Below are 121,896 nucleotides of genomic sequence, written 5' to 3'. Positions count from 1 at the left end.
CTGTCTTCTCCGTGTGAGCAGCCTCCAGCACCAGGTCGTGCCTTACCCGTGGCTTTCTGCGGTGCACCAAAGTCACCTCCATGATCTCAGTAACCCCCCTGAGCCTTCACTGCCCCCAGACATGCCCCGTGGTGCAGAAACACAGCCCCCCTTCACCCCCGGGCAGCGGCAGCAGCAGCAGGTGCTGGCGGGGCTGGGCTGGGCTGGGCTGGGCTGGGCTGGGCGGCCCGCCCCCTCCTGCGGCTGCCGCGGCTCCTCCCGCCGCCCCTCCCTCCGTCTGTCCGTCCGTCCGTCCGTCCTTCCCTCCCTGCCGGGCCGGCGGGAGCCTGAACGCGTGTGTGTGTGTGCGCGGGGATGGCGGCTCGGCTGCTGCTGGCTCTGTGCGGGCTGCTCGTTGCCTGCCGGGCGGCCGAGCCGGCGGGGGCGGGCGGCGCCAGCCGGCGGCGGCGGCTGAGCTCCGAGGAGGGCATCTCCTTCGAGTACCACCGCTACGCCGAGCTGCGGGAGGCGCTGGTGGCCGTGTGGCTGCAGTGCCCGGCCGTCAGCAGGATCTACACGGTGGGGCGCAGCGCCGAGGGCCGGGAGCTGCTGGTCATCGAGCTGTCCGACCGGCCCGGCGAGCATGAGCCCGGTGAGGCGGCGGCGGGCGGGGGCACGGGGACATTTTGTGCCGGGGGGGCGCGGACCTCGGGCGCTGCCACCCCCGGGGGGCAGAGCCGGGACCCTGAGTGGGGCACCTGCGGTTGTCCCCTCGCCCTTCTGGGGGTTTCGGAGCAGGCCCCGAGTGCTGGGTTTGTAGCTGGAGACGGGCTGTCCCCGGAGCGGGTCCCTGCAGCCCCCTGAACTGGACCCAACTTTCTGCATCCTTAGGGGGCTCACGTTTTGACTGACTGCTTAGGGCTGCTGCTGGCACTTCGAGGTCGTTTATTGGAAGACAGAGGAGGGAGGCAGGGTAACAAAGCATCATCTTGCAATAAAAACGTGTAGGAATTGCAGTGGAAGCCAAACAATTTCTCCGTGGTATGTTGCCATCTCGATGCAAAGGGCGATCCCGACGCTAAGGCTTAACCTGTCACCACTATGTAATCTGCACGCTAAAATGATGCACGGCTCCTGTTGTAACTGAGTTACTGGGAGGGGACGGTCCGCTGCAGCTCTTTTTTTTTTATCTGCCACTTCCGTCAAGCCAGCTGAAATGGGGAGAAAAAGAGCCCTGTGTGTGGTCAGAGATGGAGGCTCCTTCTTCTCCTGCTGCTGCTGTTGGGGTTATGGGGAAGGGCTTGTTGCTGGGCCCAGGGAGAAGAGAATCTGGCTTTATGTCACTGAGCGATATCAAACTGCAGAAACAAACATTTCCTCCAGACTGCATCCACACAGAAGCTGCGGGGAGCATGAAGGGTGTTCCGTGCTTCCTATACTGTGCTGGGTCCTTCACAAAAGGAGGCCCGTGGATGAAAAAGCCACATGTTTTAATGCCCAAATCACATGTTGGGAAATGTGATGAGCACTGATGATCTGTAGTGGTAGATGCTGAAGGTACTGTGTGTGTGTGATTTTTTTTCCCCCCTCCCCAGAGGATTAGCTAGGATTTGAACCAGAGCATGCTCGTTGTTTTATTTAAACCCTCTGTATCCTTCTGCAAGGTACGGGGCATTGCTCAGAAAAGCAGAGAGCTGCTGCAGCCTCCGTTATCTGCAGTGGCACATGAGAGACTTGGGATCCCTTCAGGAAGGACAGACTCGTGCCTAGCTAGGGCTGTGCTTCTTCGAATTAATCGTAAAGGCATTGAAGCATCTGTGCTGCTCTGTTCCAGAGCCCAAGCACCTCACCATGATGCTCATGGTTGTTTGTATTAGAGGGGCTTTCTTCTTAATAACGTGCCCTTTCTTCTGCTGTGCAGTGAAAGGTAGCACTGTTTGTTTTCCTGTGTGTGTTTTTTTTAAGCTGTGCATTAAAAGAAGTGGAGCCTTGTACGAGCCTTGGCAGGAGCTGTGAGGCTGATTTTGCAGCGCTTACCTGAGCAGGGGGGATCCTTGCTCACTGTGAGGAGCCATGCTGGATTCCCAGGGCAGAATAGGAATATTTTGGGTGATTAAAGCTTCCAGGATCAGGACCCATCTAATTTATTATCATCTATTATTAAAAAATGTTTAGCAGATTCATAGACACAGGCATACGTATAGATTTTTTTTTTTTTTTCATGACAGGTCAAGGAGTTGTTATTCCTGAGCATAACCTGTTTTTACAAGACAGGGTATGTGTCACGGGGTTTATTTTTAAATATATATCTAAGTGGGATATGATTTACTTACTGGTTTATGATCTGTAGAGAGCTCGTGCATCTGGAAGCCTGGTGAGTATGCAGAGATGATACCAGAACTATCCAGTGAGCCACCATGAAAACACACAAAAAAATGTTTCTGCTCACTTAGTGAGCAAGTTGATGACAAAATAAATCTGCAAAGTGTCAGCAGAGCATCCGTAAAGATGCTTTATACTGAGTAAAGAGGCTTTGCACTGAATAAATCAAATCTGGCACATACACGCATGCATTACATAAGCACATGTATGTTATGCCCGTACAGCATTGTGTGAGTTCATTCAGTCACACGTGGACATAAGAGTCAACTTCTGTTTTAGAATATCAGCTATTTTTCAAAATAAATTAGTAATACTTGTGCAATATTGAAAACAAATTCAGGAAAGAAATTGAAAGAAAAAACTTAGAAACATACTTTAGATTTCCAGAGCAACTGGAAGAAATCTTTAATAAGCAATCAGAGTGAATCATTAAGGCCTCATCTTTTGGTGGAGTAAATATACACTGGGAGGACTTTTTTTTTTTTTTTTTTGTGAAGCCCTGATACTACATTAGAAACTGGAGCAACTCCATATGAGCAAGTCTGATTTCTTCCATAAGCATTTAAATGTATCTTGGCAAATCTTTGAAATACAGATCAGTTACTTGGAGGGTAAGAGTTGCTGAACTATTCCCATTTTTTGACATGCTAAATGTCAAAAGCATGAGAGTGCTGAAAGTTTCTGATCCCTACATTAAATGCTAGGAGAATGTGTCGCCTTCTCTGCAGATGTGGGTATTTCACTACTCACGTTTCCATTTTGGTTCATGCTACAGTTTGTTCTAGTATTTTGTGATATTTTTTTTTTTTTGGCAGTAGTTTCTTTAGGCTAATGGAAAAGAAAGTATTGAATAAGGAGAAGTAAAACCTGGAAATTAAGATGTCTGAACTTTACCAAACAGTTCTACACTGGGGAAGCTGTGCCTTAACAGAAAGTTAAGGCAAAGCAAGATGTGAATGAGCTTGTATCAGTGGTTAGGTGTAAAAGGTGTTGTATGACCTGAGACTCAAAGTGATCAAAACATTTTAGAGTGGTTTTGATTAAGTGAGAAAATACCATTTGGTCCCCGTGCTTGCTAAAAATTGGCAAAGTTGACAGAAGACAGCAGAGGGCAAGGCGAGATAAAGCAAGGAGAAAGAGATGATGGGAAACTGATGATGCACCAAAGGAAAACAGAGAACAGTTGACAGTAAAGCACAGGTTATTTCCGGGACAAAGTAAATAATGTTTTGCCTTAATTGCTGTGCAGGTGCGACTACTTGCAAATATAGCAAATAGACTCTGGCTTCAGATATCTGATGTTCTGTTGAAAAAACACCAAGTAGATGCTGATCTCTCAAGGCCTTTTTATGCCCAAAATGAGCTTATTTGTAGTCATAAGTTTGTATTCTTTAATAGCAATGAAATATATTTAGAATCGATTAATGCTCAAAGCAGTTCCTCCACCATTAATGTTCAGCCACTTGTTTAGGCGTGCTGCCACTTCTGACTCATTTGTACCATTGATTTTGGTGGCACAGGATCAGTCCTCTCCATTACCGCTTCCCTTCTACCTGCTGAAAATGAGACATCTGAGATTCTTAATTTTTTGTTCTTTACCTGAAAAAGTTGCAACTAAAAAATTATCTCAAATTCTACTTCGTTTAAAAATCAAGCAAACATTTATATATACATATTTTCAGTGTTGTAGTTTTATGAAATTCTGCAAGTAAAGATTATTAAGTGACTGGTTGCGTGTGGTATAGATGCATGCCCCAAAAATTTCTTTTGCACCAAGTGGAGAGAAGAGAGGATGGATGAAAATACAGGCTCTGTGACAACAAAACGATCTGCAAGTTTGTGGCATCTTCATCAGATTACTCATGCTGGAGAAGAGCACACAAGGAATCCTGAGAATGTTGGCACTTCAAACGCAGTGTTTCGGAGTTTCTCAAACCAGCCCATAGTTCAGAGTAGTTTTTCAGTTTTAATGATTCTGCTGTTCATCCTTCACCTCGCAAGTGTCTGTGAAAGTGGGATGAGGTGCGAGCACGCCATGTGTGAGGTGGGTGAAGGATGCCTTTGCCTGGCTGTAGGAGCCTGTGGGTGTGATGGCAGCAGGCTGTGAGCAGCCTCTCTAGGCCTAGTACGGCCGCCTCGACCTCCTCAACCTCTGGCACCACCACTCTGTGCAAGACCCCTCTTGGCACAGCGGGGAGGCGGGCTGGATGGGTCACTGGTGGCACAGAGCCTAAATAAGCTTCTTGGCTTTCAAAATGGCTTGGTGCTCCCCTGTTCCTGTGCTGGCCCCATAGAGGAGCCCATTGTTGGGCTCTTACTTGCCTCTGCCCCAGCCTTGCCCTGCAAGGTCAGCAAGCACTGGAGCCACTTCCTCCTGAAAAAATGTAATCCAAGTCTGCCTGAGAGAGAAGTGAAAACCATGCTTCTGCTGTGTATAAATGAGTGGGGAAATCCAAGATCTGTCTGATAATACAAAAAACGTACCTAGGTCTTATTTCTGTCATCGAAGCACTCCTGCACTCAGCTGTGGCATCAGCCATCTAGGGTAACACTTGCTGGGACAAGAAGTTGTGGTAAGTAAACCTGACAAATACATGGGACAGGGAGTGTTGTTCACAATGTTTGTATTTCAGTGTTGAACAGAAGCCCATATAATTTTTTTAATTTTTTAAAATGATTTTGGCAGTTTAAGATTGCTGCGAGCAAAATGTTGGTCTTTTTTGAAAAACAAAAAATACAAAACCAGCAGCAGCGAAGAGGAACAGCTGTGCAGGAGGCTGCCATGGTTTCAGCACAGCGTGGACAGGATCCTGCTGTGCTCCTGGAGCACTGTGGGGACACCACTCAGTGTCACCTTGGGACCTGATGGGCTGCTTCCCTTCAGCTGGGTGCTTGCTGCGCTGGGGTGGGCAGCGAGATGTGGTAGCGGTGGTGATGTTAGGAAGCATGCTGCTTGTCTCTGGGTTACAGTGATGTCGTCAGGTGATGCTGGTCTAATTTTGTCACTTACAATTTAATTGTTAAAATTGTTAAAAAAGTTAATTGCACTTGGCTTTGTAAAGCTTCTTTTCCTTACTCTTGGAATTTACACATAAAAATCTTGTGAGTTATTTGATAGCTCGCATTAATGGGGTTGCGTCCCATGCAAAGTCTACCTATTGCGTAGGTAGCCTTCGGCATTTTGGATTTTTTCTTTTGTGCATCAGGAAACAGTTTCTTTCTGTCACAGGGGATATGCTACTGACTCACCTTCTGGGAGTGCTGGTGGTCTAGGGCAAAGTGGAGGCTGGCTGCACCTTGCTCAGGCTGCGGGAGGCTGAGAGGCTGGAATTAACTTTCCCATGAAATTACAGAGAATTTCAAACCTACTTGTCAGCACACATTTTTTCAAAAATAAAAATATTTTCTTCCTTAAATAATGTGTTCGTGTTATTTCTGGATTCATCACGTCTTCCTATCTTGACTTTAATGCTCATTTAAATATAAAGAGGTACAGAATACCTGGAGAAAAATATTGTTGCTCACAAAACTGATGCAAATAAAGGAGAGGTAGCTACATTTATAGATCACATTTGCAGTTGATTGGTAATGCCGTTCACGTTGCTATTGAAGTGGATGGAAATTTACAGTAAGTGTTGTTGGGCAGCTGTGCTAGACAGTCTCTGCAGTGTTTCCTAGAGATTTAATACCCTTTCTCCAAATTGCTTCACTGGCTGAGGTATTTCATGTCTTCCATTTTTGTAAGATTGTTTAAAAAGGGTGAAGAGAAGACTGTGTGTTACCTGCAGATGCACTATAGATCCCAGCTACTGCATCTAAAAAGTTTCCTTTTTACTTTCTGGAATAACAAAAAGGTGAAATGATCTGTAGTGAAAAAGGCTATAATCACAAGGAGCATAGCATGACTCCACAGAAGGCAGCTATTTTATTTTTCGGGTTTAAAATTAGTCTGGGAGTGCAGAAGCATTCTGAGTTGGTTGGTCTGACTCAGACTGGTTTTGACCATCCTACTCCTTTTGAAAGTGCTGATTATTTTGACTCAATTTCTTTTAGAGAGAACAGTTATCCTTCCCACCCACACCTGCAGAATGCCATAGCAGTTCCCAGTGAAAACAGGAGGTGAGCCTGTTCTCTTGTTACTTGCATTAAATGGATGTTTTATTCTGGTGCAATTAATGTGAACTCCAGAGAACTAGTGAGGAGTATATACAGCACAGTGATTTCCAAAGATTTTGTGTGATGTTTTGTTAAATATGTAAGTTGTAATCATGGGATGTTTCAAAAAGGGACTTTGCTATTATATTGATTCTTAATTTACTGTATTCAGGGTAAACTATAAATTTGTCTGTAATTTAGAGATCAATATCTCAAACCTTTAAATTTCACTTAGGGCAAAAGGTGCAAAACAGGTCTTCCTATTTCATAAAAGTACATTTTTTTTCTGTAACAGAGGATCTGCCACTAGGTTCATGCAACAGGTTAGTATTAAATCTAATTTAGAGCTAGTTCTATGTTCATTTTACCTAAGTTTTGTCTTTCAAAGGGGGTACAAGCCTACATGCTGGACATTCATATTCATAATATATTCTTTTTTTGCTGGTTAGTAGGTAGACTGTTAGTTGAGCTGCAATGCCCAAACTGACATTCCCTCAACATCTCTCTTCTCCAGTGACTGTGAGAGTTGCTGACATTGGGCAGGCTTTTCATTCAGCAATGTGTGCAAGAGCTTGTTGGAAAGACCTGATGAATACCATCCTCAATGTTTCATCATCTAAAAATTCCTGTTTTACTGTATATGCTTGCTTTGAAAAAAATGCTGTTCATGAACCCTACCTGACCTTTTCTCAGCATTTTCAATTCATATTGTTAAGTCTCCATAGCTATTTCATTCATATTCCTCCATGTCTCATGTCACGTTTATATATATATTTTTAAACAAAAGTCTCGTATGTGTACCACAGACTTGTGGTTATTTTTTCCATTCAGTTGGGAGGTAAATTGGAAAGGCTTGTAGCTGAGTCCTCTTAAAATTTAGTGGAATCAAGGAAAAGTGAAAATTGGCATGTGTACTTCAAGACTCCTGGGTAGGTAATTAAAATGATGGGTAGAGTTTTGAGCAGGGGAGTTGCATTTGTTTTGAGGTAAGTTGCAAATCAAAAGATGGGATTCACTGAATTCAGTGGGATGAGGGTGGTTGGCAGCTTGCTTTCTGGTATGCTGAGGCTAAATGAAGACACCAAAGGCCTTTTCAGTTAAAAGGCTGAAAAAAAATCTTACCGGGGTAATGGTAGCAGGGATAGCTGTTCCTTACGTGGAGCCATTTTGTACTGTGAACATGAGCTGCCTGATGTACAACCAAAGAAGGGTGCTGCCCTGGCTGCAGCCTGCTTGCAGCGAGAATAGCCATCGTGTGCCATTTTAAATGCTTACACTTCCATGTGAATCTTTCTTAAAGCCAAGGGTGTTGTTTGGTCAGATGGGACTTGTGGCTGTGTAGCCAAGATTTAACAAACTGTTTTCTTGGCAAAGTCATCCTTGCTGACATGCCAATTTAATGATCCAGGAGGTTTTTATGGCATCTGGAAAGTGTGACCCTGACCTTTGCCATATTGGCTCTCCAAACAAAAGAGAAATCGTGCAGTGCTTTGCTATGAGAAGATCTGCTTAGATACAGAGAAAGCAAAAAAGGCGAAGTATGTCAAAGATAACTTTTTGCATAGTTGTTGTCACACTACTAGATAAATAACAAATATGTTTTGTTACTGCATATTTTTCCCCTGAGATTTCTAGCAGCAAGACATATCATTTGAATGTCCTCCCACTTCTGCATCCCAAAAGACAGCAAAAGGGAGCTTTGTCATTGCCCTTCATTAGCACACTGCTGTCCTTCAGCATTATGAGCTGTATATTCCTTGCACATCTATCATTCAAAATTAACTTCTTTTCTTGTGGTAAATGAAGGTTTTGGGATTTTGGCTAGTTCTGCATTTTGCACAAAGGAATAGGTTTTGCTTAAATTTTTGCAAAAAATTGGGATGGGATGAGTCTAAGACCTAACTATATAATTCTTACCCACGTAAAAATGTTACTTCACAGGGAGCTGTTTGGTAAGCTTACTGTGTCAGATCTTCATCTGATACGAGCTGAATGGTGCTTTAATTTCTCCTCTCACCCAGCTGATGAGCATCTATAAGTCAAACTGAAGTCAGTGGGAGTTGTATCTCTGAATCTTCATGATAAGCAGGAGGCTTGTAAATCCTAAAGCTCAAGCCTGCTTGCGTGCGTACCCTTAAAAAAGAAAACTAAATGCGGCTGCTATTCCGAAATAGCCTGCAGTTAAGCAATGAGCAGTCTAAATTTATGCTTTTCAGAATAAAATTTCTTTTCTTTTTTTGTGACGTCAGTACGTAGCAGAGTGGAGAGAAAAGGGAAGCTGTGGAGTCAGGAGCTGGGCTACCCTGTGTATAATCTTTTCACAACGACATTGGAGGAAGTTGCTTTGCAGAGAAGAAGTGGTCTTGTGATAAAGGGTGCCTGACTTATTTTCCAGCTTTACCACATTTCTCTTGTGTTTTTGGATAAGAACATCTTCTCCTTGTGCCTCAGCTTCTCACCTACGTGACAGGGAACATCATACTCCCTTGCTTTAGTTAGCATGTGCCGATGCCACGTGCCCAGTACACGTACCTGATAGATGGTGTGTGGCTCAGTGTTTGATCTACTTCCAAGACGCAGTTCCTACCTGCTTCCTCTCTCCTTTTCCCAGTAGCAAGCAGCCCCAGTATTAGTGCTGGCTCAGCTATGCTAACAGGCATACAGCGAGGAGGAGTTGAAACCTTCTTCCCGTTTACCTGCTGTGGATGTACATTTTTGTTATTGTTTGTGAGCTGCCCTGATAGGGAGGTACCGATTCTCTCTTTTCTTCCAGGGCTGGCAGGGAGAGTCGCAATAGAGACACCTATATTTGCAGTTTCTATGTGTTACAGTTAGGAGGGCAAACCTGTAGTGGTAATAGTATGAATCTTTAGTGTAAATCAAATAGTGCAAATTTCTAGTGGAGAAACCTATAAATAAACAGAAATAGGGTCCTGCTAACAGCAGTCAATGCAGAAAGAAAAGTCTCTGACAACATAACCCCAGAACAGAGAAGTTTAAGAGCCAACAATCTCATCTGACTTGAAAATTGAAGAATTGCCTGAAATAGATGTAGCCATGGTGACAGAGAGGATTAACAGCCTGAGACTGATTTCATTGGTCTGCTGCTAGCACAAGTTGCTTGTTTGAGCAGCATTAATATGTTGTCTCATGCTGCTTTATATGCTGAGACCATCTGGCATTAGTGGTATTTAAAGGTGCAGTCATGTTATGGAAGGAGTTGGCCAACATGGTTTGATTTATGCTTGTAAGACAAGTTATGAGAGTTAAGAGGTCTTTCAAAAACAGCCTTATGCCCTAAAAATATTCTAGAAAGTCACAGCGCACAGAGAAATGAAGTGAGGCTTTGAGAAGCCACACAGGGAATTCCTGAAGTTTATCTTCAGTCAACACAAATTTAAAGTATGTCCTGTACAAACATGCACTTTTGCATGTTTCTTCAGGTGTGTATGTGTGGGCAGCCACCATTTGCTTTGCAAAATGAAGCCTATACAGTGTGGAGCTGTTTGGGAGCCACAGCTCCAATACCTTGAACAAGCATGGGATCGTATTGCTCATCATGCTGTGTATTAAGGAAAAATATGTCATAAAGGAACAAAACAAAGCTGACCAAACAGATCCCCTCTAAGATACTTTGGAGTCTGCGCTTTCAAGAAATGGTCTATTTCAATTTTCTTTCAGTTTTGCTACATACTATTGAAAATATATTTCTGAGCAAAGTATTTGATAAGAAAAGGAGTTTTGTAGAGACTAAGATTAGATAAACCTTATCTTTGATCTATTTATAGCTGTGAGTCTTCATCTCCTTTCCTTAATGCGACTGTAGAGTGGGTGTTATCTTCCAAAGGAGCTTATGCCACAGTGCAGGCATTGCACAGATGCTTGTGAATTTCACTTCTTTCCTTCCTTCTTTTCCTTTTTCCTTTTTCCTTTTTCCTTTTTCCTTTTTCCTTTTTCCTTTTTCCTTTTTCCTTTTTCCTTTTTCCTTTTTCCTTTTTCCTTTTTCCTTTTTCCTTTTTCCTTTTTCCTTTTTCCTTTTTCCTTTTTCTTTTCCTTCTCCTTACTTGTTATTGTGATGCTTATTTATTCCCAAGAATTTTCCCCAGGCAGAGATGGATGGTTGAAGAGTGACCAAATACTAACTAGAAAGTGTTCCTGTCTGAGCTTCCGAGTTCCAGCGTGGAGGTCCATGTCTGTGCTAAGCATCATAGCAATGCTTAAATGTGTAAAAATGGAGGGAAAATTAGCCAGGGACTTTGTTCTCCTGTACAGACTTAAAACTAAGTTGAAATCAAAGTTAAATCTTGTTAATAAATGCTCTGAAGGCGTACAACTGGAAGCATTTTTACATTCTCAAATACTGACATTCTGTAGTTACTGATGAAAATGGTGCTAACAGCTACGTAACACCTGTCCGCAGATATTGATGTGATATCCATTGGATCGTGGTGGTAGGTACACTGTGTTGCACAACAAAAAAAAATAAAAACAAAAGACTTGGGATCTATTTCAGAAACCCTTAGGTTTTAAGGCTTTATTCTGGAGCTCTGATGCCAACATAAATTCATTTTATGAGTTCACTTCAAATGCAAGACCCAAGAAACACATAGCTGTGGATGTTCTAGCCCCTTTAAATAGCTTTTCAATTATTATATTTCATGCCTAATGTTTTTACAGCTTAGTCCTATTTTCACTCTGTCAGAAAGAGTATAGGGCACACGACAAATGGTAAGTAACTTACCTCCCAAGCCCCAGTTCCTTGTTTGTAAGTCAGTTCAATCCCTGTTTTTTTTTTTATTTCTAAGTCAGTCATTGAGTTATATCTGAGCCAAAGCTTGGGTGCAGTTCTGGGGAGCTGTTCACCCCAAGACCCATCTCGCTGTGACATGGTCAGGACAGCTACAGGACGGTGTGTTGCTTTGATTCCTGCACAGGCTTCCAGTGCCACCTCATCACGGCTGACAACTTCACGTGCCATCTGTGTATATCCACAGCACAACCAAGGTATGCCATGCATTTTTACAGTGTTGTGACATTAAAATGAGCCTGAGAGGCTGTGACACAGCCCTCACATGATTTCAGGCACTTTAAACTAAATAAACTTACAAATAATTACTTCATAAAGACTCCTGGTGGGGCCATATAGCTTTGTCCAACCATGGAGATGACTGGAAGGCCCCTGATCAGTGAGGGCATAAGGCACCCACACCACTCAATGTGAGGGCTCTGCTGGGTACCATTAGCAATATAGGCATGGCCATCATTGCTCATGTCTAGTTTTAGAATCAGAAGTTATAGTTTCTTGAAAATCATTTGTACTTAAAAACTTAATTTCTGAAGCCATCTATTTTGGCCAGGTGCTACACCATTCTTTCTCAGTATTTGGTTTGTTTCAGTTCTTCAGATACTGAAGTTTAACATATTAATATTTATATTCTGGGAATTAACTCTTTTTTTTCTTTATTTTTTCCCCCCATTCCATTCATTTCAAAGAATGGAATGCCATTTCCATTCCTGCTACATTGCCACAACCCTTAAAGTAGCCTAATCAAGTGCAATTGATTAAACTACTCACAGATTATTTCAATATGAGGAAAGATGATACAATTGAGAAACAATACGATCTAAAATAGCGGTCGCATTGCTTAACAGTATATTGAGTTGCAAAGTGCAATGACTTGGGCTGTCTGAAATTGAAAGAGTTGCAAGTAGGCTTTTGGTCTCTGTTGTGGCCAATGCAATTCTTTAGATTGACTATTAATATGAGGTGGGATCAACGTAGATGAATTTCTCATATGTTTTATGATCTATTTTATTGATAGCCCTGAAAACTAATGATAAGAAAATGTATTTTTGAAATAACCAGCCAGAAATGGCTAATGACAAGTTCTTACCACAATACCTTTGTAATAGATCTATAGATCCATTTAAACAATATATCTTCTATATTTGGTGGATCACTTATTAATTAATCTTTCCATATTATGGGGGCAATTTCAGAAACCCGTATTTAGAAGCTGCTGAATTATCAGAAGGTGAAATGTCTCCTGTACAAAGAATCGATCAAAGCCTCCAGCAATGTTCTTTTTAAATGTAAACAGAGCTGCTATTAGATTTATGCTTCCTGTGCGTTGTCCTAGGGAAACTGCACCTTTGGAGAATATTCCAGTGCTATTCCAGTAAGTCCAGTGAAATCAGCATATAAGGTTACTTTGGAGTGCTTAGGTGTTAGTCTAAGATTTGACAAAGGTTTAGTGCCCATCTACGCCCCTGACAACCTCTGTGACTTTGAGAAAGGTGCCTGGACCTCAGTTCACCCTCTGGGGCACGGGAGCAGTGTTTCATGTCTGTGAGTTGTCCAAATACCACAGAAGCTGGAGGTACTGATGATCCAGTCTGTTATTTACTTTCTGCTTCCCAGGAACTGGAAGAAGGATTAGGATAATCTAAGCCAAAAACCCCAAGAGTTTGAGAAACCAGAGGAGGTGGAGTGTCCTGTTGCAGGTCCTACTAGAGTGTTCTTTAGTGTCCTCTCTAATGACCAGAATTACAAACAGAGCTGTACTTTGCAGAAGAACACGTGAGCATCCCAACATGAATAGCTTACTATTTGCCTATTGCTGGTGCCTGTCACCTGGGAGCACTTCCCAGACTATTTCTATTAAAATTAATTGCATGGACAGTGAGTTATATAGACCTTACCTTATTGCTGGTTTAAAAAAATGTAGGCTGAAAACTTTATAGCTCCCAGTTCTAATTGAGACTCATTGCATCCTGGAAACCTGTGAATGGCATACAGTTTTTTGATACAAAGATTCATTTAAAACATTTTTTTTCTTTTTTTTTTTTTTTTTTTTTCTTCTTTCTTTCTTTTCGTCCTCTTCTTCTCAATTTTTTTTTTTTTTTAATTTTATTTTTATTTTTAAATCAATGAAGTTGTCCTTCAAAAGCAACCTCAGTGGCATGAAACAAAGCAGAGGAAACAGAAGACTGAATAAAATGTGCTTTTGCTGCAGATTCTTTAGACTTCTGGTTTTCACCAGCTCTGTGGCTGCATTATAGGGTGTGTTGAGATTGTGCTGTGTCGAAGGAAGCTGTAGTTTACAACAACAAAATGGCATGTTAGTAAGCAGTCTGTTTTTAACATTGTGGTTTAGAGGAGAACACGCCCTTTCTGCAGGAGGATCTCCAGCAGAATCTGAGGAAAATGAAAGCAGCTGCAGCTGTAGAAGGAAATGTACATTAAAAATGCCAGGGAGCAGTCACAGGCAAGGATCCTCCTACATCTATTGTAGCTGTCATTAAAGGTCTCTTTGAAAGCTTTCAACAAAGGTAGAAATCCCATTTACATGCATAAGGGGGGTAGACAAGTAATGACATCAGTGTTTCAGCTGATGATCAGGAGATTGCTGCAGCCTGTAATCAGCTGGGATCTGTCATTCCCAGATAGGAGCCTCTCAGTATAAGGGGCAGTAAGTGTGCGGGGTCTCACCTCATTTGTACGAGTGGAAGCAAACCAAATGCCGTGCTAATTTCACAATTAATATTTTTACGGCAAAATGCTGACTTGGTTATTGAGATTTTCATGGACAGACTCAGCAGGAATATGGATCAAACTCCTGCTGCTTGTGTTCGAGGAGGGGTTGGATGATTTCACTGCAGTCATCGTTCTCTTACATTGCCTTTAGTTGCCTTTGTGTTAGTCTCTGTTATCAAAAACAAAACAAAACAAATCCAGCAGTATTAGAATTAATGCAGCATTAAATTCTCTTTGTGTTTACTTGACAAACCGGGTAGCACATATTTAATTTTTGAAACAGTTTTTCAGAAACGCAGTAAGTGCATTTCAAGAAATACATGTCAAGAGTTATTTCTTCCAGCTTTCCCATTAACTGTTTTACAATGATGAATGTATCTTCCAGCAAAGCAGTCAAAATTAAACAGCTTGAAAATCTATGGGGATTTCAGTTCTGCACACAGTGAAGTCCATTGAAGCTTTGTCAGTGACGTCAAGGGATCCAGAGATTAACATGCTATCTGTGCTGATAAGTACTGGGGGAGTGAGGCAAAAGGGCTAGCTGTAGGGGTCTTCATCAGATATTATGAACAGATATCATTAATAACATGAAGTAACTCAGGTTAAAATCAAGCGTTATTTCTATTATTTCTATTATTTTGTATTATGAGTGCTGTAGCTGGTGAGCTGATCTTTAAAGCTCCTTGAATACTCAATAGAGGAAAGCAAAATAAAAACAAACAAACAAAAACACACACACACAAAAACAACAAAACAAAAAAAAAAAAACATGACACTAGTCCTTATCTTAGGTACAATTTCACATTATAAAGTAGGTACTTGACAAACTTCCCAGCTTTCCATACTCAAGCTGCAATTACCTATTCATGAAGTGATGACATTTAATAGTGCTGCTGGCTGTTGCCACATCAGTGCAGTGCCAAGGAGACTTCTGACTTATTGTGGGCAGGGCAAGAACCAGTCAGTAGTTGTGAGATTTTTCTAATTCTTTTCTATAAGCAAATGAACCCCAGACCCTGGAAGGATTTGTTTTAATACAAAATATGCAGATACAAATTAACAGGCAATTATGCTTGACCCGGTGTTTGCAAGCTATTTTATACTGTTAATTGGGTATAGTTAAAGGTTTAACAAGAGGTATAATATATGAAGTCCATGCTCTTTTGTTTTTATCAATAACGTAGCTAATTAGTGATGTTCTGACTTTCTTGATCTTATTAGCAAAACTTCAGTGTCCTTCACTGTGTGCAGAATTGATATTCTGATCGATTTTTTTTTTTCTGTTTGCTTGGCTATCCCTAGAAGCAATTATAAGTTCAGACTCCCTCAGAAAGCAACCTTTCTTACAAAGCTCTTGGGGAAATAACAAAAAACAAAACAAACAACAACAAAAAGTAACAAGCCCTTCCCAATGCTGCTTTTTATTATTAAATCCCTAAAAAAATGATTTTTTTTTTTAAATTCATTTGGATTTTGCTCTAGAAAAAGAAGAATAATACTATAAAGATAAAAATAATGATGACCTTGTGCGTGTACTTGTGTGTCTGTTTTTTAAATAATTTGAAATGTCAACAAGTCTTGTGGCTTTTATTTGATATCCTGGTGTGGTCAAGACTGTGTTGGGAGTGAGTGTAATTTCCCAGTGGCCAGGTTTCACCTCAAAGAGATTCTTTTTTTGAATAGTTTTAATAAAGGTTTAATAAAAATGAATAAACATGCAATTTTTTCCAACTATTAATCAGACTTGGAAACATTAAAGTATGCTTTAAATGCAGGTTTGGCATTCTTGGTGCATGTTGCATTTCTAGTAGTCTACAAGTCTTTTTGCGGATGATTTTCTGGTGTATCTTGACAAATCTTTCAAAGCTTCAAGCATTATCATATGTTACAGAAACAGATTTTCTGAACTTTGTGGCAATTCTCTAGAAGCTGCAGTGTGCTCACAGGAGGCTTGTCTCTCTGAGCCATGAAGGTGTGAGAGGAGCAGTGCCCCACAGCAAGCAGGCCTGGCCTTCAAGACCTAAAGAAAGCAGCAAAGGATCAGGTGACAGACAGCTGGGCACTGCTTGACTCTGGTGTCTCATCTCTGAGATGCTAGAGCGGGTTATTTGCCCTAGTGGAACTGCTTCCACAGTTTTCTGGACTACAGAGTTGCTGCTAATCACTCAATTATACCCAAACTGTCGCAGTTTCTGTGCTGTCATCCTGTGTCAAAGCAGGGGGCTGTCACACCAGCCTACCTAATTTGCCTTGCAAGGCTGAGGCCATTGTCTGTAACACTGCAGACAGGGGTCACTAAGGAGAAGGAAAATGTGGAAGTAAGCATCTTGAACTCTTGACTTGCTTCTAATCCTGGAATAGTTTTGCTTTCCCAAATCTTTAGAGTGAGACCAAAGGTCTGACAGTGCTAAACAGAGTAGAATAAATTTAGAATTTCCCATCTCCTGTGGTTGAAATAACTGTTTTTCTCCCATTATGGCCAGTGCTATTGATTGTGGCATTTCTGCCTGCTTCTGCGAGGCTCCCATGGCACTGCTTTCCTCTCTGCAGCAGTGTTGACTTGGCTCTTAGCAGGATTCCATAGGCAGAGTAGAGCTGCAGGTGGGTGAAGACCAATGTCTTCCATTGAAGTAGCAAGCTGGAGTTTGCTTGGAGACTGTTTGGTTTGATATCTGTAGGTCTGTAGAAAAATGTGAAAGAATGGTTATGGTTGGTGCATCTATGGTTAACTTCCTACCCGATCAATATTTTTCTTCAGCATTAAAAACATTTTTATTCAGATTATTTCTTCCAGAAGAAACTTTAAAACTTTTAGATCTTCATGATGAAATACAACTAGCTGTGAAGTACCAGTATGAACATCATTTGTGAAGTGCCAGTTAGAGAGAACGAGGAAGCCATTGCAGGAGTATAATGAAAGAGTCACGCAGGGCCTGGAGGCACGCTGAGGGCAGTGAGCAGATTTCCCAGCTCTCATGTGAGCTGCTTAAGAAGCAAGGAGTCCGATGATCAAGGCAAACTGGAGCACCATGGGTAGGTGGCAGACTGAAAGGTATCCCTAGGAAATGTAATTTCAAACCGTTCTCATGGGCTCAAAAGCCTTTAAGATATACTGAGCCTAAACTGTGCTGCAGTCAAGAGCTTGCTTCATTTGCAATTCAGTAATTTCAAAGGGGGAAAAAACAAACAAACAAACAACATAAACAAGTTTAACAGAAAGTAGTTTTAGAGAATAGGAACAAAAATATCAAGGGTAGCTTTCTAAAACTTTCTCATGTATTGAAGGGGTAAAAGCAGATAGGTTAGAGTCATATGACACATCTTGAATAACTGTTTTATTTCTTTCTCTACAGCTAGAGAAAGGAAATAAAGGAAACTACCTAATGCTCAAATCTGTGAAAGCTTTTTTAGATTAAGAGAAACAAAAAAAATTCTCCCAAGGGTGTTATTGTGTTGCTATGTGAACAGTTATAACGCAGTAGCAGAAATTGTATACTGAGTACCCACTATTCCAAGAAGGATTTTTTGTAGGTGGTATCAAAAGAGAAAGCAGTGTTTTGACTCCAGTTAAAAAGATTTGTCCATGTTGTGAGATTTCGTCAATAATGTTTACTCTGAAGAACCATGGCAAGACTATTTAGCAAGACCTGACATGACTCTAGAAATGCTGGAAGACATTAAAGTACAATTTCATTGTTGTTGAATATTGATCTATGGGTAATATATGTGTGAGAGGGACAAATTTATTCAGAAAAGAGAAGCACAAACCTGTCTCTTTGTAGGTGTCTACTACTTACGTTTTGTTTAGGCAAGTGGCTGCATCCAATAGTGTTGATGAAAATATGTTAATAGAGGTTTTCCTATACGTTTTTATTTTTTTCTGAGGTTCTTATGTGCTGACTGGGAACATTTGTTGCTATTTGTGTTGCTAGCCTGTGCTTAAACATGCAACTCCATCACTGTTGTCACCCACTTAGGTAACCCAAACTTGTTCCTAGGGCTTCCTAGAGCGCTTTGGTTGCTGAAGGTGAAATCTGGAGATAGAACCAGGATAAGCAACCCATTTGTTAAAGATGTGCCATGAAATTTTTAATAGTGACAGATATGACTTTATTTTGTTTTTTAATAATCTGGAGGTTGGCACCCTCAGAAAGAGAATATCTTTAACAATGTGAGGCGTTCATTCCCAAGGGATTGGAGGTATTGTAATAGCCAGGTATTTTCTGAAGACAGGAAAGCAAATAAATCATGTCTAAACATCTCGCTTTGCCAGTCTTCGTAATATTATTTATTAGGTTTTCCTTGATAATTTGGTGTGAAATAATATCCCTAGCTACAGCACAAAGATGATGTTGATACGGTCATTGTCTTATTGATGACACTACATTAGTAGACTTCTTAAAATGTATTTTTTTCACATTTCCCTAATAATTAAATAAGTTAAATTTATTAAAGTAGACAAACTTAATAATAATTACTATCATTTAGTTTGTTTTCTTTCTTCAAGGACATTTTTAGTAATTAATATAAATGTAATTTTAAAGTTTTTTTTCTCTATTCCATCCTTTCCTACATTATTATCCTGTTAATTCTTATTGTTTTGTCAGAACTCTGGAAGGAAATTCCTGAGCTTTTGGTTTTCCCATGTAAGCGCTGAACTACATTTGACATGTCAACTCATAATGTTGTCATATTGTCCTGGTCGTAGTTTTAAGCCTGTGCCTCTGTGGGATTTCCTCAGGAACCAGGGATCATAAGCAGTGTTTGTAGATATACTCTGCAGAATTCAGTTTCACTGATAAATGGAATGTAAACAATGAATTAAGAAGTGTTTATAGTTAATAATTAAGTGTTATCATCTTTGGCATGATCAGAAGGAAAAGAACTAGGCAAAACTCTTCATAAAAGTTAAATCACAATATATGTGATGTTTTGATAAATTTGATTTATTTTACTTCTGAAAATAACCTGTAATTGAAGTTACTGTTAAGGATAACTTTTCCTTAATCAAGTCTGCTCTACTTAAAACAAGGATGGATGCATTGTTCCTGGGTAGTAAAGTAAACACAACAGTGGAAGAATGAGCTCAATTTTGTACAAACATTCATGCACTGTACAGCTACTCTAACTGGAAGCAGAAATTAGTTGCAGGATTTTTTTTCAGGGGAAAGAATACTGTGATTATGAATGTGATACAAAAATGTAAGGTTAAATATGGTTCACGTGGAGCACTGCTTAATTTTAAAGCACTAGGGCTGTAGAGGTAGCAGCTAGAATAATTTCATGTTTTGACATATAAAACTGGTACAAAACAACACATAAATGCATGTGATATTCCATTGGTTCCTAGCACTTGAAAAAGAATCGATTGTGATCCTCTGGGAGGCTAAGTACTACTTATACTATACCACTTCCCAAGGCCATAAAGAGAAATTGGGTTAATTTGGCAGTGACTTAGGAGACTTAGCTGCTGCTGTGTTGGATGTCCACCACGTCTCCAGTGAATAGATGCTAATTACTGTGCTAAATGATGTATTTTTGGGGGTGGATAGGCAGAAATCAAAGGCTAAGTATTAGGATTAAGCAGTGTTTAGTTCACACATGGGAACTACTTTATGAGAAAAAGGTGAAAACGTGAAATCAGATAATAGTCACTTATGGAAATGACAGGCAGAACATCACAGTAATATCCAATGAGTTTGAGTTCCTTGTCAGAAAACACTATATAGTAGATGATAGCTAGAATTTAAGAAATTAAATTAGGGAAACAAATATGAAGAAGTGTACAAGTGTTCCCTCCCCATTTGTTCTTTGGCCAGTGGCTGTCACTCTTGTTAGGACTTTGCCGTGATAAGCCAATTACGATTTTTAAAAAATCTGTTACCCTCATAACAATTCTTTGCAATTTTAGGCCATGTGCCAAGAGTGGGCTGGTGGGATGTCACAAGGGGATTGATGATGAAAGGCTGGTGGCACAGTTGCTGGGCTGTAACAAGGCTGTGGAAGTATTAACCTCGTGGGCCATTGCTGTGTGCTGCTGAATCTGAGTGTGGTCCTGTCTGTAGAGCATGCAGTGCTGGGTCACTGCTCCTGTACAGGCCATGTGAGCTGGCATCTCTCTTGCTCCAGAAAGCACTGTCTGAGCACAGGCTCAGGCAGTGAGGATGGAGCAGAAGGAAGAGATTTGCACCTCTTGCAAATCTTTTTTTTTTGCACCTCTTGTCCTTGTGCTTTTTGTGTCCCAAACAGTGCAACTTCCCTCTTCCTCCTTCTTTACTTCAAAGTACCTTGAATTTCTTCAAAGTACTCCTTTGCTGTTCTGGAAAACATCGTCTTGAAGCATGGAATAGCCTTCTGGGTACATGACTGCATTTCAAAGTGCTGCTTTCCAGATGCCGTGATTCTCTGAGACTTCTCCCTTTGTGCACTGACAAGCCTTGCAGCAGAATTGAACTGATGCCTTTCAGAGCCTGACATGGTATCTTATTTCTCATTTCATCCTATTGTCTGCCTGCAGTAGCTTATCCTGTTCTTGTTTTATTCTCTATAATTGTCTTTATTAATAAACCCTTTATGGCAACTTAGCTTAACTCTCCCTGAAATCCGCAATGATTTCTGAAATATTTTGACTTAGTGGAAAAAGTCCAGTGTGATTATCTTCTGCACTGTATTGTAACCTCAGGAAATCCTGGCCTCCCTCTCCCCAAACTAAAGGACTTGTAAATGCTAAAGGAGCACACCGGCATTTGTATTTCCGTAGTGATTTCCAGAGAAAAATCTTGGCATTTAATCTTATTAAATGTTTTCTTCATTTTATTTTTTAAAATAATTTATTTATTTATTTTTTGTTAAGGATGTTCCTTGCTTGTCCTCCAAGTTAATAACTTGAACACATATGTCTTTCTCTTCCATTTCTGACATTCTGTAAAAGATAAGATAAATTCAAAACCCAGAAGTGTTTCTTGGAGAAAATGAGCACTTGGAAACTTGGAAGAAATATCCTTTGTCTTAATGAAACAGCATATGTATATGAAATAGTTAATAAATGTAATATTACATATTTGTGCCAGCAAAGCATGGCAGGTTCAGTGGTCAGCATCCCCAGGCATAGATGACAAAGTAAAATCTGAATGTCCTATATTTGACAGAACAAATACATCTAACAGAAAATGTGCTCTGAGGTGAATCTGTCTTGCCTCTTCAGTGCTCTGAAATTTCCAGTGTCACTGAAGATGCACTGTTTTCAGAATGAATTATTTATGAAGGACACATCTGTGTTATATGGTTGCTAATTAGACAAGTGGTGTGCTTGTTCTGTGGTTTGCTGCCACCCAAACTCAGCTGTGACCATCATCTTTGTGTGTTATTCATTGATAGCTGATACCTACATGTAGTCTAGGTATCTGATCTCAGTCTACCGTGAGTATTTAGAGCAATCCCAATCCCAAAACTGAGATTGAAAAAAACAACATAGAAGTCTGGCAAGGCGTATCAAACTTGCAAAGAGCAAAATGCTCATTCTCTATGGAATTATACAGCTAGCACAAAATGTAATGGGAAAAAGTAAATAAATGTTACTTTACTAGATCTTATCCACACAATTCTTAAATATGTGCTTATGCATTCGAAGTATGGAGAGTTTTTGCACTTTTCTTTCCAATATCTGGTCCTTCCTTTTATTAAAAACTGGATACTAAACTTAAAAAAAATAAATATTTGGAATGAGTATGATGATTTCTGTGCAAACTCTAAATTTAGTTCAGGCTGCTTTTCTGCTGTGCTAAGACATTTCCATTTTCTGTAAAAAAGTTAACATTTTTCCTGAATTAGTCTACAGGAGGGTGTCAGTCTACAAATTAAGTGTCAGGAAGGCTCAAACTTTGTTAATTAAAAATAAATGAGTATTCATTGAAGGATACTTTAGAGCAGCATTGTCTGGCAGAAGAAATATATATGATATCTATGTAGACTTTGCCTGCTTCTCTCTCTTCTTCACTTTCCTAGTTAACAAAGCCTATTTGTTTTCACTTTTGCATGTTGACATTTGGATGGTTTGTGGGATTTAAATAAAAGGATGTGAAGAGCATAAGGAAAACACAGTGTCTTCTCTAGTTTGGTCTGATTTACCTGGAGTAATGTTTTATTCACCAGGTGTGACGTTGCTTTCACACAACTCGTGTTTTCCTGTGTAGGTGGATCTGTGTGGGTGTAATTACAATTCAGCAATCCTAAAATAAACTTGTAAGATAGTGCGTTTCCTTCCTTCCTTTAAAGAGAAGCACATGGTTGTAAAGCCCAGTGACAGCAATTAGCAGCTGAACATCACCTCTTGTTCTGCTTTCTCTGTTGCGCACCGATGGGATATCAAAATGACGTCTGTTAGGGTCTTTCTGTGGTGAAGAAAGAGCTCTGCTCTTTCAGAAAAGAGCTCAGGACCATTATAACACCTGTTAATTCTGTTAGTAGAAACATTAACAGGATATGCAGGAGCAATTGCAGTGTAAGAAGGGAGTGCTGCGTGTTTCTTCCTCTGCCAGTATTCACCTGCTTTTATACTAATTGTACAGCTAACTGATTTTCATTTTGGATGGTCATACTTTTACTTATACAATCCTCTGCTTCTTCATTTTTTTATTAGATGGTGAAATTAACTGTTCCTTAAGAAGAAATATGTACAAATACATATTAAGTTGTCTATTTGAACAGATGTTTCATGCTTGTTTTGCCGGTGTTTGGAGGTTTCTTTGTGTCCAAAGGCTTGGAGCCCTCGTTGAGATCTCTCCATGATATTTACATTTGTCATAGTGCTGACAAAAGGAAAACTTACTGATGGCAAGGGAGGAAAAGAGGCTAGTGACATCTGTGACAAGATCACCAAGTGCCTGTACTCACCATATGCTTCTATTGTCTTTCCTTCCTTTCCCCAGATAGCAAATGCTCTGGGAGCAGGCACATTGTCTGGTTTGTTTGTTCAGTGACGGCACAGGGCTGTCTGTCCTCTTACAGGGGCTGTTAGGGATGTGTGATAATGATATTAATGCTTGTATGGAAAGTATTGCACTGCCAGAGTGGCAGCTTTGAGTAGCACATAATTAAGGTTGCTGTGTGGCTTTCTCCATTGCGACCGTCCCTTGTATCCATCAGGCTTGTGTACACATAGAGACAGAGGGCTGCTGGCTCAGAAAACAACAGCCTTTTCATTTTGGGGAGGAGCATAGAAGCCAGACTACTTTTACCATGTCGAGAAGAGCTGTAAACCAAAGCATGAGCTGCTCATAATGGCTGTGTGTAACATCATTTGGAAAGCCTGGTAAATTCTGGTTTCCTGCATTATACCCTCTTATGTTTTAGCTTGCAGTAAGTTATGCAGCCTTGACAGAACGGCATCTTGATGGAGGTCTGGGGGTAGCTCTTAGTCATTCTGACTCATACTTCTGAAGCTCATGCTGTTCATGAAGTTCTCTCTCGATTTTTATTTTATTTTTTGCCATAAAACAAGTAAGTTTGCCCTTGTATCCTGCTTCCTTTGACACTTTGAGTTGCTATTTCATTTCCAACAGGGCCTTCTGAATAGTGTAAGATGTGAGAACAATGTTGTTTCCAGTGTGGAATATTTTATGAGCAAAGCTGAGGTTGAGCTAGTTGCTTCCACAGGGTTATACTAGTAGACTAACATGTCCAGTGGGGGAATGAAGAGGACTCTGAGAGCCTAGTACATGTGTTCCCAGTACAGCTGTATCACTAAGGGCTGCTTTCTCTTTCCCCTATAAAAATAATACTACTAATAAAAAAATGTTTTCTACCACCGGAGAGTTTGAAATAGTTGTCTTAGGATAGCAATAATATAATATAAATGTAATTTTACTTCCCGTTTCCTTTTTTAAGTAAAAGATATAGCTGCTGTAAGGTTTCCCTGGAGCCTTCTTTTCTCCAGGCTGAACAACCCCAAATCCCTCAGCCTCTTTTCATAGGAGAGGTGCTCCAGCCCTCTGATCATCTTTGTGGCCCTTCTCTGGACTTGTTCAAATACATCCACATCCTTCTTACGCTGGGGGACCCATTTCTGAACTCAGGGCTCCAGGTGGGGTCTCACAAGAGCAGAGCAGAGGGGGAGAACCACCTCCCTCTCCCTGCTGGCTGCACTACTTTTGATGCAGCCCAGGATATGGTTGGCTTTCTGAGCTACAAGCGCACATTGCTGGCTCATGTTGAGCTCCTCATCCACCAACACCCCCAGGTCCTTCTCCTGAGGGCTGCACTTAAACCTTTCTCCATCCAGCCTGTATTTGTGCTTGGCATTGCTCTGACTGTGGTGCAGGACCTTGCACTTGGCCTTGTTGAACCTCATAAGGTTCGCATGGGCCCACCTCTCCAGCGTGCCCAGGTCCCTCTGGATGGCATCCAGAGGAAAGCCTCCAGTGTGTTGACTGCACCATACAGCTTGGTGTCATCGGCAAACTTGCTGAGGGTGCACTCAATGTCACTATCCATGTCACTGACAAAGATGCTAAATAGTGTTGGTCCCAATACCAACCCATGAGGAATGCCCCATTCATCTCTGGTCTCCACCTGGACATTGAGCCATTCACCACAACTCTTTGAGTGTGACATGCAGCCACTTCCTTACCCACCAAGTGGTCATCTGTCAAATCCGTGTTTCTCCAATTTAGAGACATGGATGTCGTGTGAGACAGTGTCAAATGCTTTGCACAAGTTCAGGTAGATGACATCAGTTGCTATTCCACCAACATTTTAACTTCATTGTAGAAACCTACCAAATTTGTCAGGAACAATATGCCCTTAGATGAAGCCATGTTGGATGTCACCAGTCACTTCTTTTTTCTCCATGTGCCTTAGCCTTCCCAATGTTGTTGTTTTTGTAAGAGACTGTAAGGCCTCATCTGGCAAACTCCTAGACGTGTGCTTGACTTGAAGTTCCTGGCTGACCCCTCTGAAGTCGCTATGCTGAAGTTAAGCATATGTTTAATGTGCTTCAAGGCCTACATAAAGGGAAAAGATCATAAAACTGAAGTCTCAATGTAGTTTCAATGGTGGTTTTTGCTACTAGAGAAGTTAAAGAGGAGAATGCCTTTATTTTATATATATATGGTTTCTGTGTAACCATATGGAAGCCTTTAGGGTTAGAAAAAGAGCCATGTCAGGTCAAATATCACTGGGACATTCTGGGGAGAAGAAGGGAATGAAGAAATATTCTTAATACCTGCTGGGTTAGTAGCATGTCTCAGGAAGTTTTATGTGTTTTATTTTCCGAATTTATTGCTTTTCATTAAATGCAATCTTTAATGGACAATATGGTAATTTTCAGTCCATCTGCCTTTGTATTTCTGTGTTCCTATAATCTGAACACTTTGTTTTGTAGAGTATTTTACATTTTGTAACTATTTTTTTTCTTTATCACTTAGCAGACAGCTGGAAAAAATATACTGAAACATGCCTTTGGCAGTCATTACACTGTGATCATGGAAGTTAAGACCAGGATGAAAGAGAAAGTTAAGTAAAAATGCATATAAAAAGAAATAGAAAATGTGGGAAAGACTGGATAGCTCATATTTTATGTAGAACAATCCAAACAGCTTTAAGCTTGTCTTTGAAAGCCAAAAATATATATTCATATGATAAAAAAGGCTTTTTCACATTGCTTGATTAAATAAGATTGAACCACTCAATCATAAGGGCGTTAATAAAGATAGGGAATTGTGAGTTGCTTCCTTAAGGGTTTAGTTTCTTTCTGCTTTGGAGTCATGTGGTTTTGATTTTGTATGTGAACAGTGCCAAATCTGTCTTTTCATATGATTTTGAATATCTGGAAATGCAATTTCTTTAGTTAAAATTAGAAGTGTACTTTAGATCTAAGATATCAGTGAACAGAAACATGAAAAATGTTGTCCTGACCTGGGAATGATCTCCCCGGAGCTGGAGTTTCTCAGTGGAGGACATTTGTGTGTGTATCTGGGCATATACATCTCTCTCAGACACACAGACTAGTACAGAGTCAGTATATGGAGTCAGAGAAGGCTTTTCCATATACACTATGCTATACTGTTTCCCCCTTGTGTGACAAATTGCTGTCCTTGTCTAAAGAGATAGTCAAGTGCATATTGGATCGGGTACCACGTCTTCCTCCCATTTCGTTGGAATAATTATTTCCTAGACTTCCTTTTCCATTTATTAGGAAGTATGATTTTCTTGAAAGCCTTCCTCACAGATGTGGCACAGAATCATAGAGTAGCTGAGTTTGGAAGGGACTCTGGAGATCACCTCCTCCAGTGTCCTGCTCACCTACAGCTGGTTGCTCAGGGCTGTGGCCAGTCAGATGTGGAGGATCTCCAAGGATGGAGACTCCACAACTTCTCTGGGCAACCTGGTTCAGTACTTGACTGCCCAAAAATAAAGATTTTTGTTTTAAGTGGAATTTCCTGTATTCCAGTTTGTGCCCACCATCTCCTGCCCTGTCACTGGGCACTACTCAGAAGCATCTGGCTCTGTTAAAAATAAATAAATGGGAGCAAATTGTTACATTCCTGTTTGGTTTACAGGGATTATGTAGCCACCTGCCAGACTATTTCATTGGAGCATGTGAAGGAAAGTGAGTTTAAAATTAGTAAATAATTCTCTTCTGTCTTCTAGCATTTTCTGTCTGCTATTTTTCCAATCAGGTTTCTGAGATGTGCTGTTTTATCCTCTCTGCTCTTTATATGGAGGTCCAATGTTCTTTCCAGAAGGGTGGAAAAAAAAGACTGATATTTGTAAGAGGTGGCTCAAAGTCTTAGGATTCATATTGCATTTCTTCCATGCATTCAGAGTATCTGACTGTTGTTTCATGTTTTCTGTTTGCCTCCTATTGCTAAATCATAAAAATAGAATACAGATCAAATATCCTGTAAAATGGCATTTCAATGAAAGCTTCACTCCTTATTGAAATTACAGTGAAGGTGTCTTCTTTCCATGGGAATTTTTTCATCTCCTGAGAAGAACCCAAATGCTTGAAGCCTCAAAATGAAAATATTATAGTAGAGCTTCTCAAGAGATGTCTGTTGGCTGTGTTCTGCTCTCCTTTGTGGGATAGCTGGGTAGCTCTTTCATGGGGTCTCAAGCCATTAGGAATGGTACTATGTATGAGAGAAAAATTTCCACCCTATCAGAATATTAAGTATATGTTGATAAGGGCACAAAATACAAGAAGTCAGCCTTTAAAGAAGTGCCAGACCTTATTTTCTTTTTCACTGTATGCCTCTCTGGCCTGCATAAAATTGAAATAAAATGCTGTACATTTGGAAGATAGGGCACCATTTTCCTTCCACTGCTTCAATATTGGTCTGAAGAATGACAAAATATATCATCTCCTAGTGTTTTATTACACTTTTTAAAGCTATAAAGTACTGCACAGAAATCATGGTGAATATGCTCAAACTGAAGCCAGACACCAGTAACAAAAATCATTTGGACTGTTATTAGTGAAAGGATTTGCTGATAGATAGCATAAATTTTTTGCTACCATGATGTTTGCTTCTCTAGAAAGAGCTTGTCGGTTGTACAGCAAGTAACATAAAACAGAAAGAAAGTTTCAAGTGGGATGAAAGAGACCACAAGAGATGGATTTGCTGTAGCTTTTTGTGTTGCTTGGAGGAAAAAAAATAATTAGGCAATGCTAGGAAGAGCTACGAAGAGCTAGTCAGTTTCAGGTCCTGCTGGTCATTGCACTTTAATAAGCTTGGCATATTGAAGGCATAGCAGGTATAATTGTGGGAAATTGCTATTGTTTGCCCTTTTGTAAGGAACATGCCTCATTATTTTTAACTAACCTTTCTTCTTGCTTGCAGGTAGAATAAACCCTAGGTAGGTTCAATTTTTATCAAACTGTACAAAGATCTACTGAGGTACGTAGAGCTCATTATATGTATTGCTCAGCTGCCAGTTCACTTTCTACACTTACAGGTGTTGTTCAAGGACAAGATGGTGATTTCTGTAGTGACTGTGCTTCATTGTAGGCTACGTAGCCAACAGGAACCTGTCTCTACTTTCTCTTAACTCAGAACTGTTGTATGACTCCTTGGAGGTCAGATCCAGTGGAAGCTCTAAGAAGAACTAAAGAAGATACAAAGCTTTTATATTTGTTCTCTATAGGAGGAAAAAATCTGCCGGTTTTTAGGACATTAGGACATATGTCCTTGAGCAGATATAAAAGGTGTTACAGGATTTTTGTTAAGCATTTATTTTCTCTCCTCGGTAAGCTGTTCTGTGTCTCACAGCTGTGCTGTGGCTGGCAGTGCTGAGGTCAGTGTTTATGTGGCCTTTTTTGTCTGGAGCTCCTTTGTCTAAATGTAAAACATCTCTTGAAAGCCTTCTGGATCCAATTCCTTCTGCTATTGAGACAAAGGATTTGTCTGGATCAGTCATCGGAATCATTATTCTTGAGTCAACAAGCAGTTATATGATTCACTTCTTCCTCTTACGCACCAAGCTTGATTGTATTAGCCTTTGCACCAATTTAGCTTCCTCTCCTTGTGCTGTCATCAGGAATCATCACTTTTTTTCTTTTTCTCCCTATTTTTTTTCAGTTTTTAGTGTTTCAGATGATACAGAGGACACCTTTTAGGGGCTATCTGCATTTCAGACATATGTGAGTGTGAAGAGAAAGACCTCCTCCAAGCATGTAGGTCTGCATTTCTAATTAAACTGGATGTGAACAAATCATTAAGGTGCAATACCAATTTCAAGTAAAATTTTACATATCCTTGAACAATCCTGAAGTGTTGAAATGCTTGGAGATGTAGTGTTGAATATCAATCTTGATCACTCTCCACCCACTTAACCTTTTTTTCTTCTGCTTCATACTGACCTGATTTAACAGCTGCTCTCGTAAGAACAAATGCAATGAAGATTTACTGCTGGTTATCACACAACATTCATACCTTAAATGCAGAAACTTGAGGGAATATCAGTTTCTAAAATCAGGCTGGAGATGAAGTGCAGCAATAAAAAAGATGCAGGAAGTATTTAAGAAGTGTTTGGACTGTGCACTTAGTCACATGGTCTAAAGTTCTGGGTAGACCTGTGTGGTGCCAGGAGTTGGACTCGATGATCCTTATGGGTCCCTTCCAACTCGGGGTATTCTATGATTCTATGAAGCTACTTTTTAATCCCAGGTTCACACACTTTGTAAGCCTATAGTGCAGCTGCAGTTTTTCTGGAAAAAAAAAACACACAACACACCACCAATAAAAACAAGCAAACAAAAACCAAAATAACTCCAAGCAGTCACCAAAATAACTCCAAGCAGTCCTACCTTCTAAAATGCTGGAGTTCTTTTTTTAAAACTCTTTACATTCATCACACCAAAAGTGTGATGCTAAATTGATATTAGGACTGAAAGAAGCTGACTGGGCATGTTTTTGGTCTCTGAGGCATAAATAGGGTTACTTATGTTCTGACGTAAATGGTGTCCTCTGTTAATCATCACAAGTCCATCTTTCATATTTTTTTCCACAAAGAAGCAAGTTAACAGCAAAATTAGCTTTTGCAGTTTGCCTATTTCTATCTCACTGTTATTTATTTGAAATGGGCACTTTATAACTCTTCCTGTACACTCCATGGCCAATAATCATGGAAGCAAACATCACTAAATATTAGGGCTCATCTAAGCTTGGGAAGCTAAATAAATAAGCTAAAGCAAAAGCTTGTATGTATTCTGTAACATGTTGCCTACAGGAGGGACTTGTGACAGATGTATATTTATGGGGAGGTTCTGTCCCTCTCCATCTGTTAGTGATGGCCAGTGCACTTCAGCATCGTCTATGTGACTATTTGTGAATCAGTCAAAAATCTGCAGCCCACAGGCTTTTCCACACTTTGTTGCTTTGTGACAGAACAGTGGTGGAACAAAATGATGTTTGAATTACCAATAAGGAAGGGTAGTCCAGTGTGTGTAGCCTCAGTGAAGCAACAAGTGCCATTGTGAAAGCCTCCTGAAAATCAAGGAAGACCAAGGCACAAAGGGTGTTTGCTGCTAGCTGTGCACAGATCCAAAGCACAGACACTGCATTTCCCAAGGCTCCAGAACATCCTCTGGGGGGAACTGTAATCCTTTTCAGTCATAACTAGCTCAGCTCTAAGGAGAGGAAGCAGTAGATGAAGGTGATGAAGGTGAGAGTTTCGGTAGATGGATTCTGTGAATGCGCTTGCCTTGCTTTCACTGATGGAGCTCTGGGTGCAAGGCAGCGCAGCTTCGCAAGCTTCCCCAGGTTGTTTTCCTCCTGAAACACAGCCGAGCAGCGAGTGCTGGGGTGTGACAGCCTCTTCCTATGGAGGAGGAATTGTGGGGCTTGACACCTTCCTCCCTTTTCAGCCTTGCTTTGGCCACTGCTGTAGAAGCTGTACCCATGATTTCCAGCTTTAAAAAAGCCTAAGAGTGAAGTCATTCCTGTGCTTTTGGACTTTTTGGCACCGATTTGGCACAACAAATGTTCATGGCGATACTGAAGTGGGCTGGTGTAATGAAGTGGGGAGGAATCATTCATGTCTTTCCAGTGACTTTCTGTTTATTTGTTTCCAGTAAAAAGGGAGAACTACTTTTGTTTCCTTTTCTTTCTTTCTTTTTTATTTTCTTTTTCATTTTTTTTTCTTTTATCCAGCATTTCTGCCTCCCTCTTTGACTTCAGAGCCTGAGGTCTGGATGTAAATGGGTTATTTCCAACTTTTTTTTTTTCAGCTCTTCACAAAATGAGGATGAGGAAAAGTAGAGCTCCAAGTTCCAAATGCGTCTCTGCTGGAACCAGCCATTTGAAATAGATTAGCTTTGAAATTTCCCACATACTTACTGCCTGTGAAAGCAGTGGGAAAGATGGGTGAGCTCAGTCCTTTTGAAGTGCTGTGATGGTTGGCAGGGACTTTTGTAGCTGCAGTGAAAAAGCCAAATCTGTAGTTTCCTGAAGAGGGAAAGCTTGTTAAGTGAGCTTGATGAGGAACCCTCATAAGTCCACACCTAAATTATGTATCAACTTTCTCTTCATCAAAAGATCTATGTCAGTGATGAGTTGATGGATTAAAAAAGTGTTGTTGCTGTATGTACCAACCAAAATTGGAGGGTTACTGGAGTGAAAGCCTTTGATATGAAAATTTGCTCGGTCACACATAGTTATAAATGGAGAAGTTATAAATGGAGAATGTGCTCCTTCTATGGAGCACAGCAGAAAGCTGGATTGGATCTGTTATATCCCACAGCCAGCATCACAGGGGACACATAGAGGCTTACTTGTGTCATCTCTGTACTGCCAGCATCCCTCACAAATAGTCCCAGGGTATGTCTTATTCATTTTTTTTTTTTTTTTTTTTTTTTCCCCCTAGCAGTGAGAACAAAAGTTGGGAGATGAAAGAACTGCACATGTCTCGTGCTCTGCCACTGACTGGTAGGGCTGGTTCAGGACAGTTCGTTTCATGTTTGGTGTTCTCAGGAACCTCACCTTCAGTGCTGAGCATACCATCCTGGCTGCCGTAACGAAGTAATGAATTCTATAAATATAGAGTGCTGCTCATTTTTCCTAGAGCACAAAAAATGCAATACAATGGCAAAACCAGTCTGGTTAATCCGGATGTATGTAGAGATTGGTATTTGTTATTGCTAAAATTCTGATGTTTTTCTAATTTGCTCTGAACTTCACAGAGTGCTTTTTAACACATTTACACAAAATCAGGGCTCTGTGCGTATTATATTTCAGTGATTCTTATTAAGTTAAGGGTTTTGATTAAATAACTAAATTTAGTTTGTTACGATTGAAAGAGTCATCATCGATTTCATGACACAGCCCCATCCTTTTATGTATCGTAACAGAAGAGTAGCAGGCAGAAAGCTGCCTTCTTCTCCGTGATAGCACGGGGGCTTTGCTGCAGAAATTCCTTGCTCAGTGCTACACTGTGCGACCCTGCAGGGTAAGGGCAGGGTGCTGTGAAAAGCCTGGCACTGGGATGTGCCAGCAATGTGGGCTGCAGGAGCAGAGCAGATGCTTGGCCCGCTGATGGTGGGAGGCTGTGCCACATCCTGTAGCTGCAGGGGTGGGAGTGGGCTGTTAGAAACACGAAGGAAGCATCGGGTCACGCAGAACCTTTGTGGTGGAAAGAGCCATCTTCAGCATGAGGTAATCTGCCTGGAGATTTTTGTTGCCATACTGAAGATACAGAAGAAGATCCCCATATTGAAAGCCCAAGTGACAGACTTGATACCCATTATAATGGAGATTGCATCTTTATATATGTCAAAGCTAGCAGAACTAGAGCTGTTGTTTGCGAGGTTCACTCCTGTTTTAATGTGCTGTACAGGCTCTGCTGTTAACTTTGACTTTAAGTAATAGTGCTCCAATAGTTATGAAATTTTCCAGAAACAGCTTGAGGCCAGTATTGAAACATGGCCGTGAAAAAATGCATGATTTTTTTAAAGCAGGAGCTTGCCAAAAGTTCCTTGAATTTCTTTTCTTCTTGTTTCTTTCCTAGTACATTTTGTAGTAGTTAATGGCAAGAACATGAAAGATTTAAAGGCCGTCAGTATTGTCCCATTTCTGCTTTCATGTAAATGAACTGTGAAACTTTCAGTAGTTTCCCTTTCAGCAATGCTATACCAATACTACTCCTTGTTAAACGTCACCATAAAATTGTATTAGGCCTCTAGAAGGATTTAGAAGCTAATACTGCCCTGTTGTTCTATCTTCCAGTGCTGTCCATTTTCACACAAGTCATGGAGATCACCTTTTCTATTGAAGTGCTGTTAGAGCAGGTTGTAGACGTCTAGTTTATAGAGTGACAGAAATCAAAATTTTCTAATTCTTTCACTCTTTTTCACCTCCTTGTTTATTTTCTCCTTTTCCTCTCTTAAAGTTTTCATGTTCAAAGGAGAAACCCATTTTATAATCCTGTGTAGTTGATCTCCAGAGAATTTCCTTCCCTTTGAACTACTCACAAAAATGTGGAGCATAAGAAAGTTCTCAATCACATTTAGATAAATGAATTTCTTGCCAGCAGGAGTTCTGAGATGTTCTGAGTACTGTTTATCTACAAGAAAAGTTTACTGGTTGCCATATTAAAAATGACAAGCAACTGTAAGTAATCAAAAACACTAAGTCTATTATTTCAGGAACACCGCTTGCTTTTCCAGAAGGAATATAGGAAAACAGAAGGGATTCTAGTGTTAAGGGTAATAGATGCTCATTTGCAAAATGGGTCATTAAGCACTTCAGCTTTCCAGTTGTTAATTTTTTCTTCCATATGGTTTGCACTTCCATGAGCAGACTACTATACATTTTAACATTTCAACATTACACTACTATACATTTTAACTGCTTGGCATGACAGCGTGACTTGTGGAGTGACATTATCTTGACTCGAGGTAAATATAATTAATAGGTGCTAAATTTTTTGTACCTACGTTTTAGAAAGTTACTGTCTTTACAAACACAGGCTGACCTAAAAAAAGGCAGTGGTTAGTCATCTTTAATTGGGTGATCTGTCTAATATTAATGATGTACCTTCTGTTCCTAGGAAAATGCAGAAGACCTTAGCTAACTGTAACTGCAGAACTGAAGTGACATTTCACAATGTTTGTCAGGCACCAGAAAGGCATGACATTTTAAAATACTTTTTCCTCAATTGTTGTAATCAGGTTGTAATGTACCACACAGTCAATCCGGGAGGGATGTAAAAGCCTTCTAAAAGCCATAATGATGTGCTGGTTTAGGCCTCTCTGAGATACTAAGACATTTATAAACTTGATTGCTGCATCTAATTTCTTGTGACTTGCTCCAAAGGATATTAGTAGCCACCCATTCATCTGTTACCAGAAACCTCTGTATCTGGGCTGAAGTTGTATGTAAGCATTTATAAATGCCATCTTCATATGGTTACACAAGGCACGCTGTGGCTACTAGGGATGAGAGATTATCTTTTATAAAGAAATTATCGGAAAGTTAATAATGTTAAACAAGAATTGTAAATATTCAAGCAGCAGATATGTTCCTTTGTGTTTACCATATATTGGGCCAAGGAGATCCATTAATATTTTTTACTTTTTTTACATATGTGTGGGTGTCAAATCAGGAAAAAAGCTTTAATTTCTTTATGCCTCTTCTCCCTCAAAGCTACTTCCAGTTCTCTGCAGTGGAAGAGGAGCATTTCTGCTGCTTTGGAGAAACTTAAAGAAGTTCATCATCAAATTGAGATTTGCAGTCTTTTAATTTAAAAAAAGTAATCTGTGAGGCAATTACAGTTACGGAATCCCATGAAGGGTGATTAAGGTCTGTATTAAATGGCTCATGAGGGATTAGCAGGAAGAACAACTATTCCTCCAGCTAAGTAGCATGCTAGCAACAGGTGACAGTGGGGTGGGCTGTTTTCCAGGGAATGCTGAAAGAAGCAGTGTGGTAGGAGCTGTCGAATTACCTGGGAACCCAGGTGAGGAGGTCTTTTAGTCATCATGCTGCTGGCAAAAGCTGTACTGTGCAGCTTATATGACTGATGTCCTTGGCGTGTGAGGTATCTGTGTTAGCCCATGCAGAAGGAACAGGTTCCTTCAGAAGTGGACCCGGGATGCTGACAGCCTTGTAGGGTCATTCCCTAAAGCTCTGGTCTTGCTCAGCTCAGGCAGAGGAGCGATGAGCATAATTCTGTTGCCCTAGAGGAACAGATGATTAGGAAAGGAGTTAGGTAAAAACAACTCAAAAAAAGGTTTCCAGAATGCATACCCTGAGTTGCAGTTTTTGCTTGACCATTAAGGACTGGAAGAGATGCAAATGCAAATTAAGGGCTTCCCTAACCACAAAACCGTGTCATCAGGCTCTGGAAGCTTCCTCAGCTCCTTGGGCTGTGTGGGGCTAATGAATGACTTTAGCAGCATTGTTCTGTTTTCCAGAATGGACTCCCCGACTTTGCTGGTGATGGGCATGGACAGCTAATGAACAAACTGCTAATTTGCCCACAGCCAGCTTGTAGCATGCATTTGCTTCCAATGAAATGAATAGTAAAAAAAAAAAAAAATCAAGTTTGTTTCCCTTGGAACGGCTGCAAGGTTTAGATATGAGAAGGACTCATATTTTCCATTGTTCTTGTAGAAGTAAATTACACTGTTGAAATGAAGAAGAGTTTTCCTAAAACTGTCAGATATGGTCTGCTACATTTTGGGCAAAAACCCAGTATTTCTTTGGTTGCTGTACCTAATGATACGGAAACAGGCGGCTGTGGGAGCTGGCAGGGAGCAGGTTCCCAAGTGTGTGTGCCTCCTAGACTTGTTCTCGGCTGCCAGAGGATGGACGGGAGATGGATTTCTCTGCTGCAGACAAAGGTGCAAGAAAAAGCCCACGGGAGCTAGCATATAGACACAATAATAACTTTTGGAGCAGGGTGTTACTCAGCTCTCTGTTATCTTTCCCTTTTCCTTCTTTTGCCTCCATTTTTAGGTTAGTTTTCTTTTTTAAACTTTGGGTTTGTTAGCAAAACTTGGAGTTCAGCTGACACCTTGCTGCCAACACAGTTCTTTTGACAGCTAGTTTCACAGTTTGTGTTATAATTAATTGTGTTTTTCTTTGTCAGTCTAAAAAATGACATTTTTCTTCCTTTCAATGAAGATCACCACCTCTTGTTTTGTGGTGTAGGGAAACGCTGCTTTCCAGACTGATTACTCCATGCCACGACGACTGGGATATATGGCTATTCCCTTTTCTTGCAGCTCTTCCTAAGGAAAACAGGGCTGATCTCTTCAATGACTTTTCATAGGGGAGGCTTTCTGTAATTCCAATGAATCTCTCTACCTCTTTCTGAACTCCTTTTATCTTTTCATGCCCATGCGGGATGGTTCATTACCATTGGAGGAAGAAGCTGTGTGGTCAATGAGGCTGTACTCTGGGTTCACTGTAGGCTGTGCCTGTTTTCACAAACCTTTCTAAACACTGTTAACAACTCTTTGCTGGTAGTGGTTGTGGTGGGGGCAAGAAATACCCTATGGGAAGCATCTGTTTCTATTCCTTTATTTGAACCAGGTCTGTAAAATGCAAGTGGGAAGCAAAGGCAGGTGAACGGTGCACTGTCTGGAAATCAGGAGAAATGGTTTAACTTTCATGCATCCATAGTGGCATCCTAAGGAAAACCACAAATGCAAAATGTGACCGTGTTCGTATTTACTATGGTAACAGATCTATCTTTTAGCTTGTGAAACACTTTCCCCATAAGTAGCATGCCAGTATGCATATGCATGAGTATTTTAATTATGAGCATATGAGATAATGCAGCACTGCACATGTTATCAAATAGTATTCATATATTCATATTCATGCTCTGAGTGCATGGTCTGATTACTCTTGATGATTAGATCTCTTGCATTCCCTGGTATTAACAGATAAGAGGAAACAGTAAATAGATGTGCAATGCCAAAACAGGAAATGGAGGGTTTTAGTCCCAGTAATGGAATTGGCTGTATCAGATATTAAAAAAAAAAAAAAGCTATTCTGCTGAAAGTAGAGCACTTTTTAACCTATCTGACAAAAGATATGAGGGAATAATCTATATATACAAAACCACCTTTGCTGGAAGGAAAGAAGGCATGGTATTAATAGCACACTGCCTGCTAGCACCTTATCACTGGATTAAGGTTAACAAGCACAGACTGAAGAGTCGTAAGCAGATGTGTGCTTGATTAGCAATTATTTAGGCCTTGTTTGTGTAATGCTTCCTGGCTTGAATTTGCCACTGTGATAGTGCCAAAGGCTATCAAAAAGCATATTCAAAGACAATTCAAAGCATATCACCAGCAGAAGGTTCAATTCAAGCTGCTCTAACAGATGAACTGTAGTTAAAAAGGAAAAGGATAAGAAAAAAGGGCTTTAACCCAGAAAACAACATGTGATTCTGGCTAGTTACAGGACAATCCTATGAATCTCCTGCAGATACCTACGTTTCTTCTAAAACCCCTCTGTAATTAGGGCAAAAAATATGTTCTTTTAAAGGTAAATCTTTCACAGCTCTAAGACCTCTCTGATACGTTCATTATGTCTAGGATCATGAGAGTGCAATTCATGAGCAATTGGGAGTGTTGGAATGTTTATTTAAATATCAAATTTATGAATACATATATACACATATGTAAGAAGGTGTATGAATGTAAGAATACTTACAAATATACATTATATATTCAAACCTGTATTAAATATATTATTAAACATCCTTATATACATTTGACATAAAAAATCGATTCATATGATTCGTAATGTACTCCTTAAATACATTAAAGGAGGCTGTAGAGAGGTGGGGGTTGGTCTATTCTCCCACGTGACTGGTGACAGGAGGAGGGGGAATGGGCTAAAGTTGCGCCAGGGATGTTTTAGGTTGGATATTAGGAAGAACTTCTTTACTGAGAGGTTTGTGCTGCCCAGGGAAGTGGTGGAGTCACCATCCCTGGAGGTCTTTAAAAGACCTTTAGATGTTGAACTTAGCGATATGGTTTAGTGGAGGACTTGTTAGTGTTATGTCAGAGGTTGGACTTGATGATCTTGAGGTCTCTTCCAACCTAGACAATTCTGTGATTCTGTGATTCTGTATAGATGTACAATTCATATGACCATATAGTTACATATATAGGTATGTTGTTTACTTACATATTTAACCTTTGAATGTTTATTACAATGTTCAGTGGGAATGATCCACGTTACGAGTTAGGTTACTGCACCTGCTTCATAAAGTCTGTGCTGAGTATCCAAAGTGACTGCTGAGTAAGATTTTTCAAGCCACTAGGATCAACAGCTAGGTGTTCATTGGCAGTGCTTTGGTAAAAGAATTGCCGTTTAATGCATTTGTAGTATGATAAGCCTAACCTAATCTTGGAGAGAACATTAAAGATAAGAAGCACTGTTAGCGTCAGTTTATATGTTTAAAAATTGGAACACCCTTTTGTGGTACTGAGGCATCAATTGCATTAGATCTCAACAGTAATAATGTTAATGGCTGTGCTTAACATTTATTTTGATGTAGTTTATTGTCCTCTGGTATTCTTTCTCTGCCTTTGGCAAACTCATGAATGTAAATTACTGTTTGTTCAGCCAGAGTTTAGAAAAAAATCTCAGTCCACTTTTCTGAAAGAGACTTGTAGCTTCCTGGCGATACTGTGACCAGATGGACTCACAGGGATAGCCATGTCTATGGTGTGCTGTGATCTAGTCCACGCCTGTTTTTGTGTGCTGTTCTAAGACATTTTCTTCCTTTTTCTTGCAGGAGAGCCAGAATTTAAATATGTTGGGAATATGCATGGGAATGAAGCTGTTGGAAGGGAGCTGCTCATCTTCTTGGCTCAGTACCTGTGTAATGAATACCAGAAAGGGAACGAAACTATTATCAACTTGATCCATAGCACGCGTATCCATATCATGCCATCTTTGAATCCAGATGGCTTTGAGAAGGCAGCATCCCAGGTTTGTAAGTCTGTGAATATAAGAATAACTAACGATGTATATTAACCTGAGGGAGGATCAAAATGACACTTTAATTTAGCAGTTTTACAAACACATGAACTCTGTGGTGATTGTTGAATGGAGCTGTGTAACTGATATATTTTCTAACAGTACAGTAGGCTTGTTCTGTTTAACAAGGATTTTATACTTGAGCTGGTATCACAAATAGTTTTCCACAAATGGCCATCTTTGTTTTAAATGAACATACTGCATTTTAAAGTACAAAGATGTTTATGCTTCATGCATATTCTTTCATCCGAGTTCACTGACCAAACTACTTTCTGAACGAGTAACTTCTAGGAATACATCACATTTCTCAAGTGGCAGAAAGGGAAAAAGCTGATGTTCCCTTTAAGACCATTCTCATGCAATCACACTTACGTGAATTATTCACATCCATTAGCGCTTTATCTCAAAATAAGGAAACTTTGTGACCTGTCTTTTTAATAATAGCTCTGATTCTGAATTTCAGGCATAAGGTGCTTTAGTTAATCTATTAGTCAGACTATTTAGCATGTAATTTCGGATAAACACTCAGTCAAGAGAGGTACTAATGCATAGTTAGCATATGGAGGCCAAATAGAACCCTGATATGCTGTGTTTATAGTGCGTATTATACTCTAAAAGAAAATGAGAATTTTCTTGTTCAAGAAGATTTATTGTTTTTTTTTTTTTTTTTTTTTTTTTTAATATAGAAATGTTGATTCTTTTTACATGACTATTTATGGTTAAATGTCAAACCTGATTAAGCTCTTCATTAAACAGATTCTTACAAAGTCTTTAAAAATCCACCCTCAGACCTCTTTAAACCATGTCCAAGATGATATCTCCCTCTAGTGGCAATAAAGCAGAAGCTGTCCTCAAATTGGTGCCATATTTCACTTGTTTGAAATCTCTTACCGTAGAGATACAGCAATAACACAATTTGAAACTTTTTCTTTAGTCAAAGTACATTTGCTTTTACAAGATTTCTTTAAAAATTACTTATTATCTATAGTATAATTTCCATTAGTGCTGCTGTTCTAATTTAGCAGCATCTTGATCCTACAGTGTGTGACAGTAAATTTTATATACCCCAAGACTAAAACCAAAAATCAAACTAAACCTATTTTACAGAGTACTGAAAGCTTAGAGAGACAAGCTAGGGAAAACTATGCACCCTCAAGGTATTTCCTTAAAGCAAACGAAACCTATTGTAAAGAAGTAGCTTAAAGAAAAGATTGTGTAAAACATCTCACTTCATCTTTATTCAGTGCCACCCTTGCAGTGAATGAAGCTGATGGTCACTGCAAAAATAAAAATACAGATTAAGGGAAAGAAAGATTAAGGTCCTTCTTAATCCTGAAGCCATTTAGAGGAACTTTGAAGCAAATGCAAATGTTCCTTGCAGCTGGTAGATACATCTGCAACTGCCTTGGTACTCACTGAAATGAAGTCTGTAAGTCAAAAGCGTGTGTGAAGCAATGGGAAAAGCCAGGTCTCAGGGGAAGACTCAGTGGGCACAAACTGGGCAGGCTCTGGAAAATCTGATGCTGCTGGTCATTTTGCCCATCCTTAGTCCAGATCTGCCACAATGGGAATGATCATTTCCTCTGAGACAGTGAAATAGAGTTTTGTTTTGTTCCTGCAGAGCTCTAGGAAGACATACAGGTAACTCAGCTGTTGGTGCTCCAGGTTTTACTCCCACACAATCCATTCTTGTTCTTGAGAACAGGAGAAGTAAAACCATGATGAGAATTTACATGGGTAAATATACCCACATAAGGGTTGGTGCTTCAGCTCATTAATCTGTCAATTTCCTTTCTCTTTCTGCTTCTTTTCCTCATTTAGCCCGGTGAACTTAAAGACTGGTTTGTTGGTCGAAGTAATGCCCAGGGAATAGATCTAAACCGAAATTTCCCTGATCTGGATAGAATAGTCTATGTTAATGAGAAAGAAGGTGGCCCAAATAACCACCTGTTGAAAAACATGAAAAAGGCTGTGGACCAGAATCCCAAGGTAAGTAAGGGCTGTAGAGCCAGTTTCTTGTGTGCCCATATCCTCCCTTTTATGCAACAAACCCTAGGAGCTGTGTATGCAGTCTTTCTGTGATTCATGTTCTTGAAACTATTTTGTTCATTTTTTTTGTCGCTTTACATTTATTCATCTGATGGCATCTTGTAGTAAAACCTTTGATCTGTATTGGTTAATCCTGAGACAATTCCTCATTCAAAACATGCTTTATTTTTAAGGATAGGGATTGTGTAGCCTTCTCCCTTGGTCTGAATAGATTTTCTTGCAGATATTCAGCATTTTACCATTGTCAGAAGTTCACATTGTCAGAAATTATACTGTTGGCTAGATAACTATTCTCACATATAATGTGCATTTTTGTTAAGCCTAAGACTTAAATGTACAGGTATTTTTACATCGGGAGTTTTTATTTATTTATTTATTTATTTATTTTTATTCTTTTTAAATCTTCTTGCATTTACCCTCCAGGTTCAAATTATTAAACAAAGTAATTTTACTTTCAGTGCATAGAATTAGACTACATACTATCAACATATATTTTGAATTATTTTCCCTGGTTTTTAATTTGATATGCTTATTTTCAGCCATAATAAAAGGATAAAAATACTGAGATATATTCTTAGAAAAATACTTCACTCTGAACTAATTTACACCAGTTTCATGACTGATGTGTATCTACTTAGGTTCTGATGTAAAAGATTGATCCAGATCTCTATGAAGCCAAAATAAAAATGCTGCTCATTTAAATGCTTGTACAACATGTATGATCGTAGTATAGTATACTATAGTATACTATAAGTATACTGTAAGTAAGTAAGTCTCTACACTGAATAATCAAATTGTAACAGATGGTAATGCTGCTTTGTTGTAGCTTGCTCCTGAAACGAAAGGTGTCATTCACTGGATTATGGATATTCCCTTTGTGCTCTCTGCCAATCTTCATGGAGGAGACCTTGTTGCCAACTACCCTTATGATGAGACTCGGAGTGGTGTGTAGTTATGAGTTGACATGAAAGTGCAAGAGATATAAATACTTACTCTATACTTTAAAAATTATTCCATGTTAATTATTATAAATATTATTATATATTTATTCTATATTATATTATTCTATACATACATAAATATGTGGATCTATATTTACTACACTGCTACCTGAGATTCACTTGTAAACATCATATCATGGCATTGTAATGACTTAGTTTAGTATTAATAGTCATTAATTAAAATTATGTATTTAAAGCTAGTCACTGTATGACCATGTTGTCTAGATTTTAAGACAGATTGCTTATTCCAGTAGAGTTACATTACAAAAATGATGTAATACCTGAGGGAATCATGGTCCCTCATGTATTTAATGAAGTAACTTAGGTCTTAAATTAGCTGGGCTGCTTATACCCTGCTAAATGAAGCCAGAGAGATGCATCTAGGCTGTCTGTATGATCTAAGGTTTATCTTCTTGAACCTTTAAAAAGTGAATTTCTGAAAGTGATTGTATGCTGATAGAAACAACTATCATTGTTTCTACTTTTTCAGTATTGATCACATAAAAAGAAGGGTCTCTTTGTAGCAGAGATGCTATCCTTTAGCCTATAGTATTATGGACGCATGACCGAAGTGATTTGATGGTATTGTTAGAGATTGACTTTCTTCAATATACTCTCGTACAGTTTAATTGCAAATCCTCTTAAGATCAGACTTTAAAAATATCTATGGAGACACATTTTTCTATGTACTGTGTTCTTAAAAGAATCCAAAGCCTAGAATGTAGACTTTTTGGTGCACTTTGAAATTAATATTTTTGTATAAATCACCTTAATAATGGGGCAACTTGATACAGGCAACTGATTAAGGATTGGGGAAATGTTAATGTTATTTAAATACATGTAATGCAATATTAGTTGATGGTGCTGTAGGAAACTTACCATTGTCCAGGAAATTTCCAAGCACCATCTTGCTGTACAGTGCTGTTAATCTAGGTTATGGCCTGTGATTGCATTTTTAACAATCCTTTTTCTTGGACCATTTTTCCTTCCTAGGCAGTGCTCATGAGTACAGCTCCTGTCCCGATGATGCTATTTTTCAAAGCCTGGCTCGCAGTTATTCTTCTTTTAATCCTGCAATGTCTGATCCAAACAGACCACCGTGTCGTAAAAATGATGATGACAGCAGCTTTGTGGATGGAACGACTAATGGCGGTGCATGGTACAGCGTCCCGGGAGGTGAGACCCATGGCTGGGGGTTCAATGTCATGGGTGGTTATTTCAAGCTTGAGTTTTCACTTTGGGAACTTATTCCCACAGACTGGAATACCACAAGGTTATCCACAATTTTTGGTCTGGTTAAGGGTAGATCAAAGGCTGATCACTCACCACAGTGCGTCAACATAATCTCACAAAGTGCATCATGATTCCTATTCAAATATTCCTCTTTTATTGCTTTGTCGAAAGTATTTCTTAATTCAAGGTTCAGGTCATTGCAAATGTAATAGCTCTGCAGTGGGTGAGCAATTGCTGTGTTATCATGATGAAGGTTTAAGTTAAAAAAATAAAAATACCCCCCCCCCCCCCCCAACAAACCCTAATGAGAGATAACAGGCTAATAACCATTCATTTTAACCTCAATAACAAAAGTATCCATCCTTGGAAGATACGGAACGGCTTTGTGGCCAGTGCTGAAGATAATGGAAGAAAGGAAGTTTGTCCTTTGATTTCCATGGGAACAAAATCCAGCCATGAAGATAACTTGCATTTTTATACTTCTTGGCTTAATTAGTACTTGATTCATGCTTAGGTGGTGCCTAGACTTTGGCAGAGCCTTTTGTGCTAAGAGGACCAGCAGAGCTACTGCGGTTCCTTGAAAACTGATTTTGTCTGTTTGGGAGTGTAGCTTGAAGTCAGAGCTTTTGTTCCTTTTCAGTAAAGTTTTTGATATTTCATTTTCTTTGCAAATGGAATCAAAGCAGATTTGGGAATATGTAGATTCTCAATCAAGCAGAATCTTCTGTGTTGCTAAACTCAGTTGAAACTTCAAGTGAAAATTCAGCTGGGGATTTTTGATCTGGAAACTCAGATAGCGTGTAATGGTTTGTCTGCACAAGGGCTTTGTTGATCTGTAGCAGATAACTTTGAACACAAATATACCAGTATTACTGTTTGCTTTCATCTTAACACTCAAAGTAACAGCCTCTGAATGAATTAAAAATTTTTATGTGGAATGAGTAGGAATCTCTCAAAGTGTTAGGTAGTCTCAGTGACAGTCTAACCAGGCTTCTCAGGGGCAGCATGTTTCTTCTGCTATGGTACCAGTGTCAGAGACTAGCGATGACATAAAATGTTGGCATTTCTGAATACTGTTGAAAAGCAAGAGTTTTCCTTTGTGTGAAGCTTTCCACAGACTTTGATTTGGAACCATTAAAATATCCTTTACAAAATGGTGTTTGCATAATTGAAAAAAAAGAGAGCTGAATGTGAACAAAATATTAAAAGGTTTAACTATTAAAATTTGTTTCAATTGAGTCCAAAAATATCAAATACTAACTGTAAAAATGTGGACATGTTTAACTTTTAGCTTTTTTCCTTAGGAAAATGTTATCCATTGTTTTTGATGAAATGCTTTTATTCTGACTAAACTATACATGCCAAAGGCATTTTTTTTCCAATGGAAAAAAAATTGTTGGAAAGCTTGAATTATGTCTTCTTTTTGGATCTTATTTTAAGTTAGACTGGAAATTCCCCAAGGGAGTCCTTTCTTTTTCTCATGTATTTGTACAGAAATTAGTAGAAAGGAATCCTAGTTCTAATCCTGGTGGTGTAGGTAATAAAAAATGGAAAGGTGACAATAGACTGTGGACCATACAGCATGAATTGATTTTGTTGCTGTTGTTTTTTCCTTCAAGTGTAAAAACTAGCTGGCAAGCTGTAACTGTTGACTGAAACCTTCATGCTAATAATTGCCACAGGCCAACTTAAGAAATAATAATAATAATAATAATAAAAAGACAACAACAAAAAATAATGAAAACAATTCTCTTGTTTCTATGTCTAGGGCTAAGGAAGATAACTAAACATTGCTTAGTTCAAGTTAAGATTTTCTTGGAAGCTTTATTCTGGAAAGCTAGCTGACATTTTGCTATCCATATGATAACACACTCAAAGTTAGTGGTGTAAGCTGTTGAATAGCTATGTGTATTGCTGTAGGAAAAGAGTTCCATTATATATCCTTATTAGAGGTTAGAATTTATCAAGAGGAAACTCTCTGGAGACCTTGTCTATTCAGTGTCTGCTCTGGTCCTGAGCTAAGGTGGCTCTTCCCTGCCTTTGCACCTTTGGGTTGCTGTGGGCTTGTTCTGGGGCCTGTGAGCGTGTTTGGTGGCATCCCCGTGTGATCTCTGTGGAGGCAAAATAAAATGTGACTTGACACAGCTCTGTAAAGAAAGAACTGAAGTAATGTGACAGAGAATAGAGGTAGAAATTAGGTGAGAGTGGTACTGGAGCTGTGTTTGGTGTCAAAAGGAAAGCATGGCTTTAGCAGAGCATTAGCAAGGAAAGAGAAAAGAAGAAAGTGGGGAATGGAAGAGCTCAGTGAGAGAGGCTGTGGTCTCCGAGATGCTTTCTTTGATAGTACCTCATCACACCAAGAACTCTGTCCTATGAAGGGCTGATTTTTCTTTCTAACAGGTTACTAATGTTAATGTTGGCCTATAATGCTTGTTATGGTGGTCCTGGTTGTGCTGCATCCATTTCTTTGCCTCTGCCCTTCTCCCACAGGTGAAAGGCAGCACTGCTTGGTGGGCCTGGGTCTTCATATGTATGCAGAGATAATACATTGGTATGAGTATAGGGTTTTTTTTGCATGTATTTTTCTGAGTATCTGGGTTCTTTCAGTAGGAAGACTGGATGTTCACTGGCAGAAGCATCTGTTAGCAGCCTTGCCTCAAACTGGAAGTAAGGATGTACTCTCCATTGCATTTGTTTTGTCCTTACCCTCTTGAAAATCTCAGGACTTGTCAGCCACAGGCAAGGTGGCAATTCTCTCAGGCTTTGAAGTTTTCGTGTGGAGAGAGCAGATGGAGTACAGGAATATTTGACACTAGTTTTGTCTCTTGATACACTTTTCTGTGAGTTTTTTCTAACTATTTGCTGCGTAGTAATTACTTTCTTCTGTGGAGCAGGAGCACAGAGGCAGTCAGCCCCCACAATGGCATCTTTGTGCTAAATCTGAGACCATGATACCTGTTACACTTGTTTTGCATTAGTTGTCATCTGTAATTAGTTGATCACTGTAGGTTTTTCAGAGCACAGCAAGCAAAAGCAAAGAGGTGATTTTTAATGTGTTTAGGAAAGGCCCTTTTAAGCCATTGGACCCCAGGCAAAAACAAGCCTATACATAAAATCTGTGCTATTTTTAACACTGGTCTTCTCCCTGTCAGCATGTAATTAATGATTTCACTAATGCATAAGAAAGCCAAATTAAATTTGCACAGGCAGCTTTAATTTCAACAACAATAATGTTTTTTTTTTTTTTTTTTTTTTTTTATGTACCTTTTGTGTGGAATATCTTTTTGGAAATATGAAAGAGAAGAGCTGATAGCGATGAAGTACTAGCTGGCCATATGTGTGTTCTGCTTGTTCTGTCATAGAGTATCACCTGAGTCTAATCAGATCTTTATGTCGTTACAGAAATATAATTTCAAAGCAGCTTCCACTGCAATGTTTGTAGACTATTGTTTAAATGTCTTTTTATCTTCAGATGCTCTTAAATCACTCTTGGCACTCCATTCATTCTTAACTTCAATTACCCTTCATGTTACCAGATTTGGAAGCAATGTTAAAGAACGTTTGTTTAGGATTTTATAGAAGCATGTAGGAGGCACATGTTCTCCACATTCTGCACAAGGCTCCATCCTGTCCTGCTAGAAGTTACTGTCTTCTGATGTGTGGAAGTGGTCCTAGCTTAGTGTTGTAGTTTGTAATTCAAAGTCTAGGCAATTATGATGCCTGGATGCAAGGGGCATACCCCTGCACTCCACTTTCTTTTCAAAGGTTGGAGTTCCTTTTGTAAAAGCTGAATAAATGCTTTTTTTGTCCTGTATTCTGTGCTTATTTACATAAGTACTAATGTGGGAAACTGTAGTCCTTCAGAACAGTGCAAGAGAGGAGTGTTTGTGTGTTGCTCAGTTGCAAAGAAAAATAATACTTGTGGTCAGCAATGAAGGGTGTGAATATCAGTTATATCTGAGGTCTGCTAAGCCTTTCTGATCTTCAGGGTGGCTTCTGCTAAAGTGTAGGAAAATAAGTTTTGCTGTTCTTTGTTAAAATGAGAGGCTTTGGGAGTGTGGTGATGTGCGTGCATGTGACATGTGCCATGTGTGTGACAAGGAGGAATAGGGTAGTAATAACAGATTCAGCCACTTTTACAAAACTTGAAACTATATTTCTGCTGTCCTTGAGGAAGTAGGGTGTCCCTGGTATCACCTTGCTTTGGGAGAGAAGAGGGAGAAACTTCCTGAGAACTGGAGCAGCAATGGTCCGGAGCTGTTGGCATCACAGTAAATTACATCATGCCCTTTGGCTCCCAGTTCTTCTCTTCATGGTTTCTTGTAGAAGAAAGGCAAGAATCAAGAAAAACAACATTATCTGGTGTCTGGAACATATGCCTGGCAGTCAGCACTGCGGTCAGGATTTTGCTCATGACTCTCTTGCTCTCTTGCTGTGTGCTGGTGAATGGTCCATCTTGCATTGTGTGTGGTGAGACATCAGAGCCAGCCCTTCCTGGAGCACTGTTTGTCCTAATATTTCAGCCATTTAAAAAAGCTTAGAAATAAAAAGCTTTAGGGGGTCTGAACAGTCCCTGCTCCTCTTGTTAGTTAGGAGTCTACGTGCCTGGTTGGCAGAAAACAGACTCTTCACCCATATGTGTTGGCAAATTCCCACCTGACTCAATCTGTTTGCTGCCTTCAGTGTTCTCTTTTGGGTATGACATCAGGTCTCTGGGCATTGCTGAGCACAGTGCCAGTACTTTGGTAAGGAGCCTACATTAGGTCTCATACTTAACTTGAATGGGGCAACACAGAGCTAAACAAAGTAGCTGCTTTTAAATCCTTTGGTGACCTCCATGGGAATGCTCAAAATGCTTGGTAGCTTTTTTATTTTCAGCATTTTTATTTTCACATTTGTGAGTCCAGTGATTTTGCTAGATACCTAGACTGGGAGGGCAAGTGTCATCTGTATCAGCTTCTGCAAGGAACGTATTTGTAACCCTCCTGGGGACAGCCACATTCCCACTCCAGCTGCTTGATTCACTTAGAAAATTGTCTTGGTTTTCTGTTGACTGATTCGCAATAGGCAATATTCCCATGTAGCCAGAGGAGTGCCTCAGAAGTGCAAAAGAGTATGTCGTTCCCGCCAAGTTTTTATGCCTAGACATATATATTTTTATATATACTGTATATATTTTTAAATTCATATGATTAAAGTTGCATTAATAATGAGGTTTCTCTTATTGCATTGAAAGCTACCTAGTATTTCTTTTGCAGAGGCTTTGAGTGGGTGGGAAATATTCCTATCTACAGAAAAAAATAGTGGGATGTTTGCCTTTTTTTTTTTTTTTCTTTGTGGGAAATCATAAATATTTGGTATTTATTTACTTTGGAACAATGCAAAATCCACCACTAACTCTCTTTCCTGGCATTGCAGGAATGCAGGATTTCAATTACCTCAGCAGCAACTGCTTTGAAATCACAGTGGAGCTTAGCTGTGAAAAATTCCCACCTGAAGAAACTCTGAAGGGCTACTGGGAGGACAACAAGAACTCTCTCATTAATTACATCGAGCAGGTAACAAAAAAGAGGATGGGAAAACTCTAGTTATTGTATGTGAAACTTCTGAACTTTGTCCTGTGTGCATATCTAATTCTAAAGTTTATATTATTCTGATTGGTACTCCATAGTTCTTACATGTCTCTGTAAATAAATCCTTTGTGATCTTTCTAAACACGTGGAAGAAGAGAGGAAAAAAAAGATGTATAGTATGGAGTCATCCCACCTTACTTCATCTGTTACAGATATCTAACTTAAGTGGTGCATGTTGGCCTTCTTAATGAAGAGAAATACACATCTCCAGAGTATAATTCATCCCACCAGCACTGATGCGTACACTGACAGAAGATGAATTGCCCTCTGCAGATAACTGTGTACAGAACATAAGCTATGAATCAGTCTGGATATACAGGGAGCCTAGATGATGAGGCTGGGCTATAACTGCCTGGCAGTTCAGTGTAAGGCCAGGGGACATCTGTAATCCCAGTTTTGTAGATACTCATCTGCTCTGCGATTACATGAGCTGCTGACACTGAGTGAAGTGCTTTTCCTGTGATTAAAGTGAGTGATTCAATTAAAAATGATACAGAGTCTGGTTAGAATTTTAAAGCACTGTTATGAGTTTAGATAACCTTGTGCTAAATGGGTTGTTACAAGTTAAGACTCCTGAAATAGATCTCTGTGTGAGTTTTTTGTCCTTTTTTTTTTTTTTTTAAAGGATTACATGCCAATGCAAACAGGCTGAACCGAAAAGAAGATTCCAAACACTGTGGCAGTTTCAAATGTCTGTAATCCAGATATTATAGTTAGAGACTGCAAATATATCTGGCTTCATTAATGGCTACACACCTAGGATTGTGAAATCAGAAACACATTTTTTTACCAGAGCTGGTCAAGTAACACAGTAATTTCTTTATGAAATTTTATAAATTTGTGCATAAAATTGCATAAAATATTTTTATGCATAAAATATGCATAAAATTTATTTATGCAGAAATGTTTTATTTAGCCAGAAATTTGAAACATTTGACTATTTGAAATGTTTGAGTTGAATAGTTCTGGAAGTTGTATTTAGGGTGAAGAACAAGCTTTATCTGCACTGGAATTTACATGTATTATGGGATCCGTATATCAGCTATCTAGACATTGTTGAGCTCCTTAGTGTATGGGTTAATTTTTTCTGAGTCATGGAAAACTCTGGTGTCACTGCATTTTCAAAATTACTAACATGTAAGAGATTCATTTGCCAACTTCCTTTTCTCCTGTGGAGCTGCTGGCATTATCCGCAAAGCTCAGATGGTCTATCTGGCATTGTTTTTTAACTCATACATGGTAAGAGATCCAGCCCCATGCTCCAGCTCCCCAGTGACTGCTGAGGACATTGCAACTATGTACTTTATGCTTTTCTCAGCTGATCTGTGTCAGGCTTCTGCCACAGTGTAAACTGGAGGAATCTGGTGAACTAAATTATAGCAGCTGAATACATCACAGAGCTTCTTAAAGGAGAACATCACAGTCTCAGACAACAAAAAAATAAAAATGTGTGAGACAGAAATCTTCTCAAATGCCACAGAATCAAAGCAAATCTTTGATTCTTCCCCGCACTTCCCTGCTTAATTTCCAGGCCCTCAGTAGGATTCCTATCTGCACAAATTCAAAACTTCCCATTCTGCCCAGAGTTGAGAGCTTCTCTGTGGAAAGGTGCTTGCCTCTGAGGAGCTCAGTCTGCTTTCAGACTAAGCTACAGGAATACCAGCAGGATTGTCTCCCTACACACTGCAGTCAAATCAGTGCTTTAGTTGTATATATGCTGGGAACAGATGGGTTAGATAACTCTGATGTTTACTGGGCAGAGTAAGAAGTGATTGTAAACTTTGGTCCCTGCTCTCAGGTTGTCTTACCTTAAACATTAGGGCTACTGCTATTCCTCCTTTGATTTTAAAGAAAGCAGGGAACCTGGTTCAATTTTTAAAAACTGAACAGAGAAGGTTTTAAGATGGAGATTCCAAAAGCTCAGCCCTGCTGCAGCCAGGAGAATGCTGCCCACAGGGCAAGAAGGAAGTAGGACGTGACCCACCATGGCCTCTCTCTTGCAGGCCACACGGGGAGTGCTGTGGCTCCAAGTGATCCCAGCTCAAAGACCTGGGAGCTTTGGGTGCTCAATGAAGAGAGCTCAGGCATCTCACTCAAGGTCCTGGATTGCTCGTGCAAGTCCAAGTGCCCACTTTTAACTTTGTTAATGTGTGACTTTTACGCTGTTGTGTCCATTATGGGCCCTAAATTCTTACAGCTGATGAAACCTTAAAAACAAAAAAGTAATTTCAGACTGTTTTTCAAAACTTTTCAGAACATTTATTAATTCCCCATGACAAATACTTTCAAAATAGTGTTTATGTGAATTATGATTTGCTCTGTGTTTCTGAGAAATGTTTGCATAATGCAGAGAAATTAGTATATCAACTAATTTTTTTACCTCATCACTGTTTGTGCCATTATGATGTTTAATAATTATTATATATATAAAATTCTATATTTAATAATAATTAATATTATCAATATTAATATTATATCTATACTTATTAATAATTATCTTTGATAGTTGTCAACATGTAGACTGGGATCCATAGCATGCATCCTTAGATATACATGTATCAGTATATTTCACTGATGAAAATGCCTTTTCTTAAGAATTGTTAAATAATTTCTCATGTGGTTTTATTTAATTATTTTAGATTCATCGAGGAGTGAAGGGGTTTGTTAAAGATCTTCAGGGCAATCCAATAGCAAATGCTACAATTTCTGTGGAGGGGATAAGCCATGACATTACATCAGGTGAGTACTGCTATATCCTCTGCTTCACAAACTAGGGCCATTTCAGATTTTATTTAGCTGATGCCTTAAGGTACCAAAATTTTGGAGCTAGAAAAACATATTGTGCCTCAAGAAGCTTGTTATCTGCAGGATTTCATGAATATTCCTCCAGCTGCTTGCTCTCAAAGGAGCTGAAGACCCGTTGTTGGGAGTTAATGGATCTCCAGCATGGATTGGTTCTGATGGCTCTTGGTTATTCATGCTTGGTTTTTCTACTGATTTGTGGTGCAAGCAGTGTTTCACAAATGTGCCAGAATGTAAAGTTCTGTTGGCAGTGCTGTTTTGAGTCGAAAGCCTAAATGGCAGTATAAAACTTATATTATGATGTGATCATACCTTTTCATATGTAAATTCTTGAAAGATTTTCAGTTTACATAAATTTGTCCTGAGAAGGTAAATTCTCTCTGCTGTTGTGTGATTTTTTCTTTCTAGAAGGGCAGTTCTAAGAGAGATAAATGTCATGTTGGTGTTTATAGAAAATTGTGTCACCTCTTGGGTGTTACTGTGCTTTATTCTATGAAAGAGTTGAAGGTAGTTTGCACAGTGCCAACTTGCAGACTTCCCTATGGACCATGCTTTCTTATACTAAATGGCATTTTGTTGTTGTTGTTTTTACAAGATACTAATTAGAAAAACAATAATAAGATCATGCATAAAGCATTGGCATTTTACAATATGATAATTTTGCCAATGATACGTCTCACCGTACTCTTACAGAGATGCTAAACACAATGATACAGGACAGGTAGACCCTCAGTTGGCTTTGATTGTGTTCTCACATCACCTGCTAGTTGGGCAGCATTTCTGCCAAACAGAACAGTCTCTTATAACATTAACTACCGTCTTTCACTACAAATAGGAAAGCAAAAGGTATAAAGGCTGGAAATAAATTTTCAGGGAATAAGCTTTGCAGAGATACTTTGCAGTATAAGAGGGTGATACATAGAATACTCACACTTCTATGGTACAGAAGGGTATTGTAGTGAATCCCCTTACATTATTGTGTCTGTATATGCCTGGAAGTTGCATACTGTCAAAACAGTGAGGAAAATAAGTATGTAAATTTTAGCACATTTGAAATGAAGGACAGATCATCATCTTTTTCTTCGTCTTTTTTTTTTTTTTTTCCCCTCTTTCTCCTGCTCCTTTGTTCATGACTTAAAATTCATCTTTGTTTCATTGCCAGGAAGTAGAATAGATCATTATCGTTGCTTTGCAGCAGTGTTTGCTTTTCCTTTTGTTTCATAAAGAAAAAAGTCTGTGGACAACTGGCTTGACTACTAACATTTTTTGACCATGCAAATTGCAGACATTTAAATAATATTTCCCCAAGCATGGACAAGTGCTTTGAATAGCACTGCTAAATGGACTTTGTAATAATTTGTCATGCTTTCTGAAGTTCTGTGTGGAGACATTTGCAATATTAGCCTGAGACAAATCAGATGATTGGCCACTCCTTGTGCAGAGAGGATCAGATTCTTTGTGGAAATGGTAGAGGGTCATTTCAGAAAACAAGATTATGCATTTTTATTCTGTGGCAGAGAAAGATTGTCTGAAGTAACAGTCAGTGCAGCAGGAGCCCTTCTTTGACCTCAGTGGATCAAGCTTTCATTTCTTTTTACAGTTAAATGGAAGAAAAAAATCCCTAGACACAGCCTGGATACTGAAACCTGTAGATACTGATACTTTCAGGGGTGACACATGGAAACGAGCATTTATACATGTAGCTATCTCTGCAATATAACTTGAGAAAAGTAGTCTTGTTTGTTTGAATTTGGGGAGAATAAAAATTATTTACATTTGGATTTCCAGAATATCGAGGGATATCAAAAAAACATGCTGCATTGCAGGCAAACTCAGATGCTTGAAATTGGCTGTGCATTGGTGGAGTCCTTCTAAGCAAGGCTCTTGTCCTTTTCTTCAGCGTGCTGGAGAGCCTTCCACTTCAGAAGGCAAAATCTTTTGTGGGGGCTACAGCACAATGTCAGAGTTAAAATGCTTGTTTTGATTACCTGAAAAGAAGAAAGTCTGTGGTGATATATTTGTACAGCCTTTACAGAAAAATTCTTTCAGACAGCCAAAAGAAGAGGGCTGACAGGAACACAAAAGATGCTGACAAGCTAGACAGTCCATTTTACTTGGCTGCATAACTAGTTTTATACATATTTATATGGGTTTATTTTTTTCTTCTTCTCCACAGCCAAGGATGGTGATTATTGGAGACTGCTTGTGCCTGGAAATTACAAACTTACAGCCTCGGCGCCAGGTTATTTAGCAATAACTAAAAAAGTAGCTGTGCCCTTTAGCCCTGCTGTCATGGTAAGTGCTCATGTGTACATCAGTTTAACATCTATTATGGCAAAAAAAGAAAAACTCTCTCTTTTTCCCCTTCATGGTATTTGTGTAACCAGGAGGTTATTTTTCAGAGTATTACTGATATATGCTATTTTAGAAGACAGTCTGGAAATCTGCTTTTCTAGTACATGCTGTGTAAGCCACTGAGAGTAGTCTCATTTTAAACTCACTTCGTTTCCTTACAGTCTTGTTTAAAACAAGCTGACACAGAGAAGGATAATACTGAAATATTTGTATGTTTCTTATTAGTGGATGCATGGCTAGCAGATCAGATAGAATCTGATCGGTATGGCTGTAAATTTTGTGGCATAAAGAGCAAGAGATGTTGAGGTTTTCAGTGAGACTTGGTGTTTGTAGTCTAGTTTGTAGTGACTACCTGCATAGGTTAAAAATGATGTTCAGCTCAATTAGTGAGCTAATGAAAAGAATTTGGAAAGCAACTCAGAAAGATAATGATGGAGCTGTGCTTCATATAGATACCCAGCATGTATGGCGAGTAAAACTTAGCTCTGTTTGAGAGTTCAGAAGCATTTTTAATTCATCCTCTGTATAAGTGTAGATTCCTCTCATAAAAATTAAAATAGATGCTTATTTCTGTAGTGTGTATCATACAGGAAGATGTACATCATATCTACACTAGTGAGCCATATGTCAGAAAAGCTCCCTGGATTTTCTTTATGGCATAAAATAGAATACATGTTTTGATATGCTGGGAGTCCGCACTGTTAGGTGATAGACAGCAGAATGCTGATGAGACACAGTATTATATGCTAGAAGATTTATGTGCCTTACTACTATTTAATTTTTAGTTTCCTTGGCCCATATTTTTTTAGACAAGTTTTTAGACAAGTCAAGGACTGGTCACATATCTGTTTTCTTTTGGAAATTTTGTTATACGTCTATATGCAGTTTAAGATAAGTTTACTGTACTGATATGCAAGTGTTGCACATATTTAAATCAGCCTCAAGAGACTTTGTAATAGCCTGAAATAGGAAGTACGTCCATAAGGCCCATGGCTGTATTAAACAACAGCTTTCAATAAATAACTCTTCAAAATATCAACTTATTTCTCTCTCTGTCTCTTACTGAAGTTATTGTTTGTTTCTCTTACTCAGGTTGATTTTGAACTGGAGTCGTTATCTGAAAGAAAAGAAGAGGAGAAAGAAGAGTTGATGGAATGGTGGAAGATGATGTCAGAAACACTAAATTTTTAAATGAAGATTTTGGCTTTACAGCCATGAATCTGTTATGTGTTGATTTAGTATATTGTACTGTGGAAAGTCCCTATATTTTAGATTTTGTGCACTTCACAATAATTAACTTTTTTTTTTCCAGTCATCTTTTGATTCATATGAATAAAAATAACTACTAAACTCCTAGGTAGATACAGAAGTTATTAATTTTCTTTCATATTGTTATAGAAAATCTACTCTTATATACAAATCAGAACAAAATGAGTGAATGTGTCTGCAGCCTATATGGAAGTACAATCTGTTGTGTATTATGTACAAGTTCAGAATATGTAGGTTTAATCTTGGTTTAAAAATAAATAAATAAATAAAAATGCTGTAGTCAATTCCCAATACTGCCAGAAATATTTGACAGTGCATAGTAGTAGACAGTGCTCTTACCGAGTTCCATAATGAATGTTATTGAAAAGATTTATAATAAGTGTGGTAGTGTAATGATGTTTTACAAGGATTAAAATACAGTATAATATTTTGTATGTTTCTGGTGTTGGGGCTATTTAAATACATAAGAAACATAAGCTTCTGGCTTCATTTTAATAAGCAGAAAGAATCTGCATAAGCTCTTTTATTGAAGATGGCATGAAATGAATTCAGGAAATAAAAGAGCTATATTCCTTAAGCTGTTAATGACATTTCAAGATCAGGTTTTAATTATTTCTCATTACTTATTAACCAAATTAAAAATTTTGAATGGACAAAGAAGAAAAGTTTGTGTACTATGTTAATATGCTGCTTGTGTTTGTTTTACAGCAAGAAAAATAGGATTTCAAGTGAGGTCTATTTAAATTAGAAAACTGCTTTTTCAATAATCTTTACATGTATCAGTGGTGTCTAGATATTCAGCCAGAAGTTCATATGCTCACTGAAAGCTACCAAAGCTTTACACAAAGTTTAGACAATGAACCAAGAATTACAGAGGACATGCATCTAGTCTCACAAGCCAAGAACAGTTTTGTTTCCAACGTTGTCTCTTCTGTTGGTTAGTCTTATCTAAATCCAAAAGCAATGGAGAGAATTGAAAATTTTATCAGTGGTGAAATTTTACCAAATAAAGCAACTTTGATTAAAAAGATACCTCCCCACCCATTTTAATTTTTAGTACACTTGAATTAGCTTGCTTTAGTATTTTGTCTGAGTGAAGATTGTGGAGTCAGAGAATACACATGAACTGTAGTGGGTGCACGTCTGGTATAATTCTTCTGAAGCTGCTGCAGGTATGCTACTTGATATCAGCTAAGCATCTCATCTGTTTGAAAGCTTAGACACTATTGCTGGCCTGTTTTAATTCCGGATCAGGTGTTTGATACAGATTTCCTTCCTCTGTTTCTTTAGTATCACTGTGTGTTTTGATGAGCACGTTATTTTCATTGATGTTGTAGAAGTTCAGTACTGTTCAGAACCACTGAAACAATTCAATAGCATGCTCCCCGCCTTAAGTGAAAAATCACATGTCCAGGAGTGGGATCCAAATTTACCTCCTTTGGGTATTTAAAAATCTACTAAAAATACTTTTTGAGAATTTGATATTCTTTAATAAAAAACATAGTTGGTCCTTTACAATAAGATTACATATTACAGTATTACAATACACATTGATAAATTGAACAGCAATAAAAACAAATATACTTTCTGATCAAGAATTTACCATGTAACCTGTAGATCATTTAGGTGTTAGTTGTTGAATTCCAGACTACAGGAGAACTTCATGTGCTGTACGTCATCATCCAGTGATGACCTTAGAATCTCCAGTGTGAGGAGGAGCCTGTGTGGCAAACCAAGAATTTACCTTACCTGTGCATGTCTTGGTAACAGCCTGCAGCGATATGGGCACAAGCACGTGCATGGATAAAGGATGCTCAGTTACACCAACTCAGCTGTGTGGTCCCTAATCATCTGAAAGGTTAAGACACAGCATGACCTGTGTTTGGAAGTGATGATACCATTTTCAACAGAACCAGGCAAAACTCAAGCAAGCAGTATGAAAATTAATTAAAGAGACTGTGGGCATGGGGGCAACTGGCTACGGGAGTGTTTCTGACCTGTAAACTAACATAATATGGCAAGTGTATATTTGTACAGAACACCCTGCTCTGCCCCTTCCAAACCTTACAATTTCAATCCAAACAATATTACTATGTGGTGCAATGCCTGTCTTGCATCCAGTCTTCCTGTGGTGGGTTGTGTGGCATAGCTAGTGCAGATGTTACATCAAACTGAGGTCATGGTGCATCTCCAACCCTTACCTGTGTTACATGTGGGATCCTCTACTGTTTTGTGCATTGGCGATTAAATGTAGTATCCCATAAATGATCTCTATGTTTTGCTTTAGATAGCTGCTTGCCATTACTGTGCTGAGAACAGGTTAAAGTAATTAACTGTTACAACACCAGAACCACTGCCACTGTTCTTGCTGTAGGTATACATCCTTCAGAATAGCGTAGCCAGGACTTCAATGAGTTATGTAGCCTTCCTAGCTGAACTGAGCTGTGTTGTAGGACCGTGTATGTTTAAATGGAAGATTAAAGTGTTGTGTGATGCTGAGCTTTTGGTTAAAAAGACACATGCTGTACTATTGTACAATAAATCTACAGGTTTATTTAAAATGTAAAACGTGTGAGTAATTTACAAGTTCAAAACATGATCTTTTTGGCTGGCCATGTCTGTAAGGTATGTCATCAACATCCTCAGTGAGGTGCATCTGCCAATTAATTTGTTGTTTGAAGAGAAGAACAAGACCAGGATTAGTGCCTGTATCCCAGTGAGAGCCAGCCATGGCCCCTTCAATCCATGCCAGAATAGCCTGATTTTGCACCTTTTCCCCATGTAGGTAATGTCATGGAGAAGCATCATGGAGAAGAACATCATGAGATGCTCTGCATCTATGTGGGGTCACTGGGGACAGGGCATCCACTTTTGTAAGTCCTTTTCCTTTTCACGGTACTTACAATCCCATTGTTTTTCCATATTATTTCTTAGGATGAGTAAGCACAGTGTGCAAGTTGTTTGCAAAACTGTGGTACTATGGTGGTCAGGGTTATAATGAAGCCAGCCAAATAAAAATGCATCTGTATTACATCTCCCTTTTCATCAATTGTGCACTTTATATCAATGTGCACATTGATATATCTGTTTCACACAGTCCTGTCATATTCCTGAGCTGATAACGACAAAATCTGAAGTGTGAATTAAAACTAAGAGGGTATGTAAGAAAGCAGAATTACTACCAAGTTTCTTTGAGGTACTCTAACAGGTGTGTTAGGAACACTTGGTGAATATAAATAGCTCGTTATAGGAAGGAGGATTCAGAGCAGGATGACAAATAAATTCAGAGGAGGCAGAACTTAAAGCAGGAATAGTTTCCATCAACCTGGTTGTCTCCGTATATGACCTTAGTTTACTCAGGCCACTGAGGGCCGTAGTCCAGCAGCAGTTTGATGTCAGTCTCTGAGGGTTTGAGCTGCCTCCAGACCTTCTCAGCAGACCTGCCCCAGTGGAGGAGCGCCTTGCTTCCTGCTGCTTTTAATCAGCAGCTCTGGAAGTGGGAGACCCAGAGACATCGCTTCTGCCCTTGCCTTCTGGCTTCCTGAAGCTTGCAGTGATCCATCCCACTCTGATCATCTCCTTGTAGGTATTTTATTGCTCCCTACATTTCTGTTTATGCAGAGCAACATCTGTTGTGAATAATTCACTGCTTGTTAATTTGACTCAGAAGTTTGGTCATTGACACAGCCGCTGTTCCAGTATTTCTGACTTCTATAATTAAACCCAGAAAACAAAAACACCCAGGGGATTTTCTGAAAGTCATGGTATTAAGAAAAAAACAGTGGGTTTGTTTTTCTCCTGGCTTGTGAAGACTTTGAGTGAGCTTGTTTAAAGTTTCCATTTTTAAAGCCTGCTTTGAGGGGAGAAGAAAATGACAACTGAGAAGCTGATGTAATCCTATGCCTTCAGGAGCAAGGGTTCTGAGCAAGTACTGGAGTAGGCAGTGTACAAAAAGAGACATTTAGAAACAACTGATGTTTACTTTTACTAACAGTGATAATGGGAACTATGTTAAACGAGTTAAATGGCCTTCATGTGCTGATTGCTCTGCCCTTCATATTTTGCCTCTCTGTGCTGGAGGTGTTATATTTCATCAGTGACTTAAACACATCCATGGTTAGGCACCATTTATCACAATGCTAGATTTTCCCTGAATTGATGGTTAATACTCGCCTGTTATTTTATCTTTGTCCTACTTTCATATTAAGTTAAGCCACCACAGATTTTTGTAATCATGGATTGCTCTGCACACAGTGGAAATTGTCAAAGATAGAAGTTGAAGAGTTTGGCTTCTGCATTGGGAATGTTGAGGGAATTTGACATCTGGGAATGCACTGGAAGCAGCTTAGTATTGTGAAATAAGTAGATTTTGTAGACCTTTCTGCTAATCATTCCTCAGGAAAGGGCTGAAAAGGATTATGGACCTATGGGATTCTAGGAGTGTAACATGTCCATGCCTTTAGACTTCAGCTAAAGCTACTCTGGAAAGATTCCCATTAGCTTCACTGGGGTTTTTATCAGACCCTCAAGCCTGGAATCTGAGTAATCGCGACTATGTGTTGCCAAGGCTGCTCATTTTGCATTAACAGTAATTGTTCTTCATCTTTTCCAGAAGAAAGATGCAAAACAATAAACAAGAAATGAAGTCCAATTTTCTCAAAGTGCAGATATGGTTGTGGAATTTGTTAAGGGTCATCGCATGACCTAAAGTAGAAATAAAGGCAATTAGCTGCACTAGTGGAAACCTATAGCTCACTAAGCCTCAGGAGAAGACAGAAGGATAAATCAGGAGGATGCTTTTGGAACAGTCACCTGCTGAGGATGTGGTCAGGGCTATAAAGAGACAAAATATCAAGCTAGGTGAACTTCTCACCTGCCTGCAGTGTGGCCACAATAGGATATAACAGAGTGTCAATTCCACCCAGTAATGTGAGATTTCAGTTCAGAAACCCAGAGGAGCATCTGTGCTGCGGTGTGCGGCGATGCACGCGCTAGTGTCCGAACGCGCAGAACCAATATCCCTCTTCCACATTCCAGCACCTCCAGCACAAAAGGTAAATTAAACACATTTTCAGAGACTATGGACTAGATTCAAGACAGGAATTGGCTGCCAAGAGCAGAATTACAGTCTGACTTGCCTCCCTTCCGCTCACTAAATATCCGCTCATGTGGCTTTCCTTGGCTGCTTCCAGTTTTCTCTCTGGGTGTGTCAAAAACTAGCCCGGCCTGAGCAGCTCAAGGCTCGCTTGTGCCAAGACCCATCAGGACAGGATTACAGGGTTTTCTTGTGTCCAAAAATCCTAAATCTGCACTTGCGCTTCCACTTGAGACAGATCTCTTATGGCATAGCCTGGCACCCTGAATTTTTAGTTCTTCAGAATGGGGACCCCCCAGCAGTTTGCTTTTAGCCTTTATGTTTAGGATTATTCCCATGGAGGTAGAAGAAATCTGCTACACTTTCTTGGTGGTGTAGGAGGAAGGATCTGGCCTACTCCCTGGACTCCATTTCATAGCATGGCAGGCATATGAATACTCAGAGGATGGGAAGTGCTCCTGCATCCTACAGGTCTCAGGCATAGTCTGAGACATGGTTTTTGAGACAGTATCAGAAAATCAGTTTCAAAAGGTATAGCAGTAAATGTAATACTATCTTCTTTCCCCTTCAGATTCAGGTAATTTATTTAAAGGATTATCATGGTAGTGATATTTGAACCTGTGTATGCGTATAGCAGCAGATCCTATTCAAGGGGCTGAAGTGCTTCTAAAGGAGCTTTGTCTGAAATACAGGAGCAGCCTTTGGAGCAGGAGCACATGGAAATGCAGCTCACTGACTTGTGCTGCACAGCATTTGTTCTTGCTGTGTGGTAAACGAGGGGCACTCGCTCCAGTCCTGGTGTTTAACCGCTGTGATGAAGACTGTTGGGAGGCAGTCTGAAAGAGCTTTTGCATTGCGCATGCATAGATTATAAAAGCTTAGGGCCCAGAAAAGTCTTACTGGCAAAGAAAAGTCTCAGATGCTGCAAAGTTTACCTTTTGGGTGCACTGTGAGTGTGTGTGTGAGGGGGAGCAGAGGAGCAGCACTGGAATGTACAACATCTCCAGGCTATGGCAGGCGCTGCTCAGAAATCCGTGAAGGTACCTATTCTGTTTGGCATAAAAGGAACACCACCTCCTGGTTTCATGCTTCACATCTAAATGAAATGCCTGTGTAGGTCATGTGAGTCCCAGGCAGACCCTGAAGCTTTGAGGGAGCAGGTAGACACCTTGCCAGAGAGGCTGGGGAAGCTTCGGGCCCAATCACCACTCGAGGGAATGGTTTGAAGGACATAACATATGCCTCTAATGTAGCTGGTGACTACGTCAAAATGACACGATGGCTGCTGGCTCTGCGTGCTGGCTGCCCTGCATCATGTCTGATGGCACCAGACTGCCTTAATGCCATCTGCTGAAGTCTGTAGCACTGAACCCTTTACGGCATTTTGACCTATAAAGCCTGTTCATTAGGTATTTTAATAGGGATTTTGTAGAAGAATTTTCCGAAGGCACTGCTTCCTTGTGCCTTCTTCAGGAAACTGAAAGGCTAAATGTAGAGAAACTCATTCTAAGCTTCATTACGCCGAGGCATGAAACCTTCCTTTCTAAATAAACATAGCTCTCTATTTCCACCTATGTCTGACAGGTGTCAGCATCAGATGCCTGTTAAAATAAGAAGTAATAGGCAAGATATAAATATTTGCAAAACCTTTTGATCATTTTTGTAATGTCTCAAAAGTTAGATGCAGTTTGCAGGGGATTTCCACTGAAAAGAAAATTTGGAGGAGATTCTAAGTTAAGTCAGTGGATATTTGTTTGCCAGCATACTGGATGGTATTATAAGATGCCAAGAAAAACTCAAAATAACATGGAAAATATTCAGTACTATTAGTTATGAGTTTACATAAGTTGCTGGCACATTATATTAAGAATCCTTAGATAAATAGATACTAGAAATACAAAGCCCAAACAATAAAACAATAATAATTACATTTAATGCATTTGAACAAATGTCACAGATGAATGAAATTTTTACCTAGTGGATTTTTTTTTTTTTTTAGAGCAAGGAGGTTAAATATAGATATATGTTCATATACTGTTTGAAAATAAATTTACCTCAAGAATTAATTTTAAATTTGAGAAAATTGAAGCCAAGATAAAAATAGAAAACACTGTGAATTCCCAAATAAAAATACAATAAATACAAATTTAAAAGATGGTACTAAGTATTTGTGTACCAAAACAATCCATTTATAATAAAACTTTCTATATGTCTTTGGAAACTATAGGATGAAAAATAATAATAGAACAGCTATTGAAAGATAAATTTGAGATTTTAGGGTATAATGCTTGTACTTATAAGCATTTTTACCAATTTCATAGTTTTTATTAATGTAACCACATAAATGAACCCACAGTCTAGCAAAGAAAGACTGAATAAGATCAAATAGTTGGCAGCTAAAACTAGACAAATTCAGAAGCAGAAATAATGTTCAGTATTTTCTTAATGGGACTAATTCACCTTAGCAATAGTTCATGTAGCAGTACAGATTTTTTTCATCAAATGAATGTTTTAAACTAAGACCATTGTCCTTTTAAAAGAAAAGTTTGTTCCTTGGCTGAACCAATCCTTTATCCTTCACGGATACTCCCTTTCTGTTGATTGTCCCATCTGGTTTAATTGTTTCCCGAGGTATCAGACAATTATACCTCCCTTCAAGGGTCTGCTTCATCAATCTAAGGGCATTTTGGGATGCATTAATTACCGGATTCTGAGAATTCAGCCTTGGCTTCTGAGGGCAGGATCTGCATGCCATTAATTGTATCTGGATATTGATTTTCCATGTTTGATTGTGGGTTCCCTTACTATGTGCTCTATGAATGAAGCCAAGGGAGATTTTAGCTTTGGTTCTGAACTGAATTCTAAGCTATAACACAACCTGCTGAAATGCTTACGGGAATGTGTTTGATTTTTAGAACAAAGGAAATGCTTAGGAGGGCTTTCTATCCTTGAGACTTACAACATTGTCATTTTCCTTGAATTACAGTATTCCCAGAATTTACTAATTAAAGCCTGGCTTGTTGGTGTCATATTTATGTCAGCAGATTCAGGTCCCATAATATCCATGAAAATTGTTTGTATAGTAAGCTCCCACACCTCTCAAATCCAGTTACTTCCAGGGGTAGAGGTGGGACATCAAAGCCATGCACTGTTTCTCCCCCTCATCAGGATTTTGTAGTTGTTCTTTCTCCACAATTTCATTTTTGCATTCCAGCGTCCCTGAGATGCATGTTGAAACCCTGATATGGCCTGTGCACTGGGTTCCAAGTCAGAAAATGTGAAATAGATCATGGTGTGCTGGAATTTATTATCTAAAAGGTGAAGCTAGGCTGCTGATGCTGATACATCAGCATGAGGCCATACAGTTGCAGATGCACAGCTGCATCATTTCCTATGAATAACCTCATTATTCTGCGCCTTTGGACAGAAATTGCTGAAAGCAATGAGTAGTCTTCATTGGTAATGTCCTGTCAGATCTTCACTTGGCCATCCCCCATAAACATGGGGCTGTGTTGGGTCTGTCTGAGCTGGAGTCACCTTTTCCTTGCAGCAGCCCGCACAGTGCTGTGCTCTGCACTCGTAGCTGGAACAGCACTGATATCACTCCAGTGTTGTGTCTATTGCTGCATAGTGCTGGCACAGCATCAGGACTCCTTCCAAGCCCCCAAGAGCCAGCAGGCTGGGGGTGGGCAAGTGATGGGGAGGGGACATTGCCAGGGCAGCTGACCTAAACCAACCAAAGGGATATTCCATAACACTTGATGTCACACTCAGCAATAAAAGGGGGGGCTCTCATGGGGGAGGGGGCTGTTCCTCCTGAACAACCACTACGCGTTTGAGGCCCTGCTTCCCAGGATGTGGCCGAACACCGCTCGCTGATGGGAAGTAGAGAATAATTTTTTCTCTCTCTGTGCTTCCGCGCGGACTGATTGTTTCTCTTGTTTCTGTTTTTCCTCCCCATTCCCTTCCCCTTTAATTAAACCTTTCTCATCTCAAACCTCGAGTTCTCTGTGTTGTATTTTCTCCCCCTTCCTCTTTGAGGAGAGGGGGAGTGAGAGAGCGGTTGTGGTGGAGCTCGGCTGCCCACCTGAGTAAAACCACCACAGGGGCTAGAAAGGTGTGATCATAATCTGCAATTTAGTTCCCTTTCTGCTTCCTTTTAGTCTCAGTTCCTCACACCGTTCAGCCTCTTGAATGAGAGCAAATTACTTCATGGCAACTTTTTTTTTTTTTCTTTTTTTAGATAAATGGATATTTAGGTGCATATTATGCATATTATAAAAAAGCCACAAAAGGGAAACAAAGATTAGAGTTACATATGTTTTATGTACATACATACATAGATGTATGCTTCTAGATACACAACATATATACATATGCTTACTCTTTCCTGAATGTCAATATTTCACTTTGTTTCCTTCTCCTAGTCCTTTACAGAACAGCAGCAACAGGGGTTATCTGAGGCCTTTGTTGTTGGCAGTAATACATTAACAGCCTTTTCTCTCACTAAACCAGTGGGGAGCACAAGCCTTGACACTTTTCTTAGAGTATTACAGTCAGCTTTAGGTGACAGACTTCAGGATTGGGGATCTCATGGATGTATTCATCTTGTTTCTCATTTTGCCTTGCAGGGGATATTTTCTCTCCAGGAGAGGAAGGACCATGAAAGGGCTTTGTTTGACCAACACTAATCTCTACTGCATCAGTTTCAATACTTTAAAAACATGTTCATCCAGACAGTTTGAGCTGCTGCTTTCTTGTTTTAGTGTCTTGGATTAAGACTTGTGTGGTCTTAGAATCAGAGCCATGGTTAATGCTGAGAAGAAATATTAGGGTAAGCTTCATGCATTGTAGGCAAGCAGCTAAGAGTGTTACTGTCCAGGAGCACCCCCAGAGAAACCATTTCTTCACTACAGCAGAGGTCAAGTACAATCATGCAACTCTCATCTGCATGGCTGTTCAATGAGTGTACCTCAAGCACTTCCCACTTGTAGAGTTAGAATGGGATGTAAACAGAAAGGACCCAGCTTGACTGAGGTTCCTGCATGACTGTGTACAGTAAATTCTGTACTTTAGCTGTTCTTTAGCTATTTAGCTATTTAGCTTCTTTAGCTATTCAAATATTTTTTCTTTCTACCTAGGAGATAGGAACAAAGCAAAACTGAAATTCAGGACAATAAACCACAGGAAAACTACAGTGTGGTTATTTATCTGAAGAATCTATAGATACTTAAACATAAGCTCTTTCTCTCTCTCTTTTATTTTTATTTTTATTTTTGTTTTTGTTTTTGTTTCTGTTTCTGTTTTTGTTTTTGTTTTTTAATTTTTTTTGGAGTGCACTCAGAAACCAAAAATGGAAACAAACAAAAAAAAAATCAATTATACTTTTCCAATGAATGTTTTCCCTTTAGAAACTTGCAGATCAAAATAACTAAAAGATAAAAATCTACTTGTGCAAACCCTTCCTGTTACAACTTTTCTTCCCCCCAGCTGAAGCCTTTAATATTTGGAAAAATTGTTTTGAAAGACTAAAAAAATACTACAAAACTTGGATTCCTAGTATTTGGAAAACCTAAGCATAAAAACATAAAACAGGATCTAGACATCTATGCTACGCCTTGCTGCAAATGCCACATTATTCCCATGTCTTCAGCTTTAAATTCTGTGCATTGTGAGTCAAAACTGCCCTGCTGCTGGGTAGCACCCTCTGGCAGAGAGATGGGACAAACAGATTTTGGCTGATGAGGTGATCATCTTCTGTAACATGCCTTAATCCAGCACTATCTGTGAGTGAGCAAATCCAGGTATTTAGGTACCTGTTTGGTTCTGATCCCAGCTGTCCCTAGAGAGAATGAGAGTCTTAAAGATGTGCTGAACTGACTCTCCACCTCCTGTTGTGATTAGAAAGGGACAACAGCCAGAGTCTATTTTCCACTCTATATTTAAAACCATTGACTTCAGTGGAATTACTCTGGATTTAAATGCCATCCTTAGGAGTAGAAAATGACCTTGTGTCCCATTTCTTTCCACCACAAAGATCCCCCTTCCCAGCTTTCACACACTGAGCAATGGCAGTTTGGCATGTGCTGCTACTGCGTATTTCCCTCCCAATTACCTGTTTCCTCTCCTGTGTGCATTTTTGGCATGATGTGTCATGTTCTCAAACCTCACATACCTGAAATATTTGGAAGCACCAAGTTCTGGACACATCTGGTTATTAGATTTGTTCTGAACAGATAGCTGCCCCTTTTGTGAATAAAAGCCTCATGTGGCCATAGGAAATTCCACTAAGATTTTCCGCTCTATATTATCATTTTACCTTCAATATTTTACTGCTCACTTTATTAAAAAGAAATGTTATAGCATGTTACATGCAAAACACTGCAGAAGCTTGAATGGAAGATGTGTTTTTTAGGACAAGAACGTTAAATTCTCTTCTTCCAGGTGAGGAGCCAGACATCTCCCTCACAGATAAATTCAACGGAAGCTTTGCCATCCATTATGCTCAGCAGCACACAATAGCTTTTGGGAAACAGTTCCAACAGTTCATGTCTTTCCACATAATTTTAATAAGAAAAATACTTCATGACCATATGATCTGCAAATACTTTCTGATAAAACTGTAATCTGAACAGCTTTACAGTTCTCTTGCATGATTTCAGCAGTCTACTGATATTCGACTGTAAATGTTTGAGAATAGCACACAATGAGCTCTTGCTACAAGCTTTGTCTTCTGCTCTAGCTTAGGAATTAGCAGGACTGTGTCTTCAGAAGTTTCTTGACCCTCATCTACCTTCTTAGAATAAAATCTTTCTTGTGCTAGATGAGTTCAAATGAAAGACTGGTGCTAATTTGCTAGGTCTCACAAACAAATTGAGGCTGATTATTAGGATGCTGTTGAAATTTGTATGCTGTTAGGCATCTCAACAAAGTTCTTACTCAAAACTTTAATGTGAGCATTTTGCTATTTCCATTTTGGATTAAAACAAATCTTATTTAAATAATTAGAAAAGGATGCTCTTTAGTTTGGAGCAGCTTTTTTTTTTTTTTTTAATTATTATTATTTAACAAAACCTCATTTTTCTATTAGCAAAAACAAGACAGATAACCCCAGCTGATATAGAAACAATCACCTCCTTTTCTTGTCTTGATCTCTGAAGAAAACATTCATTTATTCTATTAGCTGATCAGGCGGTAAACTGATGATCAGGTAATCATTTTTAAGTTCTTTTATTTCAGTAAATGGGGGATGTACCTTGCTCCAGCTACAGCAATGGCAGCTTTTTCTGATCACATGCCAAGAGGCTACAAATATGCCTGACTAATATAGATAGACAATGTGTCTGTCTGTCTATGAAAATCTGTCATTTTAAGGGGGGCTGAAGTTTAAGCACAGTGACAGAATGAGGGAGGCAGTCCACAAAATGGGGTAGAAGAGGTATACTAAAATCTCTCACTGGAGATTATTACATTAAAGGTTTAATTCAGCAAGCTACTTGCTTGCTTCACCTGAGATGTTGTCCTATTAAAGAGAATGGAAGTATTTACTTGATTAGTGTTAAGTGAGGGTACCTGTATCTTGGTGAATTAATGTTAAACACTTTTAGAACAAAGGAATTATAATCACCCTGGAGCTCTATTTACACTTGCTACTTTTTCCCTTGGCATGATGCCCAACAGCTGCACCATCAAGAGGAGTTATGGGCTCTAACTGTCCTTTACCTCCTTCCCTGCTGGAAGGGACTGGTCCCTTTGATCTGCTGACAGAGCTATTGCAGTGATTCATTTAAAGCGACATCGGTTAGCTTAAACAGTTGTTTTTTTTTTTTTTTTTTTTGCTAACTTGGCTTTTTTAGACAGAAAGGAATTAGGGAGCTTGCTAGCCTCCTTCCCTAGCTCAGCTGTTTATGGGCTGCACGCATGTTGGCACAGTGTAAGTAATATCTGTAGGTCAATAACAAACCAAGACTGAATTCAATAAAGGATGTATTTTGAATGTTGACTGTATTGCTAACAAATACACATACGTAATGGCTGAAAAAAAGGCTACAGATCGTTTTTTGTATTTGCTACTTCATCCTATGCAATAGATCATATGATGAGTAAAGCAAGTAAATTTGTTATTGAGGAGAACTAGTAATACAATTGCCCAACATCTAGCAAAAACAAGATAAAATTTGCTGATTATGTGTAATATCAGGCTCTTGATATCTTGTTAAAATGGTGAGGCTCCAAAAAGAACAGCTGTAGCAAGTTCTCCTAAAATGTGGTATTTTAGTAACTGATGCTGGGATGTAAAGGAGCTTCTTTGGCTCCACAACTGGAAAGCCTGATTTGAAAGCAGGAGCATGTTTTATGGATACCACTTTCCATTCTGATCATAGTAAGGATTGTTTCCTATTCCCTCTGCCTAGTGAAGAGGCTTTTCACTGGAAAAGAGTGTGAAGAGGCCTCTTTTTCTCTCAGGTGAACTGGCAGATGAGGTTAGTGTGAAACCATTTCATCTTTTTCACTCCAGTATTTACTGCAGCACCCAGAGGCTAAGAAGAGCCAAGCAGGCAGGTGGGGGGCTCAGTGCCAGGGCAGTCTCTCTGTAAACCTGGTAGTCAGGGTACACACTTGTTTTTCTGCCATATGGAGTATGTTATGAGTACTATGTGTTTGGGCCTGTTTGTGTTTCAAAAGGGCTTTTTTTCTAAAAAAAAAAAAATAATTTCACTGTAAAGGTTGGAGGAAAAACTTGTTTCAGAAGTCTGGGTTTAACAGCCCAAGACCTTAAACTGGAGTGAGGCCTATGCAGTCACAAGGTGTGTGGGGGGGCATTGCTCAACACTCAGTGGTGCCAGCTAGAAAGATCAGTGTTGTTCTTCATTCTTTAGCCCCGTGTTATTTGGCTGGTAGCTGGTAGGGGTTAGGGCTCATCCTCTCAGCAGGAGGCCTGCTGAAGCTAAAGCACACTTTGATGCATGAGAACAGTGGAAATAGCTAAAACTGTCAGTGAATGTACCCACTAAATACAACAGCATGGGATTCAGTAGAAAAACTGCTTCTGGAGTAGTGCTTTTTTTATGGTACCTTTTTTTTTTCTTTTTTTTTTTTTTCCTATAATACAAGTCATATGTTTCTTGGGACTGAGTAGCATGGAGGAAATCTGTCTTTCTGTAAGATGAAATGTTTAGAGGAAAACCAGCTAGGGGGAAATTCAGCTGCTCTGTGCAATGCATGTCTGTGTCTGTTTCCTGTGTTTTACAATATATGCCACATACACTAGATGGCAATGTAATACCTGCATAAAGGGCTTATCAGTGAATTCAACAAAAACTGCATTCAGGTAGGTACCACAAGTTCTTTACAAGTAACAGCTTTACCTTAACTGTTTTACTCTTATTGTGAGCAAACATTCTAACACAAAGGAAAAATACAGGACAAGTTTAGGTCAGGAGAGGTCCACAGAGTTTGTTTCTTGCTTGTTCCTCCCTCAGTATTTTTCATAACTGCTTATATATTTGTCATGTCATATTTCATATGGTAAACTCTGTGAATATGTGGTTTAATCAGGTTTTGCATCTCCTACCTCTGTTTGACACTAGCTCAAATAGCTTTGAAACATCCTTCCCGTGTATTCCCTTTAGAATACTTTAGACATTGCAGATGTTCCCCTTTCATTTCCTCTTTTTCCGATGAGCAAAAGCCTGTGTAACAGCTCAGTAATGTTTCTGGGACACAAGGAAGCTTTGTTGCATGTGTATTCCAGGTCCACCTCTTTCTCAGGCTTTGCCGTGGCTTTCTGGATTTAGCCCAGGCATAGATAAGCCTGTGATAATAGTAGATTTAGCATACACTGTGCTCTACTTGTTCATATATTTATGTGATTGCCTCATTCAAGTATGGCCAGAATGAAAAAGTTTTAATATATCTGAATGTTTGGTAAAACTGTAACATACTGAGAAGTTCTTCCTCTTCAGTTTGTTTGTTTGTTTGTTTTCATTTATTCCACATACTATTTAAATAAAACTTAAGGGATATCTGCTGTCCTAAACTCATAGCAGACTTTCTGTGTATTTATTTTCTTGGTAATGCTGTAATCCAAAATAAACCAGATATCACTATGTTCTGTGTTTTTTTTTTTTGTTTGTTTGTTTTCTTTCTTTTTTTTTTTTTTTTTATTCTGACCCAGAAAATTAGTGTTTCACTTATACCATGCTGAACTTTTAATCTAAATTTTAATTCAATTCATACCCTTTGCAGCTTTCTTAACTGTGCAATCAGTGAATTTCCATTTTTCTTTCAGTCAACTAAAGGATTAGCAGAACGCTCCAGATGTTATTCTCTAGTATTTCTGGTGTCAAGGTATGAAGAGCTGCTGTAACCTGAGGCAGCAACCAGTAATACCACAAGTCCCTCAAGAATTTGTCCTGTCAAGTATCTTTCTACATCCTGTATAGCTGCCCAAGTTTTTTTCTTCCCCTTCCCCCCCCCCCCCCCCCCCCGTTTTATTTTTTCTCCTCAGGTCTTCATTTACTCTCTCCCAATTAATTCTTCCAGCATTTTTCCCCATTAGTGCAGTCTCTTACAGGCCATTTATTATTTCCGTCCTGTCCACCCACCTGCTTTTTTTAGCTGCCTTTTCCTTCCTTCCTGCTCACTTCTGTATAGAAGATACTCACAAAGATTTAAAAATTGTATTTTGGCTTGCAGGGAGTTAACAACAGTAGTTAGATTAATTTTCTCCCTTGAGGGTTCGGTATTACCATTTCCTCATGCTCATGCTTTGACTCTATCATAAGATTAATTGATTATTTGTTTTCTCATCAGAGTATCTGAATGTAAGCAATACAAAAACTACAGAAAAGCTTAACGCTGCTTTGCTTTCCCAGTGACTAATTGCAATCATGTATTTCTCCTGACTGCACCTCCTCTTTCTTGTCTTCTAAAGCTCCTTCCTTAGCCCCTTTCTAGCAATGACCTGCTCTTGCATTTGAGGCCAGCAGTGGAGTTTTCCTTGAATGCAGCCCTCTTACAAACCAGCACAGGTTTGCATTGTATTACAGTATTGCTAGCCTCAGGGTTTTCTTTTAAAGTGAAACAGAAAGCAAAAGTGAAAACTGAATCAGGTCATTAATTTATGGAAAATGCCTTCCCTAACTGGGTAGTATGGCCTTAGATAAAAGTCAGCTGAAAATTCCCCATGAAATCCTTTTGGTGCTTTTGATAGCTGGAGGGGTCCTAGGATAAATTTCTCCATTCCTAGCGCTACACTTACCATGTGGCATCTTGCATTTGAGACATTTTATTAGGTGGTATTGTTAAAAATAAGTTAACAATATGTATTTTTAAAAGCTTAGTAAGTATATGTATATATGTACTTTAACCGCAGCTATTTAGAAAATGTTTTTGAACATCTGTTGTTTGATTTACATTTTGATTTGACACTTTAACACAGAGATGTTTGTCCTTTTGTTTTCTGAGATATTCCTTTGAGGTATGAAGTTAGCAGCCTTGGGTGAAAGATGTCTGTCTCAGACTAATGTATTGGCACCTGCATATAAAGCAAGGGTTTAATATATTAGGGAGACTGATTTTTATGTAATTAACTTTTATTTGCAAGTGAGGAGTAGTTTTCATTTGAGTGAAGAAAAGCAAGTCAACCTGTGCAGACCTGTTGTTTCACTCTATTGTTTTGGTGTTATAGATTTATGTTGTCAGAATATTATAAACTAGGTAATTTCTGTGCTTTATAACATACCACACAGTTCCAGGTGCTGGAAAAATGCAGGAGTTCATTCCATATGTTATTTTAATATAAAAAGAATGTATTTTGAGTAAGGAGTGGAAGGTCAGTGTGCTTAGTTTAGCCTCAAGATGCAAATCTGTCATATAAGTAATTTTCACAGTTCTTACTAGCAAATGCTGCAGAATGGCTTTCTAAGGCAAGGAGAAAATAAAAAATGAATTTTTCTTCACTGATGAACTGATTTTATTCTAGAGTGATTGACTCTGTGAGATTGAAGCGAAGAAAAAAAAACTTGCATGTCTCCGTCTTTGATCACACATTCCCCAACACAAATCAAAATTAAAAAGCATATAATAAGTCACAGTGACTTAAATGTTATTTTTTTTTTTTCCAATGAAGTATCAACTCTGGCAGCTACAGCATCTCAGCCCATCACAGCTTTGCAATTTCCAGCTGAAATTTTGTTCTCATTTTGTTGCTATTTACAGTTTGCGATGTGAAATATAACACAGTTGATGTGAATTTTCTTTGCTTTGTTGTAAATTAGAGATATAGTTGGGTTGTGGTGATGATTGCAGTAGCATGTATTTTTTTTTTTCTGTTTAGGTTGGATTTACTCTGGCCCATCAAGTCTTTGGCTTGGTTGATGATGTCGTTTCTTTCCTTTAAGTTCAAAGCCTTCCCCTTAAGGACTTTTCTTTAATTATGGGATTCTATTTCAGAAAAGGAAACCAGTTTTAAAAATAATTCCCACTGCAAATCTCTTGCGTCTGGCTAGTTAAAATGTTCAGACTGGACTTTCTCCCTTTCTGATTATCTGTTTTTCAGTGTAAAATGGATCAACCGTGGAGTTGAGGGAAATCTTGATCAATTTGGAAAAAATACCCATATTGCCTATGGTGATTTGCAATGGTCTTAAGTATAGAAGACATAACAGCTGACTGAAATTCCTAGGGAGAGAAATGACATACCTATTATCTTGCAAATGAGACCAATCCAAAAGAGAGAAGTAGTAATAATCTTTGCCCACACATTTCCACACATTCATAATTTGACCTGCATGTTTAGAAGAAAATCCTGCAATCCTTTGTTGATCAATTCTTTTTTCAAGCTTTTATACTTTCCTTGACATCTTTGCTTACTCAGTGGGCCTGCCTTGTGAATGAGTTCATTAAGGATTGTGGTATCTTGACATCAGAGCGCTGTTCTGAGGATATCATATGGGAGATGAAATGTTTTCTTGAAACTGTTCCAAAATGCCTTTTTTTTAATTACTGACCTGACAGTAATGGTTATGTTCTTGAACTGAGCTAGGTATTTGAGTTTATCTGAAAAGCAATCAATGAACCAAGAAAATAATCACTGAGAATCTTTAATATTCACACCCTAAACACTGAAGGAGGACAGGGGATCCAAACCAAAACCCATGAACGTATTACTTTTTATTTGGTATACAGATATGTGTCTCTCTTTCTTCAGTGTAAAGTTCCTTTAACATATTGGAATACTTAATATATTGATTATTTAAAATTATTGAAAAATGTGCTGTGCCTATGTTGAATGTTCAATTCCTTTACCCTTCCCCTAGGCAATGGCTGCATTTATGATACATTTAAAGCTAAGATGACCTCTTTCTGGAGGCTAAGTCAGCATACTTCTTCTTTCAGTGAAAAGAAATTAAAATGCAAAAGTAAAGGAGATGAAGAACATAAATGAAATATTAAATGCTGATAAATTTGTGATGTAGTATGTATGAATTAGGTGAAAAGAGCATACTCATAATTTGTCTCTAAAAAGCTGCCTTTTTTGACTTCTGGTGGCTGAAACATCTTTAGGGTTAAGAAAAGTTTTAGAACTAGAGGAGATCACTTGATAACTTGAGTATTTGCAGAGCTCTGGATAATTAAACTCCTCCTTTCTATTTGGTAGAGGAAGAACAGCGAGTACTTTGAACTTTGCTCTCATTGCATTTCAGCACTCTTTGGCATCTTTTACAGATTCATTGCAATGATTGAATAGACAAGGAAGAGGCAGTTGCTGTAGCATCCAGCAGCTGTAGAGGAATAAAAAAAAAATGTTGTGGAGGATGAAACAGGACCTGGGAGGGGAGCTCAGGTTTAGGGGGAAGTTTCTGGCCTTAATAAGGCAAACTTCAGGAGATGCAGAGAAGAAGGCATGGGTTGAGTTGGCAATGGGGTATTAGGATGATAAGGGGAGACAAGTGTTATCCTATGCTCTTTCACCTGCTGAACTCTTCTGGTAAATCTACTGTGGTGGCTTGTGGAAAAAAAAAAAAGCACAGTAAAGCATTGAAGGGTAGGGGATGGAAGGATGTCCTCTTGTGTCACCCTCGTACCCCAAAGGTACACTCACAATTCTAGCTAATAATGCTTCCTGTGAAAGACAAGACAGCATGCAGCAGCAGGCTCAAGGGAAGCCAGGGTGGCTGAGCCCTCATGTTGCAGCATGCAGAGCTGCTGAACTTGAGCCGATGCATCATGAGGGTGGTCTTGTTTGCACTTTACCTGGTTTTTGGTGCTGCTGGAGGCTGTATCCTACTGAACTTGAATGGTCCAAGGCAGAAATATGCAGAAAATATCCAGTCTGGGGTGCTGCAAGAGCACTTACAGGATGTGGTTAATGGCAGTGCAAGGTCTGATGATTAAAACACTTGCTGTAATCTTATGCCTTTGATCTTACCGTGGTGCTTCTCCCATCGATCATTCCAATTTATTGCCCTAGCTATGCACATTTGCTCTTTGTGGAACTACCTACATGATCTATTCTCATTAGATTATCCAGGTGATTTACTCCCTGCCTACACAAAACCAGTTCATGGAGGATAATACCACTGATGTGCAAGTCGGTTTTGTACAGTTCAGTTGATACTGAAGTAAATTTTGCTGCTCTAAACTCTCAGGTTTATAGTGCATGTGTGCACGCACAAATGTGCATTAGGGGGAGTATCAATTACACTGGTGCAGATCGCTGCACAGAGCAAGCCCTCAAAATAGAAACTTACACGAGAAATAGTTCAAGAAGTACTATTTTACAATACAGTGAAACAAAATAAAATTTAACCTGAAGTTGGTCTTTCTTTCCATTGTTTAAAAAATACCAAGACAGCCAATGTTTGGAGTGTAACTTTATGGGGGGGAGGAAGGGAAACAAAGCCCTAATATTGTAATGTTTGACTGTAAAGGATTAATTTGGATGAAATATTGCAGTAAAAAAAAAATGTTTCTCACTCCTTGTGCCTGTAAAATAACTGCAATGCTACCCAGCCTACTTTTAAGTTTCCCCAAGTGCTTAAACCAGTACCTAAAATTAAGTATAATGATTACTGAAAAGAGTCAGGTGCCTAGCAGAGGGCTGAAAAGCAGAATTGCTAATAGAAGCTAGGATAAGGAAATAAAAACAACAGTCAGAAGAACATATGTAGCTAAATCTGCAGTGAATGCTGCTGGGATCTGAACAATGAGGAAGGAACAGTGGTTCTGAAAGCCTTGTGAATGGTAATGGGGTTGCTGTGAAAGCCCCATTCTGGTTACATCCCTGGTCTGCTTGTGCTGCTCAGTAGAAAATTCTGTTTTCTGCATTTAAAGGTAGTATTTTGGTGCTTTGCTCTTCTTTCTATGTGGTGGAAATTCAAAAATCTACCTAAATGGCTTTCTGTTGGCTTGAATTTTGCTTTCAAAGCTTTACCACTAGCTAAAATGCTTCAGAACTACTTTGCTTCTCTTAGTCTTGAGTCTAATTTTCATTGGAAGAAGAAACAATGCTAAGATGTCTTTCATTAGCTGATTAAATATTAAGTATAGCTCATTGGACAAGACAGCAATGCAATTTCTTTGACACATCAGGTTACTTTACCAAGATACCCCAGCAATCTGGTGAGATGTCAGATTGGATTAAATTGTTTAATTTTTTTTTAAGTTTGATTTTTATTTTATTTTTTTTTTTAAGTTTAGGGATTAGTAATAAGGAGATGGAACTCAGCTCTGCTGGTACTGTTATGAAATACTTGATGTCAGTGGCTCCCTAAGGCAGTGTCCTAACTTCTTATAAAAGCAGTGAGTGAGCAATGAGCATTTGGCTGTTATACTCTGAACTGTGTGTTTAGCTTTTGTGTTTGAATGGACAAGCAATATTTTGCTATTTGCTTAGTGCTATAGCTGCTCAGGCTTTATTTTTTTCTGAAGAAAGTGGGGGTAAAAAAACATATTTCATCTTAAACTAGCATGAGCAGAAGTCTGGGTTTCACAGAACGATCTCCAGTAGCTGAAGATAAATATTCTGGTAATGGCAGTATGCTTTGTGTGTATAGACAGCAAATTCAAAGAATGCTTTAGAGTAAATATCAAGCCATACAATATGTCTCTTGGGATAGATGTTAATTTGAATCCTGAATGATGTATCACTCTAATAAAGTCAAAGTCAGAAGGAGCTAAATAAAGGATGTCCTTCACCTGCTGCTGGGCCTGTCACGCATTTTGGAGATGAAGTAGTGGATTACATTCACACAACTAATGAAAGGTCTTAACAAATGAGAGGATATGCTAAAGAGATGGAGCAGTAGGTCTTGATTCAATAAGGAACCAACTGTTCCCCAAGTGTTCTTTTTTTTTTTTCCTTCCCTCCCATGATTAATCTGTATTTGAGACTGTTGACCCGAGTGATCGCTCCCAAATGATCGTCTTTTGCTTTCAGTCTGCCTAGTCACTATCAATCTAAAGCTGAAGCTCTATACTTTCCTAAGATATTTTCACTTGTTCTGCTTGTCTCAATAGGTGTTTTTAGAAGACATGTCTTTAATTAAACTTGGGAGGACTGAAACTAAAAATCCCAGGGAGGGTTTTAGCACAAGGAATGAAGAACTGCTGGCGCTTGAATCTTGAAATATTTTGGCAGAAATAATAAAGTATGTTCATTACATTTGCTAGGAAGGAGAAAGCTGGAATTCAACAAACTGAACAATGGCAGAGATTTAGCACTTGGGTATAAGAACATTTTAGAAATAAATGTATAGGGTGGTGATTTTCCAAGGGGGACTGGAAGTAAAATTAAAACCAGATCAAGATACATGAAAAGATATTGCGTACCATTTTGGACTTGTGTTCTGTGATGCTCTGACATTATTTTGGCAGTAGGAAAAGTAGCACTTTTATAAGTGAGTTCACACTCTCCCACTAATTCCAGCCATAGAGCCACAGCAACGTAACTGGTGAAGAAAGGTGAATATGATGGATTGGATAGAGTGCATGGATTAATAGGTGTCAGAGCAGAGAAAAAATGTGCAATGAAGAGAAATGGGGCATGGGAGAAGAAGGAAAACAGGTGTTGTGGCTTACTAGAAGGTTTATGGAATTTGGCACAGAGCATGATCGCATGTTCACTGAAGTTGATGGCAAAGCTCCCATTAACTTTAATCATGCAGAATACAGATATTTCCCAGGGTATCAAGAAGAAAGTAAGAAAGATTGCAGGGGAGCAAAATAATCATGAAAAGATGGGAACTTGGAGAACAGCAACACTGAAAAATACAAGCTTGTCAGGAGCTAACCATCAGAATATGGTGATTTATTAATAAATTTAAACTATCCTGTATTATTGACCAAGTGAATACAACTTCAAAGAAAGGCAGAACAGGTTTAAAGAATTCTTTTTTGTCATCTGAATTTATATAAATAAATGTCCAAATGTCAACTCCTGTGAATTAGCATGGCTCAGAGCAGTATGTCTATTAGTTGATTGACTGTGATGGTCCAGAAAGACTGCTAGAATCATCTACTCAGTATAATACAATGATGAACATCAGACAGTAGTCATTCTTTCTTCCTTAAGGAACAATTTCTAGACAGAAATAATCTTAACCTTATGTGTTCATCCTGTGTGTCTTTAAATATGGTTAGTTCTCTTCCCTACCAAAATGTTCTCAGAGGTGACTGAAGGACATCTGGAAAGGGCTGGTGGGATTCACTGCAATGCAGCTGGTTTGAATTCAATACTACCACTGCAGTAGGAAAATGGCTCCAGTCCTTCTGCTGAAACCACAATCCTCTCAGCCTGTTCAAATTCTGTCATTGGGCAGTGGGACTTAACAACACAGTAAAACTAACAGTTTGAGCGTCTTCAAGATATTTTTATCCTCTGAGCCATGTTTGAGAGTACTTGGAAGTTATAGATTGCAAGTGATCTATACATGTTATGGAGCAGTGAGGAAATCTTAAAACCAGATGACAGAGAGGAGGGGGGAAAAAAAAAGCTTAATCTGTACATAAACTACCTCTTTTTCTTTAGAAACAAAAAAAAAAACAATGGATCACAGAAATGTGGAAATAATAATAATAATAAATTTGTTAACAAGACATTTTTGGTATAAGCAGAGCTAGGACTACTGAAAGGAAGGTTTTATGAACAGTGGAGAAAGTGGTATCATCTTTGTTGTTGTTATTAGTCTTATCAAGCTTTCAATTGTATAACCACATTGAGTTGTAAATAACCTGTTCTTCATTAGGCTGCATAATTCTGGAAGCAATGATCTATGATCAGATAAAATCTTGGGTTCTCTTCTGGAGCATTTTACTTTTAAAATTCAGTTGTCTATAATCACGGCATTACAAACTGTGTGTGTGTGTGTATATATATATATATATTTATTTCTATTTTTTCTGAGAAGTACTTGGGAATAGGAAACAAGACTTCTGTCTTCTACTGGCAGAATTTCTATTTCTGAGCACAACAGTTCCCAGAGTTATTTTCATGGATTGTACTTAATAGTTTGGACCTAGGCTAAGGGTCTTACTTAAAAACAAAACCAAGCCCACTGTGCCTTGATAACTTTACACTCAATATCAGTTGCAGGATGCACTTGGCACATGCAAACTTGCAAGCAGGGAGAATTCAGCACCATTACTGAATGAATTATTGAGAGGGGCTAATGCAGCTGACTTTTCTAACAATTATTTAATGCAACAAAACTTTCTGTCTCTGGCACCTGGCTTTGGCCTTCACAAGAGCAGCCTGTGGATGCCTGCTCAAAGAATCCTGTTTTTTGGTGTACATGTGGGAAGGGCTTTCCTGTCCCAGCACAGCTCTGCTGGCTCCACAGACAAATTCTGCATTTTTTGACTGCCTATCCTTGGTTCTCTGGTGATGATGATTGTCACCCGTTATAAATTGGCATTGCCTCTGTCTGGTAAAAAGTGTTCTCTTCATGCTCCTACTGTCAATTGTGTCATGCTCCTATTGACCCCAGTGTGCCTTCTCATTCTTGACACATCTGTGAGGGACTTGATTGCCATGATAATGACCGCAAGCAGCTGGTCCTGCTGAGGACTGCCACAACTAAAAAGGCCCAGTATCAACAACATAAAAAGGATTTGGAGATTGCAATTTAGTTTTGTCAACCCTGGCTTTTGAGTGGTATTAGATTATTTAGCGTTAATTGCAATTTAATCCTTAGCAATGTTAGAACTTGCAGTGTTATAAAATAGCTTGAGGAACAAGGACACTGCAGAATTAACCATAGCGAAAAAAAAAAATATGTATTTTGCATTCATATGTGCTCCAGATCAGTGATTATATTTATTTGTTTAATTATCGTAATGGCAATTTATTTCTTTCTCACCACCTGCAAAACTGGTACATCTTGGCTGATGTATTATATGAATCACAGTGTTCAGTCATCATTATAACAAAGTATTAATTACAGATACCTCTGTCTCATTCTGTGACTGGCTCTTACTTGCTCATCCACGTATCAAAAGTGCATAATATTAGATACAGAGTTTTGAAGACTATTTTCTTGGAGGGAGATGACAGTATTTTTCTAACCTAAGAATGATAAAAAGCAAAGGATGGAGGCTGTGCACACAACAGCCTGAGTGTAGAGCTTGCCAAAGCTTTATTTGCTAAGGAGATGGAGAGTCTAGGGGACAGGAGGAGCTGCAGGTAGCCATGCACAGCACTGAGTTTGGGAGCGAGCACTGAGTCAGAGCAATATCTTGCAAGGCAAATCTCTTAACCCAGATAATTATTTTTACACTAACAATAATGGTAACTTTATTTGGTGTTTATGTACTTTGTTCCTTTCTCAGAATTTTCTTCTGTTTACAATTAAATATGAACTACATGGGATGATAAATCTCTTTTAAGTTACTTTTCTGTGAGTGAAGTTTGTTAAGCACTTGACCTGACATAGGGACCTCAGATAGCTGAGTCCATATCAGTGCTGATAAGGCACTGATTCAAAGTTTTGAGCTTTGCTGGGATTTGAATGAGTCCTAAATCACAGACTGTCAAAGGCATATACATATTAACACTGCCTGGAATTGCATCTCTGGATATTTGTAATGCTGACTGTCCCCAGTGCTTTCAATGGTCTAGTACTGGAATGCTCAGTGTGATGAATAAGACTATTGCAAAATTTTGCAATCAAATATGGCTTATGGGGTTAATTCCATGTTTCATTATGACAGTCTTCAAATTAATTCTTTAAGGCTGTAGAACTTTCCTTATGAAAGTTGAAATATCAATAATCTGCAGCACCTGGAATTCTTACTTGAGTACAAAATTTAATTTAGTGACAGGATGGGAAGTCTTTTGATTGTAGTAGAGCAGTGAGTTTCATATGATTCTGAGTGGAGTTTACAGATGTATTTCATATCTTTCTGAGTAACTTATTGACAAAACTGACAAAAAAACAAAACAAAAAAAAAAACCTGCAGGAAGTTTTTCTTGTTTGAAAGTTCCAAAATGTTTTGGATATAGATCTCTACTTGGATGGAACAAAAGTAGTTAGCTCTCGCGGCCGTAAAGTTAAACACCAGTATGCCACTCATTTAAAAATTACTTAATTAGGTACTTCTGAAGTATCACATATACATAACTTGTGACTATGTAATATCCTCCTTTGTTCAAGAACACTTTTGAAAATGTGCTGATGGCAGGTGTAACAGACCACTACTTAGAAAGTGCTGTTCAAACACTTTATATTGTCTTTACTTCTCGGTTTTGAAGTAAAAGCACTGTTTCTTCTCTGCCTGCCTCAGACCTTATTTCGCTGATCATAGTTGAAAAATGGAGTCCAATAACATAAAATGACATTAAAGGGCAATGCCTGTTGCTCTAAAGTGCCAGTAACTGTACCTTGTGTTGGAGATTTATATCTGGGCAAACTTGCTCATCAACTTTGATTTCAGGGGACCATTTAAATCTTCAGAAACTGTATAATTCAGGAACATTTTTGCTTTGTGTCTCCTACAGTGCCTCGTGCTTGCTGAGCACTTCCACCCTGCTGTAAGGTTAAATATGTTACATCTGCATTCACTGCTGTTTTTAAAGATACCATAGATATTTGGGTATGGAAATAAGTGTTTGTGTCAGTGTCCCCATATATTGTTCTTTTGCTCACCTCTTTCTGAGTTATTTTTCTTCTGCTGCCAATTTCATCTACTAGCAAACAATGAACTTACACACATGCCTCCTGTCTGAACTGTGATTCCTGAAGTCCCTAACTCAGATGTGTGAGTTACTATGTTAGGAGTTGGGGAGACGTGTATTGCTGGAAATACTGGCTTCAAGGGAGTGAAAGGCATGATTTTGCAAGAGCAAAAGAGAGGAAATATTATTACTTTATTCTAAGTATTAATTAGATAAAGTACCAATCTGGAGAAACTTGTCCCAATGTCATCTAAATTTTTTGTAGTAAAGCGAATGAGACAACTTTTATTTCCCTAGTGCTTAACCCCACCCTTCCTTCACAATATCCTTTATTTTAAAACAATCCCTAAATCCTGGTCATATCAAGAGAGGAAAAAAAAAAAAAAGTATTTTGACACAGAAATACTATTAATTTGGAAGTAGTACCCAGAGTGTCTACGGTATAAATCCAGCAGCACCAAATAAATTATTGATGCCTTCCTACTCACTAGGGTCTTCTGATATGGAGAATATATTTTTTTCTTTATTTTAACTACATGTAGAATGATATCTATATGTCAAAATATTCAATCTGCTTGCTCATTATTGGCAAGAGAAGGAAATTGTGAACCTTCTTCTGGCACATCTCCACCCCTAAATCTGCTGCACGTAGCTGTTCTAATATTTCCTTTTTTCTCTGGAGTAGGCACAATTGCTCTTTGTCCTCTGTTGAGCAGATCAGTGCACAGGGAAATCTCATCCCAGCCCCAGTACAACTTGACTCCTGTGGAGTTGCGGTACTGAATCCTGGCCATCTGTGTCTCACTGCTTCAGCAAGTTTCCTCGTAGTGTTGTCATTAAGCATTTTATGCACGCAGTCTTTGCACTTGGAAATGAGCAATGTTGTGCTAATCTAATTCTAGGGCATCAGCTACACTGTGTAAATTTGTTGGGACATGTTATTTGGACCAGAATACATATTGCCGTTCTATTTCCCCCTTCCTACCCCCCTAGTCCTCTAACCACATTATATTCAGATATCTGTCCTATTTTAGACTACTAGTTACTCATGCAAGAAACCTTGGCTTCCTCAGAAATATACTTATCTATTATTACTGAAAAGTATTAATCAGACCTTGCTCCTTATATCACCCATTACAGAGACATTAATGCAAGAGGAAACGGTCACATAACACTTTAACTTCTGGTGTTCTGCAGCTTGGAGTCTTGTCACCTGCTAGGTATTATCTATGTAATTTCCAGTGGTGTGGTACTATAAAGATGCCTTTTGAAGGAGCTAAACATGCTTATTTCCAAATAACTTTTTCTGTTGCCATTTTGCAGAAGTGTATTACTTCTTTCATTAAAGTTTTTTTTGAGGGGGGAAAAAAATCCAAAACAAACCAACCCCCCCAAAAACTAATAACATTTTTATTTAAAGTTAAAAGTACGATTTCTTCTTTGTTATTAATAGTGAAGTAGCAACCAGATGTCTATGTCAGCAATGGAGTACCTATTTCATTAGCCATTCTTCACAGCAAACAGATGGTTCCTGCCACAAAACACTAAACAACTAAATACGTGATGAAAAACGAGCGGATATGGCAATCAGGAAATGCAAAGAAACTCTATACTAGAGGCACTGAGCACACAACGTAGGTGGCTTGTATGCACACACCAACCAATACATGCCTTGATTACTCCTTTCAGCTGCAGTAAAAGTGGAGGAAGTTGGAAGCAGACAGACCAGCAAAGCAAACTGGTAGATTTTATAAAGATCGGAGCATTACCTGGCTCAACTTGACATATGCAACAGACAGCAGAGGGTTTTTGGGCAAAGGCTCTTTGCCTTCCCATTGCCAAGGAGTCCTGGAAACTGCTTCAAGTGCAAAATAATTCCTGCTTCTGGGATACCAGTAGTCTGTCTTCTCTGTAGTTTTTCCTTCTGTTTATTGAATTTGAATTCATCAGAGCATTCTTAAATATTCTAGAACCATAAACCCATCTCTCCATGAGTGTGTGAAGACATGCAAGTGAATGTGTTCAGGGATCTTTGTTTTTCTTAGCTCCAGAGCACACTTTGAATATGTGAGATGTCCCTTTCTCCAAAAGGAGTGTGAGGGGCTCCACTGCAGGCTCTAACTGCTGTAAGGACAAGTGGTGTCATCCCAGTGACCATGAGGAGACCTGCTGTCATACAGCCCTGCTGCCACATGGATGTTCCCACCAGCTAGCTGGGCTGGCAGCTATAGGTTTACAGCTTTCTGTCAGAAGTCCAGACCCAGAAGCTTATTTTTTAAGTTAAGAAAGAAGTTTTTATCAAATTGTTTGCCTTTGTTTGTGTGTCAGTTTTCCACCGCTCAGTTGCATGGTTGGGTTGGTAGGATGCATATTTTCTAGTCATTCGTGGGTATGAGTGAAGTCAAACATTCAAGAGAATTTTCTCACTGAATAAGATGAATAGATGCTGTTTATTTTACGTTGCTCTTTTCATGCTTGGTAGTGACAAAGAGCCCTGTAGTAGGGAGCAAGCAAATTTTAGCCTTATTAGTTGTCTCATATCTCTTCATCATGTATTAAGCTGCACAACCCTGCTGAGCAGAAATAACTTTCTTACCTAAAATAAAAGAAAACAAATTGCCTCAAGAGTAGGCAGTTCATAGTGATCTGAGTGAGATTTGCACAAAAGTGATTTAATCTGATCTAGACTGTCCCTATTACAAAAGTAAAAGGATAAAAAATCCTCTGAGATGAGGGGAAGAATTCCCACCCATCCTGTAGGGTGCTGGCTGAGGGCACTTGTGGCTGGATCCTTAAAACCTGATTAGCAAGTCTTAACTTGAGTCTCCTGAAAATATCCCATCACAGCGGTTGAATCATTTTCATTATATTTCACATCATATGGATTTGTGTATTTTTCTTTGAGGACGAATGTAAGTGTCAGAAATTGGGCATAATGGATGCTCCAAAGCAGCTGAAAGTCCTTGGGTGAAGGACTCCCAACTGCTGGCTTGTGCTGTGGTCTGGCACCTGTGAGCCAAGTGTGCTAAGAGCCTGGGATAATGAGAGAGGTTGATGAATGTAGAATAACTAGAGAGAGGGTTTTTTTTTTTTTTTTTTTTTTTTTTTTTTTTTAATGACAGCACAGCAGTTCTGGAAGTATGCAAATGCATTTTTAAATACTCAGCTCAGGTTGTCAGGTTTATTACTCCTTTTAGGTTACTGCAGATGGTAAATCTTCTTAATCTTTCCATACATTTGTTTATAGATTCCTTAACAGATTCCTTAACTTTAGGAACATCTGCATTTTGTTTCCCCCAGTAGTATTAAAGTTGTCACATGTATCAGATTTGTTTTCAGAATATCATTATGTGCAGCAGTGCCACCAGATTAAGGAGATGATTACTAACTACCCATACGTTTACTTCTCAGTTTTATGCTGGTCTGTAAACTGGCTGAGTGGATCTGATTTGCAGCAAGGCTTTTTTTCTGCAATATGCAGATGATTAAGACCTATAATTAGGTAATGATCTATACAGAATTCTACAAATTCTGTTGCTCTGATTGCCTGCTCCCCACAGAAGTCTTTCTGTAGCTTAACAGAAATTTCCATTCCTGGCTCCTCTAAACCTCATCTATGAAACATCTCTTAATGCATAAAGGAACTGAACTTTTCTCTTTATAACAGTGGAGGTGGCTATGCAAACCTTGCAGTTTGGCATGGAGAAACAGTCACCAACAGGAAAAAGGACAGCTTTTTACAGTTACCCTTAAACTGCAGACAACAGTAGTGTCAGCCAGTCATCCTCTGCAAAATGTTGTGGTGAAGTTATAAACACCACTTCTGAGGGCAGAGCGACCTGGCTCCTCTGAAGTAACTGTAAGCCTAACATCTCCTTTAAGTGACAGCCTAAAACAATAATAGTGTTTAGGGAAACAATGGCCCATCAAGAGCAAGTGATGCTGGAACATGGGGAGTGTTGGCCGTCCTTGACTCTCCGACAGCCCAGGAGCCGGTGAGGAAGCGCAGATGGAGCCAGTCTGCATAGGCCTCTTCATGCTCACTATTTTTTTTTTGTTTTAAACAGCAGGAAAATAATGAACAGTGCCAAAGTCCAAATGAGTCACTTCACATACAATAGGAAAAATCATAGAGTACTGAAGACCACCTTAGACATAAGTTCAAAAGAAAAATGTGTACACATTTTGCATGTATCGCTAGTGTTCTTCCGTTAAATCTCCACTATGAATTTTCCAGGAAAACATGTGACAAAAAACAAAGAGAAACTTCTCTGATTTATATTGCATGCTAGAATGGTAGAAGAAAATGTTGGAAAATAATCAGGTCAATGTTTAAAGAAAAAAAAAAAAGCTTGGGGGAGAGATTGGGGGGCATCCCAGAAAAGTTGATTTACAGCCCTATCAATCTCTTGTTTAAATCAGTGGCAAATATCCAAATGGCTTCAGAGAGAGAAGGATTCTGCATGGAGAAAAGAGACTACGAACATATTTTTTAACTTATTCTCTAACTTATTCTTTTCCCTTTTATAATGACTGAAAAATTAAACCACATTTAATGCAACTAGTTCTCACAGGTAATATGAAAAGCTTGCAATAGTGTTGTGACTAAATATTTCTTCATTGATAATACCAGAAGCTATGATAGCCCCCAAAAGAAAAATATCTTTGTAAGAAGGATGGATTTCAGCCACTAGAAATAAACAAGAAAGCTTACGTCTCCAGTTAGAGGAAAGGCTTGGAAGAAAATGTGATTATGGAAGAACAGTATGAAAAGCAAGTAAGAAAACTGAGGTTAAAGCCAAAGACCATCTGCAAGAATGGCAAAAAAAGATCTGAACGTCAGATTTGAATGAAACCATTGATGTCAAAGGCAATGTGTTGATTGATTTCTGTAGCTTTGAATTAGGGCTTTTAATTGGATTGAAATTATTATGCCAGAACATATATATCAGCAAAGTTCTCAAACCAGGCTTTTGCAAGCTGGTGGCCTATTATGTGTGAGGAAGTCATGGTGGAAGCAACAAATCAGATGATGATTGCATTTATTCTTTGTGTTGAATCATATTTTATATTTTGGTCTCCAGACTGTTTTGTTATATCTTTGTACTCCCTCAGCATCGACTGAAATGATATTCATGGTTAAAAACAGTGGGGCAAAAAATTGAATTCCATCTGTTTCTTCCATAATAAGTAACTGGAATGAAGGACTTAACAGAGAACTCCTTCTTGTTAAACACCACATCAATGCTATTTGTGGCTTATGTCTGAAACTCTTGTTCAATGTATTTGTGCAAAGAAAAACTGCTTTCCTATGCAGAAGTCCATATGATCAGACAGCAGTGCCAGCTGATCATCCAATCTGGCAAAAAAACATAACCACTTCTGATGTGTTCATGGATTTTTGATTACTACATCAAGACAATTTCAGTAGGATAATTTTTTTTTCTATGGAAGAATCAAATGAATGTGAATACCAGGTCTCATACAAACATTTTAATTGATCCAAAAATATGTATAGGCTTATTACAATGTTTCTTATTCTTTCATAGGTTAGACTCTTTAAGATTTTCTATCCATCTCTTTATCTTCCTGTTTTATTTTAAATTGTGCTTATGGCTGATCTGAAAGTGAAGGAAAACTTGTTTTCCTTAAGGACCTAAATGTTAGCATTTGGATGTTGAAATCCATCTGTCATTAGAAACTTGATCTAGTAAAATAGTCGATTCTATTATTTGGACATGATATAAACAGGATGGTAATGAAGAAAAATACAGAGAAAATGTAGCCATAAGCATTGAATACCTGATGCTATAGTGACCCTTCAGGCCACAGTGAAAGTGAATCTGGGGAGCTCAAGAGCAAAGACAAAAGAAATTGGTAGTGAATATTAAAATAGTTTTGTATGTCTGATATAACTGAGAAGAAAGTGAACTGAATCTTAAATATTTCTGTATTTTAGCAGCCTCACCTCAGCTTACTCTCTTTAGCAGAATAATTTATAATGAAATTGGTACAAATTTACTAATAGCTTATTCTGAGTGAGACTAGAAATAGATAAACAATCCATAGGTATCTGAAAATAAGCACTGGCAGCCTCTCTTGACACTGAACCCAGTGGTGCTGTTATGTCCCAGTCCTTCCCTAATTATTGCCAGAGGGACTTAGCTATCTCTAGAGCAAATATTAACTCTGCTGTTAGATGAGATGTTTGTCATTACAACAGATAAAACAGAAATTTGAGCTGAATATAGTTGTTCCTGACTAAGGGAACTAAAAGGTGGAGTCCAAGAGCTGCAATATGCTGTTTTATTCTTTTCCTGATGAAATAATGGATTGGAAACTATCACGTATTAATCGTTTTTATTAGATTTCCTTTCTATGTCCCTCTTATGTCCTTTCTGTCTAGTTTATGATTTCACATACAATTATAATCTAAAGGTGCAGGTCACCATGTTCAAAATGTTACACCCGTTTCTGGCAACATCCTCATAAATAGCCTGGAGCATATGCTTCCTGTATGGTCCCCCTCTCTTAGGGAGAAAGGCTGTTATTGCTGATAACAAATCAACTCCTGTGTGATTCATGGGAATAAAGAGCCAATATAATCTTAAGCGTTTCTGTCTCACTGACAGCCGTACCACTTGATACTGTGTCCTTACTCAGGACTTCCTAGAACGGCGTGGTCATCACCTCCTGATACTCTTTGGCACCAGTGAAGTCTACAATGCCCTTGGGTGAAATGACTTTACTTTTTTGGAACAGAATTGTATTTCCTACGTCAGTAGTTTTCACAGATTCCATGGAAACTACTTTCAGGACCTCATCTCTTTTCTACGTGAACTTAACAGTTGATTTGCCTTCCAGTGTTTGAATTATTTTTCCAATCTACTGTTGAATGTGTATTTTTTTTTTTTTTTTTAATAAACTCTTCTAACAAACTATGTTCTAATCCTCAGAGAAGTGAGAGAAAACAGGCTATTTGCAAAGCTGGCTCCTCTGCTACAGCTTTCTTTTCATATCAAGTATTCTAGAGATCAAAAATAGTGAAGGAAAGTCCTGTACTTAAATCATTTGAAGCCTGTGGAATATGGGCTCATCAGCTGAATTAGTAACTGTTTTCTCAGAGACATTTCTTCTATGCCAGTTCTTTATGGTATGTTTTGGATATCTTTCTCAGAAGGAACTGGGTATTGTAATGAAGATTATTATTATTATTGTTGTTATTATTATTATTATTCTCTCAACGGAGTATCCCAGATTTAGGGGAACCCTTTAAAACTGTGTTTTACGGTTATAACTGAATGACTCAAAACAAATCATGTTTTAGCCTAGTATGCTCTGCAGGTCTGGGGTTTCACCTGCAAGTCATTGTTTAAATCTCTACACACACACACGCGCGCATGCACACAATCTCAAATGACTGAGTGTAATCTTGAAAAGACACAAAAGCATTAAAAAAAGCAAAATAGAAGTAGCATCAGAAAGTTGTTTTAACACTGTTTGGAAATATCCTGAGCCCCTTCCCCTCTAGATTCAACCTAAATGTCCAATTTGAGAACCTATGCTATATCATTAGTTGCTACCTTCAAATATAACACCTATTAATCAATCTGATTAAGGGGATTAAAGGAAAGGTCAGTGCTTCTGAAATAAATTCAACAATCATTTCATAGAATGTTGCAATGGTTTCCATTTACAAATCAACTATATGTATGCACTGTAGTGCAAGAGCAGGCTGAGCAACACGACATCAGCTATGACAGTGTTTCAGGGGTCTGTGACTGACTGCTGGAATCAGCTATAGCACATATAAGATCCTGAGTTTTTTCTGGGTAGCTGATTTGTCTGGCTTATTCTTCTATTTTGGACTCTTCTGAGGCTAGAAGCATTTATCCATACAGGCTGGGAAGTGGTAGTTACAAACTCCATTTTAGATTCCATTTATTGTGTTCTTAATGCTTGCTTAATTAAAAGGCCTCACTACATCCAATGGCATAACTTAGCTCATTTAGGAATGACTTTCTGGGCAGGATATATTAATGTCAGTGTTATTTTCTACCTTTCTCTGATAGTGATACTACTTGCTGCATTATTTTTAGAAATTTGTCAGTTGATACCAAGCTTTGTAAGGATGACCTCTGAAAGAAGGAGCACAACAGCCTCTGCCTCCCACACCTCATCCCACCTCAAAGCAGACTCCCTCATTCCTTGATAATAAAGGGTGCTGCTTCACAAATACAAGTCACTGTCTGGCTTGATTCTGTCATTTTTTGTTTTCCTAGGGATTACAGGAAACATCACATTATTATGTTATGCATAGTATATTTTTCCTTTGTCTGCTTTGTTCCACAGATTTTTGATTCTTTTCTAATGGGAAAGCTCATTTCCACACACCTGTGCTGCTGGGACAGGGAATAATAAAGCCTGGAGCCCCCTCCCTCTGCTTAATTTAAAAGTAAGTTTTAAGGAAACCAAACTAACCAGCAGGCTTTCTGCAGTGCATTCCTGAGTCAATTCTTTCACATGGAAGAATTATGTATATATACCCATGTGAATATAGTCTCTCCTTACCTCTAGCAGGAGGGATCTGGAGCCCAACCCCAGCAGATATTGAGGTATCTGGCAGAACAGTGCAATCTTTTTCTTTGGTGGAGCAACTCCCTGCAGGGCCTCAAGGAGAAGTACCAGGGTGAGACACCCCAAATGGGGGTGGACCCCCTGCCCTGTCGCCGTCGGGCAGAGGGAGGGGACCTGGGAGTTGAGGAGGAATGGAAACAGGTCCCTGCTCGACATCGCAGGCAATGCGCTCCCCCACCAGCCCCACCTTCCCAGGTGCCCTTATGCAACAGGTTTGAGGCCCTGGAGATTGAGAGACCGGTAGCTGAGGAAAAGGTAGAAAGTGTACTCAGGAGGATGCCTAGGGCAAGGAAGTCGACTCCACATCTCAGGACTGCCTCCACCAAGAAAGAAAGAAGGGTTATTGTTGTGGGAGACTCTCTTCTCAGGGGAACAGAGGGCCCTATTTGTCGGCCTGACCCTACCTGTAGGGAAGTCTGCTGCCTCCCTGGGACCAGGGTTAGGGACGTTGCCAGGGTTAGGGACGTTGCCAGGAAGCTTCCCAACCTGGTTTGCCCCTCTGACTATTATCCTCTTTTGATAGTTCAGGCGGGCAGTGATGACACTGAAGAGAGAAGCCTCAAGGCTATCAAAAGGGACTTTAGGGGGCTGGGACAATTAATGAATGGAGTGGGAGTACAGGTGGTGTTTTTGTCTATCCCTACGGTGGCAGGGAGGGGTACTGACAGGACACGAAAAGCCCACCTGCTAAACACGTGGCTCAGAGGCTGGTGCCAGCACAGAAATCTTGTTTTTTTTGACCATGGGGCGCTTTACTCAGCACCTGGCCTGATGGCCACAGACGGGTCCCTATCTCTGAGGGGAAAACGGATCCTGGTCCAGGAGCTGGCAGGGCTCATTGAGAGGGCTTTAAACTAGGTAAGATGGGGGATAGGGCTGAAACAAGGCTTGTTGGAGCTGTGCCAGGGGTAACAATGGCAAGGCCGGGGGATAAGGCAATGGCCCAACTGAAGTGCATCTACACTAATGCACGCAGCATGGGTAACAAACAGGAGGAGCTGGAAGCCATCGTGCGGCAGGCAGGCTACGACTTGGTTGCCATCACGGAGACATGGTGGGACCACTCTCATGACTGGAGTGCTGCAGTGTCTGGCTATAGGCTCTTCAGAAGGGACAGGCAGCATGGAAGGGGTGGTGGTGTGGTTCTCTATATTAGAGAATCTTTCGATGTTGTGGAACTCGAGGCTGGGAATGACAAGGTTGAGTCATTTTGGGTTAGGATCGACGGGAAGGCCAACAAGGCTAGCGACCTTGTCGGGGTCTATTATAGACTGCCGAACCAGGATGAGGAGACTGATGAGGAGTTCTACAGGCAGCTGACAGAAGTTGTGAAATTGTCGGCACTTGTTCTCGTGGGGGACTTCAACTTCCCTGACATATCCTGGAAGCACAACACAGCCCAGAGAAAGCAGACTAGGAGGTTTCTGGAGAGCGTGGAAGATAGCTTCCTGATGCAGCTGGTTAGTGAGCCTACCAGGGGTGGTGCCCCGCTAGACCTCTTCACAAACGGAGAAGGACTGGTGGGAGATGTGGTGGTCGGAAGCTGTCTTGGGCAGAGTGACCACGAAATGGTGGAGTTCTCTATTCTTGGCGAGGCCAGGAAGGGGACCAGAAAAAACGCTGTATTGGACTTCCAGAGGGCTGACTTTGAGCTGCTCAGGACACTGGTTGGTAGAGTCCCTTGGGAGGCGGTTCTGAAAGGCAGAGGAGTCGAGGAAGGCTGGGTGCTCTTGAAGAAGGAAATCTTAATGGTGCAGGAGTGGTCTGTCCCCATGTGCCCAAAGATGAGCCAGTGTGGTGGAAGACCGGCCTGGCTAAACACAGAGTTGCAGCTTGAGCTTGAGAGAAAAAAGAGGGTTTACAGTCTTTGGAAAAGAGGGTGGGCCACTGAAGAGGACTATAAGGATGTTATGAGGCTGTGCAGGGACAAAATTAGGAAGGCCAAAGCTCATCTGGAGCTCAATCTGGCTATTGCCGTTAAAGAAAACAAAAAATATTTTTACAAATACATCAATGCAAAATGGAGGACTAAGGAAAATCTCCATCCTTTACTGGATGTGGGGGGAAACCTTGTTACAAAAGATGAGGAAAAGGCGGAGGTGCTTAATGCCTTCTTTGCCTCAGTCTTTAGTGGCAAAACCAGTTGTTCTCTGGATACCCAGTACCCTGAGCTGGTGGAAGGGGATAGGGAGCAGAATGTGGCCCTCACTATCCACGAAGAAATGGTTGGCGACCTGCTACCTGGATGTGTGCAAGTCGATGGGGCCGGATGGGATCTACCTGAGGGTACTGAGAGAACTGGCAGAGGAGTTGGCCGAGCCGCTTTCCATCATTTATCAGCAGTCCTGGCTATTGGGGGAGGTCCCAGTCGACTGGCGGCTAGCAAACGTGATGCCTATCTACAAGAAGGGCTGGAGGGCAGACCCGGGGAACTATAGGCCTGTCAGTTTGACCTCTGCCAGGGAAGCTCATGGAGCAGATTATCTTGAGAGTCATCACGTGGCACTTGCAGGGCAAGCAGGCGATCAGGCCTAGTCAGCATGGGTTTATGAAAGGCAGGTCCTGCTTGATGAACCTGATCTCCTTCTATGACAAAGTGACGCGCTTGGTGGATGAGGGAAAGGCTGTGGATGTTGTCTACCTTGACTTCAGCAAGGTTTTTGACACCATTTCCCACAGCATTCTCCTCAAGAAACTGTCTGCTCTTGGCTTGGACTGGCGCACGCTTCGTTGGGTTAGAAACTGGCTGGATAGCCGGGCCCAAAGAGCCGTGGTGAATGGAGTCAAGTCCAGTTGGAGGCCGGTCGCTAGTGGCGTTCCCCAGGGCTCAGTACTGGGGCCAGTCCTCTTTAATATCTTCATCGATGATCTGGACGAGGGCATCGAGTGCACCCTCAGTAAGTTCACAGATGACACCAAGTTAGGTGCGTGTGTCAATCTGCTTGAGGGTAGGAAGGCTCTGCAGGAGGATCTGGATAGGCTGCACTGATGGGCTGAGGTCAACTGCATGAAGTTCAACAAGGCCAAGTGCCGGGTCCTGCACCTGGGATGCAATAACCCCAAGCAGAGCTACAGACTGGGAGATGAATGGTTGGAAAGCTGCCAGGCAGAGAAGGACCTGGGAGTATTGGTGGATAGTTGGCTGAATATGAGCCAGCAGTGTGCTCAGGTGGCCAAGAAGGCCAACAGCATCCTGGCTTGTATAAGAAGCGGTGTGGCCAGCAGGGCTAGGGAGGTGATCGTCCCCCTGTACTCGGCTCTGGTGAGGCCGTACCTCGAGTACTGTGTTCAGTTTTGGGCCCCTCGCTACAAGAAGGACATCGAGGTGCTTGAGCGAGTCCAGAGAAGGGCAACGAAGCTGGTGAGGGGCCTGGAGAACAAGTTCTACGAGGAGCGGCTGAGGGAGCTGGCCTTGTTCAGCCTGGAGAAGAGGAGGCTCAGGGGCAACCTTATCGCTCTCTATGGGTACCTCAAGGGAGGCTGTAGCAAGGTGGGGGTTGGCCTGTTCTCCCACGTGCCTGGTGACAGGACGAGGGGGAATGGGCTTAAGTTGAGCCAGGGGAGTTTTAGGTTAGATGTTAGGAAGAACTTCTTTACTGAAAGGGTTGTGAGGCATTGGAACAGGCTGCCCAGCGAAGTGGTGGAGTCACCATCCCTGGAGGTCTTTAAAAGACGTTTAGATGTAGAGCTTAGGGATATGGTATAGTGGAGGACTGTTAGTGTTAGGTCAGAGGTTGGACTCGATGATCTTGAGGTCTCTTCCAACCTAGAAGTTCTGTGATTCTGTGATTTCCACTGTATAGAGCGGTAGGAGAGGACTCTAGATGCATGGATGTTAAGGTGAGTTGCCAGTTCCCCAGGCTTTCAGATTAGCTGTAGGCACATGCCTGTAAGTCATGGTAGGGGGAACCTGGTGGGCTGCTGCTAAGAGAAAATAAGCTCTGTGGAGCAGCATTGCAGCTTCACAGTAGCTTAGGAGAGTGGATAGGAGGATTACTTGGCAGCTACCATTCGGTCTGATCCTGGAAGGATCTAATTGTGAAAGTTTGTCCAAGCTTTTCACAATATGCCAGAGCATTCAGCACCTCAAAGTGTCCAGGCCAGAAACTGGAAGAAAAGAGAGATGATTGCTCCTGATGACTGCCAAATCTCTGTATTTGTACAGATCTGGCACTTTATAAATAGCATTCTATGTCCTCATAACAGTTTTATTAAATATAAACATTCATTAGAATGTTTTTATAATCTAAATGTGATGATTTGTTACTTTTTAAAAATTTAAATGGTACAGACAGTTATTTGTTAAAGCTTGGTGGAAGTAGAGAACTCTTTCCCTGCTTATCTCCCTTAGGAAATTGGCCAATCAATTTTTAGCTTTTATAAAATGGGATGGAAGACAGTTCCCAAGGACTAGACTTGGAGAGCAGATTGTGGAGGTCCGTCTCATCCTGTTTAATGCAGTTCAGATGTAGGAGGCCCCACCTACTCTAAAAGATGGTTTGCTTCTAGTGATTTTCCATGACTATCTTAATTAGATCATTTTTAGTGCTGTGCAGTGTCTGTCTGCAGTGAAATAGCTCTGGTGGAGGAACCAACACAGATTGTATATCACAGCATGTGTGTGCAGGAGAAATTGGTCCCTATCTTCCTGTCCTGTCCTCCCTCTCCCAGAATTAAATTTTCAGACACACCCAAACTTAAACATAATTGCTTGTTTTTTAGGGATCAGTGTGAAGGAACAGAAAATTAATTGAATTTTCATCCAGCTCTGACACAGACCGTGGGGGTAATAAGCTTTGAGGAACTGTGGTGTGAGTAATTCCAGTAAGAAGTCTTGTAAACATGGGCTGTGTATCCTGTTGGTTAATTCTGAGTACAGGAACAAAGTCTGCAGCAGCAAAATGAGTTGTCTCCCTTAGGCACCCAACTGTATGCTCAAGAGAATCTGAAATTGGAGAATTAGAGTAGAAAGTGCATCCGACAGCCCTCGAGTGTTTTTTTGCCTCAGTATGCTTACTACACAAGTTCACCACAGTTTATTACCTTAAATTGATTGTGAAATGTTGCCATTGTTTTGAGATTGCTTCATAGTTTTTCCAATCTACTAGTAAAGGGGCTTTCACATGATTTTTGTGCAACTTCATTTTCAGCTCAACCAAAGTTAGTGATGTGCTATATCCTTTTTGTTTGAATCAAACACATCCTTTCAAAGTGCATCTTCTGGTGATCCTCTCATTGCATTTTGGTTCATATTCTGGGATGAATTGGGCTGCTTTGCTAGTCCAGTGTAAGCACCCTGAAAGCAGTAGCATCAGTGGCAGGTCCTCTGTGTTACTTGCCAATGACTAGGTATCCTGGACACACACTGACTGAATTCATATAACTGAACTTGTATCCTGGAGGAGTTTCCTATTCCTTGCAATGAGTTGGGGTTATTCCTTGCAATGAGGCAGGCTGGGACACATCTCCTAGTTGACTGAAAGCATCTTTGTTTGCGAAGAAGACAGCAAATGTGGAGCTATCCAGTACTGCATGGCACGTGAACCTCTTGGCGCTCTGCGTTCATGTGGCACAGCAAATGTCACTACAGAAGCTGCTGCTGTGATGGCCAGTTCCATAACTCCCCTGCTTTCTGATAAAGCAATTGCACCCCCAGAATACCAAATATATCAGTTTTAATGAGTGTGAAGATACAAGAAAGTTGTTAATTTGGCTTCTGTTGGTAAACAAAATTCATTCTTTCTCAGAGTATACATCAAAATAATATCACTGTTTTCTACTTAGCTTATCTCCATTCTGTTCAGTTTTGCAAGTAGTTTGCCGGGTATCAAGTATCTTAACATCCGCCCAAAATGCTCCTGGAGATAGGCCTGAAGCCTTCCCCACCCTGCCACCATTTGATTCCTCAATATTGAATCTGAACTGTGAAGCTGGTGCAGATGCAAATAGAGGAGGGGAAATGTGAATATGTAAGAACCTGGAAAATAATCATTACCATAGTCTTCTTCACAATGCTAAATGGAGAATCTTGGTAGTAATTAGTGGCCATCCCATCTCATGGAACTGAATGTCTGTTTAATTTTTTTCTCCTCAGTGATACTCCTGTTCACATCCCTGTGAAGTATTTTCAGGGATAATTGTGTAATTCAGGAGCCAGGAAATTAGCTGACTGACCAGTTACTTCACTGGTTTGCTGGGCCACCTTGTATTGGTTCATTTCTGTGTGATATTATTCCTCCATTGCTAAAATTTATTTGAGAATAAATTCTTCTTCGAGGATTTCTGAAGTGTAATTAACATTTGCAAAGGATTTTGTTTCACATAAAAAAGCAGTGTAACAGCATCGTGATATGACACATCGGCTTTATACATTTATTATTTGTCTTTAAATAGTCTTTTGGCTCAGCCAAAGGAAGTGCTGGATGCAAAATTTCAATGTCAGCAACTTCATATTGTCCCTATTGACTTATTTAATTCTTTCTTGAAAATCTCACTTGTGTTCTTAATTTTACTGGGTGCTTGCTGATCAGGCTGCTCATCATAGTAGATGAATTATGCTCTGCAAACAATACTTCCACATTTGTTGGTGGCAGGGATGGAACTGTGTTGTTTTATTACTTTGGCAAATGTGTTCTAGGAGTCTTTCAGTTTGTATTATGCATAATCACTGTTTTCCAATTATTGTTTACTCTTTCTTTAACTGATTCTTTAAAGAGCTCCCTTTCCATACCCTTTGCATTATATATTTTATATATTTTATTATATCCTTTATTATTTATTTATTTATTTATTTATTTTTTATTCATCAAGAAAAGTAAGGCTAACATAAATGAATCTGATGTAAGATGCTGCTCTGAGTGGTGCTGCTGTATCAGGGAGGGAGGATGGTACAGAGAAGTTATTCCCACTGCTCTGAGGGTTCCTGTTCCTGAGGGTTCATCGTTCAGACACTGCAGAAATCACTGGATGATCTTCAAATACCAGCAGCAATGTCATTAAAGATCTGCAAAGTACAATGGTTAGGGGACAATACAAAACACTATTCAGGACTGATGGAAATTTCCATGAAATGGGGAGATGTGGAAAAAATACTGAGAAACATCACAGCTTGTAAGCTAAATGTTAATAATGTGTGGATCTATATGGAACACAGAAATTTGAGGAAGCTTTTGATAGAAAGACAATAAGATTATGCTACATCATCTGGTGCCTGGAATACATTAAAAACAAACAAACAAACAAACAAAAACAGTCAGGGATTTTCCATGCATAATTATCTATACTTGCATTTATGTAACCTTCTACAGCATATAATGTGCTAAGTGTAAATTTGGCATCTTCCTTTATTCCAGATAAGAATTTTCTCTATTTTAAATATGGTTGCAGCAAACTAAAAATTAAGAACACACACAGGGCTTGCTTCTCCAACAGGAAAAGGCTTTGTAAACCAATAGCAGTACTTTAGCTTAATGAGAAGCTAAGCAGCTTCTGTCAGCTATGCTGGTGTAAAGGATTCAGCAGCAGTTGTGTGGCCAAGGAACAAAAGGAAGAGTGACCTTGGTATCTTTAAATCTCATTCTTGGTTTTGATGATGCTATGCTAATTTGGGGAATTTATATTATCGTGACCTATAAGAGAAATAATATACTAGCCTAAGCTACATAACAAAACTAAGTACTTTTTGAAGTGGTTCAAATTATTATAAATTCAGTTTTGAACATTTGTCGCAGTACTTGTACCCCTAAAGAAAAAATACTGCATATGGTTATATTTTAAAAGCCCCTTTAAACCCAGATTTGATACTTTCTTTGCTTTACTGGGACTCAACTTTCTTTTATTTTTCCTTTTTCTTTTCTGTTATGCTGATTTTTGTTTGTTTGTTTTTTTTGTTTCTGCTGTAATAATGTGAATGAAGCTGTTTCCGTTGGTTGTTACTTAGATGGCTTTTTATAGAACTTGCGTTCTTGGTCAAGCATTCTGTATAGTTTTTTGATTCTTTCTCCCTTCAGTTTTAGCTCTTCTCCTCACCTTCCCCTCCTAAGCCCCCCTCCCTTCTTCTTATTTTTCTATCTCACATATTTATGCCTCTTTTTCAACGATTACTTCTGTTACTTTTTTTCTCTCTTACCTGCAGCTGCTCTGAGAACTCCCAAAATATAACTATTGTTGTTCTACATTTTTAGCTATATTTTAAAATAAAGTATTAATGATACATGTAAATATGTAAAATGTATATAATCATAACCATGTATCTAATTCTAATTTAAAATACATAATATTTTTCTTTTAACTTACATAGCAGAGTTTGTCAGTTCTTAGAGCTTGACTAAAACAGAAACAGAATAGATTTTTATTTTTTATTTTGACATCAGGGACATTGTATATTATTCCAGAAGGACATAAAAAGATAAAGGTAGTGCCTATCTTTAAAGGGACTGAAAAGGAATTATTATCAATGAGTCAGCTTTGCTTCCATGCATGGAAAAATACTGGAACTGAAAATCAAGCCAACTATTTGTAAGAAGTTGAAAGAAGCAGAGCTTAAAACAAAACAAAAAAAAAAAAAAAAAAAAAAAAGAAGAGTTGTAGTCAACACAGGCCTGTCAAAAATATATTAAACCTATTTATCTTCCACACAGGACTGGCTAAATACCCTTCAGTGGTAGAGAAAAGGTATTGCATATTGTTACATTATTAGAGCTGTGGATATTTTCACAAGCAAAGTAAAAACAGTCTAGATGCAAGATGCATCATTAAGAAATGAAGTCCAACTCTAAGACTATACTCAGCAGTTTTCAGTGGTCTGCTGTCAACTATTTAAATTAGCTAGTTGGACAATGGTTTAGAGAGTGTACTCACTAAAATATCTTTGTAGATGCTATCCTCCTGAGAAAGTCAGCAAGAATTTTCAAGCATGGATTGGACTTAAAGATAAACATCAGAGCTGGACACTGTGGTATTGCTTCTCTTTCATCCCCACTGAAGTGGGGAACACCATTGCTTGCAAAGGTTCAGTTAGGCTGATTGTGATCACAAATGAGTCTTGTTCACAGATAAGGTCACATTAAAATAGGTCACTGTGGAATGCCGTAGGTGTGATAGGGTAAACAACAGTTTCTGCTGAAAGCCTTGGAGCTGGTTTATGGTCCTGGTTTATGCCCCATGAAGCCTTGGGGCTTCATGTTCCATATGGATGGGCTTTTTAAGATGGCCATTGGGTGAGCAACCAAAATGGTCAGAACATGTAAAGCTGAAAGGCTGGTCAAGTCTTTGTTTAGTCTAGAGGAAACAAGAAGGAAGCACGTTGTTTTCAAACATGTAAGATGTTATATTTCTCCTAAAATGCTATGTCCTGGGCAAAGCAAGAAGCAATAGAGGAACTGCAGCATGATAGGCTTCTGTTAGATTTTAGCAAAATGTGATGGCTAATTATGAGGTTAAATAAGCATTGGGATAGATTATTTCGAAAAGATCTCATTACTAAGGGCTTTAACAGTGAAGTTAGAGAAATCTGTCAGAAATAGCTGGCATGCAGTTTGATCCTGCTTGGCGGAGGTAGATAGCTTAATGAATGACCTTTTTATTTCCATTTCAACTTTATTCTTTAAGATTTTTTGATCAGAAGAAAAGATTCCAGAGCAAAAAAAGATAGGCTTATATTTCAGTCCTGCTGCTCACTCAGATTTGGATATGGAGAGTGCTCTGAAAAGCTGACAATGGTATTTTGAAAATAGGCACATGTGGAGTTTGTTTGACAAGATATAAGAAAATTTTAAAGATGGCCTTTAGAGGACCTCTATCTCCTTTTCTGTAGTATGCTAGCAGTTAGGGTGACTCTTCTCTGTAATGCCACAATGTTGTTTGATTTATAGATTGGCTGATGTTTTTCTCTTTCAAAGATTTTTTTTTTTTTTCTTCATCTATAAAAACTGCTCTCTTGGAGACTTTTGATTAACGTGGAACAAAGAAACATTATTTCACTTGTGAGAATATTTTTGTGGTACTAGAAATATTCTCAAGGGTGTGAATTTTATGAGGATTGTTTAGCAGCACAGATTCCACCTAGTTTCCCACATCTCCTTTGTAATTTGAAGTCTGAGATTAAAATTCAAGTATTACCAGTCAGTTTTCCCTAGTAAAACCCTATTAAAACCATATTTCTGAAACAAAAATTACAGTATGACCAAAACAGTTGGAATGTTCTCACTAAGGCGTATCTGCAATACTTGATAGCTATTGGCATTTTAGATTTATGAAGAGCCAGCTGTGAGACTTTCACAAAACAGAGCTTTTGATTTATTATTAATAACAAGCAGAAGCATGCATTGAAAAACAAATTGCACAATGTGATAAGCTCATGAAAAAAGTATTTTTTACTAATTTCTTGTATCAAAAGTCATTGTGAATGTACATAATAAATTAATTTGCCTATAAGTAGTCAGAAAAATGACCCCTCTAAGGGTACAAAATTATTTTTTTCTTGTATTTCATTGTTTTTTTTTTTTTGTTGTTTTTTTTTGTTTTTTTTAATGTTTACAGGATGGATAAAGATGAAACTGCCTTTGACTATATACCAGGAATTGGTTTTGTTGGATACTAGTAATCCACACTGAGAAGGACACTGATTTATCCATGTGATCTTTAACCTTAAAAAAATAGATTTTTTTTCTCCCCTCACAGATATGGGTAGCTAATTACTGCTTAATTGCTTACAGAACTACCAGGAGAACTATTGAAATTAATTCAGTCATTCAAGACAGTTTACCAGCTCATGCACGAATATTGACATTTATCCAATTTCCTTCTCACAGGGATTTTCCTTTCTATTCTTCACTGGTATTTAGTTTTACTAAATATCAACCTGATTTCTCATTGAGATTTATCAAAAAAAAAATAGCAATAATATTTTAATAAATCATTCTTTCACTTATTTTTTTTTATTATATCTTAGATTAGAATGAAATGGTGGAGCACGTAGCAATGTTTTTGCAATAGTCTATTTCTGTACATGGCAATATATCATTATGGGACAGTAGGTGGGGGAGGAACAGTGTGATGAAGAAAATAATTTATTAAATACGTCAGTCCACTTGTTTTAGGAAGAACAGTTTTGAAGACCAAAGTACTCACAGGTTTCTAGCTTTGCAATGATACTAGCTGATGTTGACCTAGTTTCTATAACCAGATTTATGTAAGTGTTCATCTTTTCTTTTTTCTTTCCTTTTTTTTTTTTTTTTTTTTTTTCCATTTTTTTTTTTGTTCTTCTGGGGGAGAAAGTATATGTGATCCAGTGCAATTCTGTCAAAGTACCAGGAGCCCCAATCAAATTTAACTATATGAATAAAACAGATTTAATTGATGAAAGGATGTAGTAATTGAAACTCTGAGCCTATATACACACACACACACATATATAATCTTCCACAGGTTTAAGTACTATAAGTTATATGAATAATAGAACTGGGTTATGTTTTCAAAATACCTTGTCTATTACAGCATGGTATTTAAGATTATGATACCAAAGTATAATATTATCAATGGATATTTTATCACATAAATATGAACCACCAGTTCAAAAAAACTGTTTTGAACAGTTTGAACCAGAAACAAAAATGAACAGTACAAAAATGTTCATTTTGTAATTAATAAAAATTGCTGCAGATTTGAAGTTAGTTTCACACCAGTATTGTTTTCTGCAGAAAGTGCTACTTGCTGTCTTTCTGGCAATTGTTCAACCTTTATCCTAAGGAATAGTCTTCTTTTTCCTTACCACTGGTCTGCAGTGGCATGTTCTTTTGTTATGTTTCTGGTTTAACTTTAGATTAATAGTGGGAACTATAGTGATTTTTTTTTTTTTTAATTGATGATGCAGCTCCCTTTGATGTCAGCAAATCCATATTCCATTATCCTTATATCTGTGTTTCAGGCATTATATGGATAGTCTCAAGTAGGTTAGTGGTCGCTAATTCTCGAATTGTGAGCTTAGTGTTGAAGAGGTGCTTATCAAAGACAAACTTGAAAAAAGTAGGACTAGATGGAAAAAATATATGAAAAAATTAGGTCTAAACATAAAATTATGATTATAGTCCTACAGGACTATCTTTTTTAAACTGTCACTCTAATTTGGCTTTCTATGTTTGCACCTGCAAAATCGGTAAAAACTGCATAAGTGCTCTTTCTGACTCTAGTCCCAAACCATTTCAGTTATGTCATACAATGTCATGTATCTATTGAGGTCATTAGGCTCACACACTTTTTCAAGCCTATGAGGGTTAAGATACGTAAAACAGGTGAATAGGTTTAATGGGCAATTGGATTAGAAAAAAAAATGCCCTCTTCGGTTATTATCTAGCTATGTATTTCTTAGCTGGAGTGTCCATAAAATAGCAGTCTTTACATCTCTAAAATTGTCGTGGAAGTTGCACGAAAGATTCAGAGCTATCCTTTCTGAGTGTTCCAGTAAAATGCTTAAATCAGGTAAAGCTGCACAGTATTGTTGAACGGTTTCAAAGCCCATCTAAATACCTGTGTGAATTTATTGATTTGCATGACAGCAGTCAAGGGTGTTTACCATTAAGTGGACAGGAATGTTGCATTTGATTTTAAAAAGAAAACTGTCTCTTCAAGAAAGCAGGTAGAGAAGTAAATTCAACTGCATAGGATATGTTTAGTAAGCACTCCTGAAAGTTAAATAAACAGAGCAATCATAAACATCTAGTTTTGACTAGTTTTCAAAATCTGATATCCCTGATGCTTGGGAAAAATGTACCAAGAATATTTTTGTCAAAATCTTGTATCTATGTCAGGCTTAAGTTCTAATGTCTCTTTTTTGCATGTTAGGCTCTTAACATAAAGTATGGAGCTTGCTGCCCTTCATCTCTGAATCTTCATGATCAAATAAATGTTTTTGATGACACTGATGTAAATTTTCAAAGATAAAACTGCAATAGAACTACTGATAGATATTTATTACAGCACTTTGTCTTTCCAGACTTGATAACTGTAGACACATGAATCAGTTATTTCTCTACATGAGTGTCTGGTCTGTCCCAATCTCCACTGAGATTTTGTGAAGCTTTAGTCATGCCTCTCTTGCATTTCTCCATTTTCTATCTTGGAAAAAAATGGTATCAAGCAGGTCTATACTGTTGCTGTGCTGGTAGAAAGGAATATTTTCTAAATATTTAAATAAATATTTTTCTAAAAGGAATAAATATTTTTCTAAAAGGAATAAATATTTTCTAAAAGGAATATTTTCTAAAAGGTAGGTTTTTAGAACCTACCTTTTAGACTCACTCCATCCTAGCTGAGAAATGTCTTGGTGTTAACTACTTGTGTGGAAACTGAAGTAATCCAGTAGAAGATAAAATGCAAAGAAACATACATTATTCTTTCATACATACTAAAAAATATATTTTTCAAATTTTATTCAGACAGATACAGAAGTGAAAGAAAACCTCACCATTGCAATCTACATAGTGACAGATCAAATCTAAAGGTTGTCTCATCCCTCTTACCCATGGCCGTGGGCTTGGTGCTAGTTGCTTTTGAGTCTTTGGGGTAGGTATTTTCTCACTCTGTGGCTGCCTTCCATGGAACCATCCCACTCCCTGTGAAATGTAATTGCTTTTATAGTCATATTCTTTCTTGGAGTCCATTCAGATCCATATTTTCCCTCCTATTTATTTCGGAATTTTCAGTGGAAGGTTTTGATGTGCCTCACATTAAATTACAGAGTCTCCTCTCCCTCGGGATGTACAAGTCTTGTCTGCAGACCAGTCTTCATCCTATGTACTTGACTAGCTTGCAGGCAACTTCCATGACTGGAAGAAAGGCCTTATCTTCCTGTTAGTGGCTGAGGATATCCTCTCCTTCAAGGAAAAACTGATGTGAGAGTCTTTGGTTGGTTACCAGAACCACTCAGATGTACCCGTTGATTTGCTGTCATCTCACTTCGGGTACAGTTGATTGTGCAGATATGTTATAAAATGGATCACCAAAATACTTCAGTTTAAGAGTAAACTTTCCGAAGTGTTATTATTCAACAGTATTATTTCTTTTTAATGTGTTCCAGTGCAAAGTGTCTCAGTCTTCTGAGACTTGTAACTGATTGTCCATAGACTATAAAAAATGTTTTGTATATGCATCCAGATGAGATAAATGTATGCGCGCCACAACAGGCTCTTGACTGCTGTTGACTGAGCCTGGATACATTAGGGATTGAACATTTCTGGAGGATAATGTGTGTGAAGTGACTATAGCCAAATGTTACATTGGCAAAAGATGAGACCAAGAGCAAGGCTTCAAGAACATTGCAAGTAATTGCAACACTGATTACATCTGTGACGTAAACCATAGTCCTTAATATATGGCACCACATACCAAAAAAAAAAGAAAAAAAAAAAAGAATAAAATACAAATGATATAGGTTCTCCTTTTTTTTTTTTTTTTTTTTTTTTTTTGAGCATCAGTGGACTTTTCACTCAGATATATTAAAAAAAAAACAACAACAAAACACAACACATAAGGCCTGAATTGAAAGTGCTGATAAGAAATCCCAGATCAAATTGTTTTCAGAGCCTGTATAAATTTTCTCTCTCTCTCTCTCCATATATATATATATATATGTTTTTTTTTTTCACCCACACATATAATTCTCTCCAGCTTCCAAATCTTGTACAGTCTCAAAATAACATCAAATCAATACACATCCAATACTTGCTTTTGCCTCAACAGAACAACGCTAATGGTGCTGACAGTCTTTGAAAAGCTTTCCAGTTGGCCCAATATGGAATAAATTATCCTGAAAAAGAAGTAGAACTCTTTTCCAGCTATGCTATTATTGTAGTACATTCCATCAGCAATACCTTTAAGTGTTTAATAATACATTATAGCACAGAAAAAATGCTAATGGAGAAATCTACCTTTATTATGGAAAAACTGCTGCCTACTTTGTTTCTTCTGCTTTTTTTTTTTTTTTTTTTTTTTTTTTTTTTTTTTTAAGCACTTCTCAAAGCAAAAATTGTGGTTTTTACATTGCAGCATCAAGTGTTGATTCTTTAAGAAGTAAAATCCTTATGTAACTTATTTACGGAATAATTTAGGAAGAAAAAGGGCCATACCCATTATGTACAATTTCTAAACATAGGTGCTAACTATGACTTTATTTCAAGAGGGATCTGAAGCATGTGTCTCACTTTAATTCTGTAAATCTATTGATGCTATTATGACTTCTTATGTATTAGGATACCATACACATGTACTTAGGGATGTGCTCTTGACACAAAGGGGAAAGGATTTAATCTATCTCATTTCTTTCTCCTTTCCTTTCCTATCTTTTCTTTGCAAATGTCCTTGCTTTTGTATCTTCAAAGATTTTACTTCATACCCTTCCAGCACTTTAATTCACTTATTTCTCCAGAAAGGTTGCCCCATGCATTTTGTGGATCAGAAGTATTCGATGCAATACCAGCTTAGGTAGTATCTCTTACCTCATCACTATCCCCAGCCATCACTGTGTTTTTACTGCTTAGCTGTGCCAGCACAATTGTTTATGGAGTTGTGCAGTGAAACTCCTCAGGGTGAAAAAAATATAAACAGAATTTCATAGACATTGATTAAAAAAATAAAAAACAAAAAAACAACAAAACAACAACAACAACAAAAAAAAACGTTTCAGGTTATTTGTCTGGTATATAGTGCAGTCCCAGGCCTGGCTAGCTGGTACTACTGCATTGCAGTTACCTACAGCACAGCAGTGGAAATAAATGGAAGGGCCAGTGCAAATAAAATCATGGAAGGGCATGGGCTGGCATGGGGCAGTGCTTAGGACGATATTTCTGTCAGGGCTTCGTGCCTCAGACCAAGGCCTGAAGACAACACTGTTTTAAGTCTACTGGAAACTAAGGTAGCCTATTTCCAGAAGAGAAGTCTGTGGGGTAACTGTAGGTGTTGTTGAGGACTGCCTGACCTCTCCTGTTAAGGAGGAAACTATTTATATAGCAGTAATAAATCAAGAGATAGTCTCTACACCTGATCATAAATGGTTTAAAAAAAAGATTAAATTCATAAGACTGTAGGCTATGAAAAACTGGAGTTTGCTTTTTTATAACTTCTTTAAACTTGCACCTATATACAGCTGAGATTCATGTTGTTCCTATAAGGTCTTTCTGAGATCCCATGTGAAGTCAAACCTTGACACATATTGTGATGCAAAGGCACAGAAATGCCTTGAAAATGTGGGGGGCTGTTAGAGATACTGTAGATCTCAACATGAGAGTGACACTATCACCTTATTCCCAAAATGAGTGTTGGGAACTCATTTGGAAACTGAGTTTGGGAACTCCAAGCTCAGTATCCAGAAGTTAGAATCCTGTTGCAAAGAGAGAGAGTAGGTAGATAGTCCATGAAAACAGCTGAAAAATTATTGTATTGATTAGTGATTTTGAGTGTGTACATGAATCTTTCAATATGTATTCCCATTTTTTAATTTATTTTTTTTTCTAATTGTACAGTGATCTATCTAAATGTGCATAACAGTATTCACCTATAGCTTTTACTAATAACACTGTTTGCACCTAAGGATGGTGGAAATTCTGTATGTGTAACTTTTCAGAGCATCTTTCAAAGTGAAACTTGACAGATAGTTATATAAAAATAGTACTGTTCTTTTTTATGAATCAGAAACCTTTCCCATCAATTATTATTATTATTATTATTATTATTATTATTATTATTATTATTATTATATTATTATTATTATTATTATTATTAAATTGGGATTGAATTTTATTATTTGTATGTTATCAGCAAAGGGATTATTTTCAAATTTTTGTTGAGTTTGCATGTTATGAGGAGAAAACATAATCAGTCACAGGATCAAGTATTTATTCTGGCAAAGCTTTAGCTAAGACCCTTCCATATATTTTTTAAATAAGAAAACAGATTTTTTAGATGTGTTTTGTAGTTTTCAGTTGCTCTTGCCAGGAAGGACAGACATAGAGAAGATATTCTACATGAAGCTCTTTGCTGTCAGATTTTACCATTTGTTCTTAATCAATAGGTATTCAGACTTGGGAGAGCAAAAGAACACCAAAAAAACCCCACCACAACAATCAAACAACAAAATAAACAAGAGAACAATTCAACTGTGCATAACCTAACAAGATTGTTTGTAGGGGCTGTAATTTAGATGATGGACTACTGTAAAAAGAAAAAGACCTATTATTATTTATCAGTTAGTGGGTGGCAAATGTTTCATTTCCAGTTATTTAGCACTGCTTTTGGATTGCAATGAGACGATAGTTATGTTTTACATTAGAATTCACATGTAATTACACTCTATTAGCAAGGTAAAAAGAGAAATGAGAAAGAAAGAATGGGCGAAATAAAAAGCACTGATGGTGGTTTAATACCAAGAATGGTGAGAAACTGCATGACCTTTACAATGAAATTAGAATACAGCCAAGGAGGTGAAGATGTTGAAAGTGTTATTTCTTCCCTTTTCCATGGTTTAGGATGAGTATCACTTTTTTTTTTCTTTTTTTCTTTTTTTTCTTTTTCTTACCGTCTGAACTGAAATAGCAAATTTAACCATCCCAACCACCATTGTGGGTATGTTATTCATGTCTGTGATACAACATGCCTATCATGAATTGGTATTCACCAATTCCTGAACATATTGCCACGTTTACCAATTCCTGAACATATTGCTACACTGAACAAGTTTCTTGAATGCTAATCATAAAAAAGCCCCATCAGATTTTCCAGTTGTAGCAAATCCTAGATGCAAGTTCTCCTCATGTTAGTAAATTCTGGTTTGTTGCACAAACCTCCACAGAAATGCTGAATACTTTACATTAGTTGATTTTATTTCAAAGATGTTATTGTGGTGATTGGTGGCCGCCTCGGTCATAGCGACCATGAAGTGGTTGAGTTCAAAATTTATGGTGACAGAAGGAAAAGTGCCACCAAAACCTCATCCCTAGATATGGGGAAAGCGGACTTCAGGCTGCTCAGGGAACTAGTCAGTAAGGTCCCCTGGGAAACTGCTCTTGAAGGCCTCGATGTCCACCAGTGCTGGTCACTCTTTAAGCGATGCCTCCTAGAAGCACAAGATAAGGCAATTCCAAAATATCGCAAGTCAGGCAGGCGGGGCAGGAGGCCGGCGTGGCTGACCAGGAACATTCTAATGGAGATTAGGCGGAAACAGAGAGTGTTTCGCTACTGGAAGGAGGGCCAGGCGTCATGGAAAGAATACAGGGATGCTGTTCGTGTTTGTAGGGAGAAAGTTCGAGTGGCCAAAGCACAGCTAGAGTTGAAGCTGGCTGTGTCTGTGAGAGAAAATAAAAAGGGTTTTTTTAGATATGTAAATGGAAAAAGGAGAACTAAAGAAAACATAGGGCCGCTCCTTGATAGGGAAGGTCTCCTCACAGACGATGACGTAGGCAAAGCAGAGACGCTTAACGCCTTCTTTGCCTCTGTCTTCAATGCCGATGATGGGCTTCGGGACCCAGGGTGCCCTGAGCTGGAGGACCGGGACGGTGGGGATGACAAACTCCCAACTGACCCTGAACGTGTGCGGGATTTGCTACTCCACCTGGATCCCTACAAGTCCATGGGTCCGGATGGGATTCATCCCCGGGTGCTGAAAGAGCTGGCGGATGTCATCGCGGAACCTCTATCAATTATTTTTCAACGATCCTGGGAATTTGGAGAGGTCCCAGTAGACTGGAAGCTGGCAAATGTTGTGCCAATTTTCAAGAAGGGTCAGAAAGAAGACCCTAGCAATTACAGGCCTGTCAGTCTCACGTCAGTGCCTGGTAAAATCATGGAGAAGTTGGTTCTCGGACTCATTGAGGTGCACCTGGGGGACAAAGCAGTCATTGGTCCCAGCCAGCATGGGTTTGTGAAGGGTAGGTCCTGCCTAACTAACCTGATTTCCTTTTATGATAAGATCACCCGTATGGTGGACCAAGGGAAACCAGCTGATGTGATTGTTTTGGACTTCAGCAAGGCTTTTGACACGGTTTCCCATAGGATCCTACTGGACAAAATGTCCACCATACAGCTAAATAAAAACATCATACGATGGGTGAGCAATTGGCTAACGGGCAGGGCCCAAAGGGTTATGGTAAATGGAGCTGCGTCAGGCTGGCGGGCGGTCACCAGTGGGGTCCCTCAAGGCTCCATTTTAGGGCCGGTACTTTTCAATATTTTTATAAATGATCTGGATGTAGGAATAGAGGGTATTTTGAGCAAGTTTGCTGATGACACCAAACTTGGAGGAGTTGTGGACTCAAATGAGGGCGTAAAGGCCTTGCAGAGGGATCTGGACAGGTTGGAGAGCTGGGCGATCACCAACCGCATGAAGTTCAATAAGAGCAAGTGCCGGGTCCTGCACCTGGGACGGGGAAACCCTGGCTGCACGTACAGACTGGGCGATGAGACGCTGGAGAGCAGCCTAGAAGAGAGGGATCTGGGGGTCGTGATAGACAGCAAGTTGAATATGAGCCAGCAGTGTGCCCTGGCAGCCAGGAGGGCCAATCGTATCCTGGGGTGCATCAAGAACGGCATCGCTAGTAGGTCAAGGGAGGTGATTGTCCCGCTCTACTCTGCGCTGGTGCGGCCTCACCTCGAGTACTGTGTGCAGTTCTGGGCACCACAGTATAAAAAGGACATGAAACTGTTGGAAAGTGTCCAGAGGAGGGCTACGAAGATGGTGAAAGGCCTTGAGGGGAAGACGTACGAGGAACAGCTGAGGTCACTGGGCCTGTTCAGCCTGGAGAAGAGGAGGCTGAGGGGAGACCTCATCGCAGTCTACAACTTCCTCGTAAGGGGTTGTCAAGAGGCAGGAGACCTTTTCTCCATTAACACTAGTGACAGGACCCGCGGGAACGGGGTTAAGCTGAGGCAGGGGAAATTTAGGCTGGACGTCAGGAGGGGGTTCTTCACAGAGAGGGTGGTTGCACACTGGAACAGGCTCCCCAGGGAAGTGGTCACTGCACCGAGCCTGTCTGAATTTAAGAAGAGATTGGACTGTGAACTTAGGCACATGGTCTGAACTTTTGGGTAGACCTGTGCGGTGTCGAGAGTTGGACTTGATGATCCTTAAGGGTCCCTTCCAACTCAGGATATTCTATGATTCTATGATTCTATGATTATGTTGTATAATGATACTTGAAATGTAGGAGGATGTCATATAACTGGAACACCCAAAAACCTCTGACCAAGAGACATAATAATAACTTCCCGACTATAGTCTTGAGAACTTTTGATTTGGCACATATCTAGCTAAAAAGCAATATAAAAATCCCTTCTTGCTTATGAAACCCAACTCTGAAATTAATACTGAATGAAGAATGGGATATGACTGGGATAGATGATATTAAGGACAGAAGAAGTGAGACATGGGAAACGTTAAGGTATTTTTCATTATATCATCATATTATATTCCATCATTATATCATATCATTATTATCGCATAAATAGAATCAACATGTTGGTCCAGAGCTCTGTTCCTGAGTTGTGTTGCAGTCGTTGTGTCACTGTCTTGTGTCACTGTCTGTGACCCTAAAAATGGTGAGCACAGAGCAGACTTCCCAAGATGCCTGACCCTTTTCCCTTACACAAGCAGGGTGACTTCTCTAATAAGCAAGCTGTAATTATCCAAGTGTTAGGGGGAGGAGACTGCTAGTTGTAGATATACAGAGGTCTGAAGAACAAAAAAGTCCAAGTCTGTAAAGTATCAAGTTTATCTGAATACATTTTCCTAATGAATATAAATTTACTTCAGTGACCTAGCTCCTTCTCAATAGGAAATGCAGTCATGCCTCCTGCAGCACCTTTCACTCCTTTCAATATTTTAAGATTTACAAATCTTAGCATCTTGTTGTAGATGATAAAATTAAGGTCACAGAATATTTAGATAGTATTTTCTTTTTGTGTATCTATTCTGCAATTTTCACAGTTCAAGACAATGCTTTTTATTCTTCCTGGTGGTAATTGTGTACATTTATTATTTACTTGGGTTGATAGTTTCTTGCAAAGATGAATGAAAATTAAAGGACCAATATCTGAGGAGAACAGCTATGTCTGTATGGCTATCAGCCAGTATACGAAGAGAGCTTTGTGTATTTTGTTGAAATAGTTGGAATAGATGCTCAACTTTTTTTCGTATTAATTTGCTTTTTTAAAAACGAAGCATATATCAAATTAAGCATTTCAATAGCACCAAAAAAAAAAAAAAAAGACAAAAAAAAAAAAAAAGACAATGAATTACACGTAAGGAGAAGGAAAGAAAATATAATGCGACCTAGAAGACAAGAACTGAAATGCAAGCCAATTCATATCTCTGAATTTTCTTACTCATGTAAAATTCTGTTTCAGCTTTCCACCCAGGTACTTTGTAGGACTGAGATAGCAAGTATGCTTTAGCAAACACAACACTATCTTTTCTACTTTTTTTTTTTTTTTTCCTTTTAAATGTCAATAGGACATATATAACTGTCAACCCATCTCCCCTGTACTAAGTCAGCACCTGAAAGTGAAATTGCAGATGTAGCTGATAGTTTATTATTTATCTTGGTGCTGATGGCTACCTTCTATTTCAGCCAAGGGGAGTTATCACTGCTTTGATTAAGAATATTTGACAATGGATCTTGTCCTTATGTTTTTTTTATCACTAATATCCAGCTGTTTGCAGAGGACTCAGAGAACATCTGACTGCCCAAGGTTAAAGCAAGAAGGCCATTTTGCTCTCATTGCAAAGCTCTCTCTGCTTATCCAAAATACCGTTATTAAAAGATATTTTCATTCCACTTGACATTCATGCATCTACTGGTGGTAGTTACATTGTTAGAATATGATTCTAAATCCAAGGCAACCATGAAAGCAGATTTATTTTAACCAATCAACTCTAGTGGAAACTCAAAAAATTTCTGACATTTTTTACATCACTTTAAGGTATGCACTGCCCTTTAGTAGCAGCTATTAGATACCATTTTATTTCAGAAAAGGTTTCTGTTTAAGATGACACTGGTGTCTTTTTAAGAAGAAAGACAAATTTGAGATTAATGTTCTTGAAACAAATCTGATGTTTGATTCTTGTCAGTGAGACTGTACTCAACTTGAGGATCCTCTCATTAAAGGTCAAACTTGGATGAACCATAGCGTGGGTGTAAGCAGTGAACAGCAGGCTGTTAGTTATAGAAATCTGAAACTGCACTACTTCAAGATACTGATATATGGGTGTATATATGTGTATATATATATATATTTCAGCTGTATGAAATTCTTTAAAAATACTAGGTAAAAACCATTATCTATATAGGAAAGAAAATTACAGAGTGACAAACACTTTACAGATGCTACTTAAGCTGGTTAATTTCTAGGTAAGTACTAGCTAAAGGTTTAATGTACAAACCTTGTAAACTTGAAGAGTTTTGTCAAGAAAGTGTTAAGCAGCCTTTAACTCTCACAGTAGTCAAGGGTCTGAGGAAAGATTCCAGATGAATCCTCATAGAGCTACAAATATGAATAGCCTCTCTTTGCCCCACTGATGGCCAGCTTGATGTAAGTTTGACATTTGGTTATATGTATCCAGACCCTTCTGCTCAGGAGAAAGAGAGCCAAGAAAGGTTAACTTTCTAATGTTGCCATAAAGTTTCCCTGCATTAGACCTATGGAAGCAAGTCACTTTAAATTAGTTAGCTCCTTTGACAGCTTCACTATAAGGGTCTTTGGTCTAAGATCCTAAAACATTTGCCAGTCTAACCACAAATGTTCAGAACCCTATGTGACATTTTCCCCCTCTCTTAATAAAAATACTAAAATGAAAACAAACAAACAAATCTTTTGCTTAACTCTACTATTATGATATGCTGAAAGCAGATGTAAAGTTAATGCAAAAAGGGAAAGGTATAAATGTAAAGAAAAGATTTTGGCATGTGATTCAAGATCATGCTGGTTAGTGAAACAAGGTCTTAATATGGAAACAGTGCCAGCATGGTACTGATTTCTTGCAGTTAACTGATAGACTTTTTCCTGCTCTCTCTGTGGCTTTGCATGAGGTTGATTATAAGATTAACATCCACATCAAATTGAAATTTGACTCTAGACTTATGTTTGAATTGATGCATGTGATATTTGCTTGCCAGTGCTACACCTGAATTCAATGCCAAATGACATACTGGCTATAAAGATAGCCCTGAAAACGTTGTCTTTGGGAGATACCTAACAAATTTAAGAAGTAACTTCTGATGGCAGACCAGTATACACCTTGCAAAAGTCGAAGGATGACAATGATGATGACAAAAGACTGGCTACTACCTTTATACATAACTATAGATGTTGCTTTTACAGATTGAATTCTAGTCTTATGAGACTAAATTCTTGATAGAGTGTTAAACTCTAACCCATTTATATCACACACAATTCTAATTTAAACAGTTTTAAATTACAATCAAAACCAATTAAAGCTGATTGTTTAAAAATCTCTTAACAAGGTTCTGTGGGTAATGATTATATGTGCCATGAGCAAGCTTCCTGCCAGTAAAGTATTCTTTTTTCTAATGCTCTTGATGTTATTTGGGGTGGTCTTTGCATGGGGGATATATTTCCCTAAATCTCAGTTCAATTTCCATTAAGAATTAAATAATAAGTAACTTTTTCCTCCAGTTTCAGTGACATATGGACTAAGCACTGAAATTTTTGCTTTTGCATTGATGCCCGTAGATCATACTCATGTTTTCACTGTACAATTCTGACAAATAAAAAGGGGTTCCTTTTATATCTCATTATCATATTGCTTGGCTGAGTTTTATTAAGACTGATTAAGCTGGAGAGGATTAGACTGAACTCTTATGCTGGAAAAGCTGCATGCTACCCCTTGCAGTAGGATGCTCCACTTTGCCCTGTAGCTATATGTCTACACTTAAATTACCTGCTAGAGAATACATGCAGTTCAGATTTGTTACCATGAAAATTTGAATAAATCATAGGCATTGCTTCATTTCTATCATTTGCTTGAGGCTTAACAAGCATTGCCACATGATGATACTCCTAACCTGGTATCCTGGAGATCTTTGAGCATCTCAATATTTAAGTATGAATAATACGTAGTGAGAACAAGTTGGCCATTGAAGAACCAAACATTTTTTAAAATAAAATTGTTGTGGAGAGTAAATCATCTTTATTTAGTAACACTGATATCGATTTTCTGTAAGCTAACTGTTGTCAGTTTTATATGATCCAAAGTTTCTGAGCAGGGATCACCTAATGGGGTTAAGCACACAGCAGAATGTCTAGGTATACTGCATCTTAGGAATGCAATTTTTAAAAAGTAAGAATGATTCCTTAGATCATGTCAGAGGCATAAAATACTAGTGAGTTTGGCTGCTGGTGGTGAATTGTGACCCATGAATATATCTGGCCTGAGATGCAGGTAACTAGCTTAAAACTTGAATTGCAGTTTAAGACTTTAAGAACTCAGTAGAGAATTTCCATCTACCAGAGAAATAATAAGAAAGTCTCCAGCATTTTAAATGCAAGATCAATTACTGAGGGCAAAGCTTACACAGTAAAGCTGCCATTTTCTACCTTTACTCAGCAAATAACTGCTTCCTCAGATGGTACCAATGCCAATGACCACCTTCTGGCTTAGTAAAGCCAGAGACTTTTGCCAGCATTTCACTTCCATGTTGGTATCTAGAGCAGTAGTAGCTAAAAGCAGAAAGAAATATTTATGCAGTGAAAAAGGAGCCCAGAAAGGACTTGGACTCAGTTCATCTGATGCACCCAAGACTTCTGTGTTTTACACAAGTTCCCTTCCTTTGTCATTTCCCAAAGGTGTGGTTGTCCTGCTGTCAGGCTTTACTTGTTCACATATTACCAGCCTCTCACCATACTGATCTGATCAGGGCTGAGTTTGTGTGGAGCCAGCTCAGCCACCCCTGTACTTGTAGGATTGACATGTCAAGGGTAGCAAAGTGCTCCAAGCAGCAAACCTCTAAGGGAGAATCTTCATAGCAAGAATAAGATAAAGGGATTTTAGTTTTAGTTATTTCTCCTTGAAGCCTTCTTAAAAATTTAAGCACTTGCTATGAAATAGTGTTGCTATATATTCCTCTAAACAGGATTAATTATTGATGGGAAGTGTACATTTTTTAAATAGAATTCTTAAAGATAATAAGTGCATGTAATTACAGTGCAGAAACAGTGAGTATATTTGAACAAGAATGAAACATTTTTTTTTCACTGTACATTGAATGCAAGTTTATATGCACTAAAATGTTACCCTAAATCAGTGTGATATGTTCTTCCTATTCAGTTTAGTATCATATTAGAAAGCAACACTTTTGGTACCTTCATGTAGATTTATAAATTCATATGAATTTAGAAACAGTTTCTTAAGTAACAAAATTCATAAAAGAACCAATTATTTAGTGATACTTTCTGCATTTCTGATCTTTGTCCAGTACAGTACAAAACTAGCGTTTGTCAAATTTGTTCCTTATTTTTAAGTCTTGGAGATCATGTAAAAAGTTGAACAATTAAACACTTTGCTATTTAGTAAGAATTTTATCTTAAAATCAACTAATTTTTATTTGGAAAAAAAAAAAAAGATGTATTTAGACTTGATCATGTATGATATTTTACCTAAACTACATAGAATTATTTTAGCTCAGTCAAGTAAAGAGATAGAGTAAAAAAAGTATTTTTCAAAGATGTTTGTATTGACAAAACCAGAAATGGTATTTATAAGACTTTTCAAAGAAAGCAGAAGTCATAAATGCTAAGCGACTTCATGCTTCTGATTCAAATAACTTCTCACAAAGCTTTTTGTGGTGTTCATGAAGCTTTACACTGGACCTTTAGACTGGTGCTCATGCCTTAGCTTTATTTAGCCTCTTGAAAAGAAGTGGGGGAGAGAAAGATTATACTTTTCCTGTGAACAGAGAGGGTCTTGTGGGTGAAGTGGCAATTAGTGGTCATCTTGGCCATAGTAACCATGAAGTAGCCAAGTTTAAAATCTTTGGGAATAGGAGAAAACCTGCCATCAAAATGTAAGTCCTGGAAATGGGGAGAGCAACCTGAAGTCTGAAGTCAAGCAGATGGGGCAGAAGGTTCACTTGGCTGGGCAGGGATCTTCTTCTAGAGCTCAGGTAGAAAAAGAAAGTGCATGGCCACTGGCAGCAAGGTTGGGTACCGTGGGAGAACTAGAGAGATGCTATTTGCCTTTGCAGGTTGAAAAGTAGTATGGGCAAAGCTCAATTAGTTGAAACTGGCCAGTACTGTGGGGGACAACAACGTTTTTTTAGAAATATGTTAACAGACAAGGGAAGATGAGAGAAAATTAGTCCTTTACATTACTGGTTTACTCCATTGAGGGTAGAGAGGCCTTGCAGAGAGATCTTGACAAATTAGAGGGCTGGGAAATCACCAACTATATAAAGTTGTAGAGTTTATATACAAGACCATGTGCTGGATTCTGCACCTGGGAAAGGGCAACCCTGTACAGACCGAGTGATGAAAGCCTGGAGAGCAGCTCCACAGAAGGGGATCTAGGGTTTTTGGTCAGTGGCAAGCTGTGTAAATCAGCAGTATGCCCTGGCAGCCAAAAGAGCCAGCTGTTTTCTGGAGTGTATCAGGCATGGCATTGCTAGCTGGTTGAGGGAAGGGATTGTCCTGCTCAGTTCTGCGCTGCTGTAGCCTCACCTTGAGTACTGTGTGCAGTTTTGGGCCCCACAGCATAAAAAGGACACAAAACTATGAGAGCGTCCAAAGGAGGCCACAAAGATAGTGAAGGGTATAGAGGGGAAGACATATGAGGAGTGGCTCACGTCACTCAGTTTGTTCAGCCCAGAGCAGAGCAAACTGAGGTGAGGCCTCATGGTGGCCCGCAGCTCCCTCACGATGGGAGCAGAGGGGCAGGTGCTGAGCTCTGCTCTCTGGGGACAGTGACAGGACCAAAGTGAATGGCATGGAGCTGGGACAAGGGAGGGTCAGGCTGGGTGTTAGGGAAAGGTTCTTCAGCGAGGGGGTGTTTGGGCACTGGAACGGGCTCCCCAGGGACGTGGTCAGGGACCCAAGCCTGCCGTAATTCAAGAAGTGTTTGGGCAATACTCTCATTATCTGATTTTTGGGTGGTCTTGGGGGGAGCCAGGAGTTGGATTATTGATCCTTGTGAGTCCCTTCCAGCTTGGGATATTCTGTGATTCTCTGATTTTCTTGTGAAGTTTATAGGTTTGAATCTTCTATTTTCATCTGACTGCCTGTTGCAGATATGGCAGAAAGAATCCAAGCCGGTGAGGGAAAACGGGTTTTTATATTTCTAGGTAACAACTATCTCCAGTGTTATGTTGTTCCTTCATCTTTCATTTCCAAAATGAATAATAGTTGTAATAAGTAATTTTCTCAAGTTTCAGAGAGCATTATTTGCTCTGTTGAACCTCCTCACTAAACTTGATTCAAATATCAACTTTTCACGGAGGTGGGAAAACCTTTTAGTTCCCGAACTGGTGAAACAATTTTGGTGTTATAGCAATACAGCCAGCTTTGCTTACAGAAAGGAATGCAACTATCCAGACTCTATGATGGAAAAAAAAAATTACAAGTCATCTCTGCTGCTGTTCTTGTGGCTGTGGTTTCATTTTCATGGTTCTGTTTCAATTGCTGTGACCTTGCAGCTGCTGCAGCCATGTTGCTTGGTCTCAGAAATGTGGCTTTAGCATTTTTTCCTTTATGCTGTGAAGACCGTGACCCAATGACTTGTTATGATTTTTTAAAAGCTCTCCATAGAATTTAATCCAGTTGTTCACATCTGGAAAGTAGAAACAGAACTGTCTGACTTCTATTTATTTATTTATTTATTTATTTTAGTGTGGAGAATGAGGAGAGGAGGAGATGTAAAGAAAAAATCTGGATTTGGATTTTAGTCACTTGCTGAACTAGTATTAGTGGTTTGTAGAAATTTAACCTACATAGAAAGAGAGGCCCCATTTTATTCTTCAGGCAACTAAAGTCTAAACTAAAAGATGAGAAAATAGTTTTTAGATGGTGTTGCCTGCTCAGATATGGGTGTACCAATGAGTATCAATGTAGAAAACCGGAGAAAAAGTAGGAGAAGATTCAGGGTCCAGACAAGAACCCTCAAGAACAATCAGTCCCACTGGGTCCCCCTGCATCCCAGACCCCAGGGCCACGCAGTAGTGCCTCCTCAGTGAAGGAGGATCGCTCTCCATGATAGAGGTCTCAAAGCGTTTAGAAGCTGCCAGGCTTGTCACAATTTTCGGGGGGTGGGGGGGTGGGGGTGGTGATGGGTAGGGGTGGGAGGAAGCTAATAGTTCCTGCAGAATTTATTCAACTGGACTCAGGGGAGCACTTTTTGTCTTCCATCAGTGTACCCTCAGCAGTGCAGTGCAGCTGATGAAGCAAGGGATGGTGCTCTGCTATCATTAGCTGCTATATAATCCAGGAGACAAGCTGCACGCCCACCAAAAACTACAACAGAAAAGTTGTCATCTAGTTATCATACTGAAGCAGAGTGAAATTCAATGAATGTGAAAGATAGAGTAGATACATTTAAAAAATAAATCTTGAAGTTTCTTAAGTGATTGAAATAACTTTACTGTACAAAAATCTCCATAGACAATTATATGGCTGCCAGCCAAAAAGAAGAAAAACCAACATTAAAATATGCCTTCATACAGATGAAGTGCATCTCTTTGAGGTTACTAGGGGTTTCTGCTTAAATAAAGTGTCTCTCAAATTGGAACATACATCTCCTTAGAAACCTTTGTTGGTGGGAATAGGCTTTACAGGACCTCAGCACCTCAATGGCTGTGCTCCATCCAGTCAGCTCCTTCAAGCTTACTCAAAATAAATTCAGACAGGTAGCAGTAAAACATATTTTTGTTTTTGTTTAAAATTACTTGTCCACTTAACACTGACTCTTCTAACCCTTCCCTCCAGCTCCATCCCCACACACTTGCCCCCATTTCTGGAGGGGAAAACCAGTTGCAGTGTGAGCCAGTGAACAGGACAGTGAGACTACTTATTTCTCAGTCCAGATGTTTTCATTGTGCTCATTTATATGTAAGACTTGCAATTGCATTGCTGATTGTCAGTGTGTTAGCAGCACAGGACACCATTGCATACTTCTCTAAGCAGAAAGCAGAAACAAGAGAGAGAATGATTTACAAACAAGAAATCTCATATGGTTGACGTTCATTGGCACTACCTAAAAGCTGACACAACCTATAAATCTACAATATTGATGAAAGTTTATTTATTACTGTGCAGTCAGTGAAATTAGTAATGTTCTGGGCAGTAGTTTCCTTACTAAGGCAGTAAGAAAATTAGATGCTTTTGCTGGCAAACAACCTGAAACATGAGAGAGTTATACAATGAGATCTAGGAAATTTAACAATTTGTTAGCAGTATAGAAGCGATGGAGTTAATCTGGGAAAATGTAAGTCAACACAATTATTTTTAGTGAAATAAAAATTATGGTACAGCACTGAGCTCAGCATTCACATAAGACCTGAACTTTCACTGTGGTAAGAAAAAAATAAGATTTATTTGGCTGCAACAGTGGGGTGGTATTTGATTCTGAACAGCAGAAAAGCAGAACTCTTCTTTTACCTTTCGAAGTGAAAGGAATAGTCAAACACATGTATTTGAAGGCATAGATAGGTGGCAGATATGGGAAGTGAGATCAGTACAGAATGATGAAGAATGCTCAGCAGAAGAGATACTCATATTCTATAATACTGTAGAACTGTAATCATCAAATTGTCCTCATCCTCTGAAAATGAGTGAGTTGTGATATTTCTTAAAAATAAAGTGGCAAAACATAATGAAGTTATTTTTTTTTCCCCTAAATTGAAGAGAGATGTAATATTTTCAAAAGTCATACTAAACGACTAAATGAAACAAAATACTCAGTGACATCCCCAATGAAGCAGAGGAAACAACATGGTACTCAGTTTGAGGCTTTTGATAGGGAAAAAGAAAGCAGAATTGGTAAGTAATTAGTAATTATAGTTTCTAGTGATGCTGTATTTTGTTCTGAGGCATTGTTCCTCCCTGATCACTTGGAGTCTCGTACTAGAATTGAAGGAGAGCTTTTGCACACATCATCAGAACAACTATGTACATGAACTAATCTGATCTGTTTTTACTGTGCATATTTTAGCAATTTATTCATTGTGATCGCTTCACAAGTCAATCTCCTCTGCTTTACACTTGTGGTAAGACTACTTAACATACTTTTGATTTGTCAATCTAATCTGTATGGGAGAGCGGTTGTGGTAGAGTTTAGCTGCCCAGCAGGGTAAAACCACCACACAAGTTCTAACCCCAAAATCTTCTACTGGTTTTATGCTGTATGTACAAAAAAGTGAGGCATTATGAATTATAATAGTCAGAAATTGTTAGATTTCTAGTAATGCTAGTTTCTAGCCCTTTTTATGAAGCTGGTTCTATATGTAATTCACTAATTCCTGATATTTTATCATGATTCTTTCCAAGCCTTCTCACATGTTCATTCATTCTAAAGATAAGAAAACTTATGGTTGACTTGGATTTATAGTAATGTACTATATACAAACCGTTTGACAAGGCCTTACACCTAGATTATAAGCTGGTTGCACCTGAGGTATTAATAAGGAAAAATGCAGGCACACTATTATTCCAGAACAATAAGTATGAGATTCAGATCTTGTATGTATAAAGGGTGAATTCAAACAACTTTAGAAAGAATCACTTATACTATAGTATGGGGAAAAAAAAATAAAAGCCAAAGATGTAAATATTTTTGTTAAGGTATTTTTATTCTCTCAATGGTGAAAAAAATAAGAAAATCTTATATCAGCAGTGTGTTCTACACATTAAAGTTGATAGATATTAATATTCAATCTATTTGGGCAAGAAAAGGTCAGAAGTGATATTTCTACTCTGGTTTTTCAAAACTATATGTATATATATATATTTATATATTTTTCTGACAGTGTTCACTTTTTCCAGTAAATTGGACATCTAAAGTTCTGTAGGTGCATAAACATGAGAAATATAAAGAAAATATTTGATTTTACTTTTAAATATATCGATAAAAAGTGTGTTATGTGATATGCTGGAATATATGTTACTGTGTATTACTGGGAGTATGGATTAATTTGGGAGCACACAATGTTTCAAGTGTGCCATCTGTTATTTTTAGGTTATACCTTTGTTAATGAGAAATTTTCTGGGAGAAGATTTTGAACAGAGCCTATATAGCACAGTCAGATGGGACCCCAGTTCATTTAATGGTGGTATAAATAGCAAGATTATTTTTTTCACTGACTGGATCAGATTTGTTTGAAGTATGTGCGGTGACTCTATAAAAATACTTGTGTTGTCAGACATGTTTCTGAAACATCAGAAGATCTTCAGATCTGAATAAATGTTTAATATTAAAAATAGAAATATTTCCTCTAAAGACAAGTTTGTGAATAGCCATTGTATCCTTAGTGGTCTGAATACTGTAACCTTTGAAGGCAATTAAAAACACTATCAGAGCTTGAGGTTTTGGCTTATCACTACTTATTCATAATAGCAAATTAAGATTTTTTTTTTTTTAATTCTGTTTAACAGTAGCAAAATAAATACTTCGTCACTTCTGAGAGAGTAGGACAGGAGTGAGCTGTTCTGGTGGCTGCAAAGGCTGTGCATTTGCTTCATGTGCATTTGGGGCACAAGCAACAAAGCATTAACATCATGTCTGTGATGTGATAAGAATAATAAGCAATTCTCCTTATTTCAGGTAGCTCCAGGTTATTACTGTGTATCAAATAGAAAAGGTCCTTGTGATTTTATTGGTATGGAATCAGTCAGTGAGGTTTGGGAAAGCATTTTGCTCTGTGTTTCATTTTGCTCAAAAATAATGGGGAACTTTTAATTCTAAATGGAAAGACCCCATGTTCTTTTTTTCCAGGATTCTCTACAATTTTATTTTAGTAAAAGAGCAAGTTAATGAGTGTTTTATGCAATTGAAGATGTGAAATTTAAAGTGAAACTCTAATCTGAAGTCCGTAAAAGTAAGCATAC

At 38.9% G+C, this 121,896-nt stretch overlaps 1 protein-coding gene across 1 annotated transcript; it reads left to right on the top strand.

The window, feature by feature from the left end:
* Nucleotides 1-272: 272 nt before the first annotated feature.
* On the top strand, nt 273-57,440 carry CPE (carboxypeptidase E). The gene is made up of 9 exons (XM_082758504.1): nt 273-631; nt 38,312-38,508; nt 40,378-40,545; nt 41,432-41,549; nt 42,600-42,782; nt 48,258-48,397; nt 51,112-51,211; nt 53,451-53,569; nt 54,722-57,440. Exons 1-9 carry the CDS (start codon nt 355-357, stop codon nt 54,818-54,820), a joined length of 1,401 nt encoding a protein of 466 aa, XP_082614630.1. The 5' UTR covers nt 273-354; the 3' UTR covers nt 54,821-57,440.
* Nucleotides 57,441-121,896: the final 64,456 nt, after the last annotated feature.

Source organism: Aythya marila (assembly GCF_965140915.1).
Source record: "Aythya marila genome assembly, chromosome: 4".
In the NCBI taxonomy this organism is placed as follows: Eukaryota; Metazoa; Chordata; class Aves; order Anseriformes; family Anatidae; genus Aythya; species Aythya marila.
Note: the sequence above shows the minus strand (reverse complement) of the source record. Positions and strands in the feature narration are given on the sequence as shown.

Bases quoted from the DNA above. Each gene is read 5' to 3' on its own strand.
- CPE (XM_082758504.1), top strand. From the start codon at position 355: ATGGCGGCTCGGCTGCTGCTGGCTCTGTGCGGGCTGCTCGTTGCCTGC. The intron at 38,509-40,377 runs GTTTGTAAGTCT...TTCCTCATTTAG, and splicing joins TTGAGAAGGCAGCATCCCAG to CCCGGTGAACTTAAAGACTG. The intron at 53,570-54,721 runs GTAAGTGCTCAT...TCTCTTACTCAG, and splicing joins CCTTTAGCCCTGCTGTCATG to GTTGATTTTGAACTGGAGTC.